The following is a 144,179-nucleotide window of genomic DNA, read 5'->3' on the forward strand; positions in this document are numbered from 1 at the left end:
TATTTTCTCCTTTCATCAATTAAATTCAATATTTCTTCTGTTTTTTTAGAGTTATACAGGGTGATTCTCGAATATATTCAAATATTTTAATATGATATTCTACAAGTAAAACTACAGAAAAAAGTTCATATAAACGTAGGTCCGCAAATGTTTAGTTACGGAGTTATGGCTAATAAAAGATTGTACCCGAAATTTAGCAACTTCGCTAATATGCAGCCATCACAAAACTGTACGAGGTTAAAGTCAAGCGCCGGCCGCGGTGGCCGAGCGGTGCTTCAGTCCGGAACCGCGCGACTGCTACGATCGCAGGTTCGAATCCTGCCTCAGGCATGGATGTGTGTGATGTCCTTAGGTTAGTTAGGTTTAAGTAGTTCTAAGTTCTAGGGGGCTGATGACCTCAGATGTTAAGTCCCATAGTGCTCGAAGCCATTTGAACCATTTTTAAAGTCAAGCATGATTTCCATTCATTTTGTTGCTATTGATCTGGCGAATCTAATAAAACACGTCCCAGACGTTTATCTACAGTAGTTTTCTAGAATGTCGAAAGAAGCAAAGAAGTAATTTTTAGTTTATTAACAACTTGGCCCAATTTTTTTTTTTATTCTAGACAATTGCACAAAGTTTTCAACAGAAGTTGTAGTGAATTTAATTTTGGAAAAATGATGGTAATAACGTTAACTGAAGCTGTATGAATGCGCCGGATAATCTGCTTTTATAAATACCTTAGCAGTTCCTCCCCGGTAGATGAGTGGTCAGCGCGACGGAATGTCATACCAACGGGCTTGGGTTCGATTCCCGGCTGGGTCGGAGATTTCCTCCGCTCAGGGACTGGGTGTTGTGTCTTCCAAATCATCATCATTTCATCCCCATCGACACGCAAGTCGCCAAGAAAGACTTGCAGCCGGCGGGTTGCCCTGGCCACACGGCATTTACATTTGCAATACCATAGCACACGTGAATACAAGTCAAACCGGGAAAACAAAGCTTAGTGTTAAGAAACTTGTACAGTGTACATAAAGTTTCGCAATACATTCACAACAAATGTTCAAAAATGTCTCCATCGAGATCAATGCATTTAGCTGCACGCGTATGAACAGATTTTGATGCTGGTTTAAGTTTCACAGGGTTGTTCTCAATTTTGTCTATTGCTTTCATAATGCGAACAAGTAATGCCTCACGTGTGTTGACTTTCTCCTCATAATCTATGTCTTTCATCCATCCCGATATACAAAAATCCATTGGTGTTATACAGGGCGATCTGCGTGGCCACAGACGTGTAGCACCACGACCAATGCATTTCTGGGGAAAATGTTCATTTACATGTGTAGTAACGGCGTTGGTGAAATGTGGAGGCGCGCCGTCATGTTGAAAATACATTTGCAATAGCATAGCAAGAGGAACATCTTCGAGCAAGCGGTGCATTTCTTCTCGAAGGAATTGTAAGTACTTCTCGTCAGCTAGACGTCTTGGAAAAATGAACGGTCCAATAATGTGTGTGTTGATTATACCACACCACACATTTATGCTAAATCGCTGGTGGAAATTGTGTTGCACTGTTGCATGTGGGTTTGCTTCAGACCATACGTGCTCGTTATGTAAATTGTTTATACCATCTTGAGTAAACGGTGCCTCATCAGTAAATAAAATGATTTGTATAGCTCCCAATTAGTATTTAACCAGTTGTGAAGGGCAGGATCTCCCGTATGTAAATGATGCACTTTTTGTTTATGTAAGGATACAAATTATCGTAGTTCAGTATACGCCATACCTTAGACTGAAATGCCTAATCGCTGAGAGTTACGTCGTGTACTGGTACCCGGGTTATGTTGAACAGCATCCATAATATCCTCATCATCGTTTTCACGTATCGAGCTCTCGTAATGATTATGAACGCTAGGTAGAGAACCTGTCTCCCGTAACATTCTAAATACTCCACTAATGGTCCGTGCATTCGGAATCCTCCGAGATGGTTAACGCACGCAGTATTCGTTAACTGCAGCCGTAGCATTACCATCACATTTGCCATAAATAAACACCATATCGGCATATTCCTCTGTCGCAAATTTCATAAATAATTTACAAACTACAACAGTTACTGTTGTGTACATAGTTCCGCGTAGTCAGTGCGTACACAACTTTCCCACTAGAGCGCGCCCCGCTAAGCACAACAGCGCAGGCGCAGCGCTCGTCCGTCTCCGCACCACGAGATGGCGCTGCCATAGAGACGGACCGAATTCTGCTTCCGCCGATCCGCGTATTAATATGTAACGCAGCCAATGAGATCGCTGCTAACGTAGAACCTTTTCTCCTCGCGAATCACACTCGCGCAGTGATACATGAACACACGAGGTATTATAACGAGTGTACAGACCTCCGATTAATCAGTCTGCATTAGTCTGTACCAGTCTATAGTCAAGTTAAAGTCTGTACCTAATAAGATTACCATATTCCTGTACATAGCCACGAAGATAAATGAAAAGACACTTTTGTCAAGTATCAGAGATATATGTGAGAATAAGATTAACGTACCAATACCAAAGGAACTTCAGATTGTCAATTATAAATAGCCTCCAGAACCAAGTTAAGTAATTTTTATGCTTGTTATTATTTTAATAAATGTGTGTGAAAATTACTCAAGTTCTGTTTAAAGTTGGTCACCGTCAATCTGCGACTCTAAGCGTGCAAGTGGCATTTCTATCGTCTGACCTAACGGCAGAAGATAAACACGCCACGATAAGACCACGAGACATATTGCTGACACTCGACTACTTCGTTAGAGCGACAAGTCAAATAATCTGATGGTGTGTGTACCGAAGGTCTTACAGTATGCACACCACAGTTACTATGTGGTTTCAGTTAAATACACTGTTGTCATTATGTTCTTCCACTGAACAATACAGAAAACCAACTCGTTTCAAGGTTAGCAAACGACTGAAACAACTCACTAACGCTTGTCAACAATGACAAACGTTTCTATATTTTTATGGAAAGTAAACAAATTTACTTGCATAATAATTTTTGTTTCTCTGGATGTTCTGGAAAACTACTGCAGATACACACACACACACACACACACATATATATATATATATATAATATATATATATATATATATATATGCCGCATAACGGTTCACGAAATGAAAGGGGAGTTACGTCTTACGTGACGCACTCTTTACAAATAAGGATATAAAACACGAGCGTATTCGCATGCAAAGTTGTCTCAAAATTGCAAAGCAATCGGTGAAGAATTTTGCGAGATTTAATATTTTGAATAAACGAACATGAGATTACAGCTAACAGCTTATCCCGTTTATAAACTGCACGGTTATAATTAAACTTTGGATATTTAAGACGTTATAGCACGGAAACTAACTACCATACGAGGAAGAAACTTGGTGGCGTTAATGTCGAGGACACGAGGAAGAGAAATAATGCAGAGTTAATTCAATTGAAATACTTTTAATGTGCAGCTACAGGACATCATACCATATACATATCGGTCCCATTACTGCTACAAAAGGGGCTCAATATGGCGCCCGTCAGTATCCAGAAGAGTCTGAATGTTCAGGGTTGCATTCTGCACAGCAGAACGACGCATGCTCGTGGGTATGCTGGCTATCTCCCTCGATACGCTGCGCTTCAGATCAGCACATTTGTGAATGTTCCCCTTGTCAACCCTACCCTTCAGGTAGCCCCACAAGCAGAAATCACAGGGAGTGAGATCAGGTGAGCATGCCGGTCAAGCATTTGGAAACGAGCGGCTGAAAATTCGATAGTTTCAAAATGAGTTTCGGAGAAGCAGGTGAACTTCACGAGCGATGTGCGGTGGGGCCCCACCTTGCATGAAAACTGTCGAGTTCAATGGGTCTCTCTTCTATAGGGAGGTTATGACATCTGCATCTACATCCATACTCCGCAAGCCACCTGACGGTGTGTGGCGGAGGGTATCTTGAGGACCCCTATCGGTTCTCCCTTCTATTCCAGTCTCGCATTCTTCGTGGACAGAAAGGTTGTCGGTATGCCTCTACTTTGATTTTATCCTCATGGTCTCTTCGCGAGATATACGTAGGAGGGAGCGATATACTGCTTGACTCCTAGGTGAAGGTATGTTCTCGAAACTTCAACAAAAGCCTGTACCGAGCTACTGAGCGTCTCTCCTGTAGAGTCTTCCACTGGAGTTTATCTATCATCTCCGTAACGCTTTCGCGATTACTAAATGATCCTGTAACGAAGCGCGCTGCTCTCCGCTGGATCTTCTCTATCTCTTCTATCAACCCTATCTGGTACGGATCCCACACTGCTGAGCAGCATTCAAGCAGTGGGCGAACAAGCGTACTGTAACCTACTTCCTTTGTTTTCGAATTGCATTTCCTTAGGATTCTTCCAATGAATCTCAGTCTGGCATCTGCTTTACCGACCATCAACTTTATATGGTCATTCCATTTTAAATGCCGGCCGAAGTGGCCGTGCGGTTAAAGGCGCTGCAGTCTGGAACCGCGAGACCGCTACGGTCGCAGGTTCGAATCCTGCCTCGGGCATGGATGTTTGTGATGTCCTTAGGTTAGTTAGGTTTAACTAGTTCTAAGTTCTAGGGGACTAATGACCTCAGCAGTTGAGTCCCATAGTGCTCAGAGCCATTTGAGCCATTTTAAATCACTCCTAATGCGTACTCCCAGATAATTTATGGAATTAACTGCTTCCAGTTGCTGACTTGCTACATTGTAGCTAAATGATAAGGGATCTTTCTTTCTATGTATTCGCAGCACATTACACTTGTCTACATTGAGATTCAACTGCCATTCCCTGCACCATGCGTCAATTCGCTGCAGATCCTCCTGCATTTCCGTACAATCTTCCATTGTTACAACCTCTCGATACACCACAGCATCGTCTGCAAAAAGCCTCAGTGAACTTCCGATGTCATCCACCAGGTCATTTATGTATATTGTGAATAGCAACGGTCCTACGACACTCGCCTGCGGCACACCTGAAATCACTCTTACTTCGGAAGACTTCTCTCCATTGAGAATGACATGCTGCGTTCTGTTATCTAGGAACTCTTCAATCCAATCACACAATTGGTGTGATAGTCCATATGCTCTTACTTTATTCATTAAACGACTGTGAGGAACTGTATCGAACGCCTTGCGGAAGTCAAGAAACACGGCATCTAGCTGTGAACCCGCGTCTACGGCCCTCTGAGTCTCGTGGACGAATAGCGCGAGCTGGGTTTCACACGACCGTCTTTTTCGAAACCCATGCTGATTCCTACAGAGTAGATTTCTAGTCTCCAGATAAGTCATTACACTCGAACATAATACGTGTTCCAAAATTCTACAACTGATTGACGTTAGAGATACAGGTCTATAGCTCTGCACATCTGTTCGACGTCCCTTCTTGAAAACGGGGATGACCTGTGTCCTTTTCCAGTCCTTTGGAACGCTACGCTCTTCTAGAGACCTACGGTACACCGCTGCAAGAAGGGGGCAAGTTCCTTCACGAACTCTGTGTAAAACCGAAGCACATCGCAGTAACGCTGGCCGGTCACACTGCACGTCTTTGGTCCTTGAGCGCCAACCTGTTCAAAAAAGAATGGGCCAATGGTAAACACAGCCGTGAAACCAAACCGCAAGATGACATGTTCACCACACTCAGCAATTCTGTGTGTTGAACCCACCCGTCAGAGTAAAATGAGCTTCGTCCCTGCACAGGATGGTCCAGGGCCAGCCGTCGTCAACTTCAATCCTTGCGAGAAGGTGGAGTGCGAAGTCAACATGTCGGTGTGCGCCCTGCGGTGCAAGCTGCTGCAAGATACGGATCTTACACGATAGCATTTGAGAATGGTTCGAACACCTTTTGTATGTGGACCGCGGGATGTTCACCTGTCGTGACACAGCACGCGCACTGCCTGACGATTGGGAATTGCGCACAGCGTTGTCTGCCATAGCAACAGCGATTTCATCAACCACCTGTGGTGCAAACACTCGTCGGCCTCTTCCCGGAGCGATGCCCAGTTCTCCCGTTGATTCAAACTTCTTCGTCGTGCTCCGCACAGCAGGTGGAGAAAAGAAAACCCTTCCGTAGTCCTTTCAGCCGGCGACATTCTCAACCTTCAGTTGCGGCATTGCTGTTGTTTTGAGCCGGCTGCTGTGGCCGAGCGGTTCTAGGTGCTTCAGTCGGGAAATGCGCGACCGCTGCGGTCGCAGGTTCGAATCCTGCCTCGAGCATGGATGTGTGTGATGTCCTTAGGTTAGTTAGGTTTAAGTAGTTCTAAGTTCTAGGGGACTGATGACCTCAGATGTTAAGTCCCATAGTGCTCAGAGCCATTTGAACCATTTGTTGTTTTGATAATAGGGCTTCACCAGTAATGCCCTGCTCCTTTTGTCAGAGCTCATGTTGACACGTAAAGAAGCGCACTGCGATTGGTCAGGTATGTGAGACTATGAATCACGATGACTGATAACAAGCGTCTTCTAACCAAATTGCGTGCCTACGGAGTAGCGCCTCAGTTGTGCGACTGGATTCGTGATTTCCTGTCAGAAAGGTCACAGTTCGTAATAGACGGAAAGTCATCGAGTAAAACAGAAGTAATATCCGGAGTTCCCCAAAGGAAGTGTTATAGGCCATTGTTCCTGATCTATATTATCGACATAAGAGACAATCTGAGTATCCGTCTTAGATTGTTTGCAGATGATGCTGTCATTTACCGTCTTCTAAAGTCATCAAAACGACTTGCAAAATGATTTTGATAAGATATCTGTATGATGAGAAATGTGGCAAATGACCCTGAATAAAGATAAGTGTGGAGCTATTCACATGAGTACTAAAACAAATCAGCTAAATTTCGATTACGCGATAAGTCACACAAATCTGAAAGCTGTAAATTCAGCTAAATACTTAGGAATTACAATTGCAAATAACCTAAATCGAACGCTCACATAGATAATGTTGTGGGTGGAGCAAACCAAAGACTGCGATTCATTGGCAGAACACTTAGAAGGTGCAACAGGTCTGCTACAGAGACTGCTTACTCCACGCTTGTCTGCCCTATTCTGGAGTACTGCTGTGCGGTGTGGGATCCGCATCAGGAGGGACTGACAGATGACATCGAAAAAGTACAAAGAAGGGGAGCTCGTTTTGTATTATCGTGAAGCAGGGGAGGTAGTGCCACAGACATGATACATGAATTGGAGTGGTAATCATTAAGACAAAGGCGTCTTTCGTTGCGACGGGATCTTCTCATGAAATTTCAATTACCAGTTTTCTGCTCCGATTGCGAAAACATTCTGTTGGCATTCACCTACATAGGGATAAATGATCATCGCGATAAAATAAGAGAAATCAGGGCTCGCACAAAAAAATTTAAGTGGTCGTTTTTCCCGTGCGCCGTTCGAGAGTGAAACGTTAAAGGGACAGCTTGAAGGCGGTTCATTGAACCCTCTGCCAGGCACGTTATTGTGAATAGCGGAGTAGTCACGTAGATGTAGATGAAAGAGCATGCCTTAGGGGTTGAACGCATCATCACCATCGTCATCATGTCGACAGTGGCGCTGTGACGCATGGAAATCATGTACTCCATACTCTGGACATTAGTGCTGCCAAGTTTGGCATTCGTACAGTAATTAGTTTCGGTGTTATAACGTGTTAAACAGGGGAAGCTTAATTATAACCGACCGGTATTATACTTGCTGAAAAACCTGGTATTGCCTGGGTATTCATTTGCAAAATTGTCTACTATAAACGAAGAGAAAAATTATCTGTGTTTCTTTGAAGCATCGAAAAGATTTCTTCCATGTTTTCGTGACAACACCTCTGAAACTACGAAACAATAGTACAAAGAAACATGCATAATGCGCAAACGTGCAAGTACGTGTCCAGTATCCAAAGCAGAAAAATGATTCCAGACGCTGGGCGCAGCTGCTCGACTTGTCTGCAATGCTGTCTCCATGGCAACGCCTTTTTATAGCTCCATAGACGGCTATTGTTTTCCATGCACCTGCTTTCAATGCGCATTTGAAAGGAATCAAAAACGCTGCCAGGTGTAAGGGATTTCCTAAAGTTCACTCAACTGTAGGAGTGTCTTAGCAGGAAAGAATAAATGTTGTAAAACCTCATGCATGATGCGGCAATTTTTTTACGTATCTCAGTGTTAATGACGCCCTATCTCTGGAGCTATGTGACGCACAATGATATACACTACTGGCCATTAAAATTGCTACACCAAGAAGAAATGCAGGTGATAAACGGGTATTCATTGGACAAATATATTATACTAGAACTGACATGTGATTACATTTTCACGCAATTTGGGTGCATAGATCCTGAGAATCCCATTGTACGTCTGTCATTTTAATATGCAGCCGCTGTCTCAGTAAAATGATTGGGAATACTATTCCACATTCATCAACGTTTTAAAGTAGCACTAGTAACAGTGTTGTAAATTCCCGTAACAGGAAAACGTGGTGCCGGAGCCAGAAAAGCTGAGCGACGGAGCAACGGTAGAATGTTATTGGGTCGTACGAGTCTCGTATCAGCCGCGCGGAGTAGCCGCGTGGTCTGGGGCGCCTTGCCACGGTTCGCGCGGCTCCCCACGTCGGAGGTCCGAGTCCTCCCTAGGGCATTGGCGTGTGTGTTGTCCTTAGCGTAAGTCAATGTTAGATTAAGTAGTGTGTAAGCCTAGAGAGCGATGACCTGAGCAGTTTGGTCCCACAGGAACTTACCATAAATTTACGAAAAAAATTATTGTTTCACACAGTTTCCGGGATTACAGAAGTGTCCGATTCCAGCCGTTTGATTTGCCCCTTGACGTTATCAATAGAGCTGAAATGGCCATGCTAAGCGTCTCCAATATAGCGCCTATGACGTCACTACATACAGACGCGCGAAATTTGGCACGGACTTCAATGCGAGATGCCTTTAATAGGTTCCACAACGAAACATTGTCTTGAAATTTGGTAGAAAATTCGAAGAAATTCTGGTCGTATGTAAAGTACACAAGCGGCAAGACGCAGTCAATACCTTCGCTGCGCAGTGCCGATGGTACTGTTACCGACGACTCTGCCGCTAAAGCGGAGTTATTGAACGCAGTTTTCCGAAATTCCTTCACCAGGGAAGACGAAGTAGATACCTTAGGGGTTGCGAAGCAACTCAAATCGCTTGATACGGGCATGTCTTCAGGCCCAGATTGTATACCGATTAGGTTCCTTTCAGATTACGCTGATACAATAGCTCCCTACTTAGCAATCATATACAACCGCTCGCTCACCGATAGATCTGTACCTACAGATTGGAAAATTGCGCAGGTCGCACCAGTGTTTAAGAAGGGTAGTAGGAGTAATCCATCGAACTACAGACCCATCTCATTGACTTCGGTTTGCAGTAGGGTTTTGGAGCATATACTGTATTCAAACATTATGAATCACCTCGAAGGGAACGATCTATTGATACGTAATCAGCACGGTTTCAGAAAACATCGTTCTTGTGCAACGCAGCTAGCTCTTTATTCGCACGAAGTAATGGCCGCTATCGACAGGGGATCTCAAGTTGATTCCGTATTTATAGATTTCCGGAAAGCTTTTGACACCGTTCCTCACAAGCGACTTCTAATCAAGTTGCGGGCCTGTGGGGTATCGTCTCAGTTGTGCGACTGGATTCGTGATTTCCTGTCAGGAAGGTCGCAGACGGCAAATCATCGAGTATAACTGAAGTGATATCAGGTGTTCCCCAGGGAAGCGTCCTGGGACCTCTGCTGTTCCTGATCTATATAAATGACCTGGGTGACAATCTGAGCAGTTCTCTTAGGTTGTTCGCAGATGATGCTATAATTTACCGTCTAGTAAGGTCATCCGAAGACCAGTACCAGTTGCAAAGCGATTTAGAAAAGATTGCTGTATGGTGTGGCAGGTGGAAGTTGACGCTAAATAACGAAAAGTGTGAGGCGATCCACACGAGTTCCAAAAGAAATCCGTTGGAATTCGATTACTCGATAAATAGTACAATTTTCAAGGCTGTCAATTCAACCAAGTACCTGGGTGTTAAAATTACGAACAACTTCAGTTGGAAAGACCACATAGATAATATTGTGGGGAAGGCGAGCCAAAGGTTGCGTTTCATTGGCAGGACACTTAGAAGATGCAACAAGTCCACTAAAGAGACAGCTTACACTACACTTGTTCGTCCTCTGTTAGAATATTGCTGCGAGGTGTGGGATCGACGGAGGACATCGAAAGGGTGCAAAAAAGGGCAGCTCAATTTGTATTATCACGTAATAGGGGAGAGAGTGTGGCAGATAGGATACGCGAGTTGGGATGGAAGTCATTAAAGCAAAGACGTTTTTCGTCGCGGCGAGATCTATTTACGAAATTTCAGTCACCAACTTTCTCTTCTGAATGCAAAAATATTTTGTTGAGCCGAACCTACATAGGTAGGAATGATCATCAAAATAAAATAAGAGAAATCAGAGCTCGAACAGAAAGGTTTAGGTGTTCGTTTTTCCCGCGCGCTGTTCGAGAGTGGAATGGTAGAGAGATAGTATGATTGTGGTTCGATGAACCCTCTGCCAAGCACTTAAATGTGAATTGCAGAGTAGTCATGTAGATGTAGATTTAGATGGCAAGAAACACGAAAATACATACAAATAAGACAATAACACCTCCCTCCAAAAGTACAATCAAACTAACGGGACAGCCGCGGGAAATTGGGGACTTTAGAGTGGGGACAAGTTAACAGTGAACGGTGGAAAAAAATCACTATGTTGATGACTAAAAACATGGTAATGTAGACATATAATAAATAACTAAACAAACTGAAGTACATCCGTCAGTGTGGTAGGTCCATCGAGTTCAAGTACGAGGATCACAGCAACTTTTTCGGCTTAATTTGGAATACTCGGCTGTAGCCATGCACATCCAAAAAATTGGCCATCCTTTGTTAAAAGCTGAAGAAGACTTCACAATTCTTTACAATGAGGTAAGTGCAGAAGACTGGATATACTGGAACAGTTAGAGGTTATGCTAGTTATTGGGAAAAATGAAAATAGAAACAACCTTTATTTCTCGAAGCAATGCTGACTCTTTGATACAGGGCTTTGTTCAGACAGATGCTACCAACTACTGAGAACATGCAGAAACGAAAACAAGTGATGCGCTGAAAACACGTGATGCAAAGTGTATGCCAGAACCACTCGCCAGAAGTTGAACTTACTTCCTCGAGGTAGAAAAAAAAAAAAAAAAAAAAAAAAAAGTGAGTTGTGTATGCTACATGTGGAATGAGGGGAAGTATCGTGACGTTTCATTTTTCAAGACGGAAGTGTCCGCAGCAGAATCATCACGAAGACGTGTAAGAGAGATTATTGATTTTGTGCAAATAAACATCCTGATCCATATTCGCTGTAACCTGCACGATTAGGCCGAGATCAAGGTACGAAAAACGCCTAGAAAACGTCACCAATTCACCTCCGGCCTGAACTATACCCTCCACACACACAGCACATTAAACACCTTGTTAGCACACTGCACTCGCATTCGGGAGGACGACGGTTCAAACCTGCATCCGGCCATCCTAATTTAGGTTTCCCACAAAAGCTTGGATGGTTCCTTTGAAAGGGCACGGCCGACTTCCTTCCGCATCCTTCCCTAATCCGATGGGACCGATGACCTCGCAGTTTGGTCCACTCCCCCATACCAACCAAACACCTTGCTGAGCCGTCGGTGCTGTTGACGGCTTGCACCTTACGAAGCGAGACAAAAAGGCGTCTCGTCGGACCACAACACACACCTCCTGTCAGCGAATTAGAAGAGTCTGTACTGACAGATTTGTGTAACAAGTCAAAACCGGGAAAGCTATACGGCAAGGATGTTCAGTGTCATCACTGATGTCTATTTGCACGTAGAAAAGGGAGTGAGGGATGTAAAGAACTGTTCTTGTTTGTCAAGGACAGGAAAACAACAGTACATACAATACAATTCATTGATGATACAATAGTTGTGGTGGAAAGTGAACAGGAAGCAGGTATTGTAGAAAGTGCAATACAACATGTGCTAGCTGTCTATTAAGATATGCACATAAATAAGAAGACAGCATCACAGGTGGACATGCTGGACGATTAACTGTTACGCCTGGAAGGAAAATCTTGAAGAGATATACACATGTTGATATGCGGCAAGCAAAGTAGATAATCATGATGGTACAAACAATTAGTTACTAATGTCCAAGAAGCCCGCCCGGTTAGTCGTGCAGTCTAACGCACTGCTTTCCGGGTGGGGAGGCGTGTCGATCCCTGGCACGGATCCGGGTGGCAGGTCTGGTGTGCTGGCCAGTTTGTGGATGGTTTTTAGGCGGTTTTCCATCTGCCTCAGCGAATGCAGGCTGGTTCCCCTTATTCCACCTCAGTTACATTATGTCAGCGATCGCTGCACAAACTCTTTTTTCATGTACACATGCACCATCATTACCACGCAAACATTTGGATTACACTCATCTGATGTGAGACATTCCCGGGAGGTCCGCTGAGGACCAAACTGCACAACAACTCTGGGTTCATTATGGGGCGGCAGGGGGGTGAGTGGACTGCTGTAGCCTGTTGTGGGGTTGTGTACCACTGAGGCCACGGCGGGGACGAAGCCTATGCGTCGTTTCTAGGTCCTCAGTTCCATACAATACAATACAGGGTTATTACAAATGATTGAAGTGATTTCACAGCTCTACAATAACTTTATTATTTGAGATACTTTCAAAATGCTTTGGACACACATACAAAAGCTCAAAAAGTTTTTTTAGGCGTTCACAAATGTTCGATATGTGCCCCTTTAGTGATTCGGCAGACATCAAGCCGATAATCAAGTTCCTTCCACACTCGGCGCAGCATGTCCCCATCAATGAGTTCGAAAGCATCGTTGATGCGAGCTCGCATTTCTGGCATGTTTCTTGGTGGAGGAGGTTTAAACACTGAATCTTTCACATAACCCCACAGAAAGAAATCGCACGGGGTTAAGTCGGGAGAGCGTGGAGGCCATGACATGAATTGCTGATCATGATCTCCACCACGACCGATCCATCTGTTTTCCAATCTTCTGTTTAAGAAATGCCGAACATCATGATGGAAGTGCGGTGGAGCACCATCCTGTTGAAAGATGAAGTCGGTGCTGTCGGTCTCCAGTTGTGGCATGAGCCAATTTTCCGCGGGCTACGCGTGAAACTTGCCCGCACACGTTCAACCGTTTCTTCGCTCACTGCAGGCCGACCTGTCGATTTCCCCTTACAGAGGCATCCAGAAGCTTTAAACTGCGCATACCATCGCCGAATGGAGTTAGCAGTTGGTGGATCTTTGTTGAACTTCGTCCTGAAGTGTCGTTGCACTGTTATGACTGACTGATGTGGGTGCATTTCAAGCACGACATACGCTTTCTCGGCTCCTGTCGCCATTTTGACTCACTGCGCTCTCGAGCGCTCTGACGGCAGAAACCTGAAGTGCGGCTTCAGCCGAACAAAACTTTATGAGTTTTTCTACGTATCTGTAGTGTGTCGTGACCATATGTCAATGAATGAAGCTACAGTGAATTTATGAAATCGCTTCAATCATTTGTAATAGCCCTGTACAATGTCCAAGAATGTAAAAATTGTGGCTAGTTTTAAATATGTTGAAATGAGCATGAAATCGGCAAAGAAACCCGCGAAACGAACTACTATCGGCACAGAGTATCAAAATGTATGTCGCGAGCATGCAGATATGCTCATGATAAGTTTCTTTTGAACCTGAACATACTGGCATACAATTCATTTCTCGTCTTATAGCGTTTTCGAAGATACCATTACGACTGAGCTTCTGCAAACGTTACAACCTATATCAAATTTCACCTAGATTTCATGTTCTTATTAGCAGGAGGAGGTATATTAGTTTAGTTACAGTTTCCTATTTGTATTGAAAAAATCACCTCCTGTTTAGTGACTGGGAAAAACGAAAGTAGCCGCCCTAAAAATAAGAGTTTTATTTAAGTTTACACCGTCCATGAATTGATAACTGTAAACAACAGATGTGCATTTGACCAGTTAGTTGCGAGCATGCAGTGTTAAGTAATAGACATGTAGCCGTAGTGTATCGCCACTGTTGTATCACAAATCGCAATGGAAGATCATCTCTAAATCGATGGTGATGATGATGATGATGATGAGTTTGGGCCGCGCGGAGTGGCCGCACGGTTTGAGGCGCCATGTCACGGGTTGTGGGGCCACTCCCGCCAAAGGTTCGGATCCTCCCTCGGGCATGGGTGTGTGTGTTGCTCTTAGCATAAGTTACTTTAAGTAGTGTGTTAAGTCTAGGGACCACTGACCTCAGCAGTTTGATCCCTTAAGAATTCACACACTTTGAACTTCGATGAGTTTGGTTTGCTGGGCACTCAAACACGTGGTCTCTCGATTTTTACACAGTCCAATTTTTACTCAGTCCGATCAAGTCACTATCACGAATGATGATGATGACGATGGTGAATGATGAGGACAACATAAACACCCAGTCCCGACGCAGAGAAAATCCCCAACCCGGCCGGGAATCTAACCTTGGACTCCGTGATTCAATACATTCTCCAGAATGTTTTGAAGAAGAGAAGTGTGCAAAGTTTGTCCCGCACACTTTGACTTAAAAAAAAAAAAAAAAAAAAAAAACAATGAAATGCAGATGCATGCGGCGACTTGATTGAAATGCACAATGTGGACAATTCTTTTCTGGATAAGAATGAACACAGATGATGAGACTTCGTGTTACCTATATTAACCTCTCAAAAAGACGAAGAAGTGCAGAAAATCATAGAAAGGTCAACACTTTGAACACTTAACCGACATTCGAGCCAATCTGGTGTGTTAGGTTAAACAACATCCCAAAGAACGCATCCAGAATGGTTTTTCACCCTGCAGTGGAGTGTGCCCTGATTTTAAACTCCCTGTCAGATATACACTATGTGCCAGACTGGGACTTGAACATAGGACCTTTGCGTTTTTTGGGTAAGATCTCTACGAACTGAGTTTCCAAAGCACAACACACAACCCGTCCTGTCTTCCAGGAGTGCTAGTCCCATAAGTTTGAAGAAGAACTTCTGTCAAGCTTTGGACATGGGAGATGAGAGACTGGTGGAACTGAAGCTGTGAGGGTGGGTCGTCAGTGGTGATTGGCTGGCCGAGTCGGTAGAGCACTTGCCTGAGAAAGGGAAAGGCCGCGCGTTCGAGTCACTGTCCAGCACGCAGCTTTTATCTGCCAGGAAATTGCATCCCAAAAAATGACTTTTCTGGCAGTTTCACATGGTTGTTTGAATGTTCTGTCCGTTGGAATCAAGTAGGGTGGGGAAATATGAAGAATACCTGAAGCGTTACAACTACAATCTTAACTTTTCTCTATCTTTTATTAGTCCATTCTCGATACATTTTGGACTGGCAGGGTGTATCATGCCAATATTCTGTTATTACAGGCTAACTGCTTGGAGCACAAGCATGACTACATCTTTTAAAAGGTTGTATTTCTTTGCCCTACAGTGTTTCGCGACTGTTGGTCTTGGACTGTGGATGAAACAAGTAAGTTGCTCACGCAAAAGGGTGCTTTACTCTGATACAATAGCTCCCTACTTAGCAATCATGTACAACCGCTCGCTCACCGATAGGTCTGTACCTACAGATTGGAAAATTGCGCAGGTCGCACCAGTGTTTAAGAAGGGTAGTAGGAGTAATCCATCGAACTACAGACCTATATCATTGACGTCGGTTTGCAGTAGGTTTTTGGAGCATATACTGTATTCAAACATTATGAATCACATCGAAGGGAACGATCTATTGCTACGTAATCAGCATGGTTTCAGAAAACATCGATCTTGTGCAACGCAGCTAGCTCTTTATTCGCACGAAGTAATGGCCGCTATCGACAGGGGATCTCAAGTTGATTCCGTATTTCTAGATTTCCGGAAAGCTTTTGACACCGTTCCGCACAAGCGACTTCTAATCAAGCTGCGGGCCTGTGGGATATCGTTCAGTTGTGCGACTGGATTCGTGATTTCATGTCAGGAAGGTCGCAGTTCGTAATAATAGACGGCAAATCATCGAGTAAAACTGTACCTGTGTGTTAAAATTACGAACAACTTCAGTTGGAAAGACCACATAGACAATATTGTGGGGAAGGCGAGCCAAAGGTTGCGTTTCATTGGCAGGACACTTAGAAGATGCGACAAGTCCACTAAAGAGACAGCTTACACTACACTCGTTCGTCCTCTGTTAGAATATTGCTGCGCGGTATGGGATCCTTACCAGGTGGGATTGACGGAGGACATCGAAAGGGTGGAAAGAAGGGCAGCTCGTTTTGTATTATCACGTAGTAGGGGAGAGAGTGTGGCAGATATGATATGCGAGTTGGGATGGAAGTCATTATAGCAAAGACGTTTTTCGTCGTGGCGAGATCTATTTACGAAATTTCAGTCACCAACTTTCTCTTCCGAATGCGAAAATATTTTGTTGAGCCCAACCTACATAGGTAGGAATGATCATCAAAATAAAATAAGAGAAATCAGAGCTCGAACAGAAAGGTATAGGTGTTCGTTTTTGCCGCGCGCTGTTCGGGAGTGGAATGGTAGAGAAATAGTATGATTGTGGTTCGATGAACCCTCTGCCAAGCACTTAAATGTGAATTGCAGAGTAATTATGTAGATGTAGATGGAGATGTAGATGGCAAGAAACACGAAAATACATATAAATAAGACAACAACGCCTCCCTCCAAAAGTACAATCAAACTAACGGGAAATTGGGGACTTTAGAGTGGAGACAAGTTAACAGTGAAACGGTGGAAAAAAATCACCCTGTATATTGATGTACAAGGTGATGTAGATGTAGATATAGATGTAGTCTGCTGGCAGGCCACTTACCTGCTGCCGGAGAGCTGTGCCGGCCTGTCCGGGGATGAACCCGTTCACCTTCGTGCTGTCGCTGGGCGCGCTGTTGTTGTTGCGGTGCTGGGTGTTGTTGTTGTTGAGGTTGTGGATCTTCTTGGAGGCGACCCCGGGTGGCGGTAGCCTGCTCGCGTCCACCCGCGCCGCCAGCACCGCCTTGGCCGCCAGCAGCCTCGCCACCTGGGCACGACGTCAACACCAGGGTGCTGGAGGGTTCGAAAACGGGGACGTTCTCCACAGGATCAGCGAAGGAAGGAATATGCGGAAAACGCTTACCAGAAGGCTCGGGATGGTAGGCCAATGGTTGAGACTGGAGGAAATAGCTTGCACGGTACTAGAGGGAGCTACTGAGGCCGACAATTGTATGGATAAACAGTGATTGACATATACATACGACTTTTTGATGCATATGGAATATCAAGTGTCAAACAGCCTCAGGTTCACAGTATAGGTACTGTCGCTAGCCACTTCTTGTCCTGACTAATAGTATTCCTCAGCAAAGTCTAACTTCTTGCCACAACCTTTCATTAGTGTATTTCCAGCACAAGCTGAACAATCACTCGTCCTGAACTCAGTGTAGTAGGCCCGTACCACAACCTATTCAGAAGAATTAAACAGAGGCCTACCCATCACCTCCATCCTAGACAAAAGTGACCATCCCCTGACCTTCGCGCCCACAACAGCAAATGGGATCAATACACAGCTATGGCCAAGACCAAAATGTTACAAGTAAGGTACAATTTCTCATGCAACCTGCCTCTATATCAGAGGTCTGTAACGTACATCTGTGCAGCGGCACTCGACTTGAGGTCAGCCATTTCGAATCCCAGTGGTGGTAGAAAATGTCACCACCAGTGTTTGGCCAGAAAGAGCCAGAGAGGCGGTGGTATACAGTTCCTGATAATCAGAGTTCGCGCCAGTGTCACGTCACATGCCAGTGTCTGGTCACGAACTGGCTTCCGGTGTCTCAGGCCAAAAAAATTAGTTTGTATTTCACGAAACCAATAACGACTGTAAAACGAGCCCCTGAAGGGAAGCAAGAAAATACATAGAAACCAAGAAAATACATAGAAACCATCGGAAGATGGATTTGTAGTACACACATAAAAAAAATTTGCATCACCTCAGTTGATAGAGCTTCGGAACCTGTACAGAAAATTGGAATAGAGAGCAACATAAACATCATTTCCGCTCTTTTTATAGCCCATGAAAACCACACATTGCATGTTGTACCACCATACAGCGACAACCTGAGAGGTGGTGGTCCACATTGCTGTGCTGTCCACACTGGTGCCTCTAATACCCAATAGCACGTCATCTTCCATTGAACATGCCTTTATTCGTCACAGCACACTGTCCACAAGTTCATCAAGGTACTGTTGGTCCACATTGTCCCACTCCTCAACGGCCATTTATCATAGATCCCTCAGAGTAGTTGGTGGGTCACGTCGTCCATAAACACCACTTTTCAATCTATCCCAGGCATGTTTGATAGTGTTCATGTCTGGAGAACATCTGCCCATTCTACTAGAGAGATGTAGTTATCTTGAAGGAAATAATTCACGAGATGTGCATGATGGGGGCCCGATTTGTCGTCCATGAAGACGAACACCTCGCCAATATACTGCCAATACGGTTGCACTATCGTTCGGAGGATGGCATTCACGTATCATACAGCCATTACGGCGCCTTCCATGACCACCAGCGGCGTATGTCGGCCCCACATAATGCCACCCCAAAACAGCAGAGAACTTCTACCTTGCTGCACTCGCTGGACAGTGTGTCTAAGGCGTTCAGCCTGACAAGGTTGCCTCCAAACACGTCTCCGACAGTTGTCTGGTTGAAGGCATATGTGACACTCACAGTGAAGAGAACGTGATGCCAATCCTGAGCGGTCCATTCGGCATGTTGCTGGACCCATCTGTTCCGCGCTGCACAGTGTCGCGGTTGCAAAGATTGGACATCGCCGTGGACGTCGGGAGTGAAGTTAGGCATCATGTAGCCTATTGCGCACAGTCTGAGTTGTAACACGACGTCCTGTGGCTGCACGAAAAGCATTATTCAACATGGTGGCGTTGCTGTCAGGGTTCCTCCGAGCCATAATCCGTAGGTAGCGGTCATCCACTGTAGTAGTAGCCTTTGGGCGGCCTGGGCGAGGCATGTCATGGACAATTCCTCTCTCTCTGTATCTCCTCCATATCCGAACAACATCGCTTTGGTTCATTCCGAGATGCACGGACACTTCCCTTGCTGAGAGCCCTTCCTGGCACAAAGTAACAATGTGGACGCGATCGAACCGCGGTATTGACCGTCGAGGCATGGTTGAACTACAGGCAACACGAACCGTGCACCCCTATTCCTGGTGGAATGAATGGAACTGATCGGCTTTCGGACCCCATCCGTCTAATAGGCATGGTTGTTTACATCTTTGGGCGGGTTTGGTGACATCTCTGAACAGTCAAAGGGACTGTGTCTGTGATACAGTATCCACAGTCAGCGTCTATCTTCAGGAGTTCTGGCAACCGGGATGATGCAAAAGTTTTTTGATGTGTGTATATCACCACTGAAATGTTTGTAGGTGTGAACCATGCAGTTATGTGTCTTACATACAGCACAATCAAACTTTTTTGTTGTTACACTGATAAAAATGAACTGTCCAAGAAGTTTGCTGAGAATTTAACAGTACTGACATATTGCATGTGCCATAATGTGGGAACTCTGGAATGTACCACACAAATATAGGACGGTTCCGTCACACAGAAATATATACCACGTACGTTTTCGCCACGATTTCTTATCTCTAAAACACTGCCATAAATCTTTGTGCAAAGATAAAAAAGAAAAGAAAAAAAATCTCTCGTAAGTTTACCGAATCACGATCGAAAACGATGCAACAGCAAAAAAGCAAGAGAATCTGTAAGAGCCATCTTAACATGGATTCGCAATAAACCCGAAACCGACAATGTTTTCATTTGAATAAAATTCTTCAGAGCGTACTCGTGGCTGGTTGCCGCATTAAATTATAAACCTTAGAAATGTATTACTGGATTTCTGGTACGATTGTTATGCAAACAAACAGTTTTTTATATAAACGCAAGCATGTTTCAGCACCTTTGTGCCATCGTCAGTGGGTATTTTTCATTCAGTTCTGTAAAATATAAACATGTTTTAAGTAATAATTATTGTAACGAAATTAAGCTTAACTGTCGTCATTAAATTAATTTTTCTACATTCTTGGGTCATGTAAGACACTCATTATATTAATGTATATTGGCAGCTCGTCATTTACAACCGAATGATGTTACTGAGAGTTTTGTTGTCGAGTTAACAAACCAATTAAGCTATAAACGTAATTTTGTTGCCCGAAAATATTAGACGACTATATTTTGCGGTTACTTAAAGTTTGTTTCGAAACATCAGTTCTCATAATTATGCATTCTCATCTGCCATTACGCAAACTTAAAACATGTTTTTGCGAAATTTCTCTATAGTGAAAAAGTGTAACATCCGAGTGAAGTTCCGCAAAAATATGTACCTATTGTATTTGCGCGATGACAGATGAGAATGCAAATGAGAACGGATATTTCGAAACTAACCGTAAATAATTGCGATGTTTACTCGTGAGATATTTTCGCACAACAAGATTATGTTTATAGGTAAAGTGGGTTAGGGACACACAAGTCGAAATTGTGTCCAGCTGAGAGACGTGTACCAGGCTATTCAGCCACATGAAATTATAACTATCACCGAAAAACTGGGCGACGCTTTGACACTTTATGACTTTTCTCTAACATAACCTTCTACAAATACGTACAGTTACATTTAATGTCCACGTATATGGAATTTTATAACCTTTATCTTTTAACTTTGCTAGCCATAAAATTTTTATGTGCAATAACATGCTGAAAACATGAAGTACAGGGTGACACATAAAAACGGGAACATTTGCACAATCCAATAATACTAGAAGTGATGAAGGAAAGAAATTGAATTCATAGTAATTGAAACCTTACAACTTTGTCATTTAGAAAACACTGATGCCATTTCTCATTTTTTTTAAATATTGCGTCCTTTAGATGGCGTCCTCCTGTACGAATACATTCGTGAAATCTGCTGTTGAGGTTCCTCATTGACCGCTGCAATATCTCAGCTGGAGTACTGTGAATTGCATCCCGAATTCCCTGTTTTAACTCATTCAGAGTTCTTGGTCGAGTCGTGAAGACTTTGCTCTTGAGATAACCGACAAGAACAAATCAAAAACGGATAAATTTGGCGATCTAGGTGGCCAGGGAATGTTACCGAATCTTGAGATCACACGGTTGCCAAACTATTCTCTCACGTATGCCATTGACTGACGGGCAGTGTGTTATGTCGCTCCGTCCTGTTGAAACCAGGCTTCTTGAACGTTTGCAAAGTTGTTCAATGTAGGTGTAACGAAAGTTCGTAACATCTCCACGAACCGATGGGCGTTGGCAGTTATTGTGTTTCCTTGTTTGTTTGCCGAAAACTACGGTCCGATAATCCCATGTCATGAAACACCACACCATACTGTCACTTTACTAGCGTGTAAAGGGCGCTGATGAATGTCATTACGGTTTGTGTTTGCCCAGTATTGGTAGTTCTGTTTATTGGCATAACCTGTGAGATGAAAATGTGCCTCGTCTGTCATCCAGAACGTCTTTAGAAATTCATCGTCATTGTTTATTTTTGTTATCATCTGTTGACAGAATCGTAACCGTAACCGGTAATCGTTGTCCTTCAATTGCTGCACCGTCTGTTGTTTGTACGGATGAAATTTTTAATCAAGATGAAGAATTCTGCGAACATTCTCTGCTGCTTGGTTACGAATTGAACTCCGTGGGCTCCGTAAGATAGACTCACGTACGACATCAGTGTTCGCTGGAGAACGCACACTTCTTGGTCGTCCTCTTCGTTTCTTCTTGAGGGCAGATACAGTCTCTTCAAAGTTATTAATCCAACATTTTATCTCGTGTTTTGACGGAACGGCGTCATGACGTCCTACATTATAAACACGTCGAAACTCCCTCTGCGCCGCTGTCAAACTATCATTGTTTTTATAAAACATTTTTATGGCTGACGCACGCTGTTGTCCGTTCCACTGATGCATTATTACTGACACTGCGGATTGTTTACTCGCTAACTGTTGCGAACCAGCAGGTATGCCATCTGCCGATGGCTGCCACAACTCATTTCAAACAATCCCGTTATTGTGTGTCACCCTATATTAAGGCGCGTTTACATTGAGATGAGAACGTGTTTTTGTTCGGAACATTGTGTGCAACTTGTTCCCTCAACATGGTCCGCAGCTCGTGGTCGTGCGGTTGCGTTCTCGCTTCCCGCGCCCGGGTTCGATTCCCGGCGGGGTCAGGGATTTTCTCTGCCTCGTGATGACTGTGTGTTGTGTGATGTCCTTAGGTTAGGTAGGTTTAAGTAGTTCTAAGTTCTAGGGGACTGATGACCATAGATGTTAAGAGCGACCAACATTTCTACTTATTCGCATAGTCTGCTGCGGTGAACTGATAGGTTACTTTGTGTATTCACACCAAGAAGAGGAAGAATTAATGACATTTGGTGTTGCATTAATAATACTTAACGAAATGAACAGACGAAGAAAACGATGTAGTCGTCGTCGGTGGACCAAAACATACTATAGAAGACGTGGCGGGAATGACACGCTTTGTGAGCTGAATTTGGAAGACGCTTCTGGCTTTCGTAACGTCACTAGGATCTCGCCGTCAGATTTTGAAATGTTGTTGAATATTATAGGACCAGTTGTTTCAAAGAAAGACACAAATTTCAGAAAACCAATCCCTGTGAACCAAAGACTTGCTGTTCGTTTCCTGGCATCAGGAGACTCCTATCAAAGCCAGCCATATCTCAAACAGTTCCATATCATCCAGGAAACGTAGATATTTACATCCAAACCACTTCGTTTCGTAAAGTGTGTCAGTACCACATCCAGATGTTTTACTTTCCTCTATTTTTAATGTATGTATGTATGTATTTAAGTATTTGTTCAGTGGAATCGTATGAGAAAGAACAGGGTACAACACTTACATTTAGCACAATATCCTATAAACGAGGTAATAGTTCAACCCGTTAGGCACTTAACAAGTTCAGTGCTATGAGGAAAACGAAGTCGTTACTCATATGATATAATATTCTGACGAACAGTACGTTATATTTAGAAATAAAGGTATAATAAAAAATAAATATTTGTCTTTTTTTACTGAACCGTTCACAAATATTCCTAATTTCATTAATGGGACTTCTTCTCTACCGTTTCAATTGTTACATTTTTTCTTCAGGTATGTGTGCTGCCAAAAAGCTACCCATATAATCTTATTTGCTTTCCAACTTTTTTTTAACAGTTATCTGTTGTACAGAATGGTGTTAGCATATAACTAATTTATATCAACGTACCTTCCGTTAGTCAGCTCTTCAAAATTATTGGCAGTAGCACAATGTTTCCCAGAAATCTACAAACACATTTTTCCACAAGCAAACAAAATATCTTTGTGACCAGCTCAAGTGTGAGGCACGTACCCATAGTTTCCGTTACTAATGGCAGCCCTGCAGCAGAGATATACGGAGTGTATAAAACTTCAGACAACTAAATGTCCCGAAAATGATGCATCGTAAGAAAAGAATGTTCTACGTGAAAAGTTACATCTGTTAAGCGGAAAGGGGAAATCTGTCTGTGGCACAACCGGCCACCTCCTAACCACACCTTCTGCGTGGTCGTGGTCAGTTTTGTATTTTCAAATGGGAACCCCCCGTTTTAACTGCATATTTGGATTCTACGCCAAAAAATACGTACAGTTTACTCAAACAATTGCTTTCTATTCGTGGTAGACGGCGCTGAATCGACCAATATCAAGTGTGCCCGCTTTTGGAACTAAAGACTGACGAATTTCATTCTTAATTTCATTTACAATGAAAATGTAAACTTTAGTGTTCAGATGGTTGGTACTGATGTTCGCAATTTACTTTCGTGTTGCAAATTTGGTAGTAGAGTACAAAATGGTTAGCTATTTCAATATCTGGTTAGAAATTACGGTCAGCATCATGCAGGAAAAACGACGTATATGCAATACTGTTATGTTCCCATTGGGATGCTCGATTTCGGTGAGTCGCCTTGCCTCTCACCATTTGGATGCTTGATTTCGGTGAGTCTCCTTGCGTCTCACCAATGGGCTGCTTGATTTCAGTAGGTCCATTTGCCTCTCACCCCTAGGTTCCTTGGTTTCAGTGAGTCTCCTTGTCTCTCAAAAATTGTGGGTGCTTGATTTTGGAGAGTTCCCTTACTTCTCACCATAGGCTTGCTTGATTTTGATGAGTCACATTGCCTCTCAGCATGCTTGGTTTTGGTGAGTCCCCTTGCCTCACATCATTTTGGTGCTTGATTTTGGTGAGTTCCCTTGCCTGTGACCATTGGGTTGCTTGGTTTCGGTGAGTCCCCTTTCCTCTCACCATTGGGGTGCTTGATTTTGGTGAGACCCCTTGCTTCTCATGATTGGGGTGCTTTATTTTGGTGCAACCCATTGACTCTCACGATCGCGTTCCTTGATTTTGGTGAGTCCCCTTTCCTCTCACCATTAAGGTGCTCGATTTCAATGAGCCCCCTTGCCTCTCGTCATTTGGGCGTTTGATTTTGATGAGTTCCCTTGTTCCTCACCATTGGGGTGCTTGATTTCAGTGAGTCACCTTGCCTCTAGCCATTGGGGTGCTTAATTTTGGTAAGTCCCATTGCCTCTCACCATCGTGTTGCTTCATTTCGGTGAGTTCCCTCGCTTTTCACCATTGGGGTGCTTGATTTCGGTGAGTCCCCTTGCTCTCACCATCAGGTTGCTTGATTTTTGTGAGCCCCTTGCCTCTCGTCATTTGGGTGCTTGACGTTGATGAGTTCCCTTGCCTCTCTCCAATGGGGTGCTTGATTTTAGTGCATCCCCTTGCCTCTCACCGTGATGTTGCCTGGTTTCAGTGAGTCCCCTTGCCTCTCACCATTAAGGTGCTCGATTTTGGTGCGCCTTGCTTGCCACTCACGATCAGGCTGCTTGATTTTGGTGAGTCCCCTTGCCTCTCACCGCTGGAGCACTTGATTCTGGTAAGTGTCCATGGCAGGTGTGCCAGTCACTAACACTTCTTGGACAGTTTATATTATTACAGTGGCTGTGAGTTGTATTCAGCCAGTATCTGCATGGCAAAAAAGTGGTTCAAATGGCTCTGAGCACTATGAGACTTAACATCTGTGGTCATCAGTCCCCTAGAACTGAGAACTACTTAAACCTAACTAACCTAGGGACATCACACACATCCATGCCCGAGGCAGGATTCGAACCTGCGACCGTAGCGGTCACGCGGTTCCAGACTGAAGCGCCTAGAACCGCACGGCCCCACCGGCCGGCACTGCATAGCAGCCATCGCAAAAGTTATAACGGTTGGATGGAAACACACACCCAAATCAGTCACCCTAATGGCGGGATAGCAGGGCGCCAACCGAAATCAGGCTTTCCGATGTCTTGAGACTCATCACAATCAGTTCTGAGGGAATAGGAAACTACATTACCGTACAAGTAGCTTATTTGCTACAAAAGTCCATGTCTCGCCATATTATTTGTACTGTACAAGAACATTAGTAATTGTATTGTACAGTATGTTAACTGGGGACCTACAAACGATGGAGAGGCTCCGTCCCCGCCGCAGCCGCAGTGGTCCACAACCCTATGACGACTGCCGCAGTCCACTTCACCCCTCCGCCCGCCCCACACCAAACCCAGGGTTACTGTGCAGTTCGGCCCCTGGTGGACCCCCTCAGTGAACGTCTCAAATGGTTCAAATGGCCCCGAGCACTATGGGACTCAACTTCTGAGGTCATTAGTCCCCTAAACTTAGAACTAGTTAAACCTAACTAACCTAAGGACATCACACACATCCATGCCCGAGGCAGGATTCGAACCTGCAACCGTAGCAGTCGCGCGGTTCCGGACTCAGCGCCTAGAACCGCTAGACCACCGCGGCCGGCGAACGTCTCACACCAGACAAGTGTAGCCCCTGTGTTTGCGTGGTATAGTAATGGTGGTGTGCGCGTATGTGGAGAACTTGCTTGCGCAGCAACCGCCGACATAGTGCAGCTGAGGCGGAAAAAGGGAAACCAGCCGGCATTCACCGAGGCGATGGAAAACCGCCTAAAATCCATCTACAGACAAGGCGGGTCACTGGACCTAGTGTGGGTGGATTCATGCCGAGGACCAGGCGCTCCTTCCCACTCCGGAAAGCCGTACGTTAGACCACTCGGCTGACCAACGGGCTAACATTTGTAATACTCAAGAGCATAACATCAATATCAACTGTTAGAAAACAATGGTTTACATTGACATCATAAATGAAGTGTAGAATCATATGCGTCACTTCTTAATTTCAAAAAGATGCACACCTGGTATTTGTTGGCTACAGTGCCATTCACCACGAATGGTAAACAATGGTTTGAGTACACCATAAGTATTTTATGGCGAAAAATCTGAACATGCAGTAAAAATTGGAGCGATTCGTGTTGAAAGTACAAAGTTGCCCCCGCCCACGCAGGAGGGGTAAGGAGTTGGCCAATTGTAATATAGGCAAATATCCACTTTATTGATATCTACTTTTCTTGAACTTTTTTTTTGTAGTGATGCGTCGTCCTCGACATATTTAGTTGTCTCATTTAAAACAAACACTCTGTATCTTGCATGTCGACCTGAGTTACAATATTTAAGAATAAACTACTGAAAAGTGTTGTTGTCACGAAGTAATATCTCAGTCACAGAGTTGCCCAGTTTTATGGCATAGTTAAAACATGTTTGCATTTTACGTAACTGAATAAAGACTGTGGCAGAAAGGTGCTGCCGCGTGCCTGGGCTTCAATAAAACAGTTGCTCGCGTAACAGGAGAACATGAAAGCCGGTAATTCTGTCTGCAAACATGGGTACATCTACATCTACATACATACTCCGCAATCCACCATACGGTGCGTGGCGGAGGATACCTCGTACACAACTAGCATCTTCTCTCCCTGTTCCACTCCCAAACAGAACGAGGGAAAAATGACTGCCTCTGTAAGAGCCCTAATCTCTCTTATCTTATCGTTTTGGTCTTTCCGTGAAATACAAGTTGGCAGCAGTAAAATTGTACTGCAGTCAGCCTCAAATGCTGGTTCTCTAAATTTCCTCAGTAGCGATTCACGAAAAGAACGCGTCCTTTCCTCTAAGAGACTCCCACCCGAGTTCCTGAAGCGTTTCCGTAGCACTCACGTGATGATCAAACCTACCAGTAACAAATCTAGCAGCCCGCCTCTGAATTGCTTCCATGTCCTCTCTCAATCCGACCTGATAGGGATCCCAAACGCTCGAGCAGTACTCAAGAAGAGGTCGTATTAGTGTTTTATAAGCGGTCTCCTTCACAGATGAACCACATCTTCCCAAAATTCTACCAATGAACCGAAGACGACTATCCGCCTTTCCCACAACTGCCATTACATGCTTGTCCCACTTCATATCGCTCTGCAAAGTTACGCCCAAATATTTAAAACGTGACTGTGTCAAGCACTACACTACTAATGGAGTATTCAAACATTACAGGATTCTTTTTCCTATTCATCTGCATTAATTTACATTTATCTATATTTAGAGATAGCTGCCATTCCTTACACCAATCACAAATCCTGTCCAAGTCATCTTGTATCCTCCTACAGTCACTCAACGACGACACCTTCCCGCAAACCACAGCATCATCAGCAAACAGCCGCACATTGCTATCCACCCTACCCAAAAGATCATTTATGTAGATAGAAAACAGCAGCGGACCTACCACACTTCCCTGGGGCACTCCAGATGATACCCTCACCTCCGATGAACACTCACTATCGAGGACAACGTACTGGGTTCTATTACTTAAGAAGTCTTCCAGCCACTCATACCTGGGAACCAATCCCATATGCTCGTACCTTAGTTAGGAGTCTGCAGTTGGGCACCGAGTGAAACGCTTTCAGGAAGTCAAGGAATATGGCATCCGTCTGATACCCTTCATCCATGGTTCTCAAGATATCATGTGAAAAAAGGGCGAGTTGCGTTTCGCAGGAGCGATGCTTTCTAAAGCCGTGCTGATGCATGGACAGCAACTTCTCTGTCTCAAGGAAATTCATTATATTCGAACTCAGAATATGTTCGAGAATCCTGCAACAAACCGATGTTAAGGATATTGTTCTGTAATATTGAGGATCCGTCCTTCAACCCTTCTTATATACAGGCGTTACCTGCGCTTTTTACCAGGTGCTTTACGTTGGGCAAGAGATACGCGATAAATGCAAGCTAAGTAAGGAGCGAATGCAGTAGAGTACTCTCTGTAAACCGAATTGGAATCCCATCAGGACCTGGCAATTTATTTATTTTCAACCCATTCAGCTGCTTTACAACCCCAGGGATGTCTATCACTATGTCCTCCATACGGGAAGCTGTACGAGACTCAAACAGCGGTATGTTTGTACGATCCTCTTGCGTGAAAGATTTCTCAAATGCTAAATTTAAAATTTCAGCTTTCGTTTTGCTGTCTTCCGTTGCCAGGCCAGACTGGTCAGTGAGTGACTGGATGGAAGCCTTCGACCCGCTTACCGATTTTACGTAAGACCAGAATTTCCTTGGGTTTTCAGCAAGATCTTTTGCTAAGGTATGACGGTGGTAGTGGTTGAATGCTTCGCGCATCGCTCTTTTTACAGCAGCACGAATCTCTACTAACTTGTGCCTGTCCTCATTCTCCCGCTCTTTCTTGTACCGCGAGTGCAACTGTCTTTGCTTCCTGAGCATTCTCCGAATCGCGCCGTTAAACCACGGTGGGCCTTTTCCGCCCGTAACCAACTTTTTTGGCACATACTTGTCCAATGCGTGATTTACAATGTGTTTAAAATTTGCCCATAATTCTTCCACGTCCATCGTACCGGAAGTAAATGAAGTCGATTCATTTACTAAGTGGGATGCTAACAACTGCTTATCTGCTCTTACTAGTAAGAATACTCTCCTAGCCTTCTTGACCGACTTTTTAACTTTTGTCACCATAGTCGTAATGACAACATCACGATCACTAATCCCTGTCTCAACACTGACACCGTCGATGAGGTCTGGTCTGTTCGTGGCTACCAGATCTAAAATATTTCCATTAAGCCGTCGGCACACGGACCGTGCTGTCGAAAGTCAACGTCGAGCGTGCCGAGTTCAACGTGCTGCTGAACGCTCAGCAACGATGCGATTTGTGCACACGGTACGTGGGCCCCAACGTGGTGTACGCGATCGCAACGCACTCCAGCGGCAGTTGAGGGATGTTTCTAGTTGGTAAACCACACTGTTTACTGAACGGGCGCGCGTAAAATTCCCATGTTAGCTCTATTAAAACGCGCATTTCCTCCATCGTCCACGAAAAGGAAAGTACCACGTCCAATCAGTAAGGACAGAGACATATAATAGTTCTATTACAAATAGTGCGGTACAAATTTGGAATACTTCTCTGCACAAGGTAAACATTATTTCATAACTCCCACATTTTAGTAAAACCCCTAGCGTCAGTTTTACTTGATCACTGTTCCTACCCAATAGCAGAATCATTGCAACGCGTGAATTACGAAGCGTAAAAGAAAAAGGAGCAAAATAGCTTTACACAAGTAGCGCAGGGTGTCCTGTAGATCAAGCCAATCGAACAAAGTCACCCCTCAAAAAAGATGAACTTGTATTTACATAACATCAAATATCATAGTCTATACTTACATTAAACTAATAATAACGTATCAGAACCTAATAAAAACGCGAATGTTAGGAAAAAAAATTGGTTGTGTCAGGACGCGAACCACCGCCCCAACAAAAAGGACAGTGACGCTATTCATTACGCACATCACACCTTTCGTTGCAAATCATAGTTTCTTACCACTTTCTAAAAACCTTAATCGTAACTATGTTACTAACTGAAATTTAATTATAACAAATTGTACCAAGAACAACGCGTTTTGGGTGCATCCTCAGTGCATTGCTGTCTTCAAATAGCATACTCTCATAATACGCAAGTTACAATAAATCTTTTACCACGAATATGATGTTTCTCATTATTTTATTGGAACGACTCGCACAGTTAACAACGGGTTTTCCAGTGATTCTCAATTTTCTGGAGCTCGGAACGGTATATATACAGGGTGATTCAAAAAGAATACCACAACTTTAGGAATTTAAAACTCTGCAACGAAAAAAGGCAGAGCTAAGCACTTTCTGTCGGGGAATTAAGGGAGCTATAAAGTTCCATTTAGTTGTACATTTGTTCGCTTGAGGCGCTGTTGACTAGGCGTCAGCGTCAGTTGATGCTAAGATGGCGACCGCTCAACAGAAAGCTTTTTGTGTTATTCAGTACGGCGGAAGTGAATCGACGACAGTTGTTCAGCGTGCATTTCGAACGAAGTATGGTGTTAAACCTCCTGATAGGTGGTGTATTAAACGTTGGTATAAACAGTTTACAGAGAATGGGTGTTTGTGCAAAGGGAAAAGTTCTGGACGGCCGAGAACGAGTGATGAAAATGTAGCACGCATCCAGCAAGCATTTGTTCGCAGCCCAGGAAAATCGACTCGCAGAACCAGCAGAGCGCTGCAAATTCCACAATCAACTGTATGGAGAGTCCACAATGGCACTTATCTGTCCATAACTACCTGAACGTCAACTACCCGAGGCGATGGATCGGCCGCCATGCAGCCCGTGACAGAGCACTTCATCACTGGCCTCCAAGAAGCCCTGATCTTACCCCCTGCGATTTTTTCTTATGGGGGTATGTTAAGGATATGGTGTTTCGGCCACCTCTCCCAGCCACCATTGATGATTTGAAACGAGAAATAACAGCAGCTATCCAAACTGTTACGCCTGATATGCTACAGAGAGTGTGGAACAAGTTGGAGTATCGGGTTGATATTGCTCGAGTGTCTGGAGGGTGCCATATTGAACATCTCTGAACTTGTTTTTGAGTGAAAAAAAACCTTTTTAAATACTCTTTGTAATGATGTATAACAGAAGGTTATATTATGTTTCTTTCATTAAATACACATTTTTAAAGTTGTGGTATTCTTTTTGAATCACCCTGTACATATAGGCTTGAAATGAATACCAATATTGCGCCTCACAATTCTGTACTGAAGGGAGACGGCGTGCGTGTGGCGTAGGTGGCGTTGTGCTATCTCATTGGTCAACGCTCAGACGCACGCTCAGAAAATCTGACATGCCAGATATTGCTCTGCACGTTCGGAAAGACTCCCGAACGTGCTGTTCAACGCTGTGACGTCAGAAACTCGGCACGCTCAACGTTCGATGCACAGTCCGTGTGCCGACGGCTTTACGCGTTGGCTGTCGACTTAGCTGCTCAAGTTTTCGGATAATGTGTTCAAAAGTAATTCACACGACGGCTTGTCTGTACCACCTGTGGCTACTACAAGAGCTGCAAACTAAATGACGAATACTGACAGTTCTCGCCTGGAGAAGACGGGGTAAGAATTACCTTCCTGCGCAGGTGCAGCGGCGCATCCATGAGCGTGGGGCAGGCGAGCAGGCTGGCGGCGGCGGCGGCGGCGCCCGCCCCCGCGCCCAGCCGCGCCGCCCCCGCCGCCCCCGAGGCGGCGGCGGCGGCCTTGGCGAGCGCGAGCACGTTGCAGGCGGGCGTGCGCGCCAGCTTGTGCAGGCCGCCCGCCGCCGCGACGAGGCGGGCCGCCGCCTCCGCCCCCAGCACGGCCGCCAGCTCGGGGGCGGCGGCCGCCATGCGCGCCTCCACGTAGGCCCCCAGCACCGCCCGGGCCGCCGTCATTCCCGCCTCCGCGTCCAGCACCTCCGTCACGCACTCTGCACACACGGCGTCCATTTCTCAAACACACCGTCATAAAATTTTAACTACCACTTCGGACAAGCAAAGCGAGCCACATCCTGAAAGAGAAGACAAAATGAAAATAAAAAGTCAACAGTGATAGGATAAGCCGTATCAGATTTTCTTATGACAACGTAATTATTGCGGATTCCGAAAAAGAAATCAATAGGATGTTATAAGTCCTATCAGGCACTCTTAAAATGTCCAGTTAAAACTGAACAAACGAACTAAAATAACGGTAGCATGGGAAACTGTGGGAAAACCGGAACAGAAGAGAATCGAAGCATTTGTGAGATGTGGTGCTACAGACGAATGTTGAAAATTAGGTGGACTGATAAGGTAAGGAATGAGGAGGTTCTACGCAGAATCGGAGAGGAAAGGAATATGTGGAAAACACTGATAAGGAGAAGGGACAGGATGATAGGACATCTGCTAAGACATGAGGGAATGACTTCCATGGCACTAGAGGGAGCTGTAGAGGGCAAAAACTGTAGAGGAAGACAGAGATTGGAATACGTCAAGCAAATAATTGAGGACGTAGGTTGCAAGTGCTACTCTGAGATGAAGAGGTTAGCACAGGAAGGGAATTCGTGGCGGGCCGCATCAAACCAGCCAGTAGAAAGAAAAAAAAAAAAAAAAAAGAAAGGGAAGAATGGAAGAATCTAGCCTAGTCCCCATAGTATGTGTTTGAGACATACATTGCACACACCTCCTCATCTTCTGAGTCTACCTTGTAACACCATAGCTCTAATGCTGTACGGATCTATTTTGCCTTTTTGCTTTGGTTTAATGTTATAATATTGAGTATCTGTAAATGTGTTTGAATCGATAACATAAAATTGTATACTCCCTTCTCTGTTAAAACTTTGATGTCGTGGTTTGACTCTATGCAGTATAGTATATCTGTTATTGAATTTCTTTGTCCCATTTGGAGGGAACAAAACTTACTGTATATACTTGTAATTTCTGTGTGATTAATTTTTTGTAGAAACGTCAATATATGCAAATGTTCTGTTTTATTTAATGCATTTGGTTGCTGTTATGTAAACTGCTGATCCTCACTTAGGGTTCTTAGTTAGTTTGTATGTAAAAGGTAGTGTGGTTCCCCTCGGGAACGGAACTGTGTAGCGCGCGCAAGTTGTGGTTGGCCTAGGAAGAAAAAGTGGAACAAGAGTCAGTCGGGGACGAGCTACCAAACTGTGAACTGCCCATGTAAAAGTTGTATATTGTGTTGGTTACGAGAGAGGCTTTTTCTGCCGCTTTACAATGCCTCGGATGGATGGATAAATAGCTGGAACGATTCTGGAATTGGTATCCATCATCGCCACCAAGAACTGACAGAGTCCAGCAATTCTGCCTGCAAATCCACCTGCCAACATGTAGTTGCCACCACATTGTGCAATCACTGTAATGGAATACTATAATGACGTACAGTGAAGGATCAGCTTATTGGATGTGTTAGTGTGCTCAAATATCAGGTAACTTATAATTGAATTCATGTACCTACCTTGATTTTTCCCTATCACAACACCTCTCAGGTTCTTCTCCATTTAAACTATGATTACCGAGTGTCCTAGTTTGTGGAAAAAATGAAAGCCTCAGAACATTAAATAATGTTGTTTGATCTTTGGTAAGAAGGGAGTGTTCAGATTTACTGTGGATTTAGTGAAATTTTGGGGGTAGTAAATGTAGTCTTGTGAAAGCCTCCCAGGGATGGAAACAGTCTAATTCAAAATTTTGTGTAGTTTCAAAGTCTACTATTTAACCGTTTACTTGAAAGTAGAAGACTGTGGTAATAAAGACAATTTGCAGTTTCTTTTAAAGATTAAAAGCTCTTAAAACTGAGGCTTATAAAGTGTTGCTTAGTTAATGATCATAGTGCTGCCTGTAGTATATTTTAAAAGGTGAGTCAGTTTCTTGCAAATTTGTCAACATTACGTTTCACTGTAGTAAAAGTGGAAAACTGCAATAGTGGATAGTTATATATTCACGTTTGCTAAGTGTTTGTATCTCTTGTGTATTGGAAGTGCATATTAATAGTATAACAGGATCCACAGTTTGTCTATTGTGCTAATGCTAGGTAACAAGTAACGGGAAGACCACTAGTTATGAAAACAATAATTTCTTTATTCAAAAGATAGTGAGAAGCAACCTGTTTGTAGATTCCAATTAACTTTCATTTTAAATAGTAAAGTATTTAACTGAGAGACACTTAACCTATGTCCAATTTATGATCCTGCAGTGAATATTAATAGTAATGTTACAAAAAACCATTTAGTTTGAATAAGCCCTGTTTCGTGATCTGTTATATTTATGCAAATAGTCTGTCCTGTTCTGTCAGCTTCCAATCTTAACCGTGAACATATGCAGGTGTCAGAGTTCATTGCACTCGCGTGTGGCAAAATATAGGTTGCGTTTGTCCATTAAAGTTACTCATACTTATTTTCTTAAACAAGAATGTCAATAATTCTCTTGCCTCATTAGGCTGGCGACCATTTTCCTTACTCTTTGAACAGTGTAGATGGGTAAAATATTGTTTGTTACTGTTTAAATACACTCCTGGAAATGGAAAAAAGAACACATTGACACCGGTGTGTCAGACCCACCACACTTGCTCCGGACACTGCGAGAGGGCTGTACAAGCAATGATCACACGCACGGCACAGCGCACACACCAGGAACCGCGGTGTTGGCCGTCGAATGGCGCTAGCTGCGCAGCATTTGTGCACCGCCGCCGTCAGTGTCAGCCAGTTTGCCGTGGCATACGGAGCTCCATCGCAGTCTTTAACACTGGTAGCATGCCGCGACAGCGTGGACGTGAACCGTATGTGCAGTTGACGGACTTTGAGCGAGGGCGTATAGTGGGCATGCGGGAGGCCGGGTGGACGTACCGCCGAATTGCTCAACACGTGGGGCGTGAGGTCTCCACAGTACATCGATGTTGTCGCCAGTGGTCGGCGGAAGGTGCACGTGCCCGTCAACCTGGGACCGGACCGCAGCGACACACGGATGCACGCCAAGACCGTAGGATCCTACGCAGTGCCGTAGGGGACCGCACCGCCACTTCCCAGCAAATTAGGGACACTGTTGCTCCTGGGGTATCGGCGAGGACCATTCGCAACCGTCTCCATGAGGCTGGGCTACGGTCCCGCACACCGTTAGGCCGTCTTCCGCTCACGCCCCAACATCGTGCAGCCCGCCTCCAGTGGTGTCGCGACAGGCGTGAATGGAGGGACGAATGGAGACGTGTCGTCTTCAGCGATGAGAGTCGCTTCTGCCTTGGTGCCAATGATGGTCGTATGCGTGTTTGGCGCCGTGCAGGTGAGCGCCACAATCAGGACTGCATACGACCGAGGCACACAGGGCCAACACCCGGCATCATGGTGTGGGGAGCGATCTCCTACACTGGCCGTACACCACTGGTGATCGTCGAGGGGACACTGAATAGTGCACGGTACATCCAAACCGTCATCGAACCCATCGTTCTACCATTCCTAGACCGGCAAGGGAACTTGCTGTTCCAACAGGACAATGCACGTCCGCATGTATCCCGTGCCACCCAATGTGCTCTAGAAGGTGTAAGTCAACTACCCTGGCCAGCAAGATCTCCGGATCTGTCCCCCATTGAGCATGTTTGGGACTGGATGAAGCGTCGTCTCACGCGGTCTGCACGTCCAGCACGAACGCTGGTCCAACTGAGGCGCCAGGTGGAAATGGCATGGCAAGCCGTTCCACAGGACTACATCCAGCATCTCTACGATCGTCTCCATGGGAGAATAGCAGCCTACATTGCTGCGAAAGGTGGATATACACTGTACTAGTGCCGACATTGTGCATGCTCTGTTGCCTGTGTCTATGTGCCTGTGGTTCTGTCAGTGTGATCATGTGATGTATCTGACCCCAGGAATGTGTCAATAAAGTTTCCCCTTCCTGGGACAATGAATTCACGGTGTTCTTATTTCAATTTCCAGGAGTGTATTTACGTAATTCTGACTTTCACTTCCGATAAGCCACCTCCGTTAGGTTCAACACGGTCAACATAACAAAATTCCTCTTAGAGGGAAACACTGCTCTGTTGCTCTATACCATAATTGCTCTAACAACGTAGTTTTATTTCACGACCTGCCTCCAACTTTAAGATTATGGTATAGCAGTAGCAGTCGGCAGTGTTCTAACCTGGTCCCACCTCCCATCTCTCTGTCCACCTCATCTCCCGACCTCTACCTGTCCATCTCCTCCTACCACTCTATCTCCCCACCTGCTCCTGCCCCCTCTTTGTTCATCTCCTCCACACCCTCTCTCCTCCACCACCCCCTGTCCATACACACACTCTCTCCAACCATATTTTCTTCCACCACCCTCTGTCCATAGCATCCTCCCCTTGTCACTGCCCATCACCTCCACCCCCTCTTCGTTTTCCACCTACCCTCCACCACCCGTCACTTGCCTTCTGCATGGCTTCTCCTCCTCCTCTCTCTGTCCACTTCCTCTGACCCTTCTCTCTGCCTGTCCCCCCTCCCCACCTCTCTCACCCTCTCTCTCTGTCTGTCTTGTCCTCCTCCACAAACCTGTTGTCCATCTCCTCCACCCCTTTCTCTCTATCCATTTGCTCCTCCCAACTTCCTCTATGCATCTCCTCCTCAATCCCTCTCTTACTATCCATCTATTCCCTCCTCTCTCTCCTCAGCCATCACCATCCACACATTTAGCCCCTTCAAGGCATGCCAGTATTACCCATGCAACATATTACCTAATCCTCCCTCCTGCCCCCTCCCTCTACTCATCACCATCTCCCCTCCTCTATGACTGTCCGCCTCCTCCCCAGACTATTCTCTGTCCATCACTTCCTCACCCTTCTCTATATGCCCACGTAACTCCTCCTCACTCTGCTCATGTGCATGCCCATCCACACATGTAGCTCCTGCAACACATGCTGATACTACATGCACAATATTCCTGTAATAGAGGGTAGGCTACCTGTCACCAGTAGAAAAATTATTTTTCCCCATATCTCCACGCCTATGGGAGCTATGAGTTTCTAACCTCCACAGTGCTTATTCTCATTTAGCACATAATATTGGCACCAAATTTGGTTGTAGTAGATCAGGTGATTTAAGATGAGATGCTGAGCATACACACATACACGCTATATATATTCTGGGAAGATGTTTAAAACGTGTTGACATTAGCTTGACTTTAAACTGCTTACACGTTTTAAACATCTTCCCAGAAAACAAAAAACCTGGGTATCTCCGATAAAGACTATCGGAGAATTTCAAATAGATCACGTTGCCATCTCCTCCAAATGTGAAAAAGAAATATTGAACACACGTGTCCGAAAATCTCTAAACCTCGACTCCGATCACTATTTCACGAAAATAAAAACTAAACTGATCCCAAAAAACAAACAGAAAAGCAGAAACGGTGAATATAAAAACAGAAATAAAATAAATTTTGATCTTACAACCCTGAGAAATTACAACCTTAAGTCCAACTCTAACGTCAAGGATTTTCAGAAAAAACTAAAGACATTCTCCCCTTCACAAAACCTCCAAGAATTTCAGAACAACTTGATTGAGGCAACAGAAACAACCTTTCCAAAAAAGAGCAAACCGAGACACCCGTGGTGGGACAGCAACTGTAATGAAGTTCTGCATGAAAGACTTAAAGCCTGGAAAAAGTGGAACTCACATAAAACTGAAAACAACTTTGATGAATTTAAGCAAGCCAGAAAGAATGCCTCGAAAACTATTCGCAACACCAAGAGACAATATGAAAAACAACAACTGGACTCAATCGAAGAGAATTTCAAGAAATGCAACACGGCAGCTTGGTACAAAACATTCAACCAGAAACTCCGAGGATACCAGTCCCCTTGCCTAAACCTTATGAGAAATAATAAGACTCTCGCCACCAACAATACTGAAAACTGTGAAATCCTGGCTGAATATTTTGAGACACTCCTAAACTGCCAAACACCCATCCAGACTCTCACTTTTACGCAACCAGAAACATTACCAACACATTCAACACCTCCGACACGAGAGGAAATCACAAACATAATCAAAAATCTCAAAAACAGGAAAGCATGTGGAGAAGACACAATTACAGCAGAAATGCTAAAGCTTGGGGGAGAAACATCAGTAGAAGCACTACACAAAGAACTTGAACAAGTATGGGAAACCAAGAAAATCCCAAGTCACTGGAAAACTGCCCTAATTCACCCTTTGTTTAAAAAAGGTGACAAAAGGGATGTTAACAACTATCGTGGAATATCGCTTCTCCCAGTCCCATACAAAATTCTATCAAAAGCCCTGCTCAATCGTGTATCACCAATTATAGAGGGAAAACTTGGAGAATATCAAGCTGGCTTCAGACCAGGAAGATCCTGCGCCGAACAAATTTTTAACCTCAAAACAACAATGAACTATTTATCTACAAGGAGCAAGAAATATTTCATAACATTCATTGATTTCAAAAAAGCTTATGACTCAATCGATAGGGACACGCTCATCAAAACACTTCGAGAATATGAAATAGATGAAACAACAATCACCATAATCGAAGAAACATTAACAAATACAACATCAAAAGTAAAATTCCAAGGAGAAATTTCACGGCATTTCGAGGTCAAAACCGGCGTCAGACAAGGAGATGCGCTGTCCCCGGTACTCTTCAACTGTGTTCTGGACAAAGTCATAGCAGAATGGAGAAAACTCACGCAAAAACATGGAGTTGAGAAAGTCCAAATTGGAGGGAAGTGCTACAAAGCCATTGAAACCAACTGTTTTGCCTTCGCTGACGATCTCGCCTGTTTAGCTTACACACAAAAAGACACAATAAAACAAATAGAATTACTTAAAGAAACCGCTGAAAAAGCAGGCTTGCAAATGTCATTTGAAAAAACAGAAATCATTACAAATATCAAAAATCCACCAAAGAAAATAACTACGAAATACGGGAAAATACAGGTATCTAAACATTTTAAATATCTTGGTGAACTAATTCAGCCTGTGGCAAAAGGTCATCCAGCCTGCAGGGCTAGAATACAAAAACTAGAGACAGCAACTCACTACTGCAGACAAATGTATTCAAAAAAATGTATATTCAAAAACATTAAACTCAGACACTACCAGACTGTCATTAGACCGCAGATACTATATGCATCAGAAACACTGGCAAATTTTACATACGCAGAACAGATAGAAAATCGTGAAACAAGAATTGTGAGGACAATTCTTGGATGCCCGCATCTCGTGGTCGTGCGGTAGCGTTCTCGCTTCCCACGCCCGGGTTCCCGGGTTCGATTCCCGGCGGGGTCAGGGATTTTCTCTGCCTCGTGATGGCTGGGTGTTGTGTGCTGTCCTTAGGTTAGTTAGGTTTAAGTAGTTCTAAGTTCTAGGGGACTGATGACCATAGATGTTAAGTCCCATAGTGCTCAGAGCCATTTTTTTTTAGAGCCACAATTCTTGGACACAGGAAAATAACAGATGATCAAGGCAAGCCTGTATACAGACTAAAAAGCAACAAAGAAGTGTATACGAAGTGCAGCAAAATTACAGACGAAATTGGAAAAAGAAGATGCTCCTTTTATGCTCACATCATGAGGATGAACCCGAATAGGCTTACAAAACAAATATTTTCGTACATCGCAAATCTAAAAAATAAAAATTTATGGTTTATCAACACAGAAAGAGATCTAAAAGAAATGGACATAGATCAGGAAACAATATTTAACAGAAACCTTTTTAGAAAAAAACTGAATTCATTCACGGGTTTCGGTGTGAAAATTAAGAAGACATGTGGAACTAAATGGTCTGAAGAGAGAAAAGCCGCCTTCAGCGCAAGAATGAAAGAAGTGTGGACTGAGAGAAAGAAGACTTCCCAGAAGCGCAAGAAATAACTGTTTTCACGGTCTTTAACGGCCAAATTTGTATAATAATAATAATATAGCGTGTATGCTCAGGTTTGCATCACCCTGGTTCTCAAAACTCCTGAAGAAAGACGTTGTACGGACACAGTCCCTTTGGCAGTTCAACCCTCCCAAAGATGTAAAAAACCGTGCATGAGCAGCATCTATTAGACGGACAGGGTCTGACAACCGATCAGTTCCAGTCATTCCACTAGGAAGGAGATACAAGGCTCATGTTGTCTGTAGTTTAACCGTGCCTAGACGGTCAATACTGCACTTCGATCGCGTCCGCATTGTTACTTTGTTCCAAGAAGGACTCTCAACAAGGCAAGTGTCTAGGCGTCTCGGACTGAACCAAAGCGACGTTGTTCGGACATGGAGGAAAGCAGAAGACAGGGACTGTCGATGACTTGCCTCCCTCAGGCCGCCCGAGGACTACTACTACAGTGGATGACCGCTACCTACGGACTATGGTTCGGAGGAACCCTAACAGCAACGCCACCATGTTGAATAACGCTTTTGGTGCAGTCACAGGACGTAATGTTACCACTCAAACTCTGCTCCGTAGGCTGCATGATGAGAAACTTCACTTCTGACGTCCGTGGCGAGGTCCATCTTTTCAACCATCACACTGTGCAGTGCGGTACCAATGGTCCCAACTACATGCCGAATGGACCGCTCAGGATTGGCATCACATTCTCTTCACCGATAAGTGTCGCATATACCTTCAACCAGACAATCGTCAGAGACATGTTTGGAGGCAAGCTAGTCAGGCTGAAATCTCTGTCTAGTGAGTGCAGCAAGATGGAGGTTCCCTGCTGTTTTGGGGTGGCATTATGTGGGGCCGACGTACGCTGCTGGTGGTCATGTCATGCCGGCGCCATAACAGCTGTACGATACATGGATGCTATCCTCCGACCGATAGTGCAACCGTATCGGCAGCATATTTTCGAGCCATTCGTCTTCACTGATGACAATTCGCGCCCCCATCGTGTACATCTTGTGAATGAGTTCCTTCAGGATAACGACCGGAGTGGCCAGCATGTTGTCCAGACGTGAACCCTATCGAACATGCCTGGAATAGATTGAAAAGGGCTGTTTATGGACGACGTGGCCCACCAACCACTCTGAGGGATCTAAGCCGAATCGCCATTGAGGAGTGGGACAATCTGGACCAACAGTGCCTTGATGAACTTGTGGATAGTATGCCACGACTCACACAGGCATGCATCAATGCAAGAGGACGTGCTGCTGGGTATTAGAGGTACCGGTGTGTACAGCAATCTGGACCACCAGCTCTGAAGATCTCGCTGTATGGTGGTACAAGATGCAATGTGTGGTTTTCATGAGCAATAAAACTGGCGGAAATTATGTGTGTATTGATCTCTATTCCAATTTTCTGTACAGTTTCGGAACTCTCGGAATCGAGGTGATGCAAAACTTTTCTTGATGTGTATATTAATAGAGGACGACAAGTATTTAACAGTAATGAAGAGAATGATTCCACTGGCAAAACAGTCACTTATTATTAAGAAAAACATTTTAACAAGGAAACACATGAATAAAAATCTCAATCATTTGCATTTGTGTGGAGTACACTGCTCTAAGGAAGTAGAACTTTATTTTAGTCTTAAATAGATGGGAATGGACTTGAAGCTGTTAAAATGTGAATATGGCGGAAAATGACAAGAAGGAGCTGGAAGAAAAGACAAACCAATCTTGAGGTCTTGAGGGAAGTTGACGACGAGAGAAGATTATTAAAACACATTGAAATAGGAAATATCAAATTAACTGGACAGGCCATCAGACAGAACACTTTCATCATTAACTTTCTTGAAGGGAAGGAGCTGGGTAAGAAAGTGTTAGACCGGTCTGGGAAGATGTACTTGGAAGATATCGTGAATGGGGTGTGGCGTGATTATTACTTTGAACTCAGACGAACATCTAATGAAAGGCGAGAGTGGTTGCTTCGACACGACTTTAGCCTTTAGAATGTCCAGCTTCTAGTCAAAAGGTTCAAATGTGTGTGAATTCCTAAGGGACCAAACTGCTTAGGTCATCATTTCCTAGACTTACACACTACTTAAACTAACTTACGTTATGAACACATCCATACTCGAGGGAGGACTCGAACCTCCGGCGGGAGTGGCCACGCGGTCCGTGACATGACGCCTCCAACCACGCGGCCACTCCGCGCGGCAGCTTCTAGACTTGACAAAGTTTTGCAGAAGTTCGAAATATAGCGCGTACTTCTATGCGAGATGATTTTAAGAATTTCCACAACGAAACTCTGTCTCGGAATCTGGCAGAAAACCCAAAGAGATTCTGGTCATACATAAAGCACACCAGTGGCAAGACGCAATCAACACCTTCACTGCACGATTAACAACGGTGAAGTCACTGATGACAGTGACACCAAAGCAGAGTTATCAAACACGGTATTCCGAAACTCCTTCGCCAAAAAAGACGAAGTAAATGTTCCTGAATTCCAATCAAGAACAACTGCCAAGATGAGAAAATAGAAGTAGATATCCTCGGAGTAACGAAGCAGGTTACATCACTTAATAAAGGCAACGCCTCCGGTCCAGATTGTATACCAGGCAGGTTCCACTCAGAGTATGCTGATACAATAGCTCGATATTTAGCAATTACAGGGTGTTTCAAAAATGACCGGTATATTTGAAACGGCAATAAAAACTAAACGAGCAGCGATAGAAATACACCGTTTGTTGCAATATGCTTGGGACAACAGTACATTTTCAGGCGGACAAACTTTCGAAGTTACAGTAGTTACAATTTTCAACAACAGATGGCGCTGCAAGTGATGTGAAAGATATAGAAGACAACGCAGTCTGTGGGTGCGCCATTCTGTACGTCGTCTTTCTGCTGTAAGCGTGTGCTGTTCACAACGGGCAAGTGTGCTGTGGACAACATGGTTTATTCCTTAGAACAGAGCATTTTTCTGGTGTTGGAATTCCACCGCCTAGAACACAGTGTTGTTGCAACAAGACGAGGTTTTCAACGGAGGTTTAATGCAACCAAAGGACCGAAAAGCGATACAATAAAGGATCTGTTTGAAAAATTGCAACGGACTGGGAACGTGACGGATGAACGTGCTGGAAAGGTAGGGCGACCGCGTACGGCAACCACAGAGGGCAACGCGCAGCTAGTGCAGCAGGTGATCCGACAGCGGCCTCGGGTTTCCGTTCGCCGTGTTGCAGCTGCGGTCCAAATGACGCCAACGTCCACGTATCGTCTCGTGCGCCAGAGTTTACACCTCTATCCGTACAAAATTCAAACGCGGCAACCCCTCAGCGCCGCTACCATTGCTGCACGAGAGACATTCGCTAACGATATAGTGCACGGATTGATGACGGCGATATGCATGTGGGCAGCATTTGGTTTACTGACGAAGCTTATTTTTACCTGGACGGCTTCATCAATAAACAGAACTGGCGCACATGGGGAACCGAAAAGCCCCATGTTGCAGTCCCATCGTCCCTGCATCCTCAAAAAGTACTGGTCTGGGCCGCCATTTCTTCCAAAGGAATCATTGGCCCATTTTTCAGATCCGAAACGATTACTGCATCACGCTATCTGGACATTCTTCGTGAATTTGTGGCGGTACAAACTGCCTTAGACGACACTGCGAACACCTCGTGGTTTATGCAAGATGGTGCCGGGCCACATCGCACGGCCGACGTCTTTAATTTCCTGAATGAATATTTCGATGATCGTGTGATTGCTTTGGGCTATCCGAAACATACAGGAGGCGGCGTGGATTGGCCTCCCTATTCGCCAGACATGAACCCCTGTGACTTCTTTCTGTGGGGACACTTGAAAGACCGGGTGTACCGCCAGAATCCAGAAACAATTGAACAGCTGAAGTAGTACATCTCATCTGCATGTGAAGCCATTCCGCCAGACACGTTGTCAAAGGTTTCGGGTAATTTCATTCAGAGACTACGCCATATTATTGCTACGCATGGTGGATATGTGGAAAATATCGTACTATAGAGTTTCCCAGACCGCAGCGCCATCTGTTGTTGAAAATTGTAACTACTGTAATTTCGAAAGTTTGTCTGCCTGAAAATGTACTGTTGTCCCAAGCATATTGCAACAAACGGTGTATTTATATCACTGCTCGTTTAGTTTTTATTGCCGTTTCAAATATACCGGTCATTTTTGAAACACGCTGTATATACAACCACTCGCTCACAGAAAGGTCCGTACCTAAAGACTGGAAAACTGCTCAAGTGACACCAATACCCAAAAAGAGAAGTAGGAGTAATCCGCAGAATTACAGGCCTAATCACTAACGCCGATTTGCAGTAGGGTTTAGAACATATACTGTATTCAAACATTATGAAGTATCTCGAAGAAAACGATTTATTGACATATAGTCAGCACCGATTCAGAAAACATCATTCTTGTGAAACACAACTAGCTCTTATACTCATGAATTAAGGAGTGCTATCGACAGGGGATGTCAAATTGATTGCATATTTTTAGATTTCCAGAAGGCTTTCGACACCGTTCCTCACAAGCGTCTTCTAACCAAACTGCGTGCCTACGGAGTAGCGCCTCAGTTGTGCGACTGGATTCGTCATTTCCTGCCGGAAAGGTCACAGTTCGTAGTAATAGACGGAAAGTCATCGAGTAAAACAGAAATCCGGTGTTCCCCAAGGAAGATTTATAGGCCCTCTATTGTTCCTGATCTATATTAACGATATAGGAGACAATCTGTGTAGCCGTCTTAGATTGTTTGCACATGATACTGTCATTCGCCGTTTTGTAAAGTCATCAGATGACCAAAACGAATAGCACAATGATTTAGATAGGATATCTGTATGGTGTGAAACGTGGCAATTGACCCTGAATAATGAAAAGTGTGAAGTTATTCACATGAGTTCTAAAAGAAATCAGCTACATTTCGATTACATGATAAGTCACACAAATCTGACGGCTGTAAATTCAAGTAAATACGTAGGGATTACAATTACAAATGTCCTAAATTGGAAAGATCACATAGATTATGTTGTGGGTAGAGCCAACTAAAGACTGCGATTCACTGTCAGAACACTTAGGAGGTGCAACAGGTCTACTAAAGAGACTGCTTACACCACGCTTGTCCGCCCTATTCTGGAGTATTGCTGTGCGGTGTGGGATCCGTATCAGGTGGGACTGACGGATGACATCGAAAAAGCACAAAGAAGGGCAGCTCGTTTTGTATTATCGCGAAATAGGGGAGATGGAGCCGCAGACATGATACGTGAATCGGAGTGTCAATCATTAGGGCGTTTTTCATTGCGACGGGATCTTCTCAAGAAATTTCAATCACCAGTTTTCTCCTCCGATTGCGAAAACATTCTGTTGGCACCAATCTACATAGAGATAAATGATCATCTCTATAAAATAAGAGAAATCTGGGCTCGCACAGAAAAATTTAAGTGCTCGTTTTTCCCGTGTGCCGTTCGAGAGTGGAACGGTAGAGAGACAGGTTGAACGTGGTTCACTGAGCCCTCTGCCAGGCACTTTATTGTGAAGAGCAGAGTGATCACGTAGATGTAGATACGTACGCCATCTTATTTCGCTGCATGTAGCACAGTACAGTAGTTTTTGCAAATAGTATGCTGCACTCAGCCATACACTTACTCACCGACCCACACACACACAAACACACACACACACACACACACACACACACACACACACACATGCTAAGCGCCCAGAGTTCACACGTAATGGGTGTTGAATGACTTAGGTGGATGATTTCCAACTGGACTGGACAGATATGAAACTAGTCATCACTTAATAAACACTAACTTCCGTGCAATTTTGACAGTTCTTTACAACTTTGTTGAGTAATTTCAAGTTGCTGCCTTGTTGCAATACAGCGTGGCGCAAGTGCAAAATGGCTCTAAGCACTATGGGACTTAACATCTGAGTTCATCAGTCCCCTAGACTTAGAACTACTTAAACCTAAGGACATCACGTATATCCATGCCCGAGGCACGATTCGAACCTGCGACCGTAGCAGCCGCTTGGTTCCAGACTGAAGCGCGTAGAACCGCACAGCCACAGCGGCCGGCCGCGCAAGTGCAGGGTGAAATGAAATAATCAAGATGTCTGAATGGTTTGCGCTAGGATGTTCAAAGCGCACGATTGTCCGCGGGGCATGATGGGCATTAGTATGAGCATTGTTGTTTGGTTTAGCAACGAAGCCCACTTTAAATTCGTCGGTGAGCAAAATTAGCGTATTTGGGGGACTGAGAGTCCGCATTTCGCGATCGAGAAGTCTCTTCACCTTCAATGGGTGACTGTGTGGTGAGCAATGGCCCGTCACGGAATAGTCGGTGCGATATTCCTCGATGGTACGGTGACTACCGTACGGTACGTGAAGGTTTTGTAAGATGATTTCATCCCCATTATCCAAAGTGACCCTGATTTCGAAAAGATGTGGTTCATGCAAGACGGAGCTCGACCCCATCGAAGCACGAGATTGTTTGATGTCCTGGAGGAGCACTTTGGGGACCGCTTCCTGGCTCTGGGATATCCAGGGGCCACTGGCATGGGACTTGATTACCCGCCATGTTGTACGGATCTGAACACATGCGACTCCTTTTTGTGGGACTATATTGAAGACAAGGTGTACAGTAATAACCCCAAAACCATTGCAGAGCTGAACACAGTCATTCAGGAGATCATTGATAACATTGATGTTGTCACACTTCAGCGGCTCATGCAGAATTTCGCTTTTCGTCTGCGCCAGGCCACATCAACCCCAACAATGGCAGGCATATCGAACTTGTCATAACCTAAATCCGATTATCTGTAGTGACGTTTACATGTTGAACAAAGACTGTGCATGCTGTAGTCTGTAACTGAATCACGTAGGCGATCGAAGACATCCCTGAAGTACTCTCTGGTGACTGGTTGATCTCGAGGTGCATACTCGTGGTGTAACCGCACTGCAGAAGTCAAGAAAAGCAGTCAGCATCACAATGACGTTACAGCGCCCTTGTTGGGCCTTCTTTGGTCTTGGTGATGAGAATGCTTACACTGTGATGACTGGGATTCGGCTTCCAGGTCGTATCTGTACACCTAGGACTCATCACCAGTGATTATATTTGTCAAGAAGTTGGGGTTATTGTTCGTCGGGTCGAGCATATCCTGTGAGACTTCAAAATATCTACATCTACATCCATACTCCGCAACCTTGAGTACCTCAATCGGTTCTCCCTTCTATTCCAGTCTCGTATTGTTCGTGGAAAGAAGGATTGTCGGTGTGCCTCTGTGTGGGCTCTAATCTGTCTGATTTTATCCTCACGGTCTCTTCGCGAGATATACGTAGGAGGGAGCAATATAATGCTTGACTCTTCGGTGAAGGTATGTTCTCGAAACTTCAACAAAAGCCCGTACCGAGCGACTTCTCTCCTGCACAGTCTTCCACTGGAGTTTATCTATCATCTCCGGAACTCTTTCGCGATTACTAAATGATCCTGTAACGAAGCGCGCTGCTCTCCGCTGGATCTTCTCTATCTCTTCTATCAACCCCACCCGGTACGGATCCCACACTGCTGAGCAGTATTCGAGCAGTGGGCGAACAAGTGTACTGTAAACTACTTCCTTTGTTTTCGGATTGCATTTCCTTAGGATTCTTCCAATGAATCTCAGTCTGGCATCTGCTTTACTGACGATCAACTTTATATTATCATTCCATTTTGAATCACTCCTAATGCCTACTCCCAGATAATTTATGGAATTAACTGGTTCCAGTTGCTGACTTGCTACATTGTAGCTAAATGATAAGGGATCTTTCTTTCTATGTATTCGCTGCACATTAAACTTGTCTACATTGAGATTTAGTTGCCATTCCCTGCACCATGCGTCAATACGCTGCAGATCCTCTTGCATTTCAGTAAAATTTTCCGTTGTTACAACCTCTCGATATACCACAGCATCATCCGCAAAAAGCCTCAGTGAACTTCCGATGTTCCACAAGGTCATTTATGTATATTGTGACGATGTTGATTTCGCAGACACTCTCTTTGTGGACAAATGTTTGGTCACAGTGCAATTTCTGATATGTAAATAATAGATTTCAGCTATCAGTCGTCCTTTGGAATATTTGTTGGCAGATCTAGATTTCGGCCAGCAACTAGCCATTCTCAATGCACTATCCTTTTTTGGTCAATGCATGTAATGCCTGTTGGTCTGGCTTTGTACACAGTTCAAGGCAAAAATTAGTATTCCGTGAACTGTCTACAAAGCCTGACCAAGAGGCATTATATGCATTGACCAAAAAAGGATAGTGCATTGAAAATGGCCAGTTGCTGGCCGAAATCTAGATCTGCCAACAAATATTCCAAAGGACGACTGATGGCTGAAATCTATTATTTACAAATCAAAGTAACGGTCGCTGCGTGCAACAGCCTCTGAATGGAGGGTAACCTGATTTCTATGATAGTCACACGATGGTCCCAATCACCACAGCTTTCACTTTGGCAACGACCTAGTTATTTCCACATGTTGATGGCCGATCGGAGTGTGGCTCACAGTCCACTGACCGGGTCCGGGGTTCGATTCCTGGCCAGGTTAGGCATTTTCTCTCCACGGGGACTGTGTGTTCGTGTTGTCCTCATCATTGCGTCATCATCATCATTTGTGGGAGTGGCTAGACTGGACTGTGAAAAAATCGGACTATGTAAAAATTGGGGTTTTGTATGGGCGCTGATGACTGCACAGTTGAGCGCCCCACAAACCAAACATCATCATCATCACCATCACTCTTCACCGACGTGTAGCGCCTTTAAACCGGTTGTACCACTCCTTAACCGTAGAATACTGTGCCGATTTCAAACCCTTCCGTACCTATACCTTCGTTGACTCGACTACCGCACCTACGTTTGGCCAGTAAAGTGGTTAAAAGCGACGCAACGGTAGTATTATAAAGCCTGTAAGAGAAACACATTTCAAGGTTTACACGGTTCTTCGACTGCAATAAATCACAAAACTCAGACCGCACAGGTTTGCAGACAAAAAGGCGTTGATACATATTTTTCACCAACTGGGAACACAGCGGAATAAGTATCCAAAAGAAAATGGGGTCAACACAATTGCATGATAATCTGAATGATGGGTTGCCAAGAGAATTGAAAACAAACAATAGTTAAACAACGAACACAAGAAGTATCTTGATAAAAAATGTGGAAACACAGAAAGCATGTATATCCAGTGAAATGATCAGAATAGCCGACATAAAAACGAATACAACATGAATATGGCTACATATCGAAAATGGCCTCTTGACTTCAAATGCTACCGAGGAACTGAACAAAACCGACCTCAAAGGAAAAACATTCTGGGAGACAAGTAACTCATCCCGACAATGTAAATTTCTTCAGGCTTCATGAACATTGCTGATGGCACTTATTGCACACAGTGCTGTGGTGTTCCCCATACAAGGTGCATCACACGTTACACAATTGATTTTCGTCATTCTTCTCATCTTATAGCTGCAATCTCGGCGAATGCGGCGTTTTTTAGGCCGAGAGGGCTGCTTTGGGATGCAGCTCTTTGACCTATGTTGGGAATTGCTGCAGAAGGGATGGGATTCCTCTTACTTTTGCTTCGGGCACCTTTCAAAGATGTTTGTAACCTCAACACGTTTTCTGTTCTCTGGTTCACGTACCGATGTTGCCCTAAAATATCTTTTCTTTCAATGAGCCATTCCCACGACAGGGCATATGCAAGGGAGACCATGAAATTCAGCCGAGACAGGCCTTTGCTGTCTTAGACATTAGCTCCCATCTGGATGGCACCAAGATGTTTCGGAAGTCGTCTCCAGAGGACGAAACTGTGGCTAACGACAGTGAAGCTGCTGAGGAATCCATCTACAGTGAACCATTCTCGTTACATGTGTCCTGCACATTTTTCAGGCCAGTATGTTTAGGACTAACAGTTAACTGTTTTGCCTTCTTCTTGTTTTTCCCAACAGAGGCTTCCTTGTCAGTTTGGGTCACCGTTGCGTTGAGTATTTCATCGTCAAAATCTGATGAAACAATATATTCCTTTTGATGCTGTAGTCTTTATCAGAATCCTCAGATGATAGTATGTAAAGCTCTGATTACATTGCATCTATAATTCTCAGTTTTGGGTACTTCGTCAGAACTGAAAAAAAAAAAAAATGAAAGTTATGTAATAGGTGCCATAGCCCACTACAAACCAAAAAGGTTGGTTGGAACGAACATTCAACCAGATACCTACTGCAAATCGGCCGCTCATTACTAAACGTTTGTCGAATCGACGAGTCCATTTTGTTCCTGAACACTACACATTAGGCGTTTCGACGAATCAACATTTACATGCACACCTATACCTTCGTCGATTTGATGCTATAACTTCGGGACGAAATGTGGTTTACCTGAGCGAAGAGCGGCGTAGGCCCGTTTCACCGGCGGAATCAGAGACCCAACTGGACACACCCGCCTTCAAGCCACCCCTCCCCCCCTCCCCCCTCCCCCCAGGCACTACTGTCAAGACGTCGAGCCCTCCCGACCGCAACAAGAGGGAGGCTTACTGACGGGGAACGTGTTCATCGAATAGATTACCAACAGTATTCTATGGTTAATCCGTGTAATGCCCAAAGCATCGTCACCGACGGCTGTCTGAATTTTCCTAATTGTTTCCATCTGGTTGTCGCCCAGTTCAGTATATGAATTTTTTTCCCGCCTGTCGATAGGGTCAGTTGCTGGCAAGCAGGAGTTGAGTTAGGTAGTATGTAATGCACGCGTCTGTTTATCATTGCTAGGGAAATGACGGAACGACTAGAGAATCGCTATTGCATCAAATTTTGCGACAACCAGATGGAAACAATTCGGAAGATTCAGACGGCGTTCGGTGACGATGCTACGCGCATTTATATATATGCGAATGATGGATTTTTACCCATCTGTTGATAGTGTCAGTTGTTGGCAAGCAGCAATATATATATATATATATATATATATATATATATATATATATATATATATATATATATATATATATACTCCTGGAAATGGAAAAGAGAACACAATGACACCGGTGCGTCTGACCCACCATACTTGCTCCGTACACTGCGAGAGGGCTGTACAAGCAATGATCACACGCACGGCACAGCGGACACACCAGGAACCGCGGTGTTGGCCGTCGAATGGCGCTAGCTGCGCAGCATTTGAGCACCGCCGCCGTCAGTGTCAGCCAGTTTGCCGTGGCATACGGAGCTCCATCGCAGTCTTTAACACTGGTAGCATGCCGCGACAGCGTGGACGTGAACCGTATGTGCAGTTGACGGACTTTGAGCGAGGGCGTATAGTGGGCATGCGGGAGGCCGGGTGGACGTACCGCCGAATTGCTCAACACGTGGGGCGTGAGGTCTCCACAGTACATCGATGTTGTCGCCAGTGGTCGGCGGAAGGTGCACGTGCCCGTCGACCTGGGACCGGACCGCAGCGACGCACGGATGCACGCCAAGACCGTAGGATCCTACGCAGTGCCATAGGGGACCGCACCGCCACTTCCCAGCAAATTAGGGACACTGTTGCTCCTGGGGTATCGGCGAGGACCATTCGCAACCGTCTCCATGAAGCTGGGCTACGGTCCCGCACACCGTTAGGCCGTCTTCCGCTCACGCCCCAACATCGTGCAGCCCGCCTCCAGTGGTGTCGCGACAGGCGTGAATGGAGGGACGAATGGAGACGTGTCGTCTTCAGCGATGAGAGTCGCTTCTGCCTTGCTGCCAATGATGGTCGTATGCGTGTTTGGCGCCGTGCAGGTGAGCGCCACAATCAGGACTGCATACGACCGAGGCACACAGGGCCAACACCCGGCATCATGGTGTGGGGAGCGATCTCCTACACTGGCCGTACACCACTGGTGGTCGTCGAGGGGACACTGAATAGTGCACGGTACATCCAAACCGTCATCGAACCCATCGTTCTACCATTCCTAGACTGGCAAGGGAACTTGCTGTTCCAACAGGACAATGCACGTCCGCATGTATCCCGTGCCACCCAACGTGCTCTAGAAGGTGTAAGTCAACTACCCTGGCCAGCAAGATCTCCGGATCTGTCCCCCATTGAGCATGTTTGGGACTGGATGAAGCGTCGTCTCACGCGGTCTGCACGTCCAGCACGAACGCTGGTCCAACTGAGGCGCCAGGTGGAAATGGCATGGCAAGCCGTTCCACAGGACTACATCCAGCATCTCTACGATCGTCTCCATGGGAGGATAGCAGCCTGCATTGCTGCGAAAGGTGGATATACACTGTACTAGTGCCGACATTGTGCATGCTCTGTTGCCTGTGTCTATGTGCCTGTGGTTCTGTCAGTGTGATCATGTGATGTATCTGACCCCAGGAATGTGTCAATAAAGTTTCCCCTTCCTGGGACAATGAATTCACGGTGTTCTTATTTCAATTTCCAGGAGTATATATATATATATATATATATATATATATATATATATATATATATATATATATATATATAGTGACCGGGTCAAGAGAGAAAACGACTAGTTGTGGTTAATTCATTGTTTACCTAAAAAGAATTACAAGTTGTTGACAACCCCGTGATTGAACAGAGTGGTCCATTGATAGTGACCAGGCCAAATATCTCACAAAAGAAGCATCAAACGAGAAAACTACAAAGGACGAAACTCGTCTAGCTTGAATGAGGAAACCAGATGGCGCTATGGTTGGCCTTCTAGATGGCGCTGCCATAGGTCAAACGGATATCAACTGCGTTTTTTTTAAATAGGAACCCCCATTTTTATTACATATTCGTGTAGTACGTAAAGAAATCTGAATGCTTTAGTCGGACCACTTTTTTCACTTTGTGATAGATGGCGCTGTAATAGTCACAAACACATGGCTCACAATTTTAGACGAACAGTTGGTAGCAGGTAGGTTTTTTTTAAATTAAAATACAGAATGTAGTTTCGTTTGAACATTTTATTTCGGTTGTTCCAGTGTGATACATGTACCTTTGTGAACTTATCATTTCTGAGAACGCATGCTGTTACAGCGTGATTACCTGTAAATACCACATTACTGCAATAAATTCTCAAATTGATGTCCGTCAACCTCAATGCATTTGGCAATACGTGTAACGACATTCCTCTCAACAGCAATTAGTTCGCCTCCCGTAATATTCGCACATGTATTGACAATGCGCTGACGCATGTTGTCAGGCGTTGTCAGTGGATCAGGATAGCAAATATCCTTCAACTTCGCCCACAGAAAGAAATCCAATGTTGATGTAGCATTCTTAACACCGACGTTTTTGAGATTCCCGATTCTCGCGCAATTTGTCTGCTACTGATGTGCGGATTATCCGCGACAGCAGCTAAAACACCTACTTGGGCATCATCATTTGTTGCAAGTCGTGGTTGACGTTTCACACGTGGCTGAACACTTCCTGTTTCCTTAAATAACGTAACTATCCGGCGAACGGTCCGGACACTTGGATGATGTCGTCCAGGATACCGAGCAGCATACATAGCACACGCCCGTTGGGCATTTTGATCACAATAGCCATACATCAACACGATATCGACCTTTTGCGCAGTTGGTAAACGGTCCATTATTAATCCGGGTAATGTATCACGAAGCAAATACCGTCCGCACTGGAGGAATGTTACGTGATACCACGTGTTCGTCTAAAATTGTGAGCCATATGTTTGTGACTATTACAGCGCCATCTATCACAAAGCGAGAAAAGTGGTCCAACTAAAACATTCATATTTATTTACGTACTACACGAATATGAAATACAGATTGGGGGTTACTATTAAAAAAAAACGCTGTTGATATCCGTCTGACCTATGGCAGCGCCATCTAGTGGGCTAACCATAGCGCCATCTGGGTTCCCCCTTCAAGCTAGACGAGTTTCGTTCGTTGTAGTTTCTTCGTTTGACGCTTATTTTGTGAGATATTTGGCCCAGTGACTAAGACTCCCCCTCCTTTCCTCTGTCCTTTTCCTGGGGTCCGTCTTCCCCCTTCCATCCTTTTTTTTCCCCACCTACCCTCTCCGCCGACTCCTTTTGCATTTCCCTCCTCTGCCTTTTCTCATTCCCTCTCGCGTCTGCCCTGCCCGTCTCCCCCCTTATGAGTCCTCTCCTTTTTGGTTCCCCCCCCCTTTCGTTTATTCCTCTCCTCCCTCCTTGTTTTCCCCCTCATCCAGGTCTCCCCCCCCCCCCCCCCGCCCCATCTGCCCTAGCCTGTCATCTTTGTGCCGACATTTTCGTGCACTGTTTTAGAGTGAGTGTTCAGTGTTGTGTGTCTTTAGGGAAGTGTTGCGAACGGACATCATACTGTCTCTGGGTGTGATTTTTTATCTGTTACGAACAGAAACCAGACTGTCGCCATGTTTTTTTTTTAATTGTGTGTTTACCGTGTTAATTGTCTGATACCTGTTTATTTTATTAGCATTGCCAACCCCTTTGATTTACGTTTTATCTTTCCACAATTTTCCGCCGTTTTACGATTTAAGTCGCCATTTTATCGCCTGCTTTTATTGTTTTCTTTCTTCTTGATGATGATGATGATGTCCCATGCTCCGTGACGGAGCGTAGGGGAACGATGCGGGAGACCCGCACCGCCGTAGTAGGCGAGGTCCTAGTAGAGGTGGTTTGCCATTGCCTTCCTCCGACCGTAATGGTGATGAATGATGATGATGAAGACGACACAACAACACCCAGTCATCTCGAGGCACGAAAAATCCCTGACACTGCCGGGAATCGAACCCGGGACGCCGTGCTCGGGAAGCGAGAACGCTACCGCGAGACCACGTTTTTAAAAACTCTGTAGGCTGTAGAGCAGCGTACTAAGCTCCTGCTAGCCAGCCGCCTTCAGGCGGAATCGAAATTCAGTAACGGAAAAAAAACTCAATTTTGTGAAAAAACCGACGTGTGGGGTGTTTGTGGATATTCCCGTGCAGTGTAGGCGGCGTACCTTGCTCGTGCTCGGTGAGGCTGCGTCCCCTGGTGGTGGCGGCGGCCAGAGATACCACCATGACGGAGGCCGGCGGCAGCAGCGGCGCCAGCGCGGCCGCGACGGCGCCGCCCCCGAGCCCGCCCCCGAACGCCACGCCCCCGTAGCCGGCGCCGCCCCCGCCGCCGCTGGCGCAGCCGAGGCGGCGGGCGACGGCGGCGTAGGCGGCGCCGGCCCGGACGAGCGCCTCCAGCTCGGGGAAGCGCCGGCCGTAGAGGGCGCGCAGCAGCGCGTGCGCCGCGCCCAGGTCGCCGTCCAGGTCGCTGCAAGCCGCGCTCGCCTCCCACACCGTGGACGGCTGCTCGCACCCGCTCGCCACCTGCGGGGCAGTCGGCCGGAGGCGTGCACGCGCGAGCGAAAAAAGGGGTATACCCTCACAAGTGCGAGTAGCACTCGCTCTACAGGACTTCCACACAAACTTACTCACAGGTAGAGATTATTTATTTATTTACTAGCCGTTGCCAACTGCTTCCTCTACATCTTCATCTGCATGGATACTCTGCAAATAACGCTTACGTGGAGTTAGAACGGAAAAATAATTTTTTTCACGTTTTCGGATTTTTATCTCATTATAAAATTCGCAATTATATACAGGGTGAGTCACCTAACGTTACCGCTGGATATACGAGGGCAGTTCAATAAGTAATGCAACACATTTTTTTTCTGAAACAGGGGTTGTTTTATTCAGCATTGAAATACACCAGATTATTCCCCAATCTTTTAGCTACACAACACTATTTTTCAACGTAATCTCCATTCAATGCTACGGCCTTACGCCACCTTGAAATGAGGGCCTGTATGCCTGCACGGTACCATTCCACTGGTCGATGTCGGAGCCAACGTCGTACTGCATCAATAACTTCTTCATCATCCGAGGAAGAACAGTCCACTGAAGTTTTGTGAGCTCCTCTCGGGTGCGAAGACTTGTGTGAGGCCTTGCGTTGTCATGAAGAAGGAGAAGTTCGTTCTGATTTTTGTGCCTACGAACACGCTGAAGTCGTTTCTTCAGAGTTGATCGTTTGACCATGGGGAAGGACATCGAACAGAATAACCCCTTCAGCGTCCCAGAAGACTGTAACCATGACTTTACCGGCTGAGGGTATGGCTTTAAACTTTTTCTTGGTAGGGGAGTGGGTGTGGCGCCACTCCATTGATTGCCGTTTTTTTTTTTTTCAGGTTCGAAGTGATGAACCCATGTTTCATCGCCTGTAACAATCTTTGACAAGAAATTGTCACCCTCAGCCACATGACGAGCAAGCAATTCCGCACAGATGGGTTCTCCTTTGCTCTTTATGGTGTTCGGTTAGACAACGAGGGACCCAGCGGGAACAAACCATATCCCAACTGGTGAACAATTGTGACAGCACTACCAACAGAGATGTCAAGTTGAGCACTGAGTTGTTTGATGGTGATCCGTCGATCATCTCGAACGAGTGTGTTCGCACGCTCCGCCATTGCAGGAGTCACAGCTGTGCACGGCCGGCCCGCACGCGGGAGATCAGACAGTCTCGCTTGACCTTGCGGCGATGATGACACACGATTTGCCCAACGACTCACCGTGCTTTTGTCCACTGCCAGATCACCGTAGACATTCTGCAAGCGCCTATGAATATCTGAGATGCCCTGGTTTTCCGCCAAAAGAAACTCGATCACTGCCCATTGTTCGCAACGCACATCCGTTACAGACGCCATTTTAACAGCTCCGTACAGGGCTGCCACCTGTCGGAAGTCAATGAAACTATACGAGACGAAGCGGGAATGTTTGAAAATATTCCACAAGAAATTTCCGGTTTTTTCAACCAAAATTGGCCGAGAAAAAAAATGTGTTGCATTACTTATTGAACTGCCCTCGTATTTCGTAAACCACATCAAATACTGACGAATCGATTCTACAGACCGAACGTGAGGAGAGGGGCTAGTGTAATTGTTTAATACAAACCATAAAAAAATGCACGGAAGTATGTTTTTTAACACAAACCTACGTTTTTTTTAAATGGAACCCCATTAGTTTTGTTAGCACATCTGAACATATAAATATGTAATCAGTGCCGTTTGTTGCATTGTAAAATGTTAATTACATCCGGAGATATTGTAACCTAAAGTTGACGCTTGAGTACCACTCCTCCGCTGTTCGATAGTGTGTATCGGAGAGCACCGAATTATGTAGGGATCCAAAGGGAACGGTGATGGACCTTAGGTACAGAAGAGACTGGAACAGCACATTACGTCCACATGCTAACACCTTTTTATTGGTCTTTTTCACTGACGCACATGTACATTACCATGAGGGGTGAGGTACACGTTCGATGGGCGTTTCATAGCACATGGAGGACGGATAAATTGGCCAGCCCGTTCTCCTGATCTTACACCTCTGGACTTCTTTCTGTGGGGTACGTATATGTGTGGATGGATATGTGTGTGTGTGCGAGTGTATACCCGTCGTTTTTTCCCCCAAGGTAAGTCTTTCCGCTCCCGGGATTGGAATGACTCCTTACACTCTCCCTTAAAACCCACATCCTTTCGTCTTTCCCTCTCCTTCCCTCTTTCCTGATGAGGCAACAGTTTGTTGCGAAAGCTTGAATGTCGTGTGTATGTTTGTGTTTGTTTGTGTGTCTATCGACCTGCCAGCGCTTTCGTTTGGTAAGTCACATCATCTTTGTTTTTAGATATATTTTTCCCACGTGGAATGTTTCCCTATATATATATATATATATATATATATATATATATATATATATATATATATATATATATACTCACATGGGAACTATTTCATTCTATATTTTTAAATACAGGGTGGCGCACGAAATGTGTTACCAGTTGTTTCTTTCACAATTTACGACGCACATTAGATATCCCGCTGGGATCTCTACAGCAGTACCAGCAGAGCTCGTAAAAACAAATGAGTTACGAAATGACGTGTAATTCACGATACTGCCGCTAGGAGACCAGTAAGCAGCAACGGCTGACAATGGACGACTGATGACACAGCAACGATCGGCAATTGTGTTACTTTTTCACGAAACGAAAAGCCTTGTTGTGACTCAGAGGCGTTTTCGACAACAGTTTAACACACGATGGGTCCCTTGGAAGAAGACCGTCCACAGGTTGTACGATAAATTTGCACAGGAAGGAACAGTATTGGAAGCGAAGCAACCTCGGCCTAAGCCTTTTTGTTCGCCGGAGAATATTGAAGTGGTACAAGTTGCTGTACAGAGACGTCCCGGGAAATTGTGTAGAAAGGCAGCAGTGCAACTGGGAATATCCAGACGCTCCGTTCAACGCATTCTTAAAAGTGACCTCCGTATGTGCCCATACAAGATGACCTGTGCACAGAAGCTCACTGAAGAACACAAGCAGCAGAGGCTACTGTTTGCTCAGTGGGCGGAGGATAGGGAAGAAACTCCCAACAACGTTTGGTTTTCAGACGAGGCGCATTTTCATTTAGACGGTGTGGTTAACAAACAAAATGGAGTTATTGGACCCTTTTTCTTTGAAGAAACTGTGAACAGCGAGCGTTATTTGAGCATGCTTCGCAATAGCTTCATTCCACAGCTTCTTGCTACTGCCTTGCCCTTCAACACGCAGTGGTTCATTCAAGATGGAGCAAGGCCACGTACTGCATACACTGTGTTGGAGCTTTTACACGAGCATTTCGACATGCGGATCATTTCACTCAGGTTTCCAGGTCGCTTCAATGACGGACAAAATTGGCTCCCCAGTAGTCCAGACCTCAATCCGTGTGGCTTTTTTCTTTGGGGGTAGCTAAAGGAAAAAATTTTCTCGAAACGTCCACGTGATTTAATGGGGCTCAGAACACTTATTCTTCAAGCTTGCAGTGAAATTACGGAAGACATGTGCCGTAGGGTAATACTAACTTCAATGTTCGTTTGAAGGAAGTTAGGAAATGAAATGGTGGACATATTGAGCATGTGCTAGGTTAGAACAAATATCCATGGACGGCTCTTCACTGTAGTATATGTTCCTTTCAGATTGTATCGACAATAAAGTTTATATTTAAAAACAAAATGGTAACACATTTCGTGTGCCACCCTGTATAATCTACACTGGTTCAAAATGTTATTCTTTTACGCGCATGACTTCAAGCCGTAATGAAATCGGTAATTTTTTATATACAGGCGTGAGGAGTGCTGTGTTATAAAGGTCATGTCCACGAGAGGATGACCACCAGGTTGAGGAAGTTGAAGCAAAGTTTGAGAGACAAGAAACTTTCTGATGGTAAAACCATAAGAAGCAGGCTGACGGACAAAATGACTGATGAACTGCAGCAGTATTATGGGATGGCCATTGGAAATGATACTGAGGATATGTTGAAAATGAAGCAGACAGTATGGGCTACCTTCTTCCACAGACTGTCAACTGATGAAAAACCAGAACACCACCTTTGCCCTCCTGGACCTGATTCATGGTGCAATTACCGCAATGCCCAGTACTCAAACAGTTCATACAGCCGTAAACTAAATGCTCTAATGTGTGTGAAATCTCATGGGACTTAACTGCTAAGGTCATCAGTCCCTAAGCTTACACACTACTTAACCTAAATTATCCCAAGGACAAACACACACACCCATGCCCGAGGGAGGACTCGAACCTCCGCCGGGACCAGCCACACACTCCATGACTGCAGCGTCCTAGACCGCTGGGCGGATCCCGCGCGGCAGCCGTAAACATTCCATCCCAGCAGCAGTCATGCATATCATAAAACCTATTTACAGAGAGACCTGGCAAATCCTGAATTACTGAAGTGTCTGCATGATCAGACTCAATATCCCAATGAGTCGTTCAAAAATCTTATACGGACGCGTTTACCAAAAAATGTTTTTGTTGGAACGAAGACACTACAGTGGGGCGTCAGTGACGCTGTTATTGCTTTTCATGATGGCGACATTGGTAGGGCGAAAGTGCAACAGCATATGGAATTAATCCTGGAGCAAACTGCATCAGAGAACTTGGACAAGCTCTGCATTGATAAAGCAGAGTATGCGGCACAGTTGGCCACTAAGGAGCCCAGAAAGAAGAAAAGAAGAAAAAATTTGGAGAAATATCAAGAGGATGAAATACAGTATGGAGCAGAGTGCTTCTGAATGCCTGAAAATAAAAAAAAATTAAGCAAATATTAAGTAAATTACAGTTTTCTGAGGCCGGCCAGAGTGGCCGAGCGGTTCTAGGCACTACAGTCTGGAACCGCGCGACCGCTACGGTCGCAGGTTCGAATCCTGCTCGGGCATGGATGTGTGTGTTGTCCTTAGGTTAGTTAGGTTTAAGTACAGCGTGATTCAAAAAGAATACCACAACTTTAGGAATTGAAAACTCTGCAACGACAAAAGGCAGAGCTAAGCACTATCTGTCGGCGAATTAAGGGAGCTATAAAGTTTCATTTAGTTGTACATTTGTTCGCTTGAGGCGCTGTTGACTAGGCGTCAGCGTCAGTTGATGCTAAGATGGCGACCGATCAACAGAAAGCTTTTTGTGTTATTGAGTACGGCAGAAGTGAATCGACGACAGTTGTTCAGCGTGCATTTCGAACGAAGTGTGGTGTTAAACGTCCTGATAGGTGGTGTATTAAACGTTGGTATAAACAGTTTACAGAGGATGGGTGTTTGTGCAAAAGGGAAAAGTTCTGGACGGCCGAGAACGAGTGATGAAAATGTAGCACGCATCCAGCAAGCATTTGTTCGCAGCCCAGGAAAATCGACTCGCAGAGCTAGCAGAGAGCTGTAAATTCCACAATCGACTGTATGGAGAGTCCTACGAAAAAGGTTAGTTATGAAACCTTATCGTCTGAAATTGGTTCAAGCACTGTCTGCAGCTGATAAGATTAAAAGAATCGATTTCTGTGATTTTATCCTTGCTCAAATGGAAACAGATGAATCTTTCGTTTCAAAGATTGTGTTTAGTGATGAAGCAACTTTCCACACTAACGGGAAAGTCAACCGTCACAATGTCTGTATACGGGGCACTGAGAATCCGCGGGAAACAACTCGGTATGAACGTGTCTCGCCGAAGGTGAACGTTTTTGTGCCATTTCAGCCAATAAAGTTTTTGGTCCCTTTTTCTTCGAAGGTGCTACTGTAACTGGACTACAGTATCTGGAGATGTTAGAGAATTGGCTGTTCCCTCAGCTCGAACAAGAAGCACAACAATTCATATTTCAGCAGGATGGAGCGCCACCACATTGGCACTTATCTGTCCGTAACTACCTGAACGTCAACTACCCGAGGCGATGGATCGGCCGCCAGGCAGCCCGTGACAGAGCACTTCATCACTGGCCTCCAAGAAGCCCTGATCTTACCCCCTGCGATTTTTTCTTATGGGGGTATGTTAAGGATATGGTGTATCGGCCACCTCTCCCAGCCACCATTGATGATTTGAAACGAGAAATAACAGCAGCTATCCAGACTGTTACGCCTGATATGCTACAGAGAGTGTGGAACGAGTTGGAGTATCGGGTTGATATTGCTCGAGTGTCTGGAGGGGGCCATATTGAACATCTCTGAACTTGTTTTTGAGTGAAAAAAAACCTTTTTAAATACTCTTTGTAATGATGTATAACAGAAGGTTATATTATGTTTCTTTCATTAAATACACATTTTTAAAGTTGTGGTATTCTTTTTGAATCACCCTGTAGTTCTATGTCCTAGGCGACTGATGACCTCAGAAGTTAAGTCCCATAGTGCTCAGAGCCATTTGAACAGTTTTTTGAAATCCGTTCCTGAACATTTACCTTTTCTGTTACATTTTTCCTTAAATCTCAGAAACCACAACTTTCAGGGAGTAATAACATACATATTCTGAGTCTACTGAATTACAAGGAGAACGTAATGTTATGTATAATTAAAATTATTTAGGAGAACGTACAAAAAAGTACACAAAATTTTAACCATGTAATCAAAAAATTGTATTTCCGAAAGCAGTGGCTGAAATGCAATTATTCTAGTTCAGCAGACTCAGAAACAGTTTAATGTCCTGTAAAAGTTTCGTGTCAATGGCTACAGTGGTTCCTGAAATACAGGGAAGCCAAGTCACTAAATTCAATATGATCGGGAGAGGGCGTTCCAACTCCCCTTAAGTGCCCGGCGGAGGGTTCATCGGGCCACCTTCACAATTCTCGATTATTCCAATCTGGAACAGAGCGCGGAACAAAAGAAACACCTATATCATCTTTCCGTGCGAGCTCTGATTCTTTTATCATGATGATCGTTTCTCCCTATGTAGGTCGGCGTCAAACAAATATTTTCGCATTCGGAGGAGAAAGTTGCTAATTGAAATTGCGTGAAAAATTGGAAATTCGTGGTGAGTTCCTATCGAGGCGTGGCGCCCTATATCGCTCCTGCCTAATGCCCTGTTTTGAGGCATCAAGGGATCACAAATTTAGCATTGGAGGGCAGCGTGGAGGGTAAAAATCGTAGAGGGAGACCAAGAGATCAATACACTAAGCAGATTCAGAAGGATGTAGGTTGCAGTAGGTACTGGGGGATGAAGAAGCTTGCACAGGATAGAGTAGCATGGAGAGCTGCATCAAACCAGTCTCAGGACTGAAGACCACAACAACAACATAATGCCCGTGTATTGGGAGAATGACTCATGCGTGCCCAGTGACAGGTGGTGTGAAACGGGTTTAATCGAGTAGGTACTTCTAGTTTTCATCTGCCAGACGACAGTACTGCACAGACACATTCAAGAAACAGGTCAAGAGAATGTTTTTGTGAATTGGTTCAAATGGCTCTATGGGACTCAACTGCTGAGGTCATTAGTCCCCTAGAACTTAGAACTAGTTAAACCTAACTAACCTAAGGACATCACACACAGCCATGCCCGAGGCAGGATTCGAACCTGCGACCGTAGCGGGCTCGCGGCTCCAGACTGCAGCGCCAGAACCGCGCGGCCACTTCGGCCGGCTTTTGTGAATTGTTCTGTTTATTTCTTGAAGGCTTTTTTCATTTATTAATGTTTGTACAGTTTTGCATATACTTTTAGTAGTGTGAATGATGCGTGAATGTGGTCTAAAGTAAATATTTAGATCATTGTTCTACTGATGAACGCTGTGCGTACTAGTGTGAGAAAGTTTTAAGAATGCAGACGACGGGGAATTTTGTATCATAATATGTTAAGTAAGTGTATGGTAAAAGGAAAGCTAATTCGACTGCAGACGAAAATAGTTAATAAAGTAAAGCATAAACCAAATATCAGAATGTTAAATATTTATTTCGGGAAAAAGTACAGCTCGAAAGTGTGTTATTTGTCGATTGGTTAGTCATGAAATCCGCGGACGAACGCGGAAGAATAATTTTTTTCTATTGGCCTTACAGAAAACTGACCGATCAGAACGGAGTATTCTTCGCGAGTCTTTTCTCTTGGAGAAAGAGAATGCGTACAGCAGGCTAAGGGAGTCTGAGCCCAGCCTTTCCATGGTTATATAATTTGCCGGGTTTAGTTGTGCTACATCTTTCAAAGGTATTTTAAAGTGAAGGAATATTTATTCCGGTGTGTTTTTTTTTCAGTGTACGGATTTCTTAAGTAAATTTGTGTATGAGAAAAGACAGTATTTCCGACTGGCATATTGAGCAGATCGGTGACTAAAAACTTGAGTACATTACACACCGGGAAACTTAATACACTCATGCTCATAAATTAAGGATAATGCTGATACATGGTGAAACAACGTTCTGGTGGGCGGTTTGCGGGTTTAAATCACCTCGGGGTATGACCATGTGGTGCAATTGACCTGCGGTCGTCGCACGGTGGCGCTGGCAGCAGTCCACATACACAGAGGTGTGTTGGTGTTTGTCATAGTACGGTGCAGCGAGTAAGTGTCCAAGGAATAGGAAAGCAACTGGAATCACTCAACAGAGGAAAGTCCACTGGACCTGACGGGATACCAATTCGATTCTACACATAGTACGCGAAAGAACTTGCCCCCCTTCTAACAGCCGTGTACCGCAAGTCTCTAGAGGAACGGAAGGTTCCAAATGATTGGAAAAGAGCACAGGTAGTTCCAGTTTTCAAGAATGGTCGTCGAGCAGATGCGCAAAACTATAGGCCTATATCTCTGACATCGATCTGTTGTAGAATTTTAGAACATGTTTTTTACTCGCGTATCATGTCATTTCTGAAAACCCAGAATCTACTCTGTAGGAATCAACACGGATTCCGGAAACAGCGATCGTGTGAGACCCAACTCGCTTTATTTGTTCATGAGACCCAGAAAATATTAGATACAGGCTCCCAGGTAGATGAGATTTTCCTTCACTTCCGGATGGCGTTAGATACACTTCCGCACTGTCGCCTGATAAACAAAGTAAGAGCCTACGTAATATCAGACCAGCTGTGTGGCTGGATTGAAGAGTTTTTAGCAAACAGAACACAGCATGTTGTTCTCAATGGAGAGACGTCTACAGACGTTAAAGTAACCTCTGGCGTGCCACAGGGGAATGTTATGGGACCATTGCTTTTCACAATATATATAAATGACCAAGTAGATAGTGTCGGAAGTTCCGTGCGGCTTTTCGCGGATGATGCTGTAGTATACAGAGAAGTTGCAGTATTAGAAAATTGTAGCGAAATGCAGGAAGATCTGCAGCGGATAGGCACTTTGTGCAGAGAGTGGCAACTGACCCTTAACATAGACAAATGTAATGTATTGCGAATACATAGAAAGAAGGATCCTTTATTGTATGATTATATGACAGCGGAACAAACACTGGTAGCAGTTACTTCTGTAAAATATCTGGGAGTATGCGTACGGAACGATTTGAAGTGGAATGATCATATAAGATTAATTGTTGGTAAGGCGGGTGCCAGGTTGATATTCATTGGGAGAGTCCTTAGAAAATGTAGTCCATCAACAAAGGAGGTGGCTTACAAAACACTCGTTCGACCTATACTTGAGAATTGCTCATCAGTGTGGGATCCGTACCAGATCGGGTTGACAGAGGAGATAGAGAAGATCCAAAGAAGAGCGGCGCGTTTCGTCACAGGGTTATTTGGTAAGCGTGATAGCGCTACAGAGATGTTTAGCAAACTCAAGTGGCAGACTCTGCAAGAGAGGCGCTCTGCATCGCGGTATAGCTTGCTGTCCAGGTTTGGAGAGGGTGCGTTTCTGGATGAGGTATCGAATATATTGCTTCCCCCTACTTATACCTCCCGAGGAGATCATGAGTGTAAAATTAGAGAGATTCGAGCGCGCAAGGAGGCTTTCCGGCAGTCGTTCTTCCCGTGAACTATGCGCAACTGGAACAGGAAAGGTAGGTAACGACAGTAGCACGCAAAGTGCCCTCCGCCACACACCGTTGGGTGGCTTGCGGAGTATAAATGTAGATGTAGATGTAGAAGTGTGCAGACGTTTTCAGTCGTGCTAATGGTGACTGTGTGTTGAAAATGGGTCAAAGATGACGTTATGAGGGGTAGAATACTAGGGCGACTGGAGGCTGGTCAAACACAGCAGGTCGTAGAAGGGGCCTCTGTGAGCAACAAAGTGTGATCTCAAGATTCCAGCAGATAGGAAACGTGTCCAGGCGCTACAGTACGTCCACAGTGTACAACACCACAAAAAGACCGGTATCTCACCACCAGCGCCCACAGACGGCCACGGAGTACTGCAGGTAGCCTTGCTCGGGACCTTACCGCAGCCGCTGGAACAGTTGTCTCCAGACACACAGTCTGCAGACGACTGAACAGACACGGTTTATTCGCCCGGAGACCTGCAAGGTGCATTCCACTGAACACAGAAGAGCCCGAAACGCATGGTGTCAAGAAAACAGTATATGGTCATTGGAATAATGGTCCCAGGTTATGCTCACAGACGAGTCCAGGTATAGTCTGAACAGTGATTCTCGCCGGGTTTTCATGTGGCGTGAACCAGGAACCAGATAGCAACCCCTTAATCTCCTTGCCGGCCGGAGTGGCCGAGCGGTTCTAGGCGCTTCAGTCTGGAACCGCGCCCGCTACGTTCGCAGGTTCGAATCCTGCCTCGGGCATGGATGTGTGTGATGTCTTTAGGTTAGTTAGGTTTAAGTAGTTCTAAGTTCTGGGGGACTGATGACGATAGATGTTAAGTCCCATAGTGCTCAGAGCCATTTTTGCAGTGGGTCCCACCTTCCTTCTGATGGATGATAGCGCACGGCCCCACCGAGCTGCCATCGTGGAGGAGTACCTTGAAACAGAAGATGTCAGGCGAATGGAGTGGCCTGCCTGTTCTCCAGACCTAAACCCCACCGAGCACGTCTGGGATGCTCTCAGTCGACGCATCGCTGCACGTCTTCAAACCCCTACGACACTTCAGGAGTTCCGACAGGCACTGGTGCAAGAATGGGAGGCTATACCCCAGCAGCTGCTGGACCACCTGATCCAGAGTATGCCAACCCGTTGTGCGGCCTGTGTACGTGTGCATGGTGATCATATCCCATACTGATGTCGGGGTACATGCGCAGGAAACAGTGGCTTTTGTACCACATGTGTTTCGGGACACTTTGCTCAACTTATCACCAACAATACCGTGGGCTTACAGATCTGTGGCGTGTGTGTTCCCTATGTGCCTATGCTATTAGCGCCAGTTTTGTGTAGTGCCACGTTGTGTGGCACCACATTCTGCAATTATCGTTAATTTATGAGCATGAGTGTAGTATGGCGAATATTTTCATTTAGAAATAATCCGTGCTTAGTAGCTGTTCAGATTTCTGTAAATACGTTACCATAAACTTGCTAACGTGAATTAAAGGGTTTGTGCATTACTGTGTTAGGATTAGCACGGGCTTGGCAGTGAACATGTACATCTCAAGGTTCAGAATATACCGAAGTTTTGCCAGTATTTCCACCTTTCATTCAAAATTAAAACTTTTTCCCGATGATTAGAATAGTTACGTTGTATGCAGCCTGGTGCGAGTTTCAGTACGGTAGGTTCCTGCTCGGCTTTCCTACCGGCGATCTGCTGCGACGAGTTCACAGGTAGGCGCAGGTGAAGGACGAAGGTAACCGCGCCGTCGCACTGTGGGACCAAACTGCTGAGGTCATCGATCGCTGGGCTTACACACTACTTAATCTGTTAGATTAAGGGGCTCCGGGAAGGCTCAAAATCATGAAAAGTTCAATTTTTCCTTTTTTGCGTTTTCTGAATCTGCAGACTATTACCTTTTAATAGATATATAATTTATTCAATTCCGAAGACTACAACTATTTTTAAATTTTTTTTGAAATGTGTTCTACATGGGCGTGACCCACTGTGGTGCTGTTAAACTGATGTCAAATGGTGTTATTATTAACGTCCGTGTTCATCAGGTACATTTTAGTGATGTGAGATAAAGTATCTGTTGTGGCTAACCCGTGATGGTTCAATATATATCGCTGGTGTGATTGTCGATTGTTTCATGTTTATTTACTCTGTCGTTATCTCGAAAATATTCGTAATTAATTGTGTTTCTCGAGTCTCTGTTTTGTTGAAGTATAATAATGAGTAAAAGTAAAGTTATTAGAAATCCTCTGAAGGCTTTTAAGAAAAGGAGAAATGTTGCAAAGCCAAAGGTATTTAGAAATATGGGAATGAAGATAGGTTCTAACATGGTACGAGCGATGCTTGCTTTAGACAAGGAACGCCTTCGGGCTGCAGACAGGGCTGTAAAGAGCCTAGAAATACAAGCAAGAGTAAACAGGAGGAGGAACAAGAGGAAGCTGGAGGAGGAGTTTGCAGAGGATGAAGATAATCCATCCTATGGACCTGGAATGCACTAAAAAGTTAATCCAATCTTTGTCGCTCGATTCCCAAAACTTTTATTTTCTCATACTAATTACATGTTTTCTAAGGATCTTCCAAACATATTTGTTTCAAACTTTGAGTAAATGTTACACAGTACCTTCTGCATAATTTAACACAGCCTTTTTCCAAAAAACTGTATATTTTTGAATATATAAATAAAAAATTGCAAAAAAATGTTGCGAATTTTCATTACAATTGGAAAAAAATCATCTTTAATAACTGAACTAAAATTTTGTAAAATCCCTGTGTTAAGTTGTAGCCCATATTCCAATAAATAATCTGTAAAAAGTTCAACTTCCTACCTCAAATACTTTGTGAGGAAAGATGTAATTTATAAGCGTTATTTTAACATTGCAAGTATAGGGCGTTCCGCAGCCCCTTAAGCTAACTTACGCTAAGGACAACACACACACACACACACACACACACACACACACACACACATGCCCGAGAGAGGACTCGAATCTCCGACGGGAAGAGCCGCGCGAACCGTGGCAAGGCGCCCCTAGACCGCTCGGCTACCTCGCGCGACTTCTTGAGGAGATTCCGCCGGAACGAAAAAGTCTTTCCGGTAATGATGTCCACCGCAAATCCTGTATCGTATTTGTAGCACTCTCTCCTACATTGCACGATAAAACAAAACGTGCTGCTCTTTTTTGAACTTTCTCGACGCACTCCGTAAAGCCGTCAGCACACGGACCGTGCAGCCGAGCGTTGAGCGTGCCGAGTTTCTGACGTCATGGCGTGGAATAGCACGTTCGGGAGTCTTTCCGAACGTGCATAGCGATATGTAGCATGTCAGATATTTTGAGCGTGCGTCTGAGCGTTGACCAACGGGATGGCAGAACGCCATCTACGTCACGTGCGCGCCATCCCCCTTCAGCACAGAGCTGTGAGGCGCCATATTGACATTCAGTTCAATCCTATCCGTATATATGTCGTTTCTAAGCACCAGCAAATTGAGAATCACTCGAAAAACCGTTGTTAACTGTGTGATTCGCTGCAATAAAATAATAAGAAACATAATATTCGTGGCAAAAGAATTATTGTAACTTGCTTATTATGATAGTATACCATTTGAAGCCTACAACACACTGTAATCCACCAAAAACGCACTGTTCTTGGTTCAATTTGTTATAATTAAATTTCAATTAGTAACATAGCTACGATTAATATTTTTAGAAAGTGCGAACATGCTAGGACACCCTGGATACGTTGTCGATGTAGCTTGGTGGGAAGCGTGAACGATGCTCAATATGACGCTTGCAGTGGTCGTGTTTCGCGTCTCGACGCGTCAAAATTTTTTTCCTAACGTTCGCGTTTTTAATAGGTTCTAACGCTTTATTATTAGTTTAATATAAGTGTATACTGTAATATTTGATGTTATGTAAATATAAGTTCACCCGTTTTTTGAGGAGTCAGACTGTTATACTACAGGGCAGCTTGCGCTACTTGTATAAAGCTACACTACTGGCCATTAAAATTGCTACACCAAGAAGAAATGCAGATGATAAACGGATATTCGTTGGACAAATATATTATACTAGAACTGATATCTGATTACATTTTCACGCAATTTGGGTACATAGATCCTGAGAAATCAGTACCCAGAACAACCACCTCTGGCCGCAATAACGGCCTTGACATGCCTGCGCATTGAGTCAGAGCTCGGATGGCGTGTACAGGTACAGCTGCTCATGCAGCGTCAACACGATACCACACTTCATCATGAGTAGTGACTGGTGTATTGTGACGAGCCAGTTGCTCGGCCACCATTGACCACACATATTCAATCGGTGAGAGATCTGGAGAATGTGCTGGCGAGGGCAGCAGTCGAACATTTTCTGTATCCAGAAAGAACCCGTACAGGACCTGCAACGTGCGGTCGTGCATTATCCTGCTGAAATGTAGGGTTTCGCAGGGATCGAATAAAGGGTAGAGCCACGGGTCGTAACACATCTGAAATGTAACGTCCACTGTTCAAAGTGCCGTCAATGCGAACAAGAGGTGACCGAGACGTGTAACCAATGGCACCCCATACCGTCACGCCGGGTGATACGCCAGTATGACGAATAGACGCTTCCATTGTGCGTTTACCGCGATGTCGCCAAACACGGATGCGACCATCATGATACTGTAAACAGAACCTGGATTCATCCGAAAAAACGACGTTTTGCCATTCGTGCACCTAGGTTCGTCGTCGAGTACACCATCGCAGGCGCTCCTGTCTGTGATGCAGCGTCAAGGGTAACCGCAGCCACGGTCTCCGAGCTGATAGTCCGTGCTGCTGCAAACGTCGTCGAACTGTTCGTGCTGATGGTTGTTGTCTTGCAAACGTCCACATCTGTTGACTCAGGGATCGAGACGTGGCTGCAAAATCCGTTACAGCCACGCGGATAAAATGCCTGTCATCTCGACTGCTAGTGATACGAGGCAGTAGGGATCCAGCACGGCGTTCCGTATTACCCTCCTGAACCCACCGATTCCATATTCTGCTAACAGTCATTGGATGTCGACGAACGCGAGCAGTAATGTCGCGATACGATAAACAGCAATCGCTATAGGCTACAATCCGTCCTTTATCAAAGTCAGAAACGTGATGGTACACATTTGTCCTCCTTACACGAAACATCACATCTAAGTTTCACGGGGCAACGTCGGTCAACTTCTGTTTGTGCGTCAAAAATCGGTTGGAAACTTTCCTCATGTCAGCACGTTGTAGGTTTCGCCACCGGCGCCAACCTTGTGTGAAAGCTCTGAAAAGCTAATTATTTGCATATCACAGCATCTTCTTCCTGTCGTTTAAATTTCGCATCTGTAGTACGTTATCTTCGCGGTGTAGCAATTGTAATTGCCAGTAGTGTATTTGATGTTATGTAAATATAAGTTCACCTGTTTTTTGAGGAGTGAGTTTGTTCGATTGGCTTTATCTACAGGACAGCTTGCGCTTCTTGTGTAAAGCTATTTTGCTCCCTTTTCCTTTTACGTTTCGTAATTCATGTATTTTAAAGATTCTGCTACTGGGTACGAACAGTGATCAAGTAAGATTGACCTTAGGGTTTTACTAAAATGTGGGAATGATGAAATAATATTTATCTTACGTGGAGAACTACTGCAAATTAGTATCGCACTGTTTGTAATGGAACTTTTAAAAGCCTGTGGCCGTATTGATTGGACATGGTACTTTCCTTTTCGTCTTAAAACATGTACTTGGATACTGAAGTTTTTTTGTGTTTATTACATATAGAACAATGTGACTAGCATATGGACAATGGAGGAAATGTGAGTTTGATGGAGCTGACGTGGGAATTTTACGCGCGCCCGTTGAGTAAACAGTGTGATTTACGAACTAGAAACATCCCTCAACTGCCGCTGAAGTGCGTTGCGATCGCGTATACCACGCTGGGGCCCACGTACCGAGTGCACGAGTCGCATCGTTCCTAAGTGTTCAGCAGCACGTTAAACTCGGCACGCTCGACGTTGACGTTCGACAGCACAGTCCGTGTCACGACGGCTTTGATCCTATCTGGTAAGGATCCCAGACCGTACAACAATACTCCAAAAGAGGACGGGCAAGGGTAGTGTAGGCAGTCTATTTAGCAGATATGTTACATTTTCTAAGTGTCCTGCCAATAAAACGCAGGCTTTGGTTAGCGTTTACCACAATATTTGCTACGTCTTCCTTCCAATTTAAGTTATTCCTAATTGTAATTCTTAGGCTTTTAGTTATTTATGGCCTTTAGATTTGACTGATTTATAGCGTAACCGAAGTTTAACACATTAGTTTTAGCACTCATGTGGTTGACTTCACGCTTTTCATTATTTAGGATCAAGAGCCAATTTTTGCACAAGACAGATATCTTTTCTAAATCGTTTTGCAATTTGTTGTGATCTTCAGATACTTTATTAGACGGTAAATGACAGCGTCATCTGCAAACAACCTAAGACGGCTGCTCAAATTGTCTCCCAAATCGTTTATATAGATAAGGAACAGCAAAGGGCCTATATCACAACCCTGGGGAACGCCAGAAATCACTTCTGTTTTACTCGATAACTTTCCCTCAATTACTACGAACTGTGACCTCTCCGACAGGAAATCGCAAATCCAGTCACATAACTGAGACGGTATTCCATAGGCACGCAATTTTCCTACGAGCCGCTTGTGTGGTACAGTGTCAAAAGCCTTCCCGAAATCCAGAAATACGGAATCGATTTGAAATCCCTTGTCAGTAGCACTCAGCACTTCATGTGAATAAAGAGCTAGATGTGTTGCACGAGTACGATGTATTCTAATTCCGTGTTAACTGTGTGTCAATAGACCGTTCTCTTCGAGGTAATTCTTAATGTCTGAGCACAGTATATGTTCCAAAATCCTGCTAGATATCGACGTTAACGATACGAGCTTGTAATTTAGTGGATTACTCCTACTACCTTTCTTGAATATTGGTGTGACCTGTGCAACTTTCCAGTCTTTGGGTACGGATCTTCCGTCGAGCGAACGGTTGTATATGATTGTTAAGTATGCAGCTAATGCATTAGCATACTCTGAAAGGAACCTAATTGGTATACAGTCTGGACCGGAAGACTTGCTTTTATTCAGTTATTTAAGTTGCTTCACTACTCCGAGGATATCTACCTCTAAGTTAGTGATGGTGGCAGCTGTCCTTGTTTAGAATTCTGGAATATTTACTTCTTCTTTTGTGAAGGCATTTCGGAATGCTGTGTTAAGCAACTGTTCAGTAGCAGCATAGTAATAAATCAATCAACACTGAATTTCGGGTAAAGATCGTTTCACAATAATTCCCCCAAACATGACGTCATTTTGATGTCACGCGGAATATCGACGATCGCAAGACCGGCTGTCGACTTTGTGACAAGGAACAATATCAATGTTATTGCTCCTCGATTCACTCGCAGCAATTTAAGCTGTCCTATTAGGTTCCTGCCTAACTACACTCTCGGAAGTTGCCAAAAATTCGTAAGTAAATAAATGTTTGTGAGAAGAAAAAAACAAGAATTTTACTTTAGTTCGTTTTAGTCGTAGCATTTAATGCTGTACTCTTAGGTTCCTGGCTAACCACACGCTCGGAATGGTTCAAATGGCTCTGAGCACTATGGGACTCAACATCTTAGGTCATAAGTCCCCTAGAACTTAGAACTACTTAAACCTAACTAACCTAAGGACATCACACACACCCATGCCCGAGGCAGGATTCGAACCTGCGACCGTAGCAGTCCCGCGGTTCCGGACTGCAGCGCCAGAACCGCTAGACCACCGCGGCCGGCACACGCTCGGAAATCGGTAAATATTTATTTCCTCTTTCGTTCTCAAATCAGATGGAAAACATATTGCAGAACATACCTTATCACATTCATAACATACTCCCGGAACGTGTTAACAACTCTCATAACACGAAAAAAATTGCATCTGCCAGGATACGAACCCACATTTTTCGACTCCATGAACTATAACATTATCCAGTGTACTTACACTTCATTGTGTCATTTATGTCTCGTGTCTTTGTTATCTTATTCTCTCTTGAATGATTATATCGCTGTCACGTTATTAACTGACATTTAATGACAATGGTGACATGTTTGTGATAAATTTTCAATGCCCTGTTGTCTAGAAATGGCAAACTGCAGATAACAGAACAAGCGTCTTTCATTCTTAATTTGTAAATTATTGGCGACAACAACTACTCCTAAGAGAACACTCTTATATGAAGGCATTAACCGCCGTAAATGAATGCATGACACTTTACTATAACAATAATTCAAAAAGTGGTTCAAATGGCCCTAAGCACTATCGGACTTAACATCTGAGGTCATCAGTCCCCCAGAGCTTAGAACTACTTAAATCTAACTAACCTAAGGACAGCACACACATCCATGCCCGAAGCAGGATTCGAACCTGCGACTGTAGCGGTCGCGTGGTTCCAGACTGAAGCGCCTAGAACCGCTCGGCCACACCGGCCGGCTAATAGCAATAATTATAGTAAATCATTTCAAGAATGACGTGTTTTTGTAAATCTCAGATGCGCCCGCATGGAATCTTGTGTGAGACTTGTATCGAATACTAACGAAAGTCAACAGCCGTTCATGCTGTCGTTGATATTGGGCGTGACGTCAGAATGGCGTCACGTTTGCGGGAATCATCGTGAAACGGGCAAACCCTTGGATTTGCACAGTCATGGAAAAATCTGTAGACACTAACGGTCGCAGACCATCGTAGCAACGTCACCTGCATGCTACTCACGTATGCCATATTTAAACATGTTTATAATACTCAAAAAGATACAACTTTCTAAAGTAGCCTCTAGTCTTCATTAGAGTTCAAACTACCAACATACCAAGCTTATCAAAATCGGTTCAGCAGTATAGTCGTGAAAGCGTAACAGACAATAGTTGCTTTCGCATCTATAATACACTCCTGGAAATTGAAATAAGAACACCGTGAATTCATTGTCCCAGGAAGGGGAAACTTTATTGACACATCCCTGGGGTCAGATACATCACATGATCACACTGACAGAACCACAGGCACATAGACACAGGCAACAGAGCATGCACAATGTCGGCACTAGTACAGTGTATATCCACCTTTCGCAGCAATGCAGGCTGCTATTCTCCCATGGAGACGATCGTAGAGATGCTGGATGTAGTCCTGTGGAACGGCTTACCATGCCATTTCCACCTGGCGCCTCAGTTGGACCAGCGTTCGTGCTGGACGTGCAGACCGCGTGAGACGACGCTTCATCCAGTCCCAAACATGCTCAATGGGGGACAGATCCGGAGATCTTGCTGGCCAGGGTAGTTGACTTACACCTTCTAGAGCACCAAGGCAGAAGCGACTCTCATCGCTGAAGACGACACGTCTCCATTCGCCCTCCATTCACGCCTGTCGCGACACCACTGGAGGCGGGCTGCACGATGTTGGGGCGTGAGCGGAAGACGGCCTAACGGTGTGCGGGACCGTAGCCCAGCTTCATGGAGACGGTTGCGAATGGTCCTCGCCGATACCCCAGGAGCAACAGTGTCCCTAATTTGCTGGGAAGTGGCGGTGCGGTCCGCTACGGCACTGCGTAGGATCCTACGGTCTTGGCGTGCATCCGTGCGTCGCTGCGGTCCGGTCCCAGGTCGACGGGCACGTGCACCTTCCGCCGACCACTGGCGACAACATCGATGTACTGTGGAGACCTCACGCCCCACGTGTTGAGCAATTCGGCGGTACGTCCACCCGGCCTCCCGCATGCCCACTATACGCCCTCGCTCAAAGTCCGTCAACTGCACATACGGTTCACGTCCACGCTGTCGCGGCATGCTACCAGTGTTAAAGACTGCGATGGAGCTCCGTATACCACGGCAAACTGGCTGACACTGACGGCGGCGGTGCACAAATGCTGCGCAGCTAGCGCCATTCGACGGCCAACACCACGGTTCCTGGTGTGTCCGCTGTGCCGTGCGTGTGATCATTGCTTGTACAGCCCTCTCGCAGTGTCCGGAGCAAGTATGGTGGGTCTGACACACCGGTGTCAATGTGTTCTTTTTTCCATTTCCAGGAGTGTATATAATTTTTTTTTATTTTGGAAGTTAAGACCCTCTGCCTCTTATTACATAGCAGGTCATAGATTTTGTGATTTTACATGTCAGATCGCACAAATTCAGTTTTACTGTTTCATTACTAGAACATTTTTTGAGAATTTTACAAAACGATAGAATAAAAGTACAGAAGTCTAAAAAAGTGCGAAAATATGTATGCAGCTTTGTTTAAATTTGTTGCTAGCTTACATAATGATAGTAAATAAGTTATGTAATAGGTTGTGGATGTATTTTAAATTAAAATTGTATTCAATCAAAGAAATAAGATATGACAATAAATTTAACTTAGATATGATGTGACAGTTGTTTCCTTTATACATTCTGTGTGTTTCGTATGGACCTGTTACAAATGTGAAATTGCAATGAAATCCAGACCATTAGCTACTTACAGGCGTTGATAAATATCAACGGGGACAGTCGAAAATATGTGCCCCGTCCAGGACCCAAACCCGGGATCTCCTGCTTACGTGACAGACACTCTATCCGACTGAGCCATCGAGTACGCAGAGGGCAGTGCGACTGCAGGGACTTATTTCTGGCACGCTCCCCGCGAGACCCACACTTCCAACTAACTGTCCACACACTACATTTTTAGTGACCCTGCCCAGAATACTCATTACTCGCAGCAGTCAGTCTACCGATTTCTGTAAGAGTTTGAGCAATGTTAGTGCATCCGCACTGTAGAAGATCATTGGCCGGTAAGCCTTACCTACATGAGGGTCGTATCTCTTCTTCCAGACGTGTCCAAAAGAACAGATACCAGGTTCATATTCATGTTACAAATGTGGTCTTGGCTCTGCTAATACTTGATTAATAATATATTGATTAAGTAGGTTTCAATGTGTTTTCCAACTAACGGTAACAGCGGAGATTGCGAGTTGCTTTAAAACGTCATAGTCTCCTGCATCAGGTGCGATGGCTCCGTAAAACTTCGAACCAATCATACCTGATGCAGCGAAAGAAGAAGAAATGTCACATATTATGAAATGGTATAAGAGGATAATGGAATGTAGTCAAATTAAATCGGGTGATGCTGAGGGGATTAGATTAGGAAATGAGACACTTAAAGTAGTAAAGGAGTTTTGGTTTTTAGGGAGTAAAATAACTGATGATGGTCGAAGTAGAGAGGATATAAAATGTAGACTGGCAATGGCAAGGAAATCGTTTCTGAGGAAGAGAAATTTGTTAACATCGAGTATAGATTTAAGTGTCAGGAAGTCGTTTCTGAAAGTATTTGTATGGAGTGTAGCCATGTATGGAAGTGAAACATGGACGATAAATAGTTTGGACAAGAAGAGAATAGAAGCTTTCGAAATGTGGTGCTACAGAAGAATGCTGAAGATAAGGTGGGTAGATCACGTAACTAATGAGGAGGTATTGAATAGGATTGGGGAGAAGAGGAGTTTGTGGCACAACTTGACTAGAAGAAGGGATCAGTTGGTAGGACATGTTTTGAGGCATCAAGGGATCACAAATTTAGCATTGGAGGGTAGCGTGGAGGGTAAAAATCGTAGAGGGAGACCAAGAGATGAATACACTAAGCAGATTCAGAAGGATGTAGGTTGCAGTAGGTACTGGGAGATGAAGAAGCTTGCACAGGATAGAGTAGCATGGAGAGCTGCATCAAACCAGTCTCAGGACTGAAGACCACAACAACAACAACATAAGAACCAAGTGCATAGAGAGATAGACTGATTCCATTTAGTGTTGGAAAATCTTAGCTTACTTTTACTATGTTTGTATGCGTATCTCGCTTCATTTCCCGTGTGTGATATAACATCCAAGTCAGAGTCTGTGTTGTATCTGTGTCGTTTACTACGTATTGCTGATCTGGAGCCTGTCTTATTCTAGGGTATGGTCTGTCCAGTTTGCAAGCCGCATATAGTGTCCTTGGCATAATAGAAGCATATTTAAAAATCGACATTTCGCGCCATTGTTCTGTAAGTATGCAGTGCTGTCACCTGCGAGGTTAGGAATGCCTTACAGGCGGCAGCATAGGAGGGGCGTTTGAAAAGTCCGTGCTAAGTCTGAAAGATGGCACCGCCGGCGCTTATCGAGGTCATGTTTAGTTAGTAGCATCTTTGGAAAGCGTTGTAAGGTGTATGCTTCGCCGGCGATGGGCGAAGCATGAAAGAATCTCTGACCAGAGAGTAGTTTATTGTTAGTTGTTGCTTATCGCTAGTCTGCGCGAGTCGACAGTAGAAGTCTGTCGGATACGGTAGTAGGGAGTCGGCACGCGTCGGCTGTGTGCTCTGGTCGCGACTCTGGTCAGGACTCTGGAGGATGAGTATTGTTGTAGAAGGTGAAGAAGCAGCATTGCGCATATTTAATAATGTATGTTAACTGTAATTTAATTTGTTCAGAAAAAATGCCCCAATAATAATTTTTTTATAAAGTAACTCTTTTAAAGAAAAGTATTCATTTCAATTTAAACAATTTTTCCACTCTTTTGCGGAAAAAGCATTCATTTCAATTTAAAGAATATTTACTATGCATTCTTTCCAAGAATCAAAAAAAAAATGCCAGCATTGCACGAAGCTGTGTCGATAAATAAGAGCAGATATAGTTGCAGTTTTTATTGAGGTAAGAATTTTGCTTGTTTTATTCAGAATACAGGGTCGAATGTCAGCGCTGCTGTCCTTATAAAATTTACCAGATATTATTATTTCTGTTAGGAGGTTACATTTGATTCATGGTTCATTATTTAATTGATATTATTGTGTGGTTTTCGGTCAATTTTCATTCCTTAATTTTTGTGGGGAGGTTAAGCTTGGTTCCATTTTGCACTATTATTAAACATTATTTCTGTTGAAAGGTTACATTTGGCTCAATTCACATTATTATTTAATTAACATTATTGCGGAGAGGTTACATTTGGCACATCCGGCCAGGAACGTATTTCTTTGGGAATCTTCTGAGAAGTAGTCATATATCTGCCCTTAATTACTTAAATGTAGTTAGCATCTGGCGCAACGCATTTTACTAATTTGTCACTCTTTCTTCCACAGATCATCGGCAATTTGTTGCTCTTTGTTGTAATAGTGTTTATTGGATTTTGTATTGTCTTTGTTTCATTTGTGAATAATTTTGATTAGTGAAAAATGCCGCGAAAAACTGTTAACAGTACATCGCGATGTATAATGAGTGAAATAGCCGACTTAAATAACTTGACCGATAGTACTTGCGACACTCAGTGTAATGATGACAATCCTCCATTAACAGACAATCAGTGCGTACCGACGACTAATAATGATTTTTATCCTAGTGATGAACAAACGAGTTCGATTGTGTCCTGTATTAATTTAACGACAATTGATGACGCGGGGCGTTCTGTTGCAATGAGCGCTGCCCAGCTTGACACACCCGGTTTGCAGGATTTACGTGGCGAACAGACAAATTTTTCTAATGAAAATAAACAGTGTAATCAAAATACGTCAGATTTATTTAATTCTGGTGTAGTGACTAACAGTGCACATCCGATTGGAAAACCTTTTCGAGAATCACAGAATATTCAAATGGATACACAAAACGTGACAATTGCAGATACACCATCAAACAGCACAGAGAATACAGTAGGTAATGTTACCGTGGATCAAATTATAGCATTATTGCTACAAATGAATGAAGATGCCAAACGTCGGAATGAAAGACAGAAAAACCATTTCAAACAACTTAATGAAAGTTTCAAACAGCGGAATGAAATACTAGATAACCATTTCACACAATGAAACATACGACAAACTTAATGAAAGTTTCGACAATCATTTCAACAACTTAGTGAACAACTCAATGAAAGTTTCAATCTGTCGAATGAAAAACATGACAACCTTAACGAACAGAACAAACAAGTTAGTGAACAGATTACAGCTGTTACCGTGCAACGTCACGACACGAAAGAAAAATAATGTGAAGAAAGTAAGGCTCATGCTAGGGAAAGTAGTGAAGAAAATAGATCTGTTGCACAAGAATTAAAAAAAAAATGGCTCTGAGCACTATGGGACTTAACATCTTAGGTCACCAGTCCCCTAGAACTTAGAACTACTTAAACCTAACTAACCTAAGGACATCACACAACACCCAGCCATCACGAGGCAGAGAAAATCCCTGACCCCGCCGGGAATCGAACCCGGGAACCCGAGCGTGGGAAGCGAGAACGGTACCGCACGACCACGAGATGCGGGCGCACAAGAATTAATTAATACACATGTAGCCATAAGAGAATCACATAGCGATGAAATTAGTGCGGTCACTGAACAATGTTCAGAAAATGCAACACAGATACGCAACGAGTTTACTTTAAAGTTACCAGAAGTTTCACATGCTCTGAATACGGAAGTCGATAAGAAATTTGAACAACAGATCAGCCACATTGACGAACGTATTAAAGTAACAGAAATGAAAAAAGTTTTTGCTTTAGCGACAACAGAATCACTTAGAGATGAAATTAATGCAGTCGCTGAACAATGTTCTGAAAATGCGACACAGTTACACGACGAGTTTAATTTAAAGTCACCAGAACTTTCACACACTGTGGATACGGAAGTCGATACGAAATGTGAACAACAGAATAGCCAAATTGACGAATGTTTTAAAGTGACAGAAATTAAAATTGTTTCACTCAATAACACGTCACAGCATACGACACATTCCGATCATTTGTCATACTCACACAGCCAGTATAACTTAAGTAATTTACAGAAACTACGTGACTTAAAATCCGAAAAGACACAGACAAATAGATTCACATGCAATGCTGAACCTGTTCACAAAGTCAGAGATGATAACGTTGATTACGAGCAATTTTTATCCGTGGGAAAATCTGAGGAATTTAAAAATGACAGAGCACAGGCATACGCTTTGAACTGGGTACGTCGATTTATTTTTGTACTTTCACCAGCTTGGTCTGTAATGCAGAAACTAGCTTTGAACTGGATACGACAATTTGCTCTTGAATTTTTACGAACATTTCGTGTAATGCAGAAACTAGAATTAGCATGGATACAGCAATTTGCTTCTGAATTTTTAACGGCATTGCCTGTAACACAAAAGTTAAAATTTATTTGCAGCGCGTAATAGACCTCAGGGGATTCATTACGCTTTAATATGTGCCGTAGCGTGCACAGGGCCCCGAGCCGTAGTAGTGCTATTTCATCTTCAGTTTTCTGCACTGCTGCCTTCTCTTCTACTATCCTTTATATCTATCAAAACAGCTCTTCAACTATCGCTCTATCTAGGATTAAGAAATGAGTAAAGAAAACCCAATATAACAAATTTTACGGAAAGTGACAGTTCTCTTTAGACACTCCCGAAATGACAACTATCCCCGTAACTTTAATAACAGATAAAATTGTAATCATCAGTATGTGTAAAGTTATCAGCAACAGCAAACGCATTTTTGTAACAATAGACGTTTTTCACCGCAACAGCATGAAAGCCAGCTGGTTAGCATACCTAACCAACAATGTAATGTACAAGGTCAACCGAGCTTTAATGTTTCGCCGCCTGCACGTATAGCATTAGCTCCAACAAATAGTAACGCACAGCAACAAGGAAATAAGTACGTACAGAAAACACACTATTTCAATTCCTATCGCAATGCGCCGTATAGAAATGACTATCACGACAGACGTAAAAATTTTCAGCATACATTTAGTAACAGTCGGTCTTATCAGCAGCAAGAACATCCGCCACAACATATAATCGTAAATGAACCAGACAGTAGGTATCATCCAGAGCGTAATACGTCTGGAAGAAATAACAGAACAGTTCAAATAGTTGAAATGCCACAGCACCCTTCCGAAAATAATAACACGTCAGAAAGAATTTCATTAAATACAGTACAGGTTGCATATTCCAGTAACGCAAGCAATACTTTTGATACGCAGAATCTTGTTCACGAGAATGTTATTTGAAACATGCTTTGTTGAATGCACCACTTTTATCACACCCAGATTGCCACTGACAGTTCTAACACCGCTTTAGGCGTACACATTTTTCAGGAAATTGAAGAAGATGGTTGTACAGTAGTTAAAAACATCGCCTTTGCGAGTCGCATTCTGTCAGCTGCTGAGCGCAATTATTCTGTTACTGAACTTGAAACATTATGTGTTGTATGGGCATTTACGAGATTTCGGCATTTCCTTTATGGAAGACATACCACCGATTACACAGACCACAGAGTGATACAATTTTTACTTTCGGCTAAATTTACACACAACAGATTAAGTAGATGGAAACTTTATTTCCAGGAATTTAATTTTACAATTGTTCACATTCCCGGAACACAAAATATTGTAGCAGATGCACTATCCAGTTCTCTCAGCAACAATCAGCAAGACATCGCAACCAACTTCTGCAAAGCAAATTTCAGCGTCATGTACATTCAACAAGTTGCATTTGAAAATTTTATTTCGGCATCATTACGAGACATAGCACAAGAGCAGAGCAAAGACAACGTGTGGAAAGAAATTAAACGCCTTTGGGAAGATAAGAATAATGTTACCATTAGAAACCATTATACTGTACGCAATAATATTCTGTTTCGCCACTCTCACCCTGACAGCAACAATTGGTTATTATGCATTCCTGACGAACTTGTTAACAAATTAATCTGGTATACTCATTTAAGTTACGCACATTACGGAGCTAGAAAATGATTTCTTATACTGAGACAGAACTGTTATTTTACCAACATGGAGCAACGTATTCGACGAGTTTTAGCGTCATGTAAAATCTGCCAGAAAGCTAAATCAGACACGACTTCACTTATTCCTCCATTACATCCCATTGTACCTGTTAAATTGAGACATATGGCCGCTGTAGACATTTTTGGTCCGATTCCCAGAACTAATAGAGGTTTTTGCTACATCTTTGTCGCTGTTGAACTCACTTCAAAATTTGTTACCTTCACTCCGTTACGCATAGCTACTGCTAAAACTGTTTCGAAAGCATTTGTAAAACATTTTTTATTTCATGTAGGGCATGTGTTGAAAGTAATTTCCGACAATGGACCACAGTTTCGATCTACAATATGGACACGTATGTTACGAGCTAGAAACATTTCTCCGATCTATATATCCAGGTACCATGCTTCTTCGAACCCTTGTGAACGATTAATGAAAGAAATTGGTAAACTGTGTAGAATTTACTGCCATAAAAAACATATTGATTGGGACACACACATACTCTCATTCCAAGATGTAATTAATTCCATACCGAATGAATCTACTATGCTATCTCCGTCTGTTATACTGCAAAATGTTGAACCACCTAACAAAATTAAAGAATTAGTAACATTTCCTACATCTCGTCGACTACGACACCATGAAATAATTGACATTGCGCTGAACAACATCAAACGTGCCGCAGAGCGCCGGAGAAGACAGCAAAAACAGGTTTGTACACGCCGTGAATTTCACATTGGACAGAAGATATTATTACGTACACACTATTTATCCAATAAAGGAAAAGAGTAAATGCAGTAAATTTGAGCTTCTATACGCAGGTCCATATCGGATTCGCAGCATTCCTCACCCCAATGTAGTACACGTTGAAACTTTGAGAACCAGAAAAACCAAAGGGAACCACCACGTGTCCAACGTCAAACCTTTTATTGAATGAAAATACTTTATGATTTATCACACAGTAATGCCATTTCCTAATTTTTTATGACCGCTTATGCAATTATATTTATGTGACTACTTACTGATGATTGTCGTATTTTTTCTTGGCAAGTGCCCGGCAAGGTAAGGTTAGCAGGTCGCTTTTCTTGTCGTTACACATTAGACCGTGCATATTTTCCATTTTTATGTATGTATGAATGTTTTCCTGTTTTGTTTGTATGTACTATGAAATATTTAAGATATAACAAACACCAGTTGACTTTAAAATTTTGCCTTATGATAGCTAAACATCGTGACTACTTTACTATTTTTGCTGCTACATTGTGATACACTGTGTACATTTTTGCCTCTGAACACTGTCTATGTTTTTGACATATTACGTTTTCTGTCATGCTATGCTGTATGCTCAATTATGTTACTATAAACCAGTTTTTGTCTAATGGGTATATAAATTAAATGCACGACATTAATCTTCGTTCATCATTTTCAGAAAGAAATAACGTGTAAACGAAATAAATTAAATAGAAATGGGAATTTCACCTTCGGAATGAACGAAAGAGGATGCAATACCTCATGATGAAGAGTAAATGGATCAGAATTAACAAGCATTAACAAGAATATACTATACACATCGTAGAATAGCAGTCTTAATTAATTTTTCTTTCAGAATACGAGGCGATTGATGCAGGCTGTCAGACAGAACTACACATCTTAGTTCTAGTGATGAAATATGCTAGAAATAAGGAATAGTTGTATAATGAATAATGAAGTGACTTTTTTGCAGATGATAATGAATGATGATGAATAATGATGAAGAATATGCTAATATGGACAATGAAGTTTTTTTCTTTGCAGATGAAAATAATGATGAAGTTTATATATTTGCTGTTAGTTAAGAGATGCTATGTAGTTATTTAAGTATTTTTTGCAGTTCATTTTGACAGTATGTGTTATATCGCATGGTATAATGACTGAAGGTTTTGGAAAGGACAGCTAGAGAACATTTATATTTTTATACACATTTCACTACCTGTTAATTCGAAGTTCACTACTTTTCAGCATAATATGCGTTTCTTCTTTCAGCTCAATAATCCATTTTGTATTTTTTCCAGGAGAAGTTTTTCATGATACTAACTAAACCTGTTACTTATTAAACCTGTTCTAGTACTTGCATTTTTTTTTGACCCAGTTGTGTCTATCATTTATGAATGTGATCACATATACTCTACTTGTTTCATAACCTTGCTACAGCTGACTCATGATGAATGACGATACACATCTTCATTTGCAGCAATAACTCAAAAGCAAACAAAGTAATTACCAGTTCCAAATAATGCTACTAGTTTAAGAGAGTTCTAAATAATACTGCTCAGCTCTGAATAGTATGTCACTTTAATAATGACTTCTGAATAATACCAAAAAAATGGTTTGTAACTGGCCAATGAATGCCACTGTTTATTGTAATAAGATGACATATGATGCCAATGGTTACTATAATTAGACTAATTATGTATAAATGCTATGCCAATAATTAACTCATTTTGAATAATGACTTCTGAAGAATACAAAAAAAAAAAAAAGGAAAATGCTTTGTAACTGGGCAATGAATGCCACTGATTATTGTAATAAGATGGCCAATGAGTGCCAATGACTACTATAATTAACTGAATTATGTTAATACTATGCCATTTATTAGCTCCTGTTTTGAATGATGACTTCTAATGGTTTGTAATTAGGCAATGAGTGCCAATGTTCTCTGTAAACGAACGATTTGTGAACATTATTCTGTAATACTATGTCATTTATTAGCTCCTGTTTTCAATGATGACTTCTGATGGTTTGTAGCTAGGCAATGGGTGCCAATGTTCTCTGTAAAGAAACGATTTATGTACATTATTCTGTAATACTATGCCACTTATTAGCTCCTGTTTTCAATGATGACTTCTAATGGTTTGTAGCTAGGCAATGAGTGCCAATGTTCTCTGTAAACAAACGATTTATGTACATTATTCTGTAATACTATGTCATTTATTAGCTCCTGTTTTGAATGATGACTTCTAATGGTTTGTAATTAGGCAATGAGTGCCAATGTTCTCTGTAAACGAACGATTTGTGAACATTATTCTGTAATACTATGTCATTTATTAGCTCCCTGTTTTCAATGATGACTTCTGATGGTTTGTAGCTAGGCAATGGGTGCCAATGTTCTCTGTAAAGAAACGATTTATGTACATTATTCTGTAATACTATGCCACTTATTAGCTCCTGTTTTCAATGATGACTTCTAATGGTTTGTAGCTAGGCAATGAGTGCCAATGTTCTCTGTAAACAAACGATTTATGTACATTATTCTGTAATACTATGTCATTTATTAGCTCCTGTTTTGAATGATGACTTCTAATGGTTTGTAATTAGGCAATGAGTGCCAATGTTCTCTGTAAACGAACGATTTGTGAACATTATTCTGTAATACTATGTCATTTATTAGCTCCTGTTTTCAATGATGACTTCTGATGGTTTGTAGCTAGGCAATGGGTGCCAATGTTCTCTGTAAAGAAACGATTTATGTACATTATTCTGTAATACTATGCCACTTATTAGCTCCTGTTTTCAATGATGACTTCTAATGGTTTGTAGCTAGGCAATGAGTGCCAATGTTCTCTGTAAACAAACGATTTATGTACATTATTCTGTAATACTATGCCACTTATTAGCTCCTGCTTTCAATGATGACTTCTAATGGTTTGTAGCTAGGCAATGAGTGCCAATGTTCTCTGTAAACAAACGATTTATGTACATTATTCTGTAATACTATGCCACTTATTAGCTCCTGCTTTCAATGATGACTTCTAATGGTTTGTAGCTGGGCAATGAGTGCCAATGTTCTCTGTAAACAAACGATTTATGAACATTATTCTGTAATACTACATACACGGTACAGAAATGTTCAGTAACTGGGCGATGAGTGCCACCAATTACTCAAATCAGTTGTTAGACTAGTGTAATTCTCAATGAAGACTAGTATGTGACTTAATGTCCTTCACCTTCTGACCTCACTACCCTGAATTACTGCAATATCCATTTGTCCTGTACATCCTCCTGATCATGGAGCACTATATTTGGTTTTTGCACTAATTCTACGTTGGTGTACTTTACAAGAACGTGGTGTTGACACGACATGCTGTCCACCACCTTGAGCGATGGAAATGTTATTATGGTCCCATTGTTTGGTGTACCTAGTGTACTACCAAAATGATAGCATGGAATATTATTACGACATTTCAGTGTCTTGGCTACACTGATTAATACTTCAAGGAAAAGAGCTTCAGATTGTCTCATTTGGTGTTGTGCTTCTGTAGAAAGATATGGACTTTCAGTGCAGCTGCGTGCAACCTAAAGTGCTACAACCATGACGCAATCCTTCCCATTCCTTTCCTAATTCTTGTAAAATGATAAAGGCATATACAGTGTGTGTGCACTTTTGTCATTTCTCAATATGATTTGTACTCATTAGGTTTATTTGTTTTAAAAAATATTCGGGAGTTTTACAGCGCGTGTGCACTTTATGTCATTTCATTTGCACTCATTGTGTATACATCTTGCCTTTACTTAATATGTTCTGAACTTCAGTGCGTGTGCACTTTTGTCATTTGTCAATATGATTTGTACTAATTAGCTTTATTTGTTGTAAAAATATTAGAGAATTTTACAGTGCGTGTGCACTTTATGCCATCTGTACTCCTTACGTATACATTTTGTGATTCCCAGATATGTTTTGTACTACAGTGCGTGTGCACTTTCGTCATTTTGTTAACATGATTTGTATTCATTGCGTATACATTTTGTGATTCCCTGATATGTTCTGAACTACAGTGCATGAGCACTTTTGTCATTTCTCAATATGATTTGTACTCGTTGCCTATACATTTGTGTTTTCCTGATATGTTCACTACTACAGTGCGTGTGCACTTGTGCACTTTTGCCATTTGTTAATATGTTTTGTACTCATTGTGTATACATTTTGCCATTGCTTGATATGTCTGTACTCAGTACGTGTGCACTATATTTTATTTCACGTTCTGCACCTATATATATCTGTAAATATTCTGTGATTGTAAAGTTATTTAATTATGAAAAATTTGTTGTTCATGGCAAGTCCAATTGACTTGCCCCCCCAGTGGAGGGTTATGTAAGGTGTATGCTTCGCCGGCGATGGGCGAAGCATGACAGAATCTCTGACCAGAGAGTAGTTTATTGTTAGTTGTTGCTTATCGCTAGTCTGCGCGAGTCGACAGTGGAAGTCAGTCAGTCTGCGCTTGTCTGCAGTAGTAGTCTATCGGATACGGTAGTCTGCGGGAGTCGGCATGCGTCGGCTGTGTGCTCTGGTCGCGACTCTGGCTAGGATTCTGGAGAATGAGTATTGTTGTAGAAGGTAAAGAAGCAGCATTGTGCATATTTAATAATGTATGTTAACTGTAATTTAATTTGTTCAGAAAAAATGCCCCAATAATAATTTTTTTACAAAGTAACTCTTTTAAAGAAAAGTATTCATTTCAATTTAAAGAATTTTTCCACTCTTTTGAAGAAAAAGCATTCATTTCAATTTAAAGAATATTTCCTATGCATTCCTTCCAAGAATAAAAAAAAAAATATGCCAGCATTGCACAAAGCTGTGTTGATAAATAAGAGCAGATATAGTTGCAGTTTTTATTGAGGTAAGAATTTTGCTTGTTTTATTCAGAATACAGGGCCGAAGGTCAGCGCTGCTGTCCTTATAAAATTTACCAGATATTATTATTTCTGTTAGGAGGTTACATTTGGTTCATGGTTCATTATTTAATTGATATTATTGTGTGGTTTTTGGTCAATTTTCATTCCTTAATTTTTGTGGGGAGGTTAAGCTTGGTTCCATTTTGCACTATTATCAACGCCTGCTTGCAGCTAGGGTGTTCATTTAATTATCATTTCAATTATTTTAAACATTATTTCTGTTGAAAGGTTACATTTGGCTCAATTCACATTATTATTTAATTAACATTATTGCAGAGAGGTTACAGAGTGCACACCAAGTTTCACCCATATTCGTCTATTTCTTTGTGTTTGGCATTCATGTGAATCAAGAAAGTCAAGTGATTGTCAAAAAATGGACAAAGAAGAATTTCGTTTGGTGATTAAATATTACTTTATGAAAGGCAAAAAGCCTCAGGAGACTAAACAGAAGCTTGATAAACATTACGGTGACTCTGCAACTTCGATTAGAACAGTTTATGAGTGGTTTCAAAATTTTTGGCGTGGCCATATGGGCACAAGTGATGCTGAACGTCCTGGGCGCCCTGTGGACAAAATCCATGATATGGTAATAGATGACAGAAGAGTTAAGGTGCCTGAGATTGCTAGAGCTGTGAGCATTTCGAATGAACAGGTACATAATGTTTAGCATAAATATTTGGACATGAGAAAGCTGTCCGCAAGATGTGTTCCACGATTGATCACGCTTGACCAAAGAAGAAATACAGTGAAGCGTTGCAAGGATGGTTTGCAGCTGTTCAGGGACAATCTGATGGACTTAACGCATCATTTCGTAACTGTGGATGAAACATGGATACATTACTATACTCCTGAGACCAAACAACAATCTAAACAATGGGTTTCCAAAAAAGGTGAAGACCAGTCCTTCGGCCAGAAAGGTTTTGGGATTCGCAAGGAATAATCCTCATCGACTTTCTGGAAAAGGGTATAACTATCACAGGTGCATATTATTCATCGTTATTGGACTGCCTGAAAACCGAGCTGCAAGAAAAACGCCGCCGACTACACCGCAAAAAAGTGCTTTTCCATCATGACAATGCACCAGCACACACCTCAGCAGTTGTGGCCGGAAAATTATTGGAAATAGGAGTCCAACTCGTTTCACACCCCCCTATTCTCCAGACTTGGCTCCCTCAGACTACTATTTGTTCCCCAATTTGAAGAGATGGCTGGCGGGACAAAGATTTTATTCAAACGAGGAGGTGATTCCTGCAACTAATAGCAATTTTACAGACTTGGACAATTCCTATTATTCGGAAGGGATCAACAAATTAAAACAGCGTTGGACGAAGTGTATAAGTCTAAAAGGAGTCTATGTCGAAAAATAAAAACGGTTTACCCCATACATGAAAGTAGTTTTTATTTTTGCACGGACTTTTCAAACGCCCCTTGTACTACAGACAAGCGAAACGCAGCCACAATACCAGTTCCAAGTGTCTGCCCCGCTTGCTATTTGCACCAACGCAGGAACAACACTCTGCCCCATTTTTCTGAAAAGTGAACATACGAAACATACTGAAATCCATCGGCGATCAAGGTCCGGTATGGTGATACATGTCAATCACTGCAGCAAGTGCATGGTGCCACAGATGAAAGTAGTCCATGTACGCACAAAGGAAATGCAGTGAAATTACACAAACGAAGAGCTGAAGTGGACTTGCCATTTACTCGCCATGGAAACTACGGTGAGAAATACATCTATGGAAGATGCTGAATGTGATCCCCTGCAAAATTAATACACAGTCGTGAACGTCTAAGGCCGGTATTACACTATCATATTTCTTTGTCAAAGCTGATATGTCAAATATTTATATCAAAGAAATTTCCAGAATGAGATTTTCACTCTGCAGTGGAGTGTGCACTGAAATGAAACTTCCTGGCAGATTAAAACTGTGCCCGACCGAGACTCGAACTCGAGATCTTTGCCTTTTGCAAGCAAGTGCTCTACCGACTGAGGTACCCCAGCATGACTCACGACCCTTCCTCACAGCTTCAATTCTGTCACTACCTCGTCTCCTACCTACCAAACTTTACTGAAGCTCTTCCGCAAATCTGACAGAAGTAGCACTTTTGGAAGAAAGGATATTGCGGAGCCACAGCCTGGGGGATGTTTCCAGAATGAGATTTTCACTCTGCAGCGGAGTGTGCGCTGATATGAAACTTCCTGGCAGATTACAGCCGTGTGCCAGGCCGAGACTCGAACTCGGGACCTTTGCCTTTCGCGGGCAAGTGCTCTACCGACTAATGACACGTTCTCACACTTCACTATTCTGTTAGCGTTTAAAAGGGGATTCAAAATAGTTCATGTTTACACTGCATATGAAAGCCGATTCCCGCACAGTAAACAACCAACACAATGTGCCGTTTGTGGAAATGGTTCAATTGAAGTAGTAGTATCTACCAACACAATCACTTGACTAGAATACAAATGAGGCAAAGATCCCACATTTAAGTGAATACCAGAGAAACCAGTGACACAGTGAATTTTCATATATACCGTGTGGGCCCTCAGCACAGATAAACCTGACTCACCGTAAGATCAAAAGTTTTCAGATGCATCAATAAGTGCTGCAGTCTCACAATCAACAGTGATGTGCTTTACGCCCTTATGATTCTCAGCGATTCAAATGGATTACTCTATGATGAAATTCATAACTTGCAAGGGAACCTCCCCATCGCACCCCCCTCAGATTCAGTTATAATTTGGCACAGTGGATGGGCCTTGAAAAACTGAACACAAATCAACCGAGAAAACAGGAAGAAGTTGTGTGGAACTATGAAAAAATAAGCAAAATATACATACTGAGTAGACCATGCGCAAGATAAGCAATATCAAGGATAATATGAGATCAGGAGCGCCGTGGTTCTGTGGTCAGCGTAAGCAGCTGCGGAACGAGAGATCCGTGGTTCAAGACTGCCCTCAACTAAAACTTTAACTTTTTATTTTCAGTTTATGTGACAAACTCTTATGTTCTCATCACTTTTTTGGGAGTGATTATCACATCCACAAGAAAACCTAAATCGGGCAAGGTAGAACAATCTTTTTACTCATTCGCCAAGTGTACAAGTTAGGTGGTTCGACAAGATATTCCTGTCATGTGACGCACATGCCCTCACCAGTGTCGTATAGAATATATCAGACGTGTTTTCCTGTGGAGGAATCGGTTGACCTTTGACCTTGTGATCAAATGTTTTCGATTCCCATTGGGGAGGCACGTCTACTAATCGCACGGTTTTGCTGTGCGGTCGCAAAACACAGACACTAAACTTATTACAGTGAACAGAGACGTCACTGAACGAACAGACAGATCATAACTTTGCGAAAATAAAGATATTAAACTTTTCACTCGAGGGAAGATTTGAACCAAGGACCTCTCACTCTGCAGCTGCTCACGCTAACCACGGGACCACGGCGTTCCTGATCTCACACTATCCTCGATGTTGCTTATCCTGCACATGCACTACTCAGTTTGTATATTTTGCTTATTTTTTCATAGTTCCACACAACTTCTTCCTGTTTTCTCGATTGATCTGTGTTCAGTTTTTCAAGGCCTATCCACTGTGCCAACTTATAACTGAATCTGAGGCGGGTGCGATGGGGAGGTTCCCTTGTTAGCATACTTTAGCCCTTCAGAAACTCACAAATAGGTTTACTGTCAATACAGCTTTAACATATACAGTAGAGTCTGGTTCATACGAACTACACTCCTGGAAATTGAAATAAGAACACCGTGAATTCATTGTCCCAGGAAGGGGAAACTTTATTGACACATTCCTGGGGTCAGATACATCACATGATCACACTGACAGAACCACAGGCACATAGACACAGGCAACAGAGCATGCACAATGTCGGCACTAGTACAGTCTATATCCACCTTTCGCAGCAATGCAGGCTGCTATTCTCCCATGGAGACGATCGTAGAGATGCTGGATGTAGTCCTGTGGAACGGCTTGCCATGCCATTTCCACCTGGCGCCTCAGTTGGACCAGCGTTCGTGCTGGACGTGCAGACCGCGTGAGACGACGCTTCATCCAGTCCCAAACATGCTCAATGGGGGACAGATCCGGAGATCTTGCTGGCCAGGGTAGTTGACTTACACCTTCTAGAGCACGTTGGGTGGCACGGGATACATGCGGACGTGCATTGTCCTGTTGGAACAGCAAGTTCCCTTGCCGGTCTAGGAATGGTAGAACGATGGGTTCGATGACGGTTTGGATGTACCGTGCACTATTCAGTGTCCCCTCGACGATCACCAGTGGTGTACGGCCAGTGTAGGAGATCGCTCCCCACACCATGATGCCGGGTGTTGGCCCTGTGTGCCTCGGTTGTATGCAGTCCTGATTGTGGCGCTCACCTGCACGGCGCCAAACACGCATACGACCATCATTGGCACCAAGGCAGAAGCGACTCTCATCGCTGAAGACGACACGTCTCCATTCGTCCCTCCATTCACGCCTGTCGCGACACCACTGGAGGCGGGCTGCACGATGTTGGGGCGTGAGCGGAAGACGGCCTAACGGTGTGCGGGACCGTAGCCCAGGTTCACGGAAACGGTTGCGAATGGTCCTCGCCGATACCCCAGGAGCAACAGTGTCCCTAATTTGCTGGGAAGTGGCGGTGCGGTCCCCTACGGCACTGCGTAGGATCCTACGGTCTTGGCGTGCATCCGTGCGTCGCTGCGGTCCGGTCCCAGGTCGACGGGCACGTGCACCTTCCGCCGACCACTGGCGACAACATCGATGTACTGTGGAGACCTCACGCCCCACGTGTTGAGCAATTCGGCGGTACGTCCACCCGGCCTCCCGCATGCCCACTATACGCCCTCGCTCAAAGTCCGTCAACTGCACATACGGTTCACGTCCACGCTGTCGCGGCATGCTACCAGTGTTAAAGACTGCGATGGAGCTCCGTATGCCACGGCAAACTGGCTGACACTGACGGCGGCGGTGCACAAATGCTGCGCAGCTAGCGCCATTCGACGGCCAACACCGCGGTTCCTGGTGTGTCCGCTGTGCCGTGCGTGTGATCATTGCTTGTACAGCCCTCTCGCAGTGTCCGGAGCAAGTATGGTGGGTCTGACACACCGGTGTCAATGTGTTCTTTTTTCCATTTCCAGGAGTGTATTTGGAACTGGATCTTGTTAGGATTACCGATTTGTTCGGATTAGCCGGAATTGCGGTTAAGAGTTTATAGAATGAAGTATACCAAGCATATAAGTAGGTACACCATGGTAACAAATGGGAACCAGTGTGGGGACAATGGCTCACTCTCACTCCGTGCCCTTGCTATTGTGCACTGTGTAGTGTCTGAGGTCAGTGCACTGCCAGTTGGCTCGCAAAGCGCTTAGTTATGTTCGTTATCGATCGTTGGCACTCGTAACAGTTGTATTCGTTCAGGTGTAGTGGTGTACGTATTTTCGTCATGAGTAAACGGAAACATACAACGTTAACTCTCAAAGAAAAACTGAATGCTTTGAAGCGGATAGAGAATGGCGAGAATGTATCTAAACTAGCAACAGAAATAGGTGTTGTTAAAGCAACCATTTGTGATTGGAAGAAGAACCGAGTGAAGCTTGAACAGTCCTGTGCAACGACTTCGGGAAAACATTCGAAATTCGGCAGACTTTGTTTGATAGTCTGCCGAAAATCCACCCAAAGCGCATTGTTCTTGGTAAAATTTGTTAAATTAAATTTCAATTAGTAACATATCTACGAATAAGGTTTCAAGCAAGGGGTAACATAGGAGTGTTATTGCTTTAGCATCAGGGGATGTCCGCCACGAACAATTACAACGAAGTATAACGAACAAAATGAGATTAAAAAAAATTGATATAGTATTTTAGCCGGCACGGTAGCTCAGCACGATCGATCAACAACGAACTTAAACGGATGTCTTAGTACGAAAAAGTGGATGAAGCTCTTTTCCTTTGGTTTACGCAGGAAAGAGAAAGGGAACTCCAAAGTGGAGCACTGGTTCAGAAGAAGGCTGTTTACCTGAACAAGTTAATGAATGGTGATGAGTCTTTTAGTGCGAGTACAGGTTGGTTGGACAGATACAAAAAACGTCATGGAATCCGTCAGCTAACAGTTACTGGAGAGAAGCTTTCTTCGTGATGCAGCGAAGGAATACTCGGGTGAGTTTGAAAAAATATGACAAACAAATTTATGACGCTGACGAGACTGGCCTTAATTTTATGGCATTGCCACCAAAAAGCCTGGCATCAAAAGCAGACCATGCCCCTGGTTTCAAAATGTGCAGTGTGACTTTACTAGCGTGCAGGAACGCTTCTGGTAATCACAAGCTGCCTTTAATGCTAATCCGCAACTCTGCTAGGCCCAGAGCTTCTAAAAACTGCAACATGAAGTCCCTGCCCGTGTATTTTGCAACCAGAAAAAAGCACGGATCGATGGTAAGCTGTTCAAAGAATGGTTTCACAGCCAGTTTGTTCCCTCTAAAAATCATTTGTCTCCCCGTGCAATCCTTTTGACTGATAACGCGCCGTCTCACCCCAGAACTGAGGAATTATGTGACGGAGAAATTGTGGCGTAGTTTTTGCAGCTAACTGTTACACCACTTCTACAGCCGATGGACCAGGGCGTGCTCCAAACATTAAAACTGATTTACAGAAAACAATTTTTAAGAATGCTGATCCAAGATGACAGCATTCCTTTAGTGGACGAAATAAAAAAGACCTATGTGAAAGATGTGGTTTATTGGGCCGCTGAGGCATGGCACAATACAGGGTGATTCTAAAAGAATACCACAACTTTAAAAATGTGTATTTAATGAAAGAAACATAATATAACCTTCTGTTATACATTATTACAAAGAGTATTTAAAAAGGTTTTTTTTTTACTCAAAAACAAGTTCAGAGATGTTCAATATGGCCCCCTCCAGACACCCGAGCAATATCAACCCGATACTCCAACTCGTTCCACACACTCTGTAGCATATCAGGCGTAACAGTTTGGATAGCTGCTGTTATTTCTCGTTTCAAATCATCAATGGTGGCTGGGAGAGGTGGCCGAACCACCATATCCTTAACATACCCCCATAACAAAAAATCGCAGGGAGTAAGATCAGGGCTTCTTGGAGGCCAGTGATGAAGTGCTCTGTCACGGGCTGCCTGGCGGCCGATCCATCGCCTCGGGTAGTTGACGTTCAGGTAGTTACGGACAGATAAGTGCCAATGTGGTGGCGCTCCATCCTGCTGAAATATGAATTGTTGTGCTTCTTGTTCGAGCTGAGGGAACAGCCAATTCTCTAACATCTCCAGATACTGTAGTCCAGTTACAGTAGCACCTTCGAAGAAAAAGGGACCAAAAACTTTATTGGCTGAAATGGCACAGAAAACGTTCACCTTAGGCGAGTCACATTCATACTGAGGTGTTTCCCGCGGATTCTCAGTGCCCCGTATACAGACATTGTGACGGTTGACATTCCCGTTAGTGTGGAAAGTTGCTTCATCATTAAACACAAGCTTTGAAACGAAAGATTCATCTGTTTCCATTTGAGCAAGGATAAAATCACAGAAATCGATTCTTTTAATCTTATCAGCTGCAGACAGTGCTTGAACCAATTTCAGACGATAAGGTTTCATAACTAACCTTTTTCGTAGGACTCTCCGTACAGTCGATTGTGGAATTTGCAGCTCTCTGCTAGCTCTGCGAGTCGATTTTCCTGGGCTGTGAACAAATGCTTGCTGGATGCGTGCTACATTTTCGTCACTCGTTCTCGGCCGTCCAGAACTTTTCCCTTTGCACAAACACCCATTCTCTGTAAACTGTTTATACCAACGTTTAATACACCACCTATCAGGAGGTTTAACACCATACTTCGTTCGAAATGCACGCTGAACAACTGTCGTCGATTCACTTCTGCCGTACTCAATAACACAAAAAGCTTTCTGTTGAGCGGTCGCCATCTTAGCATCAACTGACGCTGACGCCTAGTCAACAGCGCCTCAAGCGAACAAATGTACAACTAAATGAAACTTTATAGCTCCCTCAATTCGCCGACAGATAGTGCTTAGCTCTGCCTTTTGTCGTTGCAGAGTTTTAAATTCCTAAAGCTGTGGTATTCTTTTTGAATCACCCTGTATTTCAGAAAATACTCTGAGAAAATCGCGGAGAAAACTGTGGACATCTCATCAATGTCAGGACAACCTCGTTGAAAATGAAGAGGAAAATCTAGTACAAATGATACAGACAATCCCTGGATGCGAAGAAGCTAGTGAAGGACATGCAGATGAGTGGATGGCAGTGGATGGGGCACGTGTGGAGGACCTTAAGCCGTCGGCACACGGACCGTGCATCCGAACGTTGAGCGTTGGGCGTGCCGAGTTACTGACGTCACAGCATGGAATAGCACGTTCGGGAGTCTTTCCGAACGAGCAGAGCAATATCTGGCATGTCAGATATTCTGAGCGTGCGTCTGAGCGTTGACCAATGAGATGGCACAACGCCACCTACGTCACACGCACGCCGTCTCCCTTCAGTGCACAGTTGTGAGGCGCCATATTGGCATTCAAGCCTATATGTATATATGCAGTTTCTGAGCACCAGCAAATTGAGAATCACTGGAAAACTGTGTGATTCGTTCCAATAAAATAATGAGAAACATCGTATTCGTGGCAAAAGAATTATTGTAACTTGCGTATTATGAGAGTAGTCTATTTGAAGGCAGCGACACACTGAAAATCCACCCAAAGCGCATTGTTCTTGGTAAAATTTGTTAAATTAAATTTCAATTAGTAACATATCTACGAATAAGGTTTCTAGCAAAGGGTAACATAGGAGTGTTATTGGTTTAGCATCAGGGGACGTCCGCCACAAACAATTACAACGAAGTATAACGAACAAAATGAGATTAAAAAAAAATTGATATAGTATTTTAGCCGGCACGGTAGCTCAACGCGATCGATCAACAACGAACTTAAATGGATGTCTTACGACGTCCGCCCCGAGCAGATGGAACGAACTAAAGCGAACAAAATGATATATTAAAAAAAAAAGGCGTAATGGATAGTGTCACTGTCCTGAATTGAGTTGTCCGTTGGGGCGGTGGTTCGCATCTTGACACACCCAAATTTTTTTTCGTAACATTCCCGTTTTTATTAGGTTCTGATACTTTACTTTTAGTTTAGTTAGTTTGATATTATGTAAATATAAGTTCACCTTTTTTTGAGGGGTGACTTTGTTCGATGTGCTTAATCTACAGGACAGCTTGCGCTACTTGTATAAAGATATTTTGCTCATTTTTCTTTTAGGGTTCGTAAGAAGGGTGTAAGACAAGGCTGTAGCCTTTCGCCCCTACTCTTCAATCTGTACATCGAGGAAGCAATGATGGAAATAAAAGAAAGGAGTGGAATTAAAATACAAGGTGAAAGGATATCAATGATACAATTCGCTGATGACATTGCTATCCTGAGTGAAAGTGAAGAAGAATTAAATGATCTGCTGAACGGAATAAACAGTCTAATGAGTACACAGTATGGTTTGAGAGTAAATCGGAGAAAGACGAAGGTAATGAGAAGTAGTAGAAATGAGAACAGCGAGAAACTTAACATCAGGAATGATGGTCACGAAGTCAATGAAGTTAAGGAATTCTGTTGCCTAGGCAGTAAAATAACCAATGACGGACGGAGCACGGAGGACATCAAAAGCAGACTCGCTATGGCAAAAAAGGCATTTCTGGCCAAGAGAAGTCTACTAATGTCAAATACCGGCCTTAATTTGAGGAAGAAATTTCTGAGGATGTACGTCTGGAGTACAGCATTGTATGGTAGTGAAACATGGACTGTGGGAAACCTGGAAGAGAAGAAAATCGAAGCATTTGAGATGTGGAGCTATAGACGAATGTTGAAAATTAGGTGCACTGATAAGGTAAGGAATGAGGAGGTTCTACGCAGAATCGGAGAGGAAAGGAATATGTGGAAAACACTGATAAGGAGAAGGGACAGGATGATAGGACATCTGCTAAGACATGACGGAATGACTTCCATGGTACTAGAGGGAGCTGTAGAGGGCAAAAACTGTAGAGGAAGACAGAGATTGGAATACATCAAGCAAATAATTGAGGACGTAGGTTGCAAGTGCTACTCTGAGATGAAGAGGTTAGCACAGGAAAGGAATTCGTGGCGGGCCGCATCAAACCAGTCAGTAGACTGATGACAAAAAAAAAAAAAAAAAAAAAAAAAAAAAAAAAAAAAAATTCACATGTTTCAAAGATTCTGCTACTGGGTAGGAACAGTGATCAAGTTAGACTGACCTTGGGGTTTTACTAAAATGTGGGAATGATGAAATAATGTTTATCTTATGCGGAGAAGTATTCCAAATTTGTACCGCACTGTTTGTAACGGAACGTTTACAAGCCTGTGTCCTTATAGATTGGAAATGGTGCTTTCCATTTCGTGGACAAGGGAGGAAATGTGCATTTTAATAGAGCTAACGTGGGAATTTTACGAGCGCCCGTTTAGTAAACAGTGTGATTTACGAATTAGAAACATCCCGCAACTACCGCTGGAGTGCATTGCGATCGCGTATACCACGCTGGGGCCCACGTACCGTATGCACAAGTCGCATCGTTCCTGAGCGTTCAGCAGCACGTTGAACTCGGCACGCTCGACTTTCGACAGCACGGTCCGTGTGCCGACGGCTTTACTGACGCTGATTTAGTTGCTGATGTGACTCGAGACCAGGAAGAAGTGGACTGCTGTGACGGAAGTGCCAATGAGCCTGAAAGCGACAAAGGAGAGCTGGTGCCACACAGTCACGCAGCAGAAGCCGTTGACCTGAGGCGATGGCGAAACTATGTGTCATCTAACAGACTGTCTTCATTACGCCAAAAAACAATGACTGGGTTTTTGTCATCTAAAAGGTAGGGATAAAATGTCCGCTGTATGTTAGTAAGTTTCACAGCTTTTCTTTCATTGTTATGAATTGTTTAAACCCAACGTTTTCTTGCCAGTTTTTCTAATACATGTTTACTGTACTGTGTAAATTAAAATAGTGTGTGTGCGTGTGCAGCAGTTTACCGCACTGTTTTCCGTATTTAGATTAACATTTTTCATGTATGGATTAACCGAACGTTCGGATTACTGGGGTTCGGATTAGCGGGACTCTGCTGTACTGGCGTCCGATCTAATTTTAATACAGTATACGAGGTGTGGCTGAAAAAAAAACCGGACTAGTACTGGTGAAACAATAAAACGAATGCAATAAGGCTAAATGTCGCGTGGCCTGTCACGTGACTCTCGCTCCGCCTACTGCTCGAGTTTCATCTGCCTCCTGCACTCAGTCTGCCCGTGGCGTCTGTTTTAAGTAGTTGACGTTTTGTCTGTGCGTCGGAAAATGTTGAGTGTACAGAAAGAACAGCGTGTTAACATCAAATTTTGTTTCAAACTAGGAAAATCTGCAAGTGAAACGTTTGTAATGTTGGTTGGTTGGTTGTTGTGGGGAAGGAGACCAGACAGCGAGGTCATCGGTCTCATCGGATTAGGGAAGGATGGGGAAGGAAGTCGGCCGTGCCCTTTGAAAGGAACCATCCCGGCATTTACCTGGAGCGATTTAGGGAAATCACGGAAAACCTAAATCAGGATGGCCGGACGCGGGATTGAACCGTCGTCCTCCCGAATGCGAGTCCAGTGTCTAACCACTGCGCCACCTCGCCCGGTCGTTTGTAATGTTACAACAAGTGTACGGCGATGATTGTTTATCGCGAACACAAGTGTTTGAGTGGTTTAAACGATTTAAAGATGGCCGCGAAGACACCAGTGATGACACTCGCACTGGCAGACCATTGTCAGCAAAAACTGATGCAAACATTGAAAAAATCGGTAAACTTGTTCGACAAGATCGCCGTTTAACAATCAGAGCAGTGTCTGAGTTAACAGGAGTTGACAAGGAAAGTGTCGAACAAGTTTACCGATTTTTTCAATGTTTGCATCAGTTTTTGCTGACAATGGTCTGCCAGTGCGAGTGTCATCACTGGTGTCTTCGCGGCCATCTTTTAAATCGTTTAAACCACTCAAACACTTGTGTTCGCGATAAACAATCATCGCCGTACACTTGTTGTAACATTACAAACGTTTCACTTGCATATTTTCCTAGTTTGAAACAAAATTTGATGTTAACACGCTGTTCTTTCTGTACACTCAACATTTTCCGACGCACAGACAAAACGTCAACTACTTAAAACAGACGCCACGGGCAGACTGAGTGCAGGAGGCAGATGAAACTCGAGCAGTAGGCGGAGCGAGAGTCACGTGACAGGCCACGCGACTTTCAGCCTTATTGCATTCGTTTTATTGTTTCACCAGTACTAGTCCGGTTTTTTCCTAGCCACACCTCGTATAGTGAGTGAATTAGCATATCTGAGGAGTGTGCTGTCATCTAGCAGGATTTATGCCGAGTGAATGGGGATAAAAGTCTGCCGCAGTGTGCTACCATCTGGTGGCACTGACGTGAACTTCTAGTTGAGTGGCAAGGGCTAGCTGTGCACATCGTGAACCGTGCACGTTCTTTATCAAAACCCTATGTATTGGACCTGTAAGACAATTACACCATGCAGGTTGCGCATGCGCACCTTAAAACACGCACAATTGAAGGTGTGCCCGCCACCCTCCTGCCAAGGTTCACGGAGTCTTCGAGCAGCAGTAACGCGGTAGATTTAAGTGCCGTATCTTTCAGATTGCAGCATTTATGTTATGTTTAATAGCATTCGAAGAAAAATAACCAATGAATCTGCAAGGTGTCGAAAGATAGGGTGTTCATGTGCTCTTGTGATCTTACACATTAGCCGCCACTGTCTAGTTGGTGTGACGAATGGCTGCTTGATTTAAATTTAGGAAAACTAAGTTAATAAAGATGAGTAGAAAAAACAATTTTCTGATGTTCGAACATAGTACTGGTGGTGTGCTGTCTGAGACAGTCACGATGATTAAATTTCTAAGCGTAACAATCTAAGGAGAGCATGTGTAGAACAATAAGTGTGACCAATTCCTGAGTACTGCTTGAGTGTTTGCGATCCTCACTGATTAAAAGGAAAACATAGAAGCAATTCATAGCAGTGCTGATTGCTTTGAGGCGTGAAAGTCTGCTTCAACTGCCTCTAAGCACTATGGGACTTAACATCTGAGGTCATCAGTCCCCTAGACTTACAACTACTTCAACCTAACTAACCTAAGGACATCACACACATCCATGTCCGAAGCAGGATTCGAACCTGCGACTGTAGCAGCAGCGCGGTTCCGGACTGAAGCGCCTAGAACCGCTCGGCCAGAGAGGCCGGCTCCTGAAGGTCTGACCAACACTCTTTTATTATAGGGATGCGTTGCGAACTCAAATGGGAATCCCTGGAGACAAAACACCGTTCTCTTCATGACACACTATTGAGGATATTTAGCGACTAGGTGTTTGAAGCTGACTGCAGAACGATTCTATTGCCAACAACGAATATTTAGCGTAAGGATGCCGCAGGTAAAAGAAATTAGAGCTTGTACGGAGATATATACATCGCTCATTTTGCGAGTGGAACAGGTAAGGAAATAACTCGTAGTGGCACAAGTTGTTCTCCATCATGCACTATACAGTGCTTGATGGAGATGTACATGTAGGTGTTCTAAACCAACAATGACCAGGAGAGCAATGTGTTGACACCACACCCCTCCGTATGGGATCCAAATGACACTATTATTGGATGGTTGACATGGGCTGTCGGCCGTTCCCAGTTGACCCGTCTATGACCAAAACTGCAGTGCTAACAGTGGAGGACTGAGACAATTGCAATCAGCTAGGTTACAACATACACTCCTGGAAATGGAAAAAAGAACACATTGACACCGGTGTGTCAGACCCACCATACTTGCTCCGGACACTGCGAGAGGGCTGTACAAGCAATGATCACACGCACGGCACAGCGGACACACCAGGAACCGCGGTGTTGGCCGTCGAATGGCGCTAGCTGCGCAGCATTTGTGCACCGCCGCCGTCAGTGTCAGCCAGTTTGCCGTGGCATACGGAGCTCCATCGCAGTCTTTAACACTGGTAGCATGCCGCGACAGCGTGGACGTGAACCGTATGTGCAGTTGACGGACTTTGAGCGAGGGCGTATAGTGGGCATGCGGGAGGCCGGGTGGACGTACCGCCGAATTGCTCAACACGTGGGGCGTGAGGTCTCCACAGTACATCGATGTTGTCGCCAGTGGTCGGCGGAAGGTGCACGTGCCCGTCGACCTGGGACCGGACCGCAGCGACGCACGGATGCACGCCAAGACCGTAGGATCCTACGCAGTGCCGTAGGGGACCGCACCGCCACTTCCCAGCAAATTAGGGACACTGTTGCTCCTGGGGTATCGGCGAGGACCATTCGCAACCGTCTCCATGAAGCTGGGCTACGGTCCCGCACACCGTTAGGCCGTCTTCCGCTCACGCCCCAACATCGTGCAGCCCGCCTCCAGTAGTGTCGCGACAGGCGTGAATGGAGGGACGAATGGAGACGTGTCGTCTTCAGCGATGAGAGTCGCTTCTGCCTTGGTGCCAATGATGGTCGTATGCGTGTTTGGCGCCGTGCAGGTAAGCGCCACAATCAGGACTGCATACGACCGAGGCACACAGGGCCAACACCCGGCATCATGGTGTGGGGAGCGATCTCCTACACTGGCCGTACACCACTGGTGATCGTCGAGGGGACACTGAATAGTGCACGGTACATCCAAACCGTCATCGAACCCATCGTTCTACCATTCCTAGACCGGCAAGGGAACTTGCTGTTCCAACAGGACAATGCACGTCCGCATGTATCCCGTGCCACCCAACGTGCTCTAGAAGGTGTAAGTCAACTACCCTGGCCAGCAAGATCTCCGGATCTGTCCCCCATTGAGCATGTTTGGGACTGGATGAAGCGTCGTCTCACGCGGTCTGCACGTCCAGCACGAACGCTGGTCCAACTGAGGCGCCAGGTGGAAATGGCATGGCAAGCCGTTCCACAGGACTACATCCAGCATCTCTACGATCGTCTCCATGGGAGAATAGCAGCCTGCATTGCTGCGAAAGGTGGATATACACTGTACTAGTGCCGACATTGAGCATGCTCTGTTGCCTGTGTCTATGTGCCTGTGGTTCTGTCAGTGTGATCATGTGATGTATCTGACCCTAGGAATGTGTCAATAAAGTTTCCCCTTCCTGGGACAATGAATTCACGGTGTTCTTATTTCAATTTCCAGGAGTGTATTTACAAAATAAGAGGTGATAATTTCCCTTCCACAGATTCTAAGTGAAAAGTGCTCCTGGATGTACGATAACTCAAAAGTCTTACACATAGTTTCATTCAAGAGGTAATAACAAACTTCTCACTAAACATGTAAATATAAAGTACACTGAGATGTATACGGTGAATCTTAGGATTTGTCGTGCGGTCTAGGGCGCCTTGCTATGGTTCACATGGCTCCCACCGTCAGATGTTTGAGTCCTCCCTCGGACATGGGTGTGTGTGTTGTCCTTGGCGTAAGTTAGATTAAGTAGTGTGTAAGCCTACGGACCGATGACCTCAGCAGTTTGGTCCCATAGGAACTTACCACAAAAAATCTTAGAATATGAACAGTCTAATGAGGACACACTGTGCTTTGATAGTAAACCAAATAAAGATGAAAGTAATGCGCGGTAGCAAGAATGAGATCAGTAATAAAATTAATATAAAAAAAATGGTTCAAATGGCTCTGAGCACTATGGGACGTAACATCTGAGATCATCAGTCCCCTAGATTTAAACGTAACTAACCTAAGGACATCACACACATCGATGCCCGAGGCAGGATTCGAACCTACGACCGTAGCAGCAAAGCGGTTCCGGACTGAAGCGCCTAGAACCGCTCGGCCAGAGCGGCCGGCTCCTGAAGGTCTGACCAACACTCTTTTATTATAGGGATGCGTTGCGAACTCAAATGGGAATCCCTGGAGACAAAACACCGTTCTCTTCATGACACACTATTGAGGATATTTAGCGACTAGGTGTTTGAAGCTGACTGCAGAACTATTGCCAAGAACGAATATTTCGCGTAAGGATGCCGCAGGTAAAAGAAATTAAAGCTTGTACGAAAATATATACATCGCTCATTTTGCGAGTGGAACAGGTAAGGAAATAACTCGTAGTGGCACAAGTTGTTCTCCATCATGCACTATACAGTGCTTGATGGAGATGTACATGTAGGTGTTCTAAACCAACAATGACCAGGAGAGCAATGTGTTGACACCACACCCCTCCGTATGGGATCCAAATGACACTATTATTGGATGGTTGACATGGCTGTCGGCCGTTCCCAGTTGACCCGTCTATGACCACAACTGCAGTGCTAACAGTGGAGGACTGAGACAATTACAATCAGCTAGGTTACAACATATTTACAAAATAGGGGGTGATAATTTCCCTTCCACAGATTCTAAGTGAAAAGTGCTCCTGGATGTACGATAACTCAAAAGTCTTACACATAATTTCATTAAAGAGGTAATAACAAACTTCTCACTAAACATGTAAATATAAAGTACACTGAGATGTATACGGTGAATCTTAGGATTTGCCGTGCGGTCTAGGGCGACTTGCTATGGTTCGCATGGCTCCCACCGTCAGATGTTTTAGTCCTCCCTCGGACATGGGTGTGTGTGTTGTCCTTGGCGTAAGTTAGATTAAGTAGTGTGTAAGCCTACGGACCGATGACCTCAGCAGTTTGGTCCCATAGGAACTCACCACAAAAAATCTTAGAATATGAACAGTCTAATGAGGACACACTGTGCTTTGATAGTAAACCAAATAAAGATGAAAGTAATGCGCGGTAGCAAGAATGAGATCAGTAATAAAATTAATATAAAAAAAGGTTCAAATGGCTCTGAGCACTATGGGACGTAACATCTGAGATCATCAGTCCCCTAGATTTAAACGTAACTAACCTAAGGACATCACACACATCGATGCCCGAGGCAGGATTCGAACCTACGACCGTAGCAGCAAAGCGGTTCCGGACTGAAGCGCCTAGAACCGCTCGGCCACAACGGCCGGCATTAAAATCAAAATTTGAGACAACGTAGTAGAAGTTTTAGAGGAATTCTGCTACTTCGAAAGCAAAATAATGTGTGACGGATGAAGCAAGGAAGACGTTAAAAGACGATTATCACAGGCCAACAGGGGATTCTGTCGATTATTATTAAAGTCGATTATTGTCAAACACATACCTTAATCTGAGGAAGAAATTTCTGAGAAAGTACGTTTGGAACACAGCATTGTATGGTAGTGAAACGTAGGTTGTGGGAAAATCGGAAAAGAAGAGAATCGACGCATTTGAGATCTGGTGCAACAGAAGAATGTTGAAAATTGTGTGGACCGATTAAGGTAAGGAATGAGGAGGTTCTCCAGAGAATTGACGAGAAAGAAGGGACACGAGGACAGGATATCTGTTAAGACAACAGGGAGTAACTTTCATGGTACTACAGGGAGCTGTAGAGGGTAAAAAGTGCAGAGGAAGACAGAGATTGGAATACATCCAACAAATAATTGAGGGTGCGGGTTGCAAGTGCTACGCCCGCATCTCGTGGTCGTGCGGTAGCGTTCTCGCTTCCCACGCCCGGGTTCCCGGGTTCGATTCCCGGCGGGGTCAGGGATTTTCTCTGCCTCGTGATGGCTGGGTGTTGTGTGCTCTCCTTAAGTTAGTTAGGTTTAAGTAGTTCTAAGTTCTAGGGGACTGATGACCATAGATGTTAAGTCCCATAGTGCTCAGAGCCATTTGAACCATTTTTGCAAGTGCTACTATGAGATAAAGGGGTTAGTGTAAGAGAGGAATTAGCTGTGACCCACATCACACCACTCAAATGAGTGATGAAACTAAGAAAGGGTGTTGTAGCAACACGTCATCAAACGATAAATCAGTTTGCAACTTTTTTCTATACAGACTTATTTTCATGAGCCTACGTAGGAGGATCTGTGGCCAGCCTGTTTGACATGTTTACGCAGTGTGGCAGCAGTGCAGGACGCACTCACCTTAGCAAGTAGGTCTCCCAACCTCTCGGAGCCCCATATCCTCACGACATCGGCCACCCTCCCGGGAGGGTTGGCGGAGGGCAGGGAGGCGCCGCTGCTGTCGTCCTCTGCAGAGAAGACGAGGCGCGCCTCCAGACGCAGGTCTGGGTCCGCCGCCAGCTCCTCTGCCAGAGACATGGCGCGCAGACGTTATCTCTGACCAGAGAGTGTACTAATGCTGCAAGCTCCCTGTTGAGAAAAACGATACCATCACATTAACACGTGCCGATATGTACCGGGTGATCAAAAAGTCAGTATAAATTTGAAAACTGAATAAATCACGGAATAATGTAGGCAGAGAGGTACAAATTGACACACATGCTTGGAATGACATGGGGATTTATTAGAACCAAAAGAATACAAACGTTCAAACAATGTCCGACAGATGGCGCTTCATCTGATCAGAATAGCAATGATTACCATAACAGAGTAAGACAAAGCAAACATGATGTTCTTTACAGGTAATCCTCAATATGTCCACCAGCATTCCTCAACAATAGCTGTAGTCGAGGAATAATGTTGTAAACAGCACTGTAAAGCATGTCCGGAGTTATGGTCGTCGGATGTTGTCTTTCAGCATCCCTAGAGATGTCGGTCGATGACGATACACTTGCGACTTCAGGTAACCCCAAAGCTAATAATCGCACGGACTGAGGTCTGGGGACCTGGGAGGCCAAGCATGACGAAAGTGACAGCTGAGCACACGATCATCACCAAACGACGAGCACAAGAGATCTTTCACGCGTCTAGCAATATGGGGTGGAGCGCCATCCTGCATAAACATCGTACGTTCCAGCAGGTGTTTATCAGCCAGGCTGGGGATGATGCGATTCTGTAACATATCGGCGTACCTCTTACTCGTCACGGTAGCAGTTACAATCACGCATTTCCTCGAAGAAAAAAGGCCCGATAACGGTAGATGTGGTAAATCCAACCCATACCGTGACTTTCTGGTCGTGCAATGGAGTTTTCACGACAGTTCTAGGATTTTCTGTATCCCAAATTCTGCAGTTGTGGGCGTTGACAGACCCTCGGATCGTGAAATGATCTTCGTCGGTCCACAACACGTTACTCAACCAATCCTCATCTTCCGCCATCTTTTGAAACGCCCACACCGCAAATGCCCTCCGCTTCACTAAATCGCCAGGTAACAGTTCACGATGCCGATGGATTTTGTACGGATAACATCGGAGGGTACGCCTCAGTGCCAACCAAACAGTAGTGTATGGAATGCAGGTGCGAAGTGCGACTGCACGAGCGCTGACTTCCCGTGCATAGACGAACCCGCTACAAATGGTCTATCGCCTAAACAACCCGTGGCTTCGAACTTCGAAATCATTCTCGCCACAGTTGCATTTGTCAACGGACCTTTACCCGTTTTAATCTCCTTCCTATGGCGATAGGATCGTAACGCTGAAGTAGCACATTTCCCATTCTGATAATACAGCTTCGCTAAAAGTGCCATTTCAGGTAACGTCAACATGTTGCGACTGCTGGCGCATCTGATTCTGTCTCTCATTACAGCGCCTTTTATGCACGATTGTAATGCGCAGTCACTGACGTTTTGCTATCCCGCGTCATCTGTCGGACATTTTGTTTTGGTTCTAATAAAACCCCATGTTATTCCAAGCATGTGTGTCAATTTTTACCTCTCTATCTACAGTATTCCGTGGTTTAATAAGTTTTCAAATTTATACTGACTTCTTGATCATCCGGTACTTAGGGGTGGACAAAAATGTGGAAACACCACAAACACAACACATTACTATTATTATGAATAGCCAGCTACACTGCTATGTAAATTGTTTATATTTTATCCAACTCACGATGAGCCCATTTCGGCAAATTGCCATCGTCAGCTGCTGTGTAAATACATAATTAAGCGATGATCTTAATATGATTTGAAAACCTATAATATATCATAGGGTGTTTTGTCTTACATGTAACAACGTTGCTGTCATGTCCTGTCTGTTTTAGAATTATTACATTCTCCCAGTTGTACACTAGAGTTGGATGTCGGATATTACTTGTTTTCCATTTATGCTATTTTTCTGGCCACTTGAATGGCAGTGGGTCAGGGATATTACATGTTTCCATAGTTACCATTATAAATAAGTGAAGTGTGAAATTCGGTTGTTTATTATTATTTTTATGAAGTATATATCTTATCTAAGAAACATCTCGAACAAAATCAACAAACTATTCAACAAAACTGACATCGAATTTGTATTTCAAAACACACCCAGCATCAAACACAAAATTCACAAAGGCAGCTCGAAAATCCCCATACACAACAATCCCGGCGTTTACAAAATTTCGTGTAACACACTGCACAAATTCCACACAGGGCAAACTGGAAGAAACTTCAAACTTAGATATAAAGAGCACATCAGAGAAAGTGAAAACAACCCATCCACATTTTTTCAACATTTACAAACAGAGAAACATGTTGCAAAACCCATAAACGAAGCACTAGAAGTCCTCCATATTACGCAGAAGGGAACATTCATGAACATTCTTGAGGAAAGAGAGATATATTCATATGCATACAGCAACCCAACAAAATTATTGAACGAACAAACTGACCAAAAGCACAAAAAGAAAACTTTATTCACTTTATACATCAGGAAAACGAGTAAAACAATAAAATCAGAGAGTCTAAACAACACATACTCATAGTAACAGCGATAAAAACATGAGCAGTGTAAAACAGAGACAGAACACCAACATAAATCATAGCCAACAATTATTACGAAAAAATTAAAAAACGTAAAATAAAAATCTCAAATAAAACTAAAACAAACTTGAGGCAAAAACATAATCAGAAACAAACCTATATAAAATTAAACAACCGAGTTTCACACGTCAGTTATTTACGCCCATGCACATAAATTAAGGATAATGCTGATACATGGTGAAAAAACGCTCTGGTGCACGGTTTGCGGGTTTAAGTCACCTCGGGGTATGACCAGGCGGTGCATTTGATCTGCGGTCGTCCCACAGTGGCGCTGGCAGCAGTCCACGTACGCAGAGGTGTGTTGGTGAATGTCAGAGTACGGTGCAGCGAGTAAGTGTGCGGACGTCTTCAGACGTGCTAATGGTGACTGTGTGTCGAAAATGGCTCAAAGAACACACATTGATGACGTTTTGAGGGGTAGAATACTAGGGCGACTGGAGGCTGGTCAAATACAGCAGATCGTAGCACGGGCCCTCCGTGTGCAACAAAGTATGATCTCAAGATTATGGTAACCATTCCAGCAGACAGGAAACGTGTCCAGGCGCTACAGTACGGGACGTCCACAGTTTGCAACACCACAAGAAGACCGATATCTCACCATCAGTGCCCACAGACGTCCACAGAGTACTGAAGATAGCCTTGCGTGAGACCTTACCACAGCCACTGGAACAGTTGTCTCCAGACACACAGTCTACAGACGACTGAACAGACACGGTTTATTCGCCCGGAGACCTCCAAGGTGCATTCCACTGACCTCTGGTCACAGGAGAGCCCGTAAAACCTGGTGCCCAGAAGACAGTACACCGTCATTGGAACAGTGGTCCCAGGTTATGTTCACGGACGAGTCCAGGTACAGTCTGAACAGTGATTCTCGCCGGGTTTTCATCTGGAGTGAACCAGGAACCAGGTACCAATCCCTTAATGTCCTTACAAGGGACCTGTACGGAGATCGTGGTTTGATGGGTGGGATTATGATTGGTGTACGTACACCCCTGCATGTCTTTGAAAGAGAAAATGTAACAGATCAGATGTATCGAGACGTCATTTTGCACCAGTATGTCTGCCTTTTCAGGCGCGCAGTGGGTCCCACCTTTCTCCTGATGGATGATAACGCACGGCCCCACCGAGCTGCCATCGTGGAGGAGTACCTTGAAACAGATCAGGCGAATGGAGTGGCCTGCCTGTTCTCCAGACCTAAACCCCATTGAGAACATCTGGGATGCTCTCGATCGACGTATCGCTGCACATCTTCAAACCCCTACGACACTTCAGGAGCTCAGGCAGGCAGTTGTACAACAATGGAAGGCTATACCCCAGCAGCTGCTCGACCATCTGGTCCAGAGTATGCCAACCCGTTGTGCGGCCTGTGTACTTGTGCATGGTGATCCCATATTGATGTCGGGGTACATGCGCAGAGAACAGTGAAAATTTGTAGTACATGTGTTTCAGGACGGTTTTCTCTACTTATCACCTATACCGTGGACTTACAGATATGTCTCGTGTGTAGTGCCACGTTCTGCGGCACCACATTCTGCAATTATCCTTAATTTATGAGCATGAGTGTAATTGCATATACCTTACAACGTTCCCATTTCAGTACTAGTTGCCGATATCATGGTGTCGTGGTCTGCGGTGGCCCGTCATTAGGACTGTTCGTTACACTGTGTGTTCAGACGCACTTATACTCTGCCCTTCTTTGCTTAGAACTGGGTTGCCATCTGAGCTCTCGATATTCATACAAGTGGTTCTCTTCTCTCCAAAGGTCTCTTTAATTTTCCTGAGGGCTGTATCTATCTTACCCCTAGTGAGACAAGCCTCTACATCCTTACATTTGTCCTCTAGCCATCCCTGCTTAGCCATTTTGCACTTTCTGTCGATCTCATTTTTCAGACGTTTGTATTCCTTTTTGCCTGCTTCATTTACTGCATTTTTATATTTTCTCCTTTCATCAATTAAATTCAATATTTCGTCTGTTACCCAAGGATTTCTATTACCCCTCGTCTCTTTACCTACTTGATCCTCTGCTGCCTTCACTACTTCATCCCTCAGAGCTACCCATTCTTCTTCTACTGTATTTCTTTCCCCCATTCCTGTCAATTGTTCCCTTATGCTCTCCCTGAAACTCTCTACAACCTCTGGTTCTTTCAGTTTATCCAGGTCCCATCTCCTTAAATTCCCACCTTTTTGCAATTTCTTCAGTTTCAATCTGCAGTTCATAACCAATAGATTGTGGTCAGAATCCACATCTGCCCCTGGAAATATCTAACAATTTAAAACCTGGTTCCTAAATCTCTGTCTTACCATTATATAATCTATCTGACACCTATTAGTATCTCCAGGATTCTTCCAGGTATAAGGGCGATGTACTTGAGGACAGTATTATGGAAATGGAAGAGGATGTAGATCTCTACCATCTGGTGAGCAACATGTATGAGACAGGTGAAATACCCTCAGACTTCAAGAAGAATATAATAATTCCAATCCCAAAGAAAGCAGGTGTTGACAGATGTGAAAATTACCGAACTATCAGTTTAATAAGTCACAGCTGCAAAATGCTAACGCGAATTCTTTACAGACGAATGGAAAAACTGGTAGAAGCGGACCTCGGGGAAGATCAGTTTGGATTCCGTAGAAATGTTGGAACACGTGAGGCAATACTAACCTTACGACTTATCTTAGATTAAGAAAAGACAAACCTACGTTTCTAGCATTTGTAGACTTAGAGAAAGCTTTTGACAACGTTAACTGGAATACTCTCTTTCAAATTCTGAAGGTGGCAGGGGTAAAATACAGGGAGCGAAAGGCTATTTACAATTTGTACAGAAACCAGATGGCAGTTATAAGAGTCGAGGGGCATGAAAGGGAAGCATTGGTTGGGAAAGGAGAGAGACAGGGTTGTAGCCTCTCCCCGATGTTATTCAATCTGTATATTGAGCAAGCAGTAAAGGAAACAAAAGAAAAATTCGGAGTAGGTATTAAAATTCATGGAGAAGAAGTAAAAACTTTGAGGTTCGCCGATGACATTGTAATTCTGTCAGAGACAGCAAAGGACTTGGAAGAGCTGTTGAACGGAATGGACAGTGTCTTGAAAGGTGGATATAAGATGAACATCAACAAAAGCAAAACGAGGATAATGGAATGTAGTCAAATTAAGTCGGGTGATGCGGAGGGAATTAGATTAGGAAATGAGACACTTAAAGTAGTAAAGGAGTTTTGCTATTTAGGGAGTAAAATAACTGATGATGGTCGAAGTAGAGAGGATATAAAATGTAGACTGGCAATGGCAAGGAAATCTTTTCTGAAGAAGAGAAATTTGTTAACATCGAGTATAGATTTAAGTGTCAGGAAGTCGTTTCTGAAAGTATTTGTATGGAGTGTAGCCATGTATGGAAGTGAAACATGGACGATAACCAGTTTGGACAAGAAGAGAATAGAAGCTTTCGAAATGTGGTGCTACAGAAGAATGCTGAAGATAAGGTGGGTAGATCACGTAACTAATGAGGAGGTATTGAATAGGATTGGGGAGAAGAGAAGTTTGTGGCACAACTTGACTAGAAGAAGGGATCGGTTGGTAGGACATGTTTTGAGGCATCAAGGGATCACATATTTAGCATTGGAGGGCAGCGTGGAGGGTAAAAATCGTAGAGGGAGACCAAGAGATCAATACACTAAGCAGATTCAGAAGGATGTAGGTTGCAGTAGGTACTGGGAGATGAAGAAGCTTGCACAGGATAGAGTAGCATGGAGAGCTGCATCAAACCAGTCTCAGGACTGAAGACCACAACAACAACAACAACATATACTCTGCCCAGTGTCAAAGGCTGATGTTAGTTCCACCACAGTTCGCCTGTCCTGTTTTAACAGTCTGCCCAGGCCACGACGTGCAGCATATGTAATGAGAAGTTGTCGCCCAGCCCCACGACGCCTGGACGTGGTTTCGCAACGTGTTGAAGACACTCACCACAGCACTCCTCGAACACCCGACAAGTCACGCAGTTTCCGAAACGCTCGTGCGGAGCCACCGGTCAACCTCAGATAGAACGCGCTCGTTCCCCATACTACATACGGACAGAAGGCTCACTGATACTACATGCGCCGCGCCTGTGTCTGACTAGCTGGTGCCGCTGCTATCGCCTGGACGGTTTTATATCGATAGTAGGTCAGGGTCATAATGTTCTGACTGATCAGTGTAAATCATGATTTGTAATTTGACTGCCGTGCGGGATTAGTCGAGCGGTCTGAGGCGCTGCAGTCATGGACTGTTCGGCTGGTCCCGGCAGAGGTTCGAGTCCTCCCTCGGGTTTGGGTGTGTGTGTTTGTCCTTAGGATGATTTAGGTTAAGGAGTGTGTAAGCTTAGGGAATGATGACCTTAGCAGTTAAGTCCCATAAGATTTCACACACATTTGAATTATTTTTTTTTTACTTGGAATGTTTGTAATTTACTGGTTGAGCCGGGGTGCCCCTTCTCTGGCACACCAACTCTTTGGCAGGACTATCGATTACCTGGCTGTACGAGGTGCATTCAAGTTCTAAGGCCTCCGATTTTTTTTCTAATTAACTACTGACCCGAAATCGATGAAACTGGCGTTACTTCTCGACGTAATCGCCCTGCAGACGTACACATTTTTCACAATGCTGACGCCATGATTCCATGGCAGCGGCGAAGGCTTCTTTAGGAGTCTGTTTTGACCACTGGAAAATCGCTGAGGCAATAGCAGCACGGCTGGTGAATGTGCGGCCACGGAGAGTGTCTTTCATTGTTGGAAAAAGCCAAAAGTCACTAGGAGCCAGGTCAGGTGAGTAGGGAGCACGAGGGATCACTTCAAAGTTGTTATCACGAAGAAACTGTTGCGTAACGTTAGCTCGATGTGCGGGTGCGTTGTCTCGGTGAAACAGCACATGCGCAGCCCTTCCCGGACGTTTTTGTTGCAGTGCAGGAAGTAATTTGTTCTTCAAAACATTTTCGTAGGATGGACCTGTTACCGTAGTGCCCTTTGGAACGCAATGGGTAAGGATTACGCCCTGGCCTTCCCAGAACGTGGACACCATCATTTTTTCAGCACTGGCGGTTATCCGAAAATTTTTGGTGGCGTTGAATCTGTGTGCTTCCATTGAGCTGACTGGCGCTTTGTTTCTGGATTGAAAAATGGCATCCACGTCTCATCCATTGTCACAACCGACGAAAAGAAAGTCCCATTCGTGCTGTCGTTGCGCGTCAACATTGCTCGGCAACGTGCCACACGGGCAGCCGTGTGGTCGTCCGTCAGCATTCGTGGCACCCACCTGGATGACACTTTTCGCATTTTCAGGTCTTCATGCAGGACTGTGTGCACAGAACCCACAGAAATGCCAACTCTGGAGGTGATCTGTTCGACAGTCATTCGGCGATCCCCCAAAACAATTCTCTCCACTTTCTCGATCGTGTCGTCAGACCGGCTTGTGCGAGCCCGAGGTTGTTTCGGTTTGTTGTCACACGATGTTCTGCCTTCATTAAACTGTCGCACCCACGAACGCACTTTCGACACATCCGTAACTCCGTCACCACGTCTCCTTCAACTGTCGATGAATTTCAATTGATTTCACACAACGCAAATTCAGAAAACGAATGATTGCACGCTGTTCAAGTAAGGAAAACGTCGCCATTTTAAGTATTTAAAACAGTTCTCATTCGCGCCGCTGGCGGTAAAATTCCATCTGCCGTACGGTGCTGCCATCTCTGGGATGTATTGACAACAATGCGCATGTTGCTATCTCTTTCCAGTCCGGAGAAAAAAAAAATCGGAGGCCTTAGAACTTGAATGCACCTTGTACTACGATATCTGCCCCTGTCGTGATCTGGCGGCGGGTATTTGCGATAGCAGAGTTGGTCGTCGGACTGGCTACGAGGCGCTAGGGCGTGCTTGAGGCGACGACGGTGCAAAACACGCGGACTCGGCCAGCTGCGGCGCCGCCGGTGTACTTCGCAGCACAGTCGCGTGTTTGGGGTGGACCTGTCTGATGTCAACTTCGGGCGCTGCTCGTCGCATTGCTTTGGGGCCTGTTTTCTCGGAGAGACCCATCCCTCGAGACCATCTCGAATAACGCTCTCCACGGTACGTGTAAGTGGTTTGGTGCCTTCGTTTCGTCAAACGATTTTCGTTGCAGCGAGTGTACTAGACGATTGGCTGGTTCTAAAGTACGTGTTGTGGGAGTAAGAGCAGCCGGCAGACTGTGTGTGACTGTATGGAGACCAGCAATTACTATTTCCTTTAAAATCTGCTGGTTGGATTACTATTACAAGGCAGAATAACACGAAGGCGTTCGTGTAATTTTCGGTTATTGCTATCAAACGACGTTCCTGGTATATTGCTGTAAAAGAAAAAAATTTGACCCACATCTATTGCAAGCAGTTATTCTGTTATTAGTAAAACTTTTATTTTGTAAAGCTGGTGATTTATACAGGGTGTTTCAAAAATGACCGGTATATTTGCAACGGCAATAAAAACTAAACGAGCAGCGATAGAAATACACCGTTTGTTGCAATATGCTTGGGACAACAGTACATTTTCAGGCGGACAAACTTTCGAAATTACAGTAGTTACAATTTTCAACAACAGATGCCGCTGCAAGTGATGTGAAAGATATAGAAGACAACGCAGTCTGTGGGTGCGCCATTCTGTACGTCGTCTTTCTGCTGTAAGCGTGTGCTGTTCACAACGTGCAAGTGTGCTGTGGACAACATGGTTTATTCCTTAGAACATAGGATTTTTCTGGCGTTGGAATTCCACCGCCTAGAACACAGTGTTGTTGCAACAAGACGAAGTTTTCAACGGAGGTTTAATGTAACCAAAGGACCGAAAAGCGATACAATAAAGGATCTGTTTGAAAAATTTCAACGGACTGGGAACGTGACGGATTAACGTGCCGGAAAGGTAGGGCGACCGCGTACGGCAACCACAGAGGGCAACTCGCAGCTAGTGCAGCAGGTGATCCCACAGCGGCCTCGGGTTTCCGTTCGCCGTGTTGCAGCTGCGGTCCAAATGACGCCAACGTCCACGTATCGTCTCATGCGCCAGAGTTTACACCTCTATCCATACAAAATTCAAACACGGCAGCCGGCAGTAAATTGGTTTTGCAGGAACTCCGGAAGGTGGTGGAGGAGAAGAGTCTAGATGTAGTCTGCATACAGGAGCCATACTCCCTGGCTGGACGGATCCCGTTCACCGCAGCCAATTGGCAACAAATCTATAACGCAGGGGAACCAAGAGCCGCAGTCTTAATCATAAACAAAGCATTGAGAGCCACCGTATTAGCGCAATTTTCGGATGACCACTGCAACGTCGTGGAGCTTCATTCACCTGGTCAACATGTACTTCCAGTATGGAAGGCAAATAGATGAATTCTTGGATAAGCTTGTGCAAATAGCCACGGCGTTGCGAGGACAGAAAATTCTTGTGACTGCGGACATCAATGCAAAATCCCCCCTGTGGTTCAGTGGTACTCAAGATGACAGAGGAGAGAAAGCTGTCGACACCATCATGTCACTACAACTTATGGTCGCTAATAAACAGGGAAACCCTCCCACCTACACCGGAGGGGGGGGGACATGGTACAAACATTGACGTTACCCTGGTAACGCCGAACCTTGCAACAAAAATATCGAATTGGACAGTTTGGGACCAGATTACCACAAGCGATCATAACCTCATAACATTCACCATTGGAGACAGCGAGTGCCACTGGGACACGGGGTGGGAAACGCAGCTCAATTATAACAAAACTGATTGGGACCGGCTGGCTAGGGAGTGTGACATCCCTGCACTACTGGAGGGTGATGTCAATATAGAAGAATACGCCCGAGATCTCACAAGTGCGATAACTAGGGCAGTTAAGGCAGCTGTACCAACCAGGAGGAGGGCTATCGCGGCCGCCCCTTCACCATGGTCACCCGAACTGGGGCAAATGCGCCAAGCAGTACGGAGGGCGAGGAGGTATTACCAGCGGTGTGTCGTCTGGCACGAAAAGCAGCGATGGCTGCAGATATACAGAGAAGCCAAAGAACAGTTCCAACAGGAACTCAAGGCAGTCAGGACGAGGAGCTGGGAGAAATACGTGCAAAGCCAATTGGCTACAGACCCTTGGGGACTACCTTACAAAATAGTAAGGGAAAAAATTAAATCACCTATGGTGCTATCTACCGTCAGGAGTGGGGACCGGATGACGGAGACCTGGCAGGAAACTGCGGGAGTCCTACTCCGTGCCCTATTACCTGACGATAGAGAAGAAGATGATTCTGAAGAACAACAGAGAATAAGAAGAGAGAACCAACGGGTCTACGAAAATAACCGTGTGGTCTACCCCTTCTCTGAAGAAGAGGTAAACTCCCAAATAAAAGCGCTTAAAAAAGGCAAAGCTCCTGGCCCAGACGGCATTACTGCGGAGGTGATACAGTACCTCGCCCCCCAGCTGGTGGCACCTCTCACTCAGCTGTACAACGAGTGTTTACGGCTTCGGACCTTCCCCTCTATTTGGAAAAAGGCGAATGTAGTTATAATCAAGAAGGGCCCGGACAAAGACCCCAAAGAAGCCAAGTCGTACAGACCCATATGTCTGCTGGACTTGTTGGGCAAGCTTTTTGAGAGGTTGCTGGCAGACAGGTTGGCTGCACACCGAGTCCTGTGCGGGATGAGTGACAGGCAGTTCGGTTTTCGGACGGGGCGGTCTGCGTCTGACGCAATCGCCCTGGCTGCGGATGTCTGTGACTCTGCCCCGCACAAGTACATAGTCGGCATCATGGTGGACATCAGTGGCGCCTTTGACAACCTGTGGTGGCCTTCGCTCTTCTCCTGCTTGCGGGAGAAAGAATGCCCAGGGCCGCTATATGGCTGTCTGAGGAGCTATTGTGAAGACAGGGAGGTCTGGTTATCGGCCCCTAGCGGCAAAGTCAGTAAGAAAATCACCAAGGGGTGTCCTCAGGGTTCAGTCCTGGGGCCACTCTTTTGGGATATAAACATGGAGCCACTCTTGGAAGAACTAAAGAGCAGTGAAGATGTGCTAGAGGTCATAGCCTACGCAGATGACCTCCTCCTGCTGGTCGGCGGCCGAAGCCGCGAAGATCTGGAGCCGAAAATAGAAAGAGCTATTACAATACTGACCACATGGTGTCATAAAACTAAAATGACTATAGCACCCAATAAGTCAACTTACCTGCTGCTCAAAGGCCAACTCACAAGAAATCCTACCGTAAGAATAAATGGCCTACCGGTCATTAGGCGCCGTGAAACCCGGTATCTTGGTGTCATCGTCGACGAGAGGTGGAACTATGCATCGCATATAGACACTGCAACGCAAAGAGCACTCACAGTACTACATAACCTAATAGGAATAGGACATAAAAGATTCCACCTACCACCTGATCTTATTAAATTATACCATAATAGCATTCTCACATCCATAGTAGGTTACGGGTCAGCGGTCTGGGCACACAGGCTCACGAGGGTCATGCCTGCCGTGGCCGTAAGAAGAGTGCAGCGAAACATGCTCCTACGTTCAGTGGGTGCATACAGAACAACTCCAGGAGGGGCACTTTCAGTACTAATGGGGCTATGTCCACTGGACATAAAAATCAGGGAGCAGGCCACCTGGTACTGGATAAAGAAAAATCGAAGGGAAAAAATAGAGGAAATTATGGGGATATACGTAGGGGACAAACAAAGCATCAGAAGAAGGGGCATGGAATTATGGCAAAATCTCTGGGACAATGATGAAACTGGCCGAAGGACACACGAACTGCTTCCCAACATAAAAGAACGACTAGAACTCACCTATATCAAACCAACACGGGGACTGCTGCACTTTCTTACTGGGCACGGACCCTATCCGACATATCTTTGTCGGTTCGGGAAAAGGGCAACACCAGCGTGTGACTGTGGAGCAGTGCTGGGCACTCCAGACCATGTGGTGTACGAGTGTCCCCTCTTCGACGATGTTGCACAACAACTTAGGGAACAATTGTCGAACAACCACACGTACCACTTGCTCAGGCACGAAAACACATTCAATATCTTGAACCACCTAACAAATAAAATATCGAGTAAAGTCCTCAAAGAATATCTCGAGAACAATCGATAAATAAATAAACACCAGACTTGTCGCGTACGCCCCCCGGTTCCGCCGGGACGTGGACTTGGCCAGCCGCCTCACGGCTGGAATCCGCCAGGTTTTCGGAATAGGTTGGGGGGTAGTACATCACCACCGGACTTGACCACGCACCGAAAACGACATTAGACATAAGATTAGTTATAAAATCAAACTAGGGTAATAGAATTAGTATAGAATGGCAGCGAATACGTCATCGGCCAGCCCAGTGCCAGGGGCACTCCCACTGGGATTAGCTCAGTGGGAACGGCCAAAAAGTAGGTTTGTATCTATCCTGGCACATTTGTAACGCTGCAGGTAGAATAGTCACAATAATAATAACCATTAGCAAGTAGTATCACAATCAAAACAAGCTAAAATTAATGAATATTATACAAACAGTAACATAGTATAGTGAGTATGGTAGATTAACCTCCATAGTGGTGATAGAGTATAGCTAGAAAAGCCTGTAGTGTTAAACATCAAATTGCTGCAGATAGAACTTAGACATAGTTAAATATAGGACCTACTAATGTATTTAGGTAGTAGGTTAAATTGTAACATGATAATGATGAAATAAAGATTTTTTTTAAAAAAAAAAAAAAAAAAAAAAAACACGGCAACCCCTCAGCGCCGCTACCATTGCTGCACGAGAGACATTCGCCAACGATATAGTGCACAGGATTGATGACGGCGATATGCATGTGGGCAGCATTTGGTTTACTGACGAAGCTTATTTTTACCTGGACGGCTTCGTCAATAAACAGAACTGGCGCATATGGGGAACCGAAAAGCCCCATGTTGCAGTCCCATCGTCCCTGCATCCTCAAAAAGTACTGGTCTGGGCCGCCATTTCTTCCAAAGGAATCATTGGCCCATTTTTCAGATCCGAAACGATTACTGCATCACGCTATCTGGACATTCTTCGTGAATTTGTGGCGGTACAAACTGCCTTAGACGACACTGCGAACACCTCGTGGTTTATGCAAGATGGTGCCCGGCCACATCGCACGGCCGACGTCTTTAATTTCCTGAATGAATATTTCGATGATCGTGTGATTGCTTTGGGCTATCCGAAACATACAGGAGGCGGCGTGGATTGGCCTCCCTATTCGCCAGACATGAACCCCTGTGACTTCTTTCTGTGGGGACACTTGAAAGACCAGGTGTACCGCCAGAATCCAGAAACAATTGAACAGCTGAAGCAGTACATCTCATCTGCATGTGAAGCCATTCCGCCAGACACGTTGTCAAAGGTTTCGGGTAATTTCATTCAGAGACTACGCCATATTATTGCTACGCACGGTGGATATGTGGAAAATATCGTACTATAGTTTCCCAGACCGCAGCGCCATCTGTTGTTGAAAATTGTAACTACTGTAATTTCCAAAGTTTGTCCGCCTGAAAATGTACTGTTGTCCCAAGCATATTGCAACAAACGGTGTATTTCTATCGCTGCTCGTTTAGTTTTTATTGCCGTTTCAAATATACCGGTCACTTTTGAAACACCCTGTATGTACTTCTTTATATACGTGCACTTATTGAATGCACTCAGTCAACAGTAATCGGTTGGTGTATTTTATTGTTTATCGATTTCTTAACGTGTATTGATTGATGTTGTGCTGGTGTTTGCCGTCTCTTCTGCGGTCTGTTTGTGTTCCAGTTTCTGTGAGTTGGGGTGCGTGGGTGCGGCGCCACGTCCCGCTTCGGTGCACAGAAGCTGTGACGTGCCGTCTAGTGGGAAGTGACTCCCGGTTGGGTACCGGCGTTTAGGTGTTCTTTGGACGGCTGGTCTGCTGCTTCCGACATTTAAGTTAAGTCACCTTTGCCCAGGGCAGCCTGGGCTCACGGCCCGTTTGAAGACATTGCAAAAAGACAGTTTTTAAATTTCTTGAGAATGAATTGTAATTATAGTCACGTGTTGTGCTGATTGAATTTTTGGGGGTTCTAAACGAACTGATGCTTTTCGTAAATCACCTTCATATTGTTAATTTTTTTTAAATGTGCCATTTCTTTAAATCAGCTTCAGACGGTATTTTATTTGAAATCTCTGTGAGTCATCTCTTTAAGTCTGTTGGTTATTGTTATCTGCTGTCTTGCTTGAGAAGCAAGATATCTGTAATACACTACTGGCCATTAAAATTGCTGCACCACGAAGATGACGTGCGACAGACGCGAAATTCAACCGACAGGAAGAAGATGCTGCGATTTGAAAATATTAGCTTTTCAGAGCATTCACACAAGGTTGGCACCGGTGGCGACACCTACAACGTGCTGACATGAGGAAAGTTTCCCACCCATTTCTCACACACAAACAGTAGTTGACCGGCGTTGCCTGGTCAAACGTTCTTGTGATGCCTCGTGTAAGGAGCAGAAATGCATACCATCACGTTTCCGACTTTGATAAACGTCGTATTGTAGCCTATCGCGATTGCGGTTTATCGTATCGCGACATTGCTGCTCGCGGTGGTCGAGATCCAAAGACTGTTAGCAGAATATCGAATCGGTGGGTTCAGGAGGGTAATACGGAACCCCGTGCTGGATCCCAACGGCCTCGTATCACTAGCAGTCTAGATGACAGGCATGCTTTTTTTGCCATAGCGAGTCTGCTTTTGATGTCCTCCTTGCTCCGTCCGTCATTGGTTATTTTACTGCCTAGGTAGCAGTATTCCTTAACTTCATTGACTTCGTGACCATCAATCCCGATGTTTAGTTTCTCGCTGTTCTCATTTCTACTACTTCTCATTACCTTCGTCTTTCTCCGATTTACTCTCAAACCATTCTGTGTACTCATTAGACTGTTCATTCCGTTCAGCAGATCATTTAATTCTTCTTCCCTTTCACTCAGGATAGCAATGTCATCAGCGAATCCTATCACTGATATCCTTTCACCTTGTATTTTAATTCCACTCCTTTCTTTTATTTCCATCATTGCTTCCTCGATGTACAGATTCAAGAGTAGGGGCGAAAGGCTACAGCCTTGTCTTACACCCTTCTTAATACGAGCACTTCGTTCTTGATCGTCCACTCTTGTTATTCCCTCTTGGTTGTTGTACATATTGTATATGACCCGTCTCTCCCTATAGCTTACCCCTCTTCTTTTCAGAATCTCGAACAGCTTGCACCATTTTATATTGTCGAACGCTTTTTCCAGGTCGACAAATCCTATGAAAGTGTCTTGATTTTTCTTTAGCCTTGCTTCCATTATTAGCCGTAACGTCAGAATTGCCTCTCTCGTCCCTTTACTTTTCCTAAAGCCAAACTGATCGTCACCTAGCGCATTCTCAATTTTCTTTTCCATTCTTCTGTATATTATTCTTGTAAGTAGCATCGATGCATGAGCTGTTAAGCTGATTGTGCGATAATTCTCGCACTTGTCAGCTCTTGCCGTCTTCGGAATTGTGTGGATGATGTTTTTCCGAAAGTCAGATGGTATATCGCCAGACTCATATATTCTACACACCAACGTGAATAGTCGTTTTGTAGCCACTTCCCCCAATGATTTTAGAAATTCTGATGGAATGTTATCCATCCCTTCTGCCTTATTTGACCGTAAGTCCTCCAAAGCTCACTTAAATTCCGATTCTAATACTGGATCCCCTATCTCTTCTAAATCGACTCCTGCTTCTTCTTCTATCACATCAGACAAATATTCACCCTCATAGAGGCTTTCAATGTATTCTTTCCACCTATCTGCTCTCTCTTCTGCATTTAACAGTGGAATTCCCGTTGCACTTTTAATGTTACCACTGTTGCTTTTAATGTCACCAATGGTTGTTTTGACTTTCCTGTATGCTGAGTCTGTCCTTCCGACAATCATATCTTTTTCGATGTCTTCACATTTTTCCTGCAGCCATTTCGTCTTAGCTTCCCTGCAATTCCTATTTATTTCATTCCTCAGCGACTTGTATTTCTGTATTCCTGGTTTTCCCGAAACATGTTTGTACTTCCTCCTTTCATCAATCAAATGGTTCAAATGGCTCTGAGCACTATGGGACTCAACTGCTGAGGTCATTAGTCCCCTAGAACTTAGAACTAGTTAAACCTAACTAACCTAAGGACATCACAAACATCCATGCCCGAGGCAGGATTCGAACCTGCGACCGTAGCGGTCTTGCGGTTCCAGACTGCAGCGCCTTTAACCGCACGGCCACTTCGGCCGGCTTCATCAATCAACTGAAGTATTTCTTCTGTTACCCATGGTTTCTTCGCAGCTACCTTCTTTGTACCTATGTTTTCCTTCCCAACTTCTGTGATGGCCCTTTTTAGAGATGTCCATTCCTCTTCAACTGTACTGCCTACTGCGCTATTCCTTATTGCTGTATCTATAGCGTTAGAGAACTTCAAACGTATCTCATCATTCCTTAGCACTTCCGTATCCCACTTCTTTGCGTATTGATTCTTCCTGACTAATGTCGCCGGCCGAAGTGGCCGTGCGGTTAAAGGCGCTGCAGTCTGGAACCGCAAGACCGCTACGGTCGCAGGTTCGAATCCTGCCTCGGGCATGGATGTTTGTGATGTCCTTAGGTTAGTTAGGTTTAACTAGTTCTAAGTTCTAGGGGACTAATGACCTCAGCAGTTGAGTCCCATAGTGCTCAGAGCCATTTGAACCATTTTTTTTTTACTAATGTCTTGAACTTCAGCCTACTCTTCATCACTACTATATTGTGATCTGAGTTTACATCGGCTCCTGGGTACGCCTTACAATCCAGTATCTGATTTCGGAATCTCTGTCTGACCATGATGTAATCTAATTGAAATCTTCCCGTATCTCCCGTCCTTTTCCAAGTATACCTCCTCCTCTTGTGATTCTTGAACAGGGTATTCGCTATTACTAGCTGAAACTTGTTACAGAACTCAATTAGTCTTTCTCCTCTTTCCTTCCTTGTCCCAAGCCCATATTCTCCTGTAACCTTTTCTTCTACTCCTTCCCTTACAACCGCATTCCAGTCGCCCATGACTATTAGATTTTCGTCCCCCTTTACATACTGCATTACCCTTCCAATATCCTCATACACTTTCTCTATCTGTTCATCTTCAGCTTGCGACGTCGGCATGTATACCTGAACTATCTTTGTCGGTGTTGGTCTGCTGTCGATTCTGATTAGAACAACCCGGTCACTGAACTGTTCACAGTAACACACCCTCTGCCCTACCTTCCTATTCATAACGAATCCTACACCTGTTATACCATTTTCTGCTGCTGTTGATATTACCCGATACTCATCTGACCAGAAATCCTTGTCTTCCTTCCACTTCACTTCACTGACCCCTACTATATCTAGACTGAGCCTCTGCATTTCCCTTTTCAGATTTTCTAGTTTCCCTACCACGTTCAAGCTTCTGACATTCCACGCCCGACTCGCAGAACGTCATCCTTTCGTTGATTATTCAATCTTTCTCTCATGGTAACCTCCCCCTTTGCAGTCCCCTCCCGGAGATCCGAATGGGGGACTATTCCGGAATCTTTTGCCAATGGAGAGATCATCATGACACTTCTTCAATTACAGGCCACATGTCCTGTGGATACACGTTACGTGTCCTTAATGCAGTGGTTTTTATTGCCTTCTGCATCCTCATGTCGTTGGTCATTGCTGATTCTTCCGCCTTTAGGGGCAATTTCCCACCCCTAGGACAAGAGAGTGCCCTGAACCTCTATCCGCTCCTCCGCCCTCTTTGAGAAGGCCGTTGGCAGAATGAGGCTGACTTCTTATGCCGGAAGTCTTCGGCCGCCAATGCTGATTATTTATCAAAATTTAGGCAGTGGCGGGGATCGATCCCGGGACCGAAGACGTTTTAATTATGAATCAAAGACGCTACCCCTGCCTATCGTTGCAGATCTTCGTCCTTTCAACGGGATCTTTATCTTTGGAAACAAGAAAAAAAGTCCGCAGTGGCCAGGGCAGGAGAGTACGGAGGACGAGGCAGTGCAGAGGTTTCGTTCTTTTGCGCGGTAGTCACGCACGAATCTGGAAGGTTGTGTGGGTGCGTTATCGTGATGCAAGAGCCATGAATTGTCTGTACATCTACATGGATACTCTGCAAATCACATTCAAATGCCTGGCAGAGGCTTCATCGAACCACTTCCACAATTCTCTATTATTCCAATCTCACCTACATCTTTCAGTACGAGCTCTGATTTCCCTTATTTTATCGCGGTGATCGTTCCTTCCTATGTGGGTCGGTGTCAACAAAATATTTTCGGATTGGGAGGAGAAAGTTCGTGATTGGAATTTCGTGAGAAGATTAGGTCGCAACGAAAAACGTCCAAATCCTGTATCATTTCTGTGACACTGTCTCCCATATTTCGCGATAATATAAAAAGTGCTGCCTTTCTTTGAACTTTTTCGGTGTACTCTTTCAGTCCTACCTGGTAAGGATCCCGCACAGCGCAGCAGTATTCTAAAAGAGGGCGGACAAGCGTAGTGTAGGCAGTCTCCTTAGTAGGCCTGTTACATTTTCTAAGTGTACTACCAATAAAACGCAGTCTTTGGTTACCCTTCCTCACAACATTTTCTATGTGATCCTTCAAATTTATTTTGTTCGTAATTATAATACCTAGGTATTTAGTTGAATTTACGGCTTTTAGATGACACTGATTTATCGTGTAACCGAAGTCCAACGCGTTCCTTTTAGCACTCATGTGGATGACCTCACACTTTTCGTTATTTAGGGTCAACTGCCACTTTTCGCACCATTCAGATATCTTTTCTAAATCGTTTTGCAGTTTGTTTCGATGTTCTGATGACTTTATAAGTCGATAAACGACAGCGTCATCTGCAAACAACTTAAGACGGCTGCTCAGATTGTCTCCCAAATCGTTTATATAGATAAGGAACAGCAAAGGGCCTATAACACTATCTTGGGGAATGCCAGAAATCACTTCTGTTTTACTCGAAGACTTTCCGTCAATTGCTACGAACTGTGACCTCTCTGACCGAAACCACAAATCCAGTCACATAACTGAAACGATATTCCATAAACACGCAATTTCACTACGAGCCGCTTGTGTGGTACAGTGTCAAAAGCCTTCCGGAAATCCAGAAATACGGAATCGATCTGAATAAAGAGATAGTTGTGTTTCACTGGAACGATGTTTTCTAAACCCATGTTGACTGTGCGTCAATAGACCGTTTTCTTCGATTAATTCATAATGTTCGAACACAATATATGTTCTAAAATCCTGCTGCTTATCGACTTTAACGAAATGGGCCTGTAATTTAGTGTATTACTCCTACTACCTCTTTTGAATATCGCTGTGACCTGTGCAACTTTCCAGTCTTTGGGTACGGATCTTTCGTCGAGCGATTGTTAAGTATGGAGCTAATACTTCGCCATACTCCGAAATGAACCTAATTGGTTTACAGTCTGGACTTCTTTTTTATTATTGCAAACCGTTTCCTTCTCACATTATCCCTGTGTCACAAATTCATGCTGAACGGCTACAGTCTGGAACCGCGCGACCGCAACGGTCGCAGGTTCGAATCCTGCCTCGGACATGGATGTGTGTGATGCCCTTAGGTTAGTTAGGTTTAAGTAGTTCTAAGTTCTAGGGGACTGATGACCTCAGATGTTTTCCATAGTGCTCCGAGCCATTTGAACCATGCTGAACTAATCTTTCAAAGTTAAAGAAAACTGACAGCATGGCTTTGACATTTGACCTGACCTGACGAGCTTTTTTTCCTGTCTTGAAGAAGCTCCCGATCCGTTGTGAAGGCTGAACCTTGGTATAAACATCATAACCGTAGACCCACGTCTCATCACCAGTTACGATTCTCTTAACGAACATCTCGTTTTCATTTGCGCGATGAAGTAGCTCTTCACAGATTGCGTGGCGACGGTCTTTCTGGTCTCGACTCATGCATGAGCTGTGGGACGAACTCGTCGGCAACGATGCATTCCAAGATTGTGTGTCTGGATTCCATGACATGATCCAAACATTCTTCTGCAGTCTCTCGGACAGTCAAGTCTTCGATTGGCGCCAGCCTGAGTGGCCGAGCGGTTCTAGGCGCTACAGTCTGGGACCGCGCGACCGGTACGGTCGTAGGTTCGAATCCTGCCTCGGACATGGATGTGTGTAACGTCCTTACGTTAGTTAGGTTTAAGTAGTTCTAAGTTGTAGGGGACTGATGACCTCAGAAGTTAAGTCGCATAGTGCTCAGAGCCATATGAACCATCTTCGATTGGCACGCACAGTTTGGTTGACGTTCCTGACATGAGTGTCGTCAATAGACGTCGAAGGGCGTCCTGAACGAGGCTCATCTCTACCATTTTTAAGCCGTGTGAGCTACTCTTAATACCGAGTAAGGCTTTTTTTCCATTTTGTTCGATCTAGTTCGTTGCGTTTGGTCTGGGCGGACGTCACAAGACATCCGTTCAAGTCGATCGTTGATTCCTTGACTCAGTTTTTTTTTTATTACAGAGGGCACGCAGCCCTCTGACCGAACACGCTGAGCTACCGTGCCGGCAAACTTTTTTTTTTTTTTTTTTTTTTGTCTGCTCGGGGCGGACGTCGAAAGACACCCGTTTCAGTTCGTTGTTGATCCATTAACTCAGTTTTTTTATTACAGGGGGCAGCCTGACCGAACACGCTGAGCTACCGTGCCGGCATGGCTTAGGCCGGTATTACACTATCAAATTTCTTTGTCCAATATCTTTGTCCAATATCTTTGTCCAATATCTTTGTCCAATATCTTTGTCAAAGATATTTGGTAGTGTAATAGGGATCTTTGACAAATGTCGTCAAATATTTGATCAAATCTAGGCCGAGGCCGTATATTTGATCAAAGAAATCGCTTGTCTTCTGTTCACTGCAATGCGATATGTTACCACGCAGAGCGCCAGCATCGCTGGAGCGTTCTGTCATCTTTTGTGTTTGTAAACATGGCTGCTAAATACAATTGGTGTGTGGCGTCTACCACAAAATTAATTGAAATGTATGAAGCGGATGAGGCGCTTTACAATGTGAGGCACCCTGAATATAAAAATAGATTAAGAAGATTGGAGAGTTATAAAAATATAGCAGAGATTATCAGCCGTGACATACGGCCGAGTATATAAAGAGGAAGATAAATGGCCTCCGTACTAGCTACTCGTACGAGAAAGCAAAAGTACGTATTGACATATTCATTTATATTTATTTATGCAAGTAAAGTTTACATGTCATACAAATGATTAGCATTAATTTGTTCACTGCAGCGACTTGAAGCATACAATAATGTTTACGTAACCTACAAGTAGTTTAAATTATTTGCATTATTAATATTGCAGATGCATAAGAGCAAAAGTGGAGCCAGTGCGCAGGCGGCGTACACACCACAAGTGTACTGGTTTCAAATGCTGAAATTTCTAGACCAGTCAACAGAGGCCGACGAGAGTATGTGCAACTTGGAGAGCACGGAAAGTGAAACTGGAAGTGATCGTGCCACACCGACGTTTGAGGAAATGTTTGCGGTATGTACATTTGTTTACATTTTACGTTACTAAATGTGATTATCTTGCCAGGGCACTCTCCCAGCGCCATTGTAAAATGTCTTAAAGTATTCCCTAACTGCTCTCCCGTGTACTGTACGTCCAGAAGCAGCTTGGCAAGCTACTGGTTCCATTTGCTGTAGGTCCTCAGTGCTTTGTGTCTCAAGATAAGTACAGTCTCCTACTACGGCAGACACTGTTTCTTGTCGTGTGTACAAGTGTTTTCTTCTCTCAGTTAACACGTTGTGCAATGTGCAGGCAGCCAGTGTTATTGTGGTAACTTTTTCAGGAGGCAGATTAATGGTAGTAAGAAAAATCCTGAAACGACTTGCAAGAATGCCAAAGGTGCTCTCCACTAATCTTCTCCCTCGTGACAGTCGGTAATTGAAAACCTTTTCTTCTTTTGTGATTCCTTTTAAGGGGTATGGCTTCATAATGTTATAACTCAGAGGAAAAGCGTCATCTGCCAGTACTACCATTGGAGTTGTAATGTTTGTGTTCCCAAGCTTCCTGCCTTCAGGAATGTTGAGCATAGATCGGTCAATGAGACACTCACGTAGTTTGCTTTTTGAAAACACTCCAGCATCACCAACACGCCCATTAGTCCCTACATCTACATACAAAAATTTGTAGGAAGCATCTACCATGGCAAATAAAATGATACTGTTGAAGGATTTATAATTGAAAAAGTGAGATCCACTAGCTTGTGGACATTTAATACGAATGTGCTTTCCGTCCATTGCTCCTATAGTGTTATAACAGTTCCACTTCTTCTCGAAATCCCCTGCAATTTGCTCCCACTCTCCTCTGCTTGTGGGTACCTGTAAATAAATAAGATTTATGTATGTGCAAGGAAGTACGTAACTAATGGCTTTTATCTTTTATTTTATAGCATGAGATGCAAGAGCCTGTCGCATGTAGCGAGGCACAGCCACAGCCCCTGCGTCAAGAGCGGCCTCCTAAAAGGAGGAAAGTCACGCCAGACGTGGCAACTAACGTCATGGAGGAGGCCAGCAGGACACTTCAGGCTATGGCTGATGCTGCCAGAACCATGCCTGTCCATGAAGACCGCTACAGCACCCTTGGCGCCCACACCGCAGCAGAACTGCGTGAAATGGAAAGGGTGGGCGGCAGGGAATACACCACTGCCACTATGCACAGTCTGCAGCGGACATTAATGGACAGGTGGGATTTGCTGCATGCGACAGCCCGTGCACAACCGTCCACCTCTGGATATATCCAGGCTGCCTTGCAGCAGGCTGGAATAGAGGATGAAGATTCCATTCCATAAATATATATGTGTGTATAATTTTTGTATCTCTCCAATCTTCTTAATCTACGAGAGCGGTTCAGAAAGTAACCTCCGATTGGTCACAGTGCGGGTTGTGGGGGGAGTAGCGACGCCATCTGTGCGTTCACGCACTCAACAGGTCAGTCGGCATCAAGCCGTGGTCGAGTGAACGTCGTACCTGCGCTAGTTTAGTTTTTGTGGCAGTTTGAAATGTGTGCTGCAATAGAAAACCCCGCCAAATGTGAAGTGCATGCTGTCATAAGGTTTCTTACAGCCAAAGGATATTCTGCAGCAGCTATTCATCGTGAGCTTTGTGCCGTGTACGGACCGAGAGTTATGAGTGAAGGAGTTGTCCGTGAATGGGTACGTTTATTTAAAAGTGGACGAGAAAACGTTCGTGATGAAGAGAGGAGTGGTAGACCATCATTGGTGACTGACGAACTCGTTCAGACAGTTGATGCAAAAGTTCGTGAAAATCGACGTTTCTCAATGTCGGAGTTGTCTACTGGTTTTCCACAGATTTCTAAGACTCTCTTGTACGAGATAGTGACAGCAAGATTGGGTTACCATAAGTTCTGTGCACGATGGGTGCCCAAAATTCTTACCGACCACCACAAAAGTCAAAGAATGGCCTCAGCATTAGACTTTCTGTCACGTTATGAGGACGAAGGAGAACCATCGTTAAACAGAATCGTGACCGGTGACGAAACCTGGATTAAGTACGTGAACCCTGAGACAAAAGAACAATCAAAGATGTGGGCACATTCAAATTCGCCTACCAAACCGAGAAAAGCCTCGCAAGATTTTTCTGCCAGAAAACTGATGGCAACGGTGTTTTGGGATGCCAAAGGGGTGTTGTTGGTTGAATTCATGGAACGTGGTACGACCATTAATCAAGACGTGTACTGTGAAACAATAAAAAAGTTACGACGGGCTATACAGAACAAACGCCGTGGTATGCTGACTTCCGGTATCGTTTTTTTCCACGATAACGCCCGACCTCACTCTGCTCGCAGAACAACGGCCCTTCTTGATTCCTTCAAGTGGGACGTTATCAACCATCCACCTTACAGCCCAGACCTGGCGCCAAGTGATTATCACCTCTTCATGCATTTGAAGAAATGGCTCGGGTCACAGCGGTTTGATGACGACGAAGAGCTCAAAGATGCGGTCAGAGGCTGGCTCCAGGCACAAGCGGGTGATTTTTATGCAGAAGGAATTTCAAAGCTTGTGAAGAGATATGATAAGTGCCTCAATCGCTATGGAGACTATGTAGAAAAATAGTGCAAAGATGTAGTTGTAAGATGTATATATTAAAATATTTTTATTTAACTTGGTGTATTTTTTTAAATCAACCGGAGGTTACTTTCTGAACGGCCCTCGTATTTTTATAATCAGGGTGCCTCACATTGTAAAGTGTATCATCTGCTTCATACATCTCTATTAATTTTGTGGTATCACACATCTCATTTGCCATGTAAATAAAATTAAATAAATAAAATAATAACAATTTATCTTCATGAACATAAAGTGTATCGAACAGTTATTTACCTTCAGACAATGGTCCTTTAGTGCTTTATAAATTGCTTCACACGTTTCAGGTATTATTTTACTTAATGTGCATTGTGGAATTCGAGTGCTGTACTGTAAGCTAGAGTAACTTTCTCCTGTAGCAAGGAATCGTAGTGTTACAGTGAGCCTATCTTCTGCAGATATAGCAGTTCTTAGGTGAGTATTGTGTTTTGAGATATGAGGAATCACTTCACTGAGAACATACTGAAAAGTATGCTCATCCATTCGCAAGAAATTGATGTATGACTTGACGTCTTCCACTATTAGCTGACGTAACAAGTTTTGCTGAATGCTTTTTTCGTCTCGTCGTGAAACCCACGGCTTCACCCAGGTGAATTTCCTTTTTTTCCCCCACTTCTGTATCGCATGTGCACGCACAGCAATTGTGGCACAAGCAGCAGCTGCTGCGGTTAATAACAATTTGTTTTTGTCAGCCATCTTGAACTTTGACGAAAACTTTGATGACAGTGTAATACCCCTTCTAGCGCTACGTCAAAGATCTTCGTCAAATATATTGGACGGAATATTGGATCACGTCTTTGATCAAATCTTTGACAAAGAAATTTGGTAGTGTAATACCGGCCTTAAGCCAGGGCTTCACAACATACGTGCTCGCGGAGCAAGCTGTGAGCAGCAAGGCGCGAGCACGGAGCAGCGCGAGCACGCTACCCCCACTACCGGACCAGAGTGGAGAGTGGGGAGAGTCACGTGGGGCACACAACAGCTGCCGCCAGTCAATGTAAATCCGCGGCCACCTGCAGGGGTATCACTCACGAATTATTACTGCGACAAGTGAAACAAATAAAGGAGAATGTATACGCGCCACATAATTTTATTAGCTTAGTGTATGCCTCTACATTCGCATTAATTTGTGTACTGTTACACAATAAAAGGTGTCACTGAAGTGTGGGATTCTCGGTTATGTTGTACTTTTTGCCCTTTACAATTACGTCTATATTCGGAGTAATTGTTCTTGTGCATTTTAGGCGCAGCGTGCAGTTTAAATTTCGATCAGACAATGCGTTTCTCAGGCGCGTCTTGTTACATTTCATTGTAGAGAACAGTTGTTCACAAACATACATGGAACCGAACATTGATATTATTGTAGCCGTCAGTTTGTGTAAACGAGGAAATCTATCCTGAGGGAAGTGTCTGTAGAATTCCAAAATGTTTTTCTTGTTCTCAAATTTGTCTCTGTATTCTCTGTCACACTGCAGGTCAATAATTTCTTGCTGCAGTTCAGGACGAATCTCTTAAATATTCGCTGAATATGGAGAGAACAGATCAAAATCACTGTCTAGTGCTGTCAGATCTTGAAAGCGCTGATCAACTAAACTATGTGAATAACGTTCACAGTCTTTGTGAACATCTTGCACGGATGATAATTCAGGAAAATGAGCTAGGTTTCCTGTTTCCAGCTGACTCACCCAAAGTGTAAATTTTTGAGCAGACGAGAGTACTCGCGCTCAAAACCGGCCAGTTGTGAAGCCCTGTCTTAAGCGCTCATCACCGTAACTTTGCTGGATCATTTGGCGTGTCTCTGTCAAGGTTTTCTTGAGTTTGACGCAAAATTTAATGCATTGCGTTGCTCCTCCAACTCTGCCGTTTCGGAATTCGCAAACTATTCGACACAACATTCTACTCAATACGGCACTGAACAACAACTAACAGACACACAACAATGAAAATTCTGCCAGCTACACATTAGTCACAGGCATGTGCAGGGATGCCAACCGCATTTGGCTCCAACATTTCACTGGCGCGAAATTACGAATGTTCCAGATTTTTTTGATCAGATCTCGTACATTACATCTATAGATTTCCGTGCATTCGGATAATTCCTTCATGGTGAGTCGTATTTTTCTGCTAGTGTGTACCTTGCACTGCAGTTTTCTCGGCGCTATCGCTTCTCAGTAGTTGCAGGGGCAACAGTCTGGATGATTGACTGATCTGGCCTTGTAACATTAACCAAAACGGCCTTCCTGTGCTGGTACTGCGAACGGCTGAAAGCAAGGGGAAACTACAGCCGTAATTTTTCCCGAGGACATGCAGCTTTACTGTATGATTAAATGATAATGGCGTCCTCTTGGGTAAAATATTCCGGAGGTAAAATAGTCCCCCATTCGGATCTCCGGGCGGGGACTAATCAAGAGGACGTCGTTATCAGGAGAAAGGAAACTGGCATTCTACGGATCGGAGCGTGGAATGTCAGATCCCTTAATCAGGCAGGTAGGTTAGAAAATTTAAAAATGGAAATGGATAGGTTAAAGTTAGATATAGTGGGAATTAGTGAAATTCGGTGGCCAGAGGAACAAGACTTTTGGTCAGGTGATTACAGGGTTATAAATACAAAATCAAATAGGGGTAATGCAGGAGTAGGTTTAATAATGAATAAAAAAATAGGAGTGCGGGTTAGCTACTACAAACAGCATAGTGAACGCATTATTGTGGCCAAGATAGACACAAAGCCCATGCCTACCACAGTAGTACAAGTTTATATGCCAACTAGCTCTGCAGATGATGAAGAAATTGATGAAATGTATGACGAGATAAAAGAAATTATTCAGGTAGTGAAGGGAGACGAAAATTTAATAGTCATGTGTGACTGGAATTCGTCAGTAGGAAAAGGGAGAGAAGGAAACATAGTAGGTGAATATGGATTGGGGGGAAGAAATGAAAGAGGAAGCCGCCTTGTAGAATTTTGCACAGAGCATAACTTAATCATAGCTAACACTTGGTTCAATAATCATAAAAGAAGGTTGTATACCTGGAAGAATCCTGGAGTTACTAAAAGGTATCAGATAGATTATATAATGGTAAGACAGAGATTTAGGAACCAGGTTTTAAATTGTAAGACATTTCCAGGGGCAGATGTGGATTCTGACCACAATCTATTAGTTATGAACTGCAGATTGAAACTGAAGAAACTGCAAAAAGGTGAGAATTTAAGGAGATGGTACTTGGATAAACTGAAAGAACCAGAGGTTGTAGAGAGTTTCAGGGAGAGCATAAGGGAACAATTGACAGGAATGGGGGAAAGAAATACAGTAGAAGAAGAATGGGTAGCTCTGAGGGATGAAGTAGTGAAGGCAGCAGAGGATCAAGTAGGTAAAAAGACGAGGGCTAATAGAAATCCTTGGGTAACAGAAGAAATATTGAATTTAATTGATGAAAGGAGAAAATATAAAAATGCAGTAAATGAAGCAGGCAAAAAGGAATACAAATGTCTCAAAAATGAGATCGACAGGAAGTGCAAAATGGCTAAGCAGGCATGGCTAGAGGACAAACGTAAGGATGTAGAGGCTTGTCTCACTAGGGGTAAGATAGATACTGCCTACAGGAAAATTAAAGAGACCTTTGGAGAGAAGAGAACCACTTGTATGAATATCAAGAGCTCAGATGGCAACCCAGTTCTAAGCAAAGAAGGGAAGGCAGAAAGGTGGAAGGAGTATATAGAGGGTTTATACAAGGGCGATGTACTTGAGGACAATATTATGGAAATGGAAGAGGATGTAGATGAAGATGAAATGGGAGATAAGATACTGCGTGAAGAGTTTGACAGAGTACTGAAAGACCTGAGTCGAAACAAGGCCCCGGGAGTAGACAACATTCCATTAGAACTACTGATGGCCTTGGGAGAGCCAGTCATGACAAAACTCTACCATCTGGTGAGCAAGATGTATGAGACAGGCGAAATACCCACAGACTTCAAGAAGAATATAATAATTCCAATCCCAAAGAAAGCAGGTGTTGGCAGATGTGAAAATTACCGAACTATCAGTTTAATAAGTCACAGCTGCAAAATACTAACGCGAATTCTGTACAGACGAATGGAAAAACTGGTAGAAGCGGACCTCGGGGAAGATCAGTTTGGATTCCGTAGAAATGTTGGAACACGTGGGGCAATACTAACCTTACGACTTATCTTAGAAGAAAGATTAAGAAAAGGCAAAGCTACGTTTCTAGCATTTGTAGACTTAGAGAAAGCTTTTGACAACGTTAACTGGAATACTCTCTTTCAAATTCTGAAGTTGGCAGGGGTTAAATACAAGGAGCGAAAGGCTATTTACAATTTGTACAGAAACCAGATGGCAGTTATAAGAGTCGAGGGGCATGAAAGGGAAGCAGTGGTTGGGAAAGGAGTGAGACAGGGTTGTAGCCTCTCCCCGATGTTATTCAATCTGTATATTGAACAAGCAGTAAAGGAAACAAAAGAAAAATTCGGAGTAGGTATTAAAATTCATGGAGAAGAAGTAAAAACTTTGAGGTTCGCCGATGACATAGTAATTCTGTCAGAGACAGCAAAGGACTTGGAAGAGCAGTTGAACGGAATGGACAGTGTCTTGAAAGGAGGATATAAGATGAACATCAACAAAAGCAAAACGAGGGTAATGGAATGTAGTCAAATTAAATCGGGTGATGCTGAGGGGATTAGATTAGGAGTAGTAAAGGTGTTTTGCTATTCAACGAGTAAAATAACTGATGATGGTCGAAGTAGAGAGGATATAAAATGTAGACTGGCAATGGCAAGGAAATCGTTTCTGAAGAAGAGAAATTTGTTAACATCGAGTATAGATTTAAGTGTCAGGAAGTCGTTTCTGAAAGTATTTGTATGGAGTGTAGCCATGTATGGAAGTGAAACATGGACGATAACCAGTTTGGACAAGAAGAGAACAGAAGCTTTCGAAATGTGGTGCTACAGAAGAATGCTGAAGATTAGATGGGTAGATCACATAACTAATGAGGAGGTACTGAATAGGATTGGGGAGAAGAGCCGGCCGGAGTGGCCGAGCGGTTAAAGGCGCTACAGTCTGGAACCGCACGACCGCTACGGTCGCAGGTTCGAATCCTGCCTCGGGCATGGATGTGTGTGATGTCCTTAGGTTAGTTAGGTTTAAGTAGTTCTAAGTTCTAGGGGACTTATGACCACAGCAGTTGAGTCCCGTAGTGCTCAGAGCCATTTTGATTGGGGAGAAGAGGAGTTTGTGGCACAACTCGACCAGAAGAAGGGATCGGTTGGTAGGACATGTTCTGAGGCATCAAGGGATCACCAATTTAGTATTGGAGGGCAGCGTGGAGGGTAAAAATCGTAGAGGGGGACCAAGAGATGAATACACTAAGCAGATTCAGAAGGATGTAGGTTGCAGTAGGTACTGGGAGATGAAGAAGCTTGCACAGGATGGAGTAGCATGGAGAGCTGCATCAAACCAGTCTCAGGACTGAAGACCACAACAACAACATCGCTGTACCTCCTGGTGTTTAGCAAAATTCTACTTTTCTGTGCAATATTTCGGCGACCGAGCAATTGGTCTTCTTCGATGTTGCCAGTTACGTTGTTATTGGTACTCCCTGTCTCGACTCCAACCACACTGTGAATTACGCATCGTGATTTATAGCTGATCGTGAGTTCGACTTCCGACAACTTCATCCTGCTCTGATATTTCAAGCAACGCAAATTCCTTCATCGTTCCCAAGCCCTCTTGGTTGTGATGGGTTGCGATATTTTAACGAATTGAGGGCCGTACCCTAACTCTTGTTTAAATTAAAGCCTCCGTCCCCGTTTATCAGGTTTTTCGATATATTTATGTCGACACTCTCCTTAATTACACTCTCCCAGAACCTTATCGTTTGCACCACGGTGCTGGTCTCACCGTACTTCATTCCGTAATTATGCCCGAAACAGTGCTCAGCGATCGCTGATTTGCTTCAGTCAGGTTTGTCGCTGATATTTGGCATAGTATCAGAAATGGCTCTGAGCACTATGGGACAACATAGTCCCCTAGAACTTAGAACCACTTAAAATGGTTCAAATGGCTCTAAGCACTATGCGACTTAACTTCTGAGGTCATCAGTCGCCTAGAACTTAGAACTACTTAAACCTAACCAACCTAAGGACATCACACACATCCATGCCCGAGGCAGGATTCGAACCGTAGCGGTCGCGTGGTTCCCGACTGAAGCGCCTATAACCGCTCGGCCACACCGGCCGGCTCATAGTATTAGAACAATCGATGAGGTGAAGAAGGAGAATGACCGGCACACCCGAGTATACTGAGCAAATCAGCTGTCAGCAAACAATGTAATCACCAAATAAAATAACAGTATTGTGGTGCAAAGGCAACGGTCTTGCCTCAGTGGATACACCGGTTCCCGTCGGATCACCGAAATTAAGCGCTATCGGGCGTGGCCGGCACTTGGATGGGTGACCATCCGCGCCGCCGCGCACTGTTGCCATTTTTTGGGGTGCACTCAACCTCGTGATGCCAATTGAGGAGCTACTCGACTGAACAGTAGCGGCTCCAGTCAAAGAAAATCATCATAACGACCGGGAGAGCTCCTATCCGCATCCTCCGCTGAGGATGACACGGCGGTCGGATGATGACTCGTGGCCTGACGACAGATAGCTTGCTTAATTGTGGTGCAAATGACAAGTTCCCGAAACAGCGTAAATAAGGAGGCTATCAACACAAAGATGTCAGAAAATATGATAAACTGAAGATTTCAATTTAAACAAGGTTTGGGGTCCGACAGTCAGTTCGTTAAAGCGAGATACACACGTGAGATTTTTTTCACTCTCAGAGAGCTTTCGCGAGTTGTATGTGTCGTGTAAACTGAAAAATTCAAATGGCTCTGAGCACTATGGGACTTAACATCTGAGGTTATCAGTCCCCTAGAACTTTAGAACTACTTAAACCTAACTAACCTAAAGACATCACACATATCCATGCCCGAGGCAGGAATCGAACCTGCGACCGTAGCAGTCGCGCGGTTCCGGACTGCGCGCGTGTAAACTGAGCCTAGAGTCCACTCGCCGGCGATGTCCGAGTGTGGGGCAAAATCTAAAACAGTCGCGCTCTGCGAGTTTAGACCTCTCGTGCAGACTGCAACTTACAGTTCTCGAGAGCTGATCGCCGTAACTCTCAGACAAGAAAAACTGTACCGGTGCTGTCGGGAGGGTGGAGAGAACTCGGAGCGTGCTGAGCGGTCATATTGTGTCCCAGATTTGTGCCGTATTTCACACCTTGTTAATATATTTTGCTGTACTCCTGAACACAAAAGTAGCCGCCGAACTGCATTTACACTGACATGACAATAGTCAGGCGACAGTGATACGCACATGCAGTGAGTCCAGAAAGTACTCGTCTAGCTGCATATATTTTAGAAAACAAAGTCTGTGTACCACGAAAAGAAATGTATACAAAATCTAAAGTGCCAGTCATGTAAGAAGTATCTTGGTAATTCATTTTAGTTGAAAAGCAAGGATAGACATGCGTCCAAATCGACAGCAAGGTTACGAAAATAATATATGTAATACAAGAGCTAGTTCATAAAGTATTCGTCCCCCATCTGAGCATGCCGAAATTCTGCGAGCAGTGATTAAACTAATACGGCACACACTAGACTCAACCGTGCTCGGCCCCACTCTATGGCCTGTTGTGGTTCTGAACTGTGCCGATACAGAGCAATTAGCGCCATGGGCCGTAAGGGTAGCGAGATGACTTATTCTGCGCTTACATAATGAGTGCAAATTGTCTTACGAGATTGATAAAGTAGTCGGTAGACCTAGATCGACGGTTCAGTCGATAATAGATCGATTTCGCGCTACAAAATCATTAGGAAATCAACCACGTACCGGACGACCTCACACTTTGACTGATGCAGACGTGAGATTTATCATGGGAGAAATAAATAACAAACCAAAAATCAGCGCTCCTAAGTTGGTAGGGAAGTTACAGAGTCTAGGGTAAAGAACGTTGCACGTAAGAAATTTTGGGTCTGTGAGCAGACTCGAAAGAAACGTCTTCATTTTGCGATGGAACATACAGCACTGGCCTTAAAATCGCTACACCAAGAAGAGATGCAGATGATAAACGGGTATTCCTTGGACAAATATATTACACTAGAACTGACATGTGATTACATTTTCGCGCAATTTGGGTGCATAGAGCCTGAGAAATCAGTACCCAGAACAACCACCTCTGGCCGTAATAACGGCCTCGATACGCCTGGGCATTGAGTCAAACAGAGCTTGGATGGCGTGTACAGGTACAGCTGCCCATGCAGCTTCAACACGATACCACAGTTCATCAAGAGTAGTGACTGGCGTATTGTGACGAGCCAGTTGCTCGGCCACCATTGACCAGACGTTTTCAGTTGATAAGAGATCTGGAGAATGTGCTGGCCAGGGCAGCAGTCGAACATTTTCTGTATCCAGAAAGGCTCGTACAGGACCTGCAACATGCGGTCATGCACTATCCTGCTGAAATATAGGGTTTCGCAGGAATCGAATGAAGGGTACAGCTAAGGGTCGTAATACATCTGAAATGTAACATCCGCTGTTCAAAGTACCCTCAATGTGAACAAGAGGTGATCCAGACGTGTAACCAATGGCACCCCATACCATCACACCGGGTGATACGCCAGTATGGCGATGACGAATACACGCTTCCTATGTGCATTCACCGCGATGTCGCCAAACACGGATGCGACCATCATGATTCTGTAAACAGATCCTGGATGCATCCGAAAAAATGACGTTTTGCCATTCGTACACCCAGGTTCGTCGTCGAGTACACCATCGCAGGCGCTCCTGCCTGTGATGCAGCGTCAAGGGTAACCGCAGCCACGGTCTCTGAGCTGATAGTCCGTGCTGCTGCAAACGTCGTCGAACTGTTCGTGCAGATGGTTGTTGTCTTGCAAACGTTCCCATCTATTGACTCAGGGATCGAAACGTGGCTGCACGATCAGTTACAGCCGTGCGGATAAGATGCCTGTCATCTCGACTGCTAGTGATACGAGGCCGTTGGGACCCAGCACGGCGTTCCGTATTACCCTCCTGAACCCACCGATTGCATATTCTGCTAACAGTCATTGGACCTCGACCAACACGAGCAGCAATGTCGCGATACGATAAACCGCAATCGCGATAGGCTACAATACGACCTTTATCAAAGTCGGAAACGTGATGGTAATTATAATGTGTTCGGTTCGGATGGCGGGCAAACGGTGTGGCGTAAGAAGAATGAGGAGATGTTGCCACGCAATCTTGTGCCAACAGTTAAACACAGTGTTGGCTCCCTGATGGTGCGGGGCTGTATGAGTGCTGCAGGTGTTGGAAAATTACATTTCATAGAAGGTATAATGGATCACAATATGTACTACGTATATCAACATTTTAAAAGACAATCTGAACGCTAGCGCCGAAAAATTAGGTCTGCAAGTAAATTACATTTTTCAACAAGATAACGATCCAAAGGACACGGCCTTAACTACAAGGCTGTGGCTCCCGTACGTTACCTCAAACAACAACACCCCTCCTCAGAGCCCAGACATTAATCCTATTGAACACCTTTGGAAAGTACTGCAAGATCAGAAGACACATTTATAACAAGAGAGATCTAAAAGAAGCACTTCAAGACGAATGGGACAAAATTCCCACCCTCTCTGATGGCAACCTTGGTCAAGTCGATGCCCAGACGACTACAAGCAGTAATAGCTGCCAAGGGAAAGCCCACTAAATATTAATTTTTGAAATTGAAATCATATTTTCAGATTGTAAACTAAAAAAACAAAATGAGTGGACGAATACTTTTTGAAGTAGCACCTGAATAAATTCTCCATTTTGTCAAAATTTTTATCGCTATGGATGTATTTATTTCCTTGTCCATCAATAAAAATGACTTACCAAGGTTTGTTGCATATGACTGGTTGCTCACATTTTATGTTCCCTTCCTTTCACGTGACATATACTTAGTTTTTTAAAAAAATTACAACTAGCCGAATACTTTTTGGAGTCACTGTATACGTATGCTTTTAGTATCGCGTATACAAGGTATAAAAGGGCAGTGCATTGGTGGATCTGCCATATGTACTCAGACGATTCATCTGATAAGGTTACCGATGTGATTATAGCTGCACGACGGCAGTTAACAGACTTGGAACGCGGTGTAGTAGTTGGAGCTAGAGACATGGGACATTCCATTTCGGAAATCTTTAGGGAACACAATATTCCGAGATCCACAGTGTCAAGAGCGTGCCGAGAATACCAAATTTCAGGCACTACCTCTCACCTCAGGCAACGCAGTGGCTGACGGCCTTCACTTAACGATCGACAGCAGCACAGTTTGTCTAGAGTTGTCAGTGCTAACAGACAAGCACCACTGCGTGAAATAACCGCAGAAATCAATGTGGGCCGTACGACGGGTGTATCCGCTAGGTCAGTGCGGCGAAGTTTGGCGCTAAAGGGCTATGAAAATTAGCGTTTGGCGTCATTGGCCGGGAGGCCCCTTACGGGGCAGGTCCGGCCCCCTCGGTGCAGGTCTTATTACATTCGACGCCACATTCGGTGGCCTGCGCGCCGGATGGGGATGAAATGATGATGAAGACAACACCCAGTCCCTGAGCGGAGAAAATCCCCGACCCCGCCGGGAATCGAACCCGGGCCGCTTAGGACGGCAGTCCGTCACGCTGACCGTTCAGCTATCGGGGCGGACGTTAATGGGCTACGACAGCAGACGACTGAGGTGACCTATCATCTGTTACATTACCAGACACCAAGTTTGTCTTATTTGCAGATGATATAAAAATTGCAATAAATAGTAAATCAAATATAAATTTAGAAAGGGCAGCTAAACAAAATTTTACTGACATTAATAAGTGGTTCATAGCCAATTCACTGTCATTAAACTTTGAAAAGACCCACTATATGCAGTTCAGAACTTCCAAGAGATTTCCTTCTGGTGTGTGTATAAAATATGATGACATGGAAAAAATGGTTCAAATGGCTCTGAGCACTATGGGACTAAACATCTATGGTCATCAGTCCCCTACAACTTAGAACTACTTAAACCTAACTAACCTAAGGACATCACACAACACCCAGTCATCACGAGGCAGAGAAGATGACGTGGAAATAGGAGAAGTTGAGAGTGTCAAATTCTTGCGATTACAACTTGATAATAAATTCAGTTGGGAGCAACATACAGGGTGTTTCAAAAATGACCGGTATATTTGAAACGGCAATAAAAACTAAACGAGCAGCGATAGAAATACACCGTTTGTTGCAATATGCTTGGGACAACAGCACATTTTCAGGCAGACAAACTTTCGAAATTACAGTAGTTACAATTTTCAACAACAGATGGCGCTGCGGTCTGGGAAACTCTATAGTACGATATTTTCCACATATCCACCATGCGTAGCAATAATATGGCGTAGTCTCTGAATGAAATTACCCGAAAGCTTTGACAACGTGTCTGGCGGAATGTCTTCACATGCAGATGAGATGTACTGCTTCAGCTGTTCAATTGTTTCTGGATTCTGGCGGTACACCTGGTCTTTCAAGTGTCCCCACAGAAAGAAGTCACAGGGGTTCATGTCTGGCGAATAGGGAGGCCAATCCACGCCGCCTCCTGTATGTTTCGGATAGCCCAAAGCAATCACACGATCATCGAAATATTCATTCAGGAAATTAAAGACGTCGGCCGTGCGATGTGGCCGGGCACCATCTTGCATAAACCACGAGGTGTTCGCAGTGTCGTCTAAGGCACTTTGTACCGCCACAAATTCACGAAGAATGTCCAGATAGCGTGATGCAGTAATCGTTTCGGATCTGAAAAATGGGCCAATGATTCCTTTGGAAGAACTGGCGGCCCAGACCAGTACTTTTTGAGGATGCAGGGACGATGAGACTGCAACATGCGGCTTTTCAGTTCCCCATATGCGCCAGTTCTGTTTATTGACGAAGCCGTCCAGGTAAAAATAAGCTTCGTCAGTAAACCAAACGCTGCCCACATGCATATCGCCGTCATCAATCCTGTGCACTATATCGTTGGCGAATGTCTCTCGTGCAGCAATGGTAGCGGCGCTGAGGGGTTGCCGCGTTTGAATTTTGTATGGATAGAGGTGTAAACTCTGGCGCATGAGACGATACGTGGACGTTGGCGTCATTTGGACCGCAGCTGCAAACCGGCGAACGGAAACCCGAGGCCGCTGTCGGATCACCTGCTGCACTAGCTGCGTGTTGCCCTCTGTGGTTGCCGTACGCGGTCGCCCTACCTTTCCAGCACGTTCATCCGTCACGTTCCCAGTCCATTGAAATTTTTCAAACAGATCCTTTATTGTATCGCTTTTCGGTCCTTTGGTTACATTAAACCTCCGTTGAAAACTTCGTCTTGTTGCAACAACACTGTGTTCTAGGCGGTGGAATTCCAAAACCAGAAAAATCCTCTGTTCTAAGGAATAAACCATGTTGTCTACAGCACACTTGCACGTTGTGAACAGCACACGCTTACAGCAAAAAGACGACGTACAGAATGGCGCACCCACAGACTGCGTTGTCTTCTATATCTTTCACATCAGTTGCAGCGCCATCTGTTGTTGAAAATTGTAACTACTGTAATTTCGAAAGTTTGTCCGCCTGAAAATGTACTGTTGTCCGAAGCATATTGCAACAAACGGTGTATTTCTATCGCTGCTCGTTTAGTTTTTATTGCCGTTTCAAATATACCAGTCACTTTTGAAACACCCTGTACTAACGAACTGCTAAAGCGCCTAAACAAGTCTGTGTTTGCAGTGCGAATGATGTCAGACATAGGAGATACAAATATTTAAAAAACTGGCATATTTTGCTTATTTTCACTCCGTTATGTCATATGGTATCATATTTTGGGGTAATTACATAAACAGAGAAAATTTTTTTAGAGTACAGAAGCGTATAATAAGAGTAATGAGTAGTGTAAATCCAAAAACATCAGGTCGAAACCTATTCAACGAATTGGGCATATTAACCACAGCTTCTCAGTATATTTATTCCTTAATGAAGTATGTTGTAGATAATACATCTCTTTTTCCAACTAACTGCATGGTACACAGTATCAATACTAGGAATAAGAACAATATACATAAAGATTTAAAATCACTTACTCTTGCCCAGAAAGGACTCCAGTATTCAGCAACGTATATTTTCAATAAGTTACCAGCAACCATTAAGAGTTTAGTTTCAGACAAGGCACAATTTAAACATAATTTAAAAGAAATTTTGGTGGCCAACTCCTTCTATTCCATCCATGAGTTTCTCAACAAGTGCAGTAGACCATTTTAATGAAAATTTATTATACTTTAATTTTTGACAATACTTGGTTGTAACAGCCAAGTAACTACCTACTGTGTGAATGATGGATGTATGGAAAGCAGATGTAAGTCTTAACTCTGTAAATAGTGGAGGTTTAATTTTAAATCTTGTACATAATCTGACTGTTCTTAACAGAGGATCACTGAAATGATTAATTTAATTTTTGACAATACTCGGTTCTAATAACCAAGAAA

At 44.1% G+C, this 144,179-nt stretch overlaps 1 protein-coding gene across 1 annotated transcript; it reads right to left on the reverse strand.

Annotated features, from left to right (window-relative positions):
- Positions 1 to 20,773: 20,773 nt before the first annotated feature.
- Positions 20,774 to 105,803, reverse strand: LOC126212695 (U4/U6 small nuclear ribonucleoprotein Prp31-like). Its single transcript, XM_049940110.1, has 4 exons — positions 105,627 to 105,803; positions 54,759 to 55,116; positions 31,594 to 31,826; positions 20,774 to 20,821 (listed from the first exon to the last, which is right to left on the reverse strand). The coding sequence occupies exons 1-4, from the start codon at positions 105,801 to 105,803 to the stop codon at positions 20,774 to 20,776; spliced, it is 816 nt and encodes a 271-aa protein (XP_049796067.1).
- Positions 105,804 to 144,179: the final 38,376 nt, after the last annotated feature.

Source organism: Schistocerca nitens, chromosome 11 (assembly GCF_023898315.1).
Source record: "Schistocerca nitens isolate TAMUIC-IGC-003100 chromosome 11, iqSchNite1.1, whole genome shotgun sequence".
NCBI lineage: Eukaryota > Metazoa > Arthropoda > Insecta > Orthoptera > Acrididae > Schistocerca > Schistocerca nitens.

Excerpts from the sequence above, each read along its gene's own strand:
- LOC126212695 (XM_049940110.1), bottom strand. The coding sequence starts at position 105,803 with ATGTCTCTGGCAGAGGAGCTGGCGGCGGACCCAGACCTGCGTCTGGAG. Across the intron at positions 55,117-105,626 it reads TGGGAGACCTACTTGCTAAG|GTGGCGAGCGGGTGCGAGCA; the intron begins GTGAGTGCGTCC and ends ACTGCCCCGCAG. Across the intron at positions 31,827-54,758 it reads CCTCACCGAGCACGAGCAAG|AGTGCGTGACGGAGGTGCTG; the intron begins GTACGCCGCCTA and ends CCGTGTGTGCAG.